The 104,467-nt window shown below is 53.6% G+C and overlaps 2 protein-coding genes across 9 annotated transcripts in view; one reads left to right on the top strand and one right to left on the bottom strand.

Moving 5' to 3' along the window:
• The first annotated feature begins 9,393 nt into the window (after nucleotides 1–9,393).
• On the top strand, nucleotides 9,394–89,812 carry EPN2 (epsin 2). Of its 6 annotated transcripts, none has more exons than XM_032431651.1 (10): nucleotides 9,394–9,501; nucleotides 44,684–45,447; nucleotides 47,287–47,457; nucleotides 65,227–65,339; nucleotides 67,112–67,204; nucleotides 68,175–68,349; nucleotides 82,248–82,421; nucleotides 83,015–83,101; nucleotides 85,009–85,224; nucleotides 87,174–89,812. In XM_032431651.1, the coding sequence occupies exons 2-10, from the start codon at nucleotides 44,853–44,855 to the stop codon at nucleotides 87,470–87,472; spliced, it is 1,923 nt and encodes a 640-aa protein (XP_032287542.1). In that variant the 5' UTR covers nucleotides 9,394–9,501; nucleotides 44,684–44,852; the 3' UTR covers nucleotides 87,473–89,812. The 6 variants fall into 6 exon arrangements, with proteins under 6 accessions (XP_032287542.1, XP_032287538.1, XP_032287544.1 ...); XM_032431647.1 differs by having other exon boundaries at nucleotides 65,227–65,354; XM_032431649.1 differs by lacking the exon at nucleotides 9,394–9,501 and adding an exon at nucleotides 10,070–11,433 and having other exon boundaries at nucleotides 65,227–65,354.
• A 3,396-nt stretch (nucleotides 89,813–93,208) lies between these two features.
• The window catches only part of B9D1 (B9 domain containing 1), a 13,995-nt gene continuing 2,736 nt past the window's right edge, over nucleotides 93,209–104,467 (bottom strand). The window contains exons 3-7 of one of the 3 annotated variants that reach the window (XM_032432045.1): nucleotides 103,045–103,156; nucleotides 99,150–99,246; nucleotides 98,026–98,088; nucleotides 94,313–94,380; nucleotides 93,697–94,035 (exon numbers count right to left, since the gene is read on the bottom strand). In XM_032432045.1, coding sequence (XP_032287936.1) covers nucleotides 93,893–94,035; nucleotides 94,313–94,380; nucleotides 98,026–98,088; nucleotides 99,150–99,246; nucleotides 103,045–103,156 — 483 coding nt within the window. In that variant the 3' untranslated portion in view covers nucleotides 93,697–93,892. Of the gene's footprint in view, nucleotides 94,036–94,312; nucleotides 94,381–98,025; nucleotides 98,089–99,149; nucleotides 99,247–103,044; nucleotides 103,157–104,467 lie in introns of all 3 variants that reach the window. The other 2 variants (XM_032432044.1, XM_032432046.1) reach the window with 2 other exon arrangements.

Raw genomic sequence — 104,467 nt, 5'->3', positions numbered from 1 at the left:
TCAGGAAACAAACTGAGGGTTGCTGGAGTGGGGGGTGGGGTGGGACAGATGGGGTGACTGGGTGATAGACACTGGGGAGGGTATGTGCTCTGGTAAGCGCTGTGAATTGTGCAAGACTGTTGAATCTCAGATCTGTACCTCTGAAACAAATAATGCAATATATGTTAAGAAAAAAAAAAAAGAAGAAGAAGAAGAAGGTAGCAGGAGGGGAAGAATGAAGGGGGGGAAATCGGAGGGGTAGATGAACCATGAAAGACGATGGACTCTGAAAAACAAACTGAGGGTTCTAGAGGGGAGGGGGTTGGGAGGATGGGTTAGCCTGGTGATGGGTATTGAGGAGGGCACGTTCTGCATGGAGCACTGGGTGTTATGCACAAACAATGAATCATGGAACACTACATCTAAAATGAATGATGTAATGTATGGGGATTAACATAACAATAAAAAATTAAAAAAAAAAAGAATTGTCTCTGTGATACTGCTTGTGATCATAGACGCAAAAATCCTCAACAAAATATTAGTAAATCAGGAATGCCTAGGTGGCTCAGTTGGTTAAGTGTCTACCTTTGGCTCAGGTCATGATCCTAGAGTCCTGGGATCAAATCCTGAGTCGGGATCCTTGCTCAGTGGGGAGCCTGCTTCTCCCTCTGCCTGCCACTCCCCCTGCTTGTGCTTGCGCACTCTCTGACAAATAAATAAAATCTTTAAAAAATATATTAGTAAGTCAAATTCACCAACACATTAAAAGGATCATACATCATGACCAAGTGAGAGATATCATTTCAGGGATGCAAGGATGGTTTAACAGCCACAAATCAATCACCGTGATACACCACATTAACAAAACAAAAGATGAAAATTATGTGATCATCTCAATAGATGCAGGAAAAGCATTTGGCAAAATTCAACAGCCATTTATGATAAAAACTCTCAACAAGGTGAGTATAGAGGGAACATATTTCAACATAATAGAGACCATATATGACAAACCCACAGCTAACCTCATACTCAATGGTGAAAAGGTAAAAGCTTTTCCTGGATGCCTAGGTGGCTCAGTCAGTTAAGCATCTGCCTTCGGCTCAGGTCATGAGCCTGGGGTTGAATCCCGAGTCGGGCTCCTTGCTCAGTGGGGAGCCTGCTTCTCCCTCTGCCTGCAGCTTCCTCTGCTTTGCGTTCTCTCTGACAAATAAGTAAAATCTTAAAAAAAAAAAAAAAGCTAGAAGCTTTTCCTCTAAGATAAGGAGTAGGACAAGGATGTCCACCCTCACCATATTTATTCACCGTAGTATTGGAAGTCCTAGCCACGGCAATTAGGTAAGAGAAAGAGTTAAAAGGCAATAGAAAACCCTGAAGACTCCACCAAAAAAACTATTAGGACTAATAAGTGAATTCAGTAAAGTTGCAGGATACAAAATTAATATACAGAAATCTGTTGTTTTTCTATACATTAATAATGAACTGTCAGAAAGAGAAATTAAGTAAAACTTCCATTTACAAAATTGCATCAAAAAAGAATAAAATACCTGAGAATAAATTTAACCAAGGAGATGAAAGACCTGTATTTTGTTTGTTTGAAGATTTTATTTATTTATTTGAGAGAGAGAGTGTGTGAGAGAGCACAAGCAGGGGGAGTGGCAGAGGGAGAGGAGCTCAGCAGGGAGCCTGATGTGGGGCTCGATCCCAGGACCCTGAGATCATGACCTGAGCCGAAGGCAGATGTTTAACTGACTGAGCCACCCAGGCGCCCCCGAAAGACCTGTATTTTGAAAACTATAAGACACTGATGAAAGAAATTGAAGATGAAACAAACAAATGGAAAGATAGACTATACTCATGGATTGGAAGAACTAATATTGTTAAAATGTCCATAATACCCAAAGCAATCTACAGATTCAATGCAATCCCATTCAAAATACCAATGACATTTTTTTCCCATAGAACTATAACAAAAATAAGTCACAGGAATGTAATGTAAGGCATAGGGAATAGAGTCAATAATGTTGTAATTACTTTGTATGATTTCAGATAGTAACTAGACCTATCCTGGTGATCATTTTGTAATGTATAAAAACATTGACTCATAATCTTGTACACTTGAAATGAATACCATATTGTATATCAATTATATTTCTATTTAAAAAAATAATTTTCTCTGTGGGGTGACAAAGAGAGCTCCTGGCAGCTCCAGGCCTCCCCAGTCCTATTGTCCACAATCTCAGAAGCAGAGAGAGCCACTTGGTTGCTAATTTTAGGTAAAAATCCTGGAGAAAGCACTTATTGGCTGAGCTTGGGTCACATGCTCATCCCTGAACCAATCATTGTGGCCAGCGAGATGCAGCACTCTCACTGGCCAGCCAGGGACAGGCCTGCCCCTGGACTGATAGGGGGGTTGCTCTCCAAAAGCTGCACCAGAAAACAGTTTTAAAATGCACTGTCTTTTATCGCTTTCTCATGCAGGGGCAGGAGTCCCATGCCACCGGAAGCCAAGTAGCAGGCTCTAGCGTCCCTAGCATGAGCACCTAAGGGCTACTACCTTCTACGTGGGATCACAGGTGGCTACAGTTATGGGTCGGCTGACCTGTGTGCCTGCCCTCATCAGGATCAGGCTCATCACACTCCATCCACGGAAAATCCCAGCCTCCACTCACCCCTTGTGCCTCCATCTCTTCTCTGTGTCACACCCCCACACACACCAAAATAAAAATTTAAAAAATTAAAAAAAAAGAAGAGTGTTTTGTTTGAATCTTCACCACTATAGAGGAAAAAGCCTGAAGATTAATAGTCAATAAGGAACAGAAATGTTGTGTCGTAAGATCAGAAACTATATTTAAATGGATGCTATGTTTTTATTGTTGTACATAATGCCGTAGGGAGGAAAACTGATGAAGGCCATTGAAACTTATTTATGAGGTGTGATGAGAGCTTTGGAAAAAAGGCATTGTGTAATCCCAAGCAGAATGATCAGTCTATTGATTGATTTAGTAAATAGTACAAGTATAAAAGCACAGAATTTTCAAAAATTTAAATGTAAAATGGAAATGAGGTTGATGACCATTATTGTCGGGAATCTGGGTACCGAGCGATGAAAACCCAAGTCAACAGCTGAAAAAGGAAAGGGAGTTTATTAGAGTGGTGGGCATTGCTGCATACCTCCCCAGCATCTGTTCCCTTCCCATAAGTTCCCCCCCCCCCCCCGCCCAGCTCCAGGGGTGAATTCCTCACCTCACGTTCCCCACAGCTGGCTTGGGGATGGGCAGGCAATCCAAGTTCTTCTGATTACAGCAAGCCTTGAATATTGGTTTGCTGGTTGGGAGAAAGAGATTGTTTGCTTCTGGGTGGTGTGACTACAGATGTGAGACATGGATCGGCTACACCCAATTTAGAGCCAGTCAAGACACCACCCAAGGAAAATAATGACATGCCTGGGGGCATATGCCATATGTGAAAGAAATGAAGCCAGAGCCTTGATCATACTGCACCTGAAGCTCTGGCTCTGGAGATTTTAGTTAAATGAGCTAGTTGATTCCAATTATTATTTAAGCCACTTTGAGTTTGATTTTCTATCAAAATAGCTCCAACTGATGTATTGGCTTGTGTGCTAAAAAGTCCAGGGTGAAAGCTTCAGGTATGGCTGGTTCAAGGTGCTCAAATAATGTCAGTAGAAATCTATCTTTTCTCTCATCTCTGTGTTACTTTCATTCTCAGGCCGAAATCTCCTAGTGTGGAGCTGCTCCAACCTTACATCCCACTAGCTCAGCAACCTAATGGGAAGAGAAGCTTCCTGTCTTTCAGTGGTTTCTACAAAAATCCTGGGCTTGAGTCTTATTGGCCTGTTTTGAGTCATGTGCCCATTTCTGAACCAGTCACTATGGCCAAGGAGGGATGCTCTGATTGGCTCAGTCTTTGTTATACACCCACCCTTGGAGCTGGATGGTAGGGCCAATCTCTCCCCTCAGCCTATTCAAATTCCTCTCAAGAGATTGGCTTTGGAATCAGGAGAGCCTTCTAGTAGTGTTGCCTTTTAGCATTGTGATCATGGACAAATTGAATCTCATCCATAAAATGGGGATAAAGATGGTCTCAAACTCAAGGTTGTTATTAAGAGGAAGTGAGATGGGGGCGCCTGGGGGGCTCAGTCGTTAAGCATCTGCCTTTGGCTCAGGTCATGATCCCAGAATCCTGGGATCAAGCCCCACGTCGGGCTCTCGGCTCCGCAGGAAGCCTACTTCTCCCTCTCCCACTCCCCCTGCTTGTGTTCCCGCTCTCGCTGTGTCTCTCTCTGTCAAATAAATAAATTAGTTTAAAAAAAGAGGAAGTGAGATGATCCATGCAAAGCATTTGCACAGTGCTCACTGCTTTGTTGTTATTATTATTACTGTTTCCTAACTCCAGTATCTCCACTTCCAGGAAGTCTGCCCTGATTACTCCCTCCCCAGGAGCTAAAGGAAATTTTCTCCCTGTGAGTTCTCACAGCCCTTTCTCTTGTGATTTTCTATGTGGTGTTTCAGTTTCTGCTCCTGTTCATGACTCCTCTCTGCCCTTTTAGACTTCCATCCCCTAGAGGGGCAGTAGCTTCATCTCCATATTTTAATAGGAACTACTGCTAACATCCATCTAGGGCTGGTTAAAAAACAAAATTCAACCGAGGAAATTTTGAAGATCTAATGGACTTTATTAAATGATTCATGAATTGAGCTGCACCCCATCTAGAAGGTAGAGGGATGCTCCAGGAAGGAGGGTGGGGCAAAAAAGTTACAAACAAAAGACAAGAAAGGATTTTTCCAGGGGAGACCACCTTTCCTTAGGGGGAAAGACTGGGGGGGTCTTACTATGCAGATTACCCCATCTTCCTTTGAGGGGGCAGGGTGGAGGGTCCATGTGACAGATTACCTCGTTGGTGCTTCTCAGAAAATTCCCGATTGATAGGTTCAGACTCACATTTCTGGGGTACCTGGCTGGCTCAGTCGGGGTTGTGAGTTTGAGCCCCAGGGCACAGAGATTACTTTAAATCATATATACATATGATTTATATATTCATATATTTATATATATATATATATACGAATAAGACTTACATTTCTGGAGGAGGATGACTACAATTAGGTTAGATATTAAGCCCTGGCTTGGTGACTTGGCCTCGCCCAAATAAATGCCATTTGGGGCCTGTGGTTTTTCTTTTTGACAGGCTTTTTACAGTTTCCAAAGCATTTCCTCCTCTGCTTTTTCATTCTGAACCAAAGTGCAATCCCATTAGGTGGGAAGGATTATTCCCACTTCACAGATCAGGAAACTGAGGCCTCGGGGGAGCAGTGACATGGCCAAGCTCAAGCAGCAAATCAGTGGATAAGAAGTTAGGTATTTCTGGATTCCCAAGGCAGGGCTCTTTCTGCTGGCCAAAGGGTTTTGAATCTAGAGTTCAAACCTTCAGTGAAGATCCCTGGGACCTCCTTCTGCACCTTTACTAGGTGATTCTGTTACAGGATTTCTTTTCCTTTAGTGCCCGCGTTCTTGGTCATGCTGCTTCAAAGAATGAAGAGGTAGTCCAGATGAAAGCAAAGTTTATTGATCCATAGTTATTGAGCAAAAGTACAAATCTCCCGAAGAGGAAGGGGACCTGAGAGGGTTGCCACCAAAGTTTTGGGCTTGTTGACGGCCTGTTTTAATCTGATTAACCCTCCCTGCTCCTGTCATCCAATCAGGTTTTTGTCATCTACCTATCACAGGGGAAAGGGTGGAGGGCTCCTTCCAGGGTGGTGTAAAATCCTTTTAAAGGTGGTTTCCGGGCGCCTGGGTGGCTCAGTTGGTTAAGCGACTGCCTTCGGCTCAGGTCATGGTCCTGGAGTCCCGGGATCGAGTCCCACATCAGGCTCCCTGCTCGGCGGGGAGTCTGCTTCTCCCTCTGACCCTCCTCCCTCTCATGCTCTCTGTCTCTCGTTCTCTCTCTCTCAAATAAATAAATAAAATCTTTAAAAAAAAAGGTGGTTTCCTCTTAGGGTGGGAGGGACAGGGAAGGGCTCTTGTCCGTGCCTGCCTTTTTTTCCGACTATCCTGCATTAATTATTTTCACTCAACATGCCCTCCCTCCCTAACCCAAGATATCCCTTGGCCTGCACGGCCATCTCGATGCGACCATCTCGATGCTTCCTGAAACACCGCTCTGACCAGCCCCAGTCACTGCCTCACTATGCATCTGGAACCAACCTCCAAATCCTAGTGAAAGAGGGCTTTCCATCCATTTTGACCTCAAATGTTCCAATTGATTAACTTCTTTCCAGTTTATCTCTTCCCTCTGGTAAAAGACCCTGTGGGCAAATCATCTGGTGCTGGGAACCGAACTAACTACCCGGTTAAGCAATCAGCAACTGCCCTGACCCAGCAAGACCCCACCCGCAGGCAATCCACTCCAAGACAATGATGGACGGATCTTTACTGCCCACCTGCGGGGACCGCAGACCTTTGTCCCACATTTTCCTGCGTAAACCTGGAAGTATTTTCAGCACTTTGGAGACAGTCTTTGAGAAGCTAGTCAACCTTCTTCTTGGTTTGGCCTCACATAAATTCCTTTCTTGTTTTACCCCTCCACTTGTCTCTCTGCCTTTGGATTTTGTCCGCGCGGGTGGTCGAAACTGGTCTGTTTGGGACCCCTGGAGACAGGTGCTTGTGCACCCCTGCGCCCTGGCTACACCAGGGAGGGCAGATGGAGGTGTGTGCTCCAGCCCTGTGCTTCCACGCTCTGGACCAGAACCTGGGTTTGGATCCCAGCACAGCTGTCTGCTGCCTCCGTTTCCTCATCTGTAAAAGAGGAATAGGACTGCTGACCTTAAGGGCTCATTGTGAGGGTGAATTCAGAGAGGGACCATGAAAGGTGGTGAGATGCTTCACATCTCAAAGCAGTGCGGAAGGAGAAGGGACTTGGAGGAATGCAGGAATGCCCCCTCTGACCTTGCACTTGGGTGGTGGTCTTTCAGCCTCAGGGGGCCCTCCTCCACTCCCCAGCCTGGCTCAATCTCCTGTTCTCCAGTTTACTTCCTGGGCTGTACTTAACCTCATTAGCTCTCTCTCTCTTTTTTTTTTTTAAGTCTATTTATTTATTTATTTATTTAAGTAATCTCTACACCCAACATGGGGCTTGAACTCACAACCCTGAGATCAAGAGTTGCATTCCTCCTCTAACTGAGCAAGCCAGGCACCCCCTCATTGTCTCTTTATCTGTATCCAGGTCTCTTCCCAAAGTTTGCATTTTATCTCTGTGGCTACGCAGACTTGCTAGCTGGGTGGGGAAGGCAATGGGCTCTATACGCAGAAAAAAATTGGCCTGGATGACCAAGCCCTGGCATCTCTCCAAACCTCAAATTCTCATCTGTAACATGTGGACAGTAAGACTGCTCACCTTGTGGGGCTGTGGTGAGGTTTAGGCCAGCCGCTGTTTGGTGTGGTAGCATCCAGCCCCATGTGGCTATTTAAGTTCATTAATTAAAGTTAAGTAAGGTCTTAAAAATTCAGCTCCTTGGGTCACACTAGCCATATCCCAAGTGCTCACATGTGGATGGCACAGCTAGAGAATATTTCTCTCATTGCAGGAAGAACTATTGGGCAGCACTGGAGGGTAAAGCACTCGAGCCTGCACCGGGCACCCACGGTGTGTGGGCATAATTCATCTGAAGTTGCAAACTCTGAGGACAGGGGCCATGATTTCATGCAAAGTTCTCCTCTTCTAGAAGGCCCAGCAAAGAGTGAGTTGCAGTTTACAGGGAGTGTTAGACTGGTTGAGAGCCTTCTCCAGAAGAGGGGCCAGCCAAGTTCAAAAACAGGGAGCTCAGGTTCCTGCCATAAGGCTAATTCACTCTCCTGGTGGAGAAGGGACATTGAGCAGTGGGAGGGGGTTGCAAACCATGGGGAGGATTTTCTAGCATCTGGAACTACCAGCTCTGGACTTTATAGAGGAAAAATGGCCAGGTGACTTTACAAATGTGTTAGTCTCTCTCTCTCTCTCTCTCCCCATTCCCCTCCTCCCCTCTCTGTCCTTCCCCTCCCTCTCCTTTCTTTCCTCCCCTTCTCTCTGTTTCTCTCTCTCTTCTCCCCTTTCTTTTCGCTCTTATATTTGTCCCTGAGAAGGGAAGTCTAGATCCCAGCTTGGAAGAACAGAAGGGAGGTCTTCATCCACCAGGCTTCTTCATAGGGAGGAGGAATATAAGGCTCAGAGAAGTGCAATGACTTGTCTAAGGTCTCTTAGTAAGTGAGGGCAGAATGGGACTCATGGACACAGCTTCCCTGAAACCAGAGCTTGGCAGAGTGTTGATGTCACCTGGGCCTCCTTGGAACACAGGCAACAGGAATGATGCTGTCTGCCAACCCAGCGAGCCCTGAACCACACCCCAGACTCTTCTGTGAGGGGTTTCTGCTGACCCGACCCTGTCTGGAGTAGGTTAGTCAGCTGTGAGGTCCCAGGAACCTCTCCAAGGTCTGCCTCTTGTCCAGCTTTGTCTTCGACTCCTTTTGAGCCTTGCACAGAGCCTGGCACGTAGCAGGTGCCTCTTGGGCGCTGGATGAACCAGGCGGAGGGGGCAGTTGCTGTTGCTCTTGTGAGTTTCAGGCCGTGTGAAGCGGTGAGTCTGTAAATTCCTCGTGTGAGGATGACGGTGAGCCGAGGGCTCCACGTTTTTAGTGTAAGGATCCCTCTGGCAATCTAGCAAAGCCGATGCATCCCTTCTCAGAATGATTTTTGAGTGTGTTTTATTGAAGTATTAACACACATACGGAAAAGTGCCTACATCTAAAGTGTACATCAGTGAATTTTCACAAAGTGAACACACTTGTGACAATGGCACTCAGCTCAAGAAACCGAAGGTGACCAGCGCCCCAGGAGCCCCTGGCCCCTTCCAGGCTCTACCTCCTGAGAGAAGCCCCTTTTGGAATAATGTTTTCAAGTGCATACTGCAAGGTTAAGAACGGGGTTTCAGCGCTGATGGAGGGCTCTGTGTGCGTGCCTGAGGGTGGCGAGATGCGTGTGGAGTATGGGATGGGCGTTTTTTGGGGGGGTCTGAGTGAAGGCTGCCGAGTGCGTGGGTTCGGGTATGAATTTGCCAGGGTTTGCGGGTGGTTGGGGGGTCGTCGAGATGCGTGTGTGGAGTTTGGGGGGAATGCTTCAGGGATTCCGGCGTAGGTCGTGGGGCGCCGCGGGAGTGCGGGGCGCTGTGCTTGAGGTCGAGGGTATGTGGGGGGAGGTCGCGGGGCGGGGCCTCGGCGCGGGGGCGGGGCCTCGGGGGTGGAGGGCGGGGCCGGCGGGCGCGCGCACGCAGCCGGCGCGCCCCCTCCCGGCCGCCATGTTGGCTGGTGTGTGGGTGTCAAACGGAGCTAGACGCGGTGGCGGCGGCGGCGGCGGCGGCGGCGGCGGCGGCGGCGGCGGCGGCTGCGGCGGCTCCGCAGGCTCCGGTCGCTCCCGCCTCCCCAGCGGTACCCGCGGCCGCAGCCGCGCACCCGGGCAGGCTCGGAGGAGCGAAGGTGAGCCGGGGCCCACGAGCATCGGGGGGCGGGAGCGGGACCCCGGGGCGCGGACCCTCCCCTCCCCAGGGCGCGGACGCCCTCACGGCGCCGCTCCCCTCCAGCCAGCCCCCCAGAGCATGCACCCCAGCTGCCCCAGCTGGGTCCCCACCTCAGGTGGGACCCCTTTCTTTCCAACCAGGCCCCGCCCCGCGGGTTGGAGCATGGCCCCCTCCCCATCTGGATCCCTCTTTCCGCTGCAAGGACCCCCCCATTTCCCTATCGGGGAGCTCTTCCTTTTACATCCTCCGAGTCAGGGGCTCCTCTTACTCCCACCCCAGATCCAGGAGCCCCCTCCAGGCCCTCATCCTCTACCTTTCAGCTTGGAACAACCCCGCCCCACCTCCCGGAGCACTTTCCTCCCCTCCTCGGGCCAGGCCCCCCTTTCCTCCGGAGCCGAGCCCGATCTCCCTCCCGCCCCCGTGCACAGCCGAGCCCCTCTTTCCTCCAGGAATCGGGGGAGGGGTCCTCTCTGTCCAGGATCCCGTCCCGTGCCCCCTCTCCTTCGGGCTGGAGCGGGGCCCTTTTCCCTCCCCAGGGACCAGGTTCTCCCTCCCCACCCCCGACCCCCGCAGCACAGCGGGGACGGGGGCGGCAGAGCCTGGCTCCAGATGCCTTTTGTTCCGCGTGGGATGGCAGAGACCCCGCCCGGCTGTCCCGTTCGGCTAATCCGGGTGGGTGAATGGGTGCGTGGGGGCCGGCCTCTTCAAGGAGACCCTTCGTCTCGGCCCGTGGGGCGGCTCCCCCTGAGCAGAGCGCGCTGGGAGAGGCTGGCCCTTCCTAGAGGAGTCCGTGCCAACAGGTTTTTGTTTGCGACCTGAAGTTGGCCCAGTGGCTTTGCGGGGGGGTTGGGGAGGGTGGGGGCAGCTTGCTCTCCCCAGAAACCCCGGCAGGGGCCTGTGAAAGTCCATTCCGCCGCCCAGGGGCACGGCCTGGGGTCCCTTCACTGTTTTGTCCTGGGGACGCATCTGAACTCTGTGCTTCTAAGAGAGGACGGGGCCTGCGCATATTGGGGTTCATATGGGGGAAACTGAGGTTCCAGAGATGCAGTGATTTGCCCAAGGTCATGCAGTGATACTGTGTCACTGACAGAACTAGAAGCTTGGTCTCTGGGGTGCTCTCCGCACATTTTAGAATTTTTTTAGAGAGATCTTCAGGATAACACCCCCTCCTCCCTTTTATTTTTAACATTCACACAAGATAATGGGAAAGATGTGAAGTGTTGAGTTCTTCCTTCCTACCTCAGAAGAATGCCCTGTGAAAGAAAAGGTTGGAACAGGAGGTTAAAAGGATTGAAAAAGGTGAATTTTAATTACTCCCCCTCCTCCCAATTACGTAAGATAATGAAGATTTGGCAGAAAACATGTACATCTTGTAGCTCTAGATACCAGATGATAGGTGCTGGCAGAATCATATACTGAATCTGCACAGCAGCGATTGAGTTTGCACTGATAATTAAGTTTTTTCATCTGTATTTAAATGAACATCAGAAGGGACTTACAGTTTTTTTTTTCCTGACTTGTTCCATTGATTGTATTTGAGATCGGTGATGGTGTCGGAAGCCACCAAGATCTGCTCTTTACTCTATCTGTATTTTTACTTTTATATTTTTAAAGCTTACTAGTTTCTTTAGTTTTAATACGGGCTTGGTCTTGTTACCACTGGGCTTTTCTTCTGTAAGCGTTGAAGGAGAGAGATACTGGCTTGTAAAGAGTTGGGTAAAGTGCAAATTATTGTAAGACACGATTGTATCCCACAGGGCCCTGGACCAGGAGCAAGTTTGGATGGTCCTTTGGGATGTACTGAGCTCTCCTGGTTTACACAAGCTTTCTACCCCCTTGAACCTTGAGTTTGACAGATGGGAAGTTCAGTGGAGAACTCTATCGCAGCAAGGTGTGTTATGTCAAACACGGTGGCCGGTGTGTGCGGAAATGTAACTTGCAAGTGATGATACCTATGTATGCAGCCTTGAAAATGACCCATCCCTTGTAAAAAAAGCCCTTGTAGAAATATAATTGATGCCTGTTAGTGTAGCTGTCTTCCATGGTATCGTGCGGATTTCCTAAGAGTTGGGATTCTGATAAGAGTCCTACAAAAGTAGTTTTAGTTTAAAAGGGTTTTTAGGACTTGTTTTAATGGCTTGGCTCTTCCAGAACTTAAAGAGTGAGCTTTTTTTTTTTTTTTTTCCTTAAAAGATTTCATTCGGAAGAGGGTAACTTCCAGTTCTTTGTGGACTAAAGTGCCAAGAAATTTTCATGCATGGAATTGTCCCTTTCATACTCTTGGGAAGCGCATTAAAGTTTTTAAGGCTTTTTGGCAGTTGTTCCTTCCGTCCCCCGGAACCTTCCTGTCGGATTGATGGGGCATGGATGACGGTGGTGGTTGTCATTTCGTGGCATGAGTACCTGGTGACTGTGAGCCTTGCCGAAATGAAAGGGCTTGCATTTGGGGAACTTGAGGTTGGTGGGAATATGAGGAATTTTCTAGTTCAAACTCTGTCCCCCATTTGTCTGCTGAACTTGCTATTCATGTGTCCAGTTTAAACGAACGTCTTCTGTCAAGCCTTTGCCAGCCAACTCCACCAGTGTTTGGGTCCCTCAGACTCTTCTCTCCAAGCCTCACCGCCCCCAGGCTTTTGGAGCACTTAATCATAGGATCTCTGTATCTGGGGCATCTGAGACATCTTCGAGGCCACCTCAGTCTCTGACACATGGGAGATGCTCAGTAAAATTCTGGGATGTGAGTGAGTAGTCCTGGGGGCCGAGGAACAAACTTTTATTGATCCCCTACCACAGGCTCTACTGTTCTGTCTCTGCTCTTGCAAAAACCACTACTGTTAGCCCGGCAGTCGTAGGTCATACGGGTATGTCATGTTACGTGACACACGGGTATGATCAGCCACAGGCATATTAGCCCCCTTCTGCAGTTGAGGAAACTGAGACCCAGAGGCTTAAGCCATGTGCTCAAGGTCACACAGCTAGTAAGTGATGGGGCTGGGATTCGAATGGGTTTGTTGGATTGGAAAATACTCTTCCACGTGCTACCTCATTTGAGAAACTGAGTCTCACAGAGGTGAGGAGACTGGCTTCAAGGCCTACTGCAGGTTGACAATGGACGAATGCCGTGGGATGATGTAACTGAGATTGTCGAGGGTGGGAGAGAGCACATTTTGTTTTTGTCAGCTGCATTGTGAAATGACTGTTTATGTCCATCTGTTGAGTTGTTGAAAATTGACAAACTTTCTGATAACTTTGTCAATGGAATTTTCTTTGGTCTGATTTAGCTTGTTCGGGGTGTCTAAAAATAGAAACTTAGAAAAACAGAGTGAAATAAGTGTTGGGGCCCTTAAGTGAGTGTATTCAGTGTAACCCATCTATGGACTTTTTGACTAGATCTGTTTTCCTGTCATGTGGTTAAGTTTTTTATGTCTTGAAATGCAAAGTTGTGTCAGCAGACTTTATTATTTTTTTTTAAATATAATTTCATTTTGTCTTCACATCAACGTATAACATAGGAAAACAAAAACGGGCTGTCTGTTCAAAGTGTCCTATTCTTGATTTCAGCTCAGGTCTTTAGTGTCCTATTTTGTTTTAATAAAGATTTTATTTATTTGTCAGAGAGAATGAGAGAGCACAAGCAGGGGGAACAGCAGAGGGAGAGGGAGAAGCAGGCTCCCCACCAAGCAGGGAGCCCGTTGGAGGGCTCGATCCCGGGACCCTAGGATCATGACCTGAGCGGAAGGCAGATGCTTAACCATCTGAGCCACCCAGGCGCCCCGTTCTGTGTCCTATTCTTGATCTCAGCTCAGGTCTTGATCTCAACCCCATGTTGGGCTCCACACTGGGCGTGAAGCCTACTTAAAAAACAAAACAAGAAACAACCAACCGTACAAGATGGGATTACCCCACCCATCTGCCAGTGGGAAAACGGAGGCAGGCCCAGAGAGGGAAAGTAACCTGTGAGGAACTAGCACGGCCAGAATTCAAGCCAAGGTCTGTATGATTCCCAAACCTGGCTTCCTACCCCACCAGCTCCTGTGTAAAGCCCCTCAGTGTTAGGTGTACTCATTTAAATTATAGGATAAACTTGCAATCTTGAAAATCACCACCAAGTCTATGTAGAGGGCTGGGAATGGTGAATGAGATTTCTTTTTTCTAACCTGGGATCTGTGAAAGCACTGTGGGTTGAATGTCAAGAGTTTAATGAACCACTTGAACTGATAGACGCCAGATTTAGGGTTAGATTAAAAAAAAAAAAAAAAAAAGGCCTGCCTCCTTTGAACCAGACCCGCAACATTGTTAAAATGCTCCGTGTACGTGCGTTGGATTCTTTCTGGTGACTCATTCCCAGCATCCCCACGTACTGGAACCTTTGTGCCTGGGCACCGAAAAGCCTTCCTCTCGGTCAAGGCTGCACTTTCAAGCGCTCTAGAGACAGAATAGGTAACTTCCTTCTCTTTCTATTCAAAGGAGTGCTAGGCAGCGGGTGCACAGAGGGCTGTAAATGAAGGGACTCCCCCACCCCCCCTTCTCTTCATGGCAACCCCGCTGATAAATGGAACAGGGAAAAGCAGGCTCGTCCTGAGGGATGGCCGACCGTCTAGGGCTGATGCATGATGTGGATTTAAAAGCATCTATAATTAATCACTTCTGAGAGCAGGCTTCATCCTTCCTCTCACTCCCACCCTTCTGAAGCTAATGTCATCGTCACATCCCGGTGGCTCAGTAGCTGAGGGCACCAAATGGTACAGACAGTTTGGCTACAAAGGCCATGTGAGAAATAGCTTTGGAATCAGACGTGGGTACAGATTGGTCTCCTGGCTGGGTGGCTTTGAGCACTCTAATCACTGAGCTACGTTTTCCTCATCTCTGAAGTGGGGCTAATAATAACCATCTTGCAGAAGAGACGGGTGTTTCTCAGACTCCAAACGTGCATTGGAATCACCCAGAAGTCCTGTCAGACACATTGCCGGGCTCTACCCCCAGAGAGCCTGATTCAGTAGGTCTGGGGTGAAGCCTGAGAATGTGCGTTTTCAGCCAGTTTCCAGGTGCTACTGCTCTTCCTGGCCCAGGAACCAGATCTGGGGACCCCGGCGCAGAGGACCGAATACGAAGGGGTGCCTGACTGTGCCGGGACACTCAAACACAGCAGTGCTTTTCTGCCTCTGAAGTGTACCCGGATTGCTCAGAAGATGATGGCATGACCCTCGGGAAGGGAGTTTCGTTTGTCAAAGAGATGTTTTCACTTTTGTTCTTACGTGATCGGAACTGGGACTGTGGTCCCAGGCATCATCACAGTGTGAGTTAGTCGGGGTGTGTTCCTTCATGAAGGGGCTGTGAGACGTCAGTGCCCTTCGGAGAGGCAGTAAGTCCAGGATTCTGTTAGAAAAGCCGGTTCATCGTTCCCGCACATCAACAAGATGTTCACTGTCAAGGCTTTTTAGAAATGCAGCTGAGAAAGTCAGGGCACCAGGCAGACTCCCACGGGGCCATTAGGGAAGGCCACTGGTGTTAATGGAAGTCACTCCTCCTCCCTCCAACGGTTCAGATTGATTTAATATTCTTTGGTGTTCAGAGTTTGGGGGAGAAAATTGTTTTCCACCAATAGTAATTATCTGCTTGTCCATCAAAACCAAACCTGGGTGTGTGTGTGTGTGTGAGAGAGAGAGAGAGAGAGAGAGAGAACGCGCTCGAGCACACGCCCTGACAGTTTTTGAATGTCTTCTGTGTGCCAAGCCCTATGCTCCTCCTTTTAGGCACAATATTTAATTTAATTTTCATTATGATCCTTCAAGGTCACTATTTCGCTTTTTGCATATGCAAAAACTAAGGCTCAGAGGGATTCCGCCACCTGCCTCAGGCCACCCCGCCAGTAAGTCACCCCAGCTGGTATTTGCTGCCACCTGTGTCAGATTCAAAACCACATTATTTCCACTACCTCACTCTGCAGGCCTGCCAGGTGCTCCCATTGCCTCGCTGTACCCTCAGAGCAACCCTGGGAGGTACGCATTTCACACACACATGAGCAGACTGAGGCTCAGAGGGGTCAGGCTTGTTCCCGCGCCCCCAGCCAGTCCCATACCTGTTCGGTTTTGGAGCCTCATGAAGCCATTTCTATGACAACCCCTCCCTTCCCTGTCTGGGGCCATGGAAGTAAATTCAAAGACCTCGATCTGCCTGGTAGCGTACAGCGGGGACCTGGGAGGACCCCAGCTGGCTTGGCTGGGAGGAAGTCTGTGTGGGCTGGTAAGGGTTTTTGTGTTTGCAAAACTGTGTTAAAATAATTGGCCAAATTGCTCTGAGGAAAGGGCTCATTTCTTTTTTACTCTGTAATCCTGAAGCTCTGCACACTGGCTCTGTAAACATGACGCATGGGAATTAAGGACTAAAAAAAATCTCCTGGTTAATGCTGTTTGGTAAAACGTGATCAAGTTCCTACAGAAGAACGCGATAGTCTTAAAAAGTTCTATAAATAAAAATATAAAGTGTCTCCTCCCTCAGCAGGCAATTAACATATGACTTACAGCAACTGGGTGCTTTTTCTGGTCTTAACAGTGTATGTGGAGGTTGGGGTGTGATCACTTTCCCAAGGTTTGAAAATGGCCTGCAGCTCCCCAGCCAAGGAATGGTAAACAGCTACGTGTGGGTACCTGCCCTGCGCTCTCCGGAGGCCCTGGAGGTTTGGACTCAAATTTGTTGTTTTGTAAGCTCTTTAAGGCTGAGGTGAATAAATCGTGAGAGCTAGAGGTTGGCTGTTCAGAGTCTGCCCCCTTTCCCCCACCTCCCTCCCCCTGAAAGCCTTGGCAGTGGAGGAACGGTGACAGCCTGAAAAGTCACATTTTTCCTTGCAAGCAAGCTCTCCATGAGCGCCTGTTCGGTATCCATTGCTGTCCTGGGGTATAATGACTGTACTCTGGGTCCAAGAATTTGGGAAACACATGACAAGGGGAAGAATTTTGATACCACTTTATGAGAAGCAGTCCAGTTGATGTAGACGTATGGGCATCAAATCAAGGACCGTTTCGTGACATTAGAGCAGAATATTTGAGGTCGGCGTCGGCCTGGAAAATACGCAGCATGTGATCTCTAGTCAAAATGATGGGTGTAAATGAAATGCCATGTTTCCTGCCACCGATTGAGAAGACAAAGTTAACATTTGTGAGACAATTAGAAGCTGGTGGTTTGCTGAGCTGTGATTTTGATTCTTTGTCAGGGCATCGAGAATGGAGAAAAATCTGGAAGGGTCAGGGAAGACATCAGGGAGAAAGGCAGGATTTGAGGTGGACCTCAAAGGACAGGGAACAGGGTCCAGGTACAGAAGACAGATGGAAGGCATTTCAGGTGGAGGGAACAGCAGGGGGCAAAGCTTGGGGTGGGCTGGGGCACCCCACATCCCCACATTCGCAGAAGCAGCTCTGCCGAGTGGATGCCCGCTGGGAACAGTGAGGACTAAGGTGGCCGGGTGGCTGTTGGCTCTGACGAGGCAGCGGCCCTGGGATTTGGTGGTGGTGGCAGTAGGGAGCTCAAGTGTGTGGGGAGGGGCCCTGTGGCAGGGCCTGACCGGGCAGGTTGGTGAGACTGGGTAGGTCACAGTTCCAGAGACAGCACAAGGTCCGTGTCAGCGTGAAGGGAGGTCCTGGAGCCCGGGTCTGTTCAGGGAGAGGCAGGGGCCCTGGAGGCCTCGGTGCTGGCTGGGAAGTGTGGCTGGGACAGCCTGCGAGCCTGCACTTTTTATCCTTGGCTGCACCTGCAGGTCACATGGCCTGGAAAGCTTTTTAAAAATGCCTGTGAGGGGCCCCACCCCAGACCACGGAGGGAGAGCCAGTAGCTTTTTTAGAAGTGCCCCAGATGATTTTCATGGTTTGTGTGGGCTGACGAGATGAACTGTATGCTCAGGGGAGCGTCAGGGAGCGTCAGGGATTAGAAGGTGGGAGAAAATTGGAGGCAGAAGAGAGCCAGAAGCCTGTGCAGTGGTGAGATATGGGGTGCTGGGCCCTGAGCTCCTGTGGAGTAGCTGAGGACCGGCTCAGGAAAGAGGGAGGGGGCGGCAGAGAAGGTGGAATCGCGCCAGGGAGAGATGACCGCACCCCCCACCCCCCAGGCTGCTGAAGTTTGCCTTTGAGCTCCTTGGCCAAAGGGGGCTGGTGTAGCCAAGAGTGTAAACCCTGTGAGGGCAGGAGAAAAGACGGTTCCCCACTCATTTGCTGATCCTCCTTCCGCAGCCGGGCCTATGGAGCAGGCACAGCGGGTTCTCACCTGGTCCTTCAAGCCTGCGTGCGAGCCAGATTCCTTCCTCCGCCTCTAATTGTAATGATTGCAGCAAACACTACTTGTAACCTTAAAGCTGCATTTCTTCAAAGTGATTCTATTAAAGATAGTTGGGATTTAGGGTACCTGAGTCACTTGATTAGTCGAAGAGCAGAAGGGAGGTTTTACCGGTGCATTTAATGCATATCACCGTGTCATAATTTATGATATTGTCAGAAAAAAATTAGAGTCCAGTTCATTCCATCTGCAGTGTTTATTGAGCACATACGTAGCGTGCCCTGTAGGTTGGGAATGCATGGGTGACAAGATACAAGTTTCTGCCCTCAAGTAGCTCATGATCTGCAGAGAGTGGCTTCTGATGGAGGGAAAAGTAATGGCAGCCTGGGGAGGGAGAAGTTGAAAAAGTGGTATCAGATACCGAGAGTGAATCTGGGTGTCAGAGAAGGCTTCAGAGGAGATGATGGGTAGGTAGAGTCTTGAAGGGAAAGTGGGAGCTCTGGGGGACACCGATGAGAGGCCTTGGGGCCAGAGAACAGCGCTGTGCCAAGGCCCGAAGGGGCAGGGGCAGGCTCGGGCTCGGGCTGAGCTGGGCGGGTGTAGAGGAGGGAGGGCTGGGTATGCAGCAGAACCGGCCAAGTGCTTAGCGCGCTGTGAGTCGGGCCGTGGCTTTCACACAACCTTTCGATGGTTGAGTGGGCAGTGCTCTGGGTCCTCCACTTTGCCTCTGATCAGAGCAGCTCTGCTCCGCTCTGAACGTGGGAAACTAAAAAGAGCTCCTTTGAAAAGTGTTCCTCTGCTGTTTAAAAAAAAACCCCAAAGTGATCTCATTGCTGTCGGTGCTGGGGAGTCACTGAGCAAGAGAGTGCCCTGTGGGTGGCTGGCAGGGAGGGCCTGGAGGCTTCCCCAGGGAGCTGAACAGCCTTCACTTCTCTGTGTGTGCAGAAGGCAGAGTGGAGAAGGGTTCTAACCCCTTCCGCCCTCTACTGTAGGCCAGTGTCTCAGGTCCCGGGGTGAGGTCTGGCCCCATCTGCGTCTGTCTGCGTCTGGGGGGCTGCGGCTAACAGGTCCGCTGGGAATGGAGCTCCTTACACTTACACTCAAGCAGCTTTTATTTTTTTATTTTTTTGGTGAGTAAGCTTTACGCCCAAATGGGGCTTGAACTCATGATCCCGAGAGCAAGAGTTGCGTGCTCTGCCCACCGAGCCAGCTAGGTGCCCCAAGCAGCTCTATTTCTCCAGAAACCCCTGGAGAATTTTATGAGTGGGTTGTGAAGGCAAGGGACCCAGTAGCTCACCCTGGGGTGCGTGTCGGAGAGCGCCTGGGCCAGGCTCTGTGCTGAGTACCCAGGACATGCCCAGCCCTCAACTCGCCTTGGAGTAGACCAGACAAAAGTGGTGCACGGGCCCCATTTAGCCCACAGATGTGTTTTGTTTGGGCTCTACTGTCCTTTTTCCTTTTTTTTTTAAGATTTTTTTTTTTTTTAATTTATTTGACAGACACAGAGAGAGAGGGAACACAAGTAGGAGGAGTGGGAGAGGGAGAAGCAGGCTCCCCGAGCTGGGCTGAGCAGGGAGCCCGATGCGGGGCTCGATCCCAGGACCCTGGGATCATGACCTAAGTCGAAGGCGGACGCTTAACGACCGAGCCACACAGGCGCCCCTCCTTTTTTCTTAAAAATTAAAGTTGGTTGCTGTATTAGTTTCCTATGGCTGCTGTAAGAAATGATCACAAATGCAGGGGCCTCAAACAGTCGTCCAGGTTAGACTTCCAACACCGGTCTCAGGGGGCTACATTCATGGTGTAGCCAGGACTGTGTTCCTTCTCGGAGGCCTCAGGAGAAGATCTGTTTCCTTGGCTTTTCCAGCTCGTAGAGGCTGTCCACGTTCCTTGATCCGTGGCCCCTTTTATCTTCAAAGCAGCAGTAGCTAGTCCTGTCCTCAGGCCGCATCGCTCTGACACTGATTCCTTGGCCTCCCACTGCCACTTTTAAGGATCCTTGCTGGTACATTGGGCCCACTGGATAATCCAGGCTCCTGTCCCTGTTTTGAGGTCAGCTGATTAGAATCCTTAATCCCATCTGCTACCTTCATTCCCCTTTGCCTTGTAACTGGGATTAGGATGTGGACATCTTTGGGAGGCCATAATTCTGTCTACCAGAGTCGCCAACCTGAAAATCAGGAGATCTTACAGAGCAATGCGGACTTGGAGCTTCATTGACAAATCGGAACGCTTGGCAGCTGGGGGCCTGCACTGTTGCCTGGCAACAGTGGGTCAGCGCCAATGTCGGCGCCGTCTCTGGAAGGGGTTTCGGGCGCCAGTTCTCCGCAGCCCCCACCCCTCCCATGATGCCTCCTCATTTCCCTTCGTTGCCTGGGCCCTGCTCTGGAGCCCAGGGCCTCACATAGCGTTAGTCACGGCAGCGCCTCGGGTGCAGGGTCTCGGAGCTTGCCAGCCTCCTCTTTGCCCTCCCTTGCCCGAGCTTTAGATGCTTGTCTCACGCCCTCCTGTGCCTGGCACATACCCACACCTCCTCTCCATGCCCCCTTCTCTCTGACCCCGGGCTTCACATTCCAGAGCATCTCTGATGCTATTTTAGGTGGTAGTATTTGTACCATTACTCCTTGTCTCTCGTCTTCTCCTAGTACGTTCTGGTGCCTTCCATTTGATGTCTTACATTGGCATTTGCAAGAAGCAGGTCTTTATGATGCACCTTTAGAGCGGTATCCATCAAAAGTCGGGATCACACAACAGACATTCAGTCGAACACCTCCTACAGGCCATGCACTTTCCTAGCTACTGGGAATACAACATACCTGCCTTACCTCCCACCCCTCATCTAGTTCTTGAAGAGGAAGGAGGAGGAGGAGAAACACGTGGATAGGCAATTGCAATTTTAACCTATTGCATCTGGCGAGAGCCTGGCAGCATCCTCCCTTCCTTGGATCTGGGAGGCGGGCTCTGTCTGCAGTGGCGGGGGTCCCATAGCTCTGTTAAAGGCATGTCAGTGAACAATTTCCTGGTTTCCTGCCCCTAGCTGATAGCTGAATTCTGGGCTGGCACGTTGGAGGCCTAGATAATGTATTGGTTTGCAGTGTGAAGGACTAGGTCAGATGACTCCGATGTGTTGCTGCCTGGCAGTGTGACCTGGGGCTCTGGTTCTTTTCTGAGCCCTTTGTGTGGCCTCTTGTGGACAGGCCTGCCCCCGTGACCCTAAACTGTGGGGCGCAGGTGGAGAGCACCAGGTGGAGCCACCAGAATTTGACAGCCTAAGGGCATCTAGTCTTTACCTCTGCAGACATTATCCAGTATATTAAAGATTCGGGAATTGCTTGAAAACAAAGCAAGACTTTTCATTATGGAGAATTTCAATTATATAAATACAGTTCAGCGAGCTCCCATCTAGGATCCTTCCCCCTCCCTGCTCTTCGATTACTTTCAAAGCAAATCCCAGACTTTGTGGGTAAGTGCCCTCGGTACGCATCACTGCCAGAGGCAGATATGGACTCTTCGGAAACTTGTTTTTAAGAGAAGACTGGCCACCAGCCATCCTAATTTTGATTTTTTTTTTTTTTTAAGATTTTATTTATTTGACAGAGAGAGACACAGCGAGAGAGGGAACACAAGCAGGGGGAGTGGCAGAGGGAGAAGCAGACTCCCCACGCAGCAGGGAGCCCGACGCGGGGCTCGATCCCAGGACCCTGGGATCATGACCTGAGCCGAAGGCAGACGCTTAACGACTGAGCCACCCAGGCGCCCCCTAATTTTGATTTTTGAATGCTCTGGGGTTGAAGCTGACTTTCTGCACGTGTGGAATAATGATCCATCTTTATATAAAATCTTAATGTGGGTTGAATTTTGTTAGCACTTCTATTAGGGCAAAACAGTGAGATTTATTTTTTTAAGATTTTATTAACTAATTATTTATTTGAGAGAGCAAGTGAATGGGCACGCTCAGCACAGGGACGGGGCAGAGGGAGAGGGAGAGACAGAATCCCAAGTGGACTCGGTGCTGAGCATGGAGCCCAACGTGGGGCTTGATCCCATGACCCTGAAAACATGACCTGAGCCAAAATCACCGACTGAGCCACCCAGGCACCCCCAAACAATGACAATTTTGCTATTTTAATTTTTGTATTGTAAAATACATGTGACACAAAATTTACCATGGTAACCATTTCAAAGCCTTAAGAATTCAGTGGCATTAAGTATATTTACACTGTTGGGCAATCATCGCCACAGCATAGTTAACAGACTTTTTTCATCACCCCAGAAGGAAACCTATACCCATTAAGCAGTTGCTCCTATTCCTCCCATCCCCTGGCCCCTGAAAAGGATTAATCTGCTTTCTGTCCCTAGGATTTGCCTGTGCTGGGCATTTCACGTGCGTGGTATCATACGTACGTGACCCTCTGTGTCTGGCTTCTTTCACTTAGCATAGTGTTTTCCAGGTTCAGCCAGGGGGTCACGTGTGTCATTCCTTTTTATGGCTGAATAGTATTCCATTGTGTAGCTAGACCACAATTTGTAGATCTGTTCATCTGTTGATGGACATTTGGGTTGTTTCCACCTTTGGCGATTGGGAGTAGTTACCACTTTTAACTTGTCAGTGCTTACTTTGAAATGTGATGCGATGCGTGGATCAAAAAGAAAATGTCACGAATAAGGGGGTACGAGGGTGGTTACTTCTTGATTCCATTGATTTTAACACATTTACAAAGAACTTCTTCCCGAAGTACATCATACATAACAGAAAAGTATACTATGCGTAAGGGACTCAGAGGCCTCTTCTGCTATTTTTTGGTTTTGGTGGCTGTGAGGCCTGCTTCCCGGGCTGCCAGTCTTGTGGGGGGGGACCCTGCTCTTAGACCTGAGAGACCACAGCTATGGGTCTGAGGGTGGGCAGTGGCCTTTCTCTGCAGCAGCATTGAGGGAAATGCTTGGCTTTGCCCCCTCTTGCGTTATGGGGACAGACTCAGTGTTCTTGGTGTTTTCATGAGTCACTTCCTTTATTTCTGTACCTCAGTAAACAGAGTCTGTGTCCTTGTGTTGTCATGACAAGGTGCTGGAGTTCAGGGTGGCAGGTTAGGTACGTCGTGATCAGGAAGACGAAGTGGATTTGGCAGCATATGGTATATATAGACGTTGATTTCGGTTAGGCTCTTATTTCTAGCACGGAGTTAGAGGACAGCCCTGGATAAGTCCGTTGCTGACTGGTGGGTACCCTTCGCAAGGGCTGCCCCGTGGGGTGAGAAGTGGCACATGCTCTCGTTGCATCATGCTGTGTGTCCTCCTTTGGAGGGTGTCAAGGAGATATTCATCTCAGGTCCCAGGACAAGGAGGAACTTCTGTGAATCTACTTTATTTCTCTCTGGTGGACAGCGTGAATCCTCTTTGCTTTGGCCGTCAGGAAGCTCAGCTCAAAGTCAGTCGTTCGTGCTAGCTCTAGTGTGGCCTGTGCTTTGGGTTCTAACCCAGCCCCCCCCCCCCCGCCCTTTTCTTTCCTTATTGCCGGGATTTCTTTGTTTACTTGCTTTTCATCGTGCTCTGGGTGTCTCTGCTTGGCTCCTATACTTTGTCAGGATCACTTGGGGAGCTTCTTTTTTTTTAAATGCCCATGCTCATGCCCCACCACCTTCTGTTTTAATTGTTCTGGGAGGGGGCCTGAGCCTAAGTATGTTTCCAAAGCTCCCCAAAGATTCACATGTGTGGGTTGGGAACCCGCTGCTTTAGGCCATTTCACATTTGTTTAGCAAGCAAGGCAGGGATAAATAGACGAAAAGGATGGAGTCTGGGAGGACAGCCTACCCCAAAGTAGGGTGGTTTCAGCTCAGAGAAGCTGAGTAAAAAGGATTATGTGGCTTCCAGTGGTTTTCCTGCCAGTGGAACCAGTGGGAAAGCTCCAAGGGACTTCTCCCTGTGGCCAGAACCGCAGAAACCTTCACTCCTGGACCAGGGTTGGGGAGGAGCCACTGGGATTTTACTCTGAAGATCTCAGGCCTGCCTAGGAGGAGTACAGCTTTGTAACCAGGTCTTTTGGGCCATTCAGGACCCGCGTCCCATGCTTGGGGCCCAGTTTGTGCTTAATTCTGATTGTGTTTCTGTCTGCTCTACCAAAATAGACTATCTGTAATATAGTATTTCCAGGCTGATTTTCTTTTTTATCCTAAGTCTCGGAGAATGTTTAGGGTGCGTTTTTTAATGGTCATCAAGGAAAATTTGGAAGTAGGAAGAACCAAACTCAAACTTGACCTATGTATGGCCTTCTCACTGTAGTCGCTGTTAGTAGTTCGGTTTGTTTTCTCTAAGTTGTCAGTTTGTTTAGTACCCAGGGGTCTTGATGGTGTGTGTGACCATCACTGGGGTGGTGCAGAGCTTTCCCTTGAATGGCCACGGCCATGGCCATGGCGGGAAGAGGTCAGCACTTCCTGTGATTTGTCCCTTCCTCCCTTGCTGGGGGTGGCAGGGTCTGCAGCCCCCAGAGGCGCCGGGAGGCCACGAGGGAACTCTCTGCTTTGCCGGATGGAGAGGGCTGATTAACCAGTTGGCTGTGGGTGAGGGCGGGGGAGGCTGTTGGTGCTGGTGCTGAGATGGGGAAGTGGTCAGTGGGGAGGATGACTTCAGAGCTGGACAGGGGAACCGAGGACCAGTAGCACTGCGTGCACTTCGGAGGCTTCCAGAGAGGGCCACACCGGCCTCTCTGGGCCTCAGTTTCCCCATCTGTGATGTACATGAGAGAGTAGGACTACGCGATACCTGATCCGCCGCCCCAGTGCTGTCTTCCATTCTGAGGTAGGAGCAGCGGTCGAGCCGGCGGCTGTTCTGGTTGCTGAATGTGTCTTTTCCCTTTGGTGACGCTGAGCCCATGATGAGATGTTGGTGAGGTGGGTGGCAGCCCGTTCTTACCACACACTTGATTGCCTCTCTCTCCAGAAGTCCCCAGAAGAAGGCACAGGCCAATTCCCTTAGGAAACCTGTTTGCCTGAGGTTCCCCAGCTCACTCTGATCCAACCCAGAAAGTGGGTCTGGGTCGTGGGTCAGCTGGCTCACTTCAGGGAGACCTGTGACCTGTCAGCGGCTGGTCATTTCCTTCTGGGGCCCTCGGCACTGGCGCCGCATGGGGACAGGCAAAGGGGTTAGGTGAGCGGGTCTCCCACGCCGGGGGAGGGTCCCTGATTCTCTGCCCACTGGTGTTACGCTCGCCTGGCCGGTTAGTGAGCCAGCCCCCCGTGAAGAGAGGTCACTTTCCCACAAGACCGCCTCTCCCGGGAGGAGGGCAGGCCCTGCTCTGTGCTGCCCCCCCCCCCCCCCCCGGGGCCTGGTGGTGGCGGGTGGCTTCAGACACACTTGTCACTCTGAGGTTTGCATTTGTGTGCTGCATTACACTACCAGCCGGTGGATATTTAAGGAATCTTTTTGATAGAAATTTAAAAGCTATTCTGAAGGGTTTTGGTGGTGTTTTTTCAAATTGGAAGAAGGAAATCCATTTAAAATTTGGAAAGGGGAAATGTTCCTCTTCAAAAGAAAAACCTCATTCTGTAACCCACTGGCTTCTGAGTCGAGCTCTCAGATTTCTAAAAAAACTGCCCTGTGAGGCTCATGGAAATATCATTTAAATCGGTCCGCCCCAGGTTGCTCTCCTTCCGGGAGGTCATATGGAAATACGGTTTTGCCTCTGTTTTTGTTGAAGATGAGAGAGTGCACTACCTCGTTGATTTGGCATCTTTTGAGCACTGAGTCACTTCACAGGGAAATTTCCAGACAAATGAGTATCACCCCTTTGGGGGCCAAAGCCTGTCCTCACCTGCAGCTTTTGTTCTCCGCTTTCCCCGGCTGGGCTGCAGGTGGGGAGGTGGGCTGCCTGTGGGTGAGCTTGCTCTCTGATAGGGCCTGAGGTCGGGCCTCCCCTCGCCCCGGAGTGCCTGGAGGAAGAGTCCCTGGTCTCTGCCACGGGCACCTGGGGCCCGTCCCTGTGCGGCCTGCGTGCTCTCTTCTGGCCTCACCTCTCACTGCTCTCCTCTCTCCACTTGCCACGCTGGGGACCGAGCCATTCGTTTGGCTTGGAGTGCACTCTGCCTGCCGCTCGCCCACCTTGACCACCCCCTTGCCTGGTCCACACCTGGTCTGTACCCTTTGGGCTTCCATGGTAGCGTATCAGCTGTTTCCCTGCTCCCCATGGGTGGTGTCGTGAGCTCTTGGCAGACGGGTTGTATCGGATCGATCCGCATCCCCCAGCACTGTTGCTGCTGCCTGGCTGGTAGCCCGTGCTGAGGACTCACTTGCTGCACAGTTTGGGGGGGCTCCTAGCTTCTTGTTCTTCCTTCCCTTCCCTTTGCCCCTGGTGATCGGAGAGACCTTCTCAGGGCTCTGCATGGGGTGGCGTGGAGCTGGGGGGGGAGGGCGGAGTAGGGATGGGAAGGTGGGGATGGGGGTGCACGGATCTCTGGGCAGTGCAGGGGAGAGTTATGGACAGTTGGGAAAGGCCACCACGGGCCATTTGCAGCCTTCCAGGTGTGAAACCTGCGGAGCCTGGCAGAGACTGCTCCAGGGCTAGCTGCTGGAGCCTGCCCTTCAGCTTTCTGGCTGTGGTGGGGGCTCTAACAGATGGACAGGCGGAAGGACAGAGGGCCTGGCTCACGCTCACTCCTGTGCTGCTCAGGCCACCGGCATCTGGGACCTGTCGACCAACGGCTTTGATTTTTTTTTTTTAATGAGGATAGGGCTTACATTTTTTTTTTTTTTTTTAATGTTCTTTGGAATAGGCAACACATTGACATAGGTCTAAAATAAAAAGATATTAAAGTATCCTTTGAGAGATCTTGCCCTTCACCTCTGATCTCATCTGCCTTGTTCCCCACCTCCCTTCTCCTTAATAGATAACCCCTTTTAGTAGTTTGGATATCCTTTTAGTGTTTTTTAATGCAAATAAAACAAACACAAACTTACAAACTTATATCCTTATTTCTCCCTTTCTGTTCGAGAAAAGGGCACACTACACATACCCTTCTGCACCTTGCTCTTTGACCCACCACTGTAGCTTAGAGACTTTTCTATGTCAGTACTTGGAGAGAGTCGTCATTATCTTTCAGCTAGGTAGTATTCCTTTTTTTTTGAGGAACAAAAGCTGTTTTTCTTGTTTTATTTTGTTTTCAGTCCCATCCCCTAGGTAAAGGCATTCAGGTTGTTTCTGGCATCATGCACTTGCATCCAGTAACCTTACCTGTGTATCCTTTCCGGCACGTGCAGGTGGACCCGAGGGTCATGTCCCCTGGGGACATTGCTGAGGCAGAGGGTAAACACGTTTGTGGTTTTGATTGATTTTGCCAACTTGCCCTCTGCAGGTTCCATTTTGTACTTCGATCAGCAAGTGTGAGTGCCCATTTCCCCACAGCCTCGCCAAGAGGAGGTAGAGTCAGATGTTTGGATTTTTGCCAATCTGGCAGGTGTCAAAAGTATCTCCATGTAGTTTTGTTTTTGTTTTTGTTTTTTGTTTTTGTTTTTGTTTTTTACTGGCTGCTTGGAGTTTATTTTCCACTTGGTGCAAGGCACATGGTTATAGGGTGTCAGGAAGGCTTGTGTGTGGCTTGGATAGTAAAGAGTGGGGTTCTCTCAACTTCCTTTTTGGTGTTTTGCTATTTTGATATAAAAGAGCCCAACTGCTTCTGCTCAATGTAGTTTTGATTTGCTTTTTTCTGAAGTGTGAGCCGATTATGTCATGTGTTTAAGGACCATTTATAGTTTCATGTGGACAGTTCTTTTCCCGTTTTTGGGGGGGTTATTGGTTGTTTATTTCTCAATTTCTGTGAGCTCTGTGTGTTTTTGGAAGATAGTTCGTTGTGTTGTGAGTTGTAAAAATTTCTCAGGCTAGGAATTATTTCGATCTCGCCAGATTCTTCAAGTACTTCCCTCCCAACCCCATCTCCTGTGTTTAAAGGTTCAGACTGTGGCCTTGGGACAGAGTCTGGTCTCTATTGGGTCAGAACCACAACCCTGGCTTCCTTCCAGGATTTTGTTAATTGACCACAGACATGTTTTCAACATGAACATACAATAGTGTGGAAGCATTTTGAGTCTGTATGGGGATGGGCCACTCGATGCTGTGAACCAGCCCCTCACGTGTCTGTGGCCTGACACAGCAAAGGCTTATTTCTCCTCATGCTGTGTGTCCAGTGTGTGTGGTTATTGTAGTCATTCACGGGCCCAGGCTGATGGAAGCACGCTGTTTGTTTGTTTTGCTGTTGTTGTTGTTGTTGCTAACGGCTTTATTGATATATACCATGCAGTAAAGTTCACTTGTTTGAAATATACAGTTCAGTAGTTTTGCGTATATTCAGAGTTGTGCAACCATCAGCACAGTCGTATTTTATAACATTTCATCACTCCTCAAAACATCTCATACCCATTAAGCAGGCATCCCCTCCCCCCCCTTCCGTCAGCCTCTGGCAACTGTCAGCCTCCTTTCTGTCTGTGGATTTGCCTGTTCTGGACATTTCGTATCAATGGAATTATGCAGTATGTGACCTTTTGTGGCTGGCTCCTTTCATTCAGCGTATTTTCAAAGTTCGTCACATTGTAGCATGTATCTGTACTTCATTCCTTTTTAAGGCTGAATAATATTCCATTTTATGGCTACACCACATTTTATTTACCCATTCGTCTGTCGACGGACAAAGCTGTTTCCACTTTTCGGCCATCATAAGCAATGCTGCTGTGAACATTGGCACACAGGTCTGTGTGTGGACACGTTTTCGTCTCCCTCGGGGAGATGAGGAGGTGCCATCTTGAAGGTCTCCACCATCACCACCATCTGGGAAGGGAGTTTGGGGAATCACACACTGGCTTAAATTTAAAGTGTTTGACAGAAAAACACCACATGTCACTTCTAGCACATTTTATTGGCCGGTGCCATGACTGACCTTAGAGGGGGTGGGGAAACGCAGAAGGACCTGACCTGGAAATACTTGGCGAGTAGACTCATTAATACAGAGAAGAGCAGTGGGCATTCGTGGGACCCAGGGGAGCGAGTCCGTGTGGACAGGTGAGGCCGGGAAGGGTTCATCAGTAAGGCGGGAGCTCCAGGGTAGAAACTACCTGGAACAAAATGTGTCGGCCTTGAAAGCTGGTCAGTGAGAAGACCTCAGATCCTCCAAGGAGCGGCTTGGGAGTGAGCGTGTGATGATGCTCTGGGAGAGGAGAAGGGCAGCCTCACGGGACTAACCTGAAATCGGCCCGGGGGAAGGACTGGGCTCGCCCCGAGTTTTCACAGGGGGTGTTGTGGCTCAACGGTAGGGGCGCAGACCCCACCCCAACTCGTGCTCTGTGTTGCTCACCCCCTTGCTTCTCACCTATAAAATGCCTCCCCTGCAGAATTCTAGCACATAGTAGGCACAGTTAGAGCTGCGGTGGCCAAGTGCCTGTCCCCTGGCCGTCCCCAAGCCATCCCCAGGCCTCTGGTTCATGTTTTCCTTGCGAGGCATAAATGTGCTGAAGGACTGCCCTGTTCTCACGGCCTGGTTATCCCCAGGGTGGCCGAAGGGAGGAGGAGGTTGGTGGTATTGACGTGGCCGAGGAATATTCCGAGGCAAGTAAACAGTTCTTCCTCAGCCTCTGGCGCAACACATTTCTCAACTGGAGTGTTTTCTGGGCCCAGGAGAAACTGGGCAGATTTGTGTACGCACCCAGCCAGCCCTCCGTGCTCGAAGCGCCCCCTTTTATTATTTTTCTAAACAAATCAGGACAATGGCAATGTAAACATTGTTTGAACAAAAGCGTTTGGCTAATGGAGATAAAACCAAAAGGAAAATAACAGCTTTAATTTCTTTTTGGCTTTTGTGTTTTGACATTTGGCAGCCTACTTTAATCTTTTAAGAATTAAAAAAATGACATGGTTTGCAGACTGCTGTTTGTTTTGCTTGTTCAATTTAGTGTGAAATTGACTCAGAAATCCCCCCCCCCCGCCCCCCCCCCCCCCCCCCCCCCCCCCGTCCGCTTGGTCCTATTTTACTCTTCTTCTGAGTTGGGGGCGGGTGGCGAGGGGCCCCGGGCTTGCCAAGCATGTGGACAAGCATGGACACCGGTGGAAGCAAAAGCTTTCGCCTCAGTTCTTACAGCCTGTTCCTGCCCACTGTCTTGTGGTGTCTCGCGGGCTGCCATTCCATTTTCCAGAGAAAACTGAGATTCAGTGAGGGGACTGAGCAGTGGCGGGGAGATCTTTCCACTCGGCTGAGCCGTGTCGTGTTTTATATTCTGTCAGAGCATCTTGGCGGGTGGGGAGGGGGGTATGGAGAGGAGCACAGAGACTGGGGGGGAAGCGTATGAGCAGGTGCCCTGTGGAGTCATTCATTCCTGTGGCAGATGTATGCCAGGCGCCGTGCCAGGCCCTGTGAGGCGGGCAGCAGTGTGGAGACAGTCGGGGCCTCTGTGCCCCCAGAGCTGCAGTCCAGAGGCCGTGGGAGGAAGGAGGGAGAAGTGCAGGGAAAGCCGGAAGCCCAGGCGGGCAGCAGGTGGCAGATCGTCCAGCAGAGGATCCCCGGGGAGAAGGGGGGTCGGGGGTGATGGGTTCAGTTTTGTCCTGAGACTGGGGAGGAAGTAGCATATGCCCAGAGGTATGGGCCGTGACGCAGCAGGTCTGGGAAGTTCCATGTGGCCTCCCTCGCGAGGGTGTCTGAGCCACTCCTTGGTGTCATTAGGAGATGGCCTGGCTCTCCCAGTCACCCGCTGCTGCTCATGGCACCCAAAAGCATGCTTCTTGCCACATCCTCTGGATGCTTCTCTGTCCCTGTTGATTAGCGTCACTTCCCGAAGCTCTCCCCTCTCCTGCACTCACCGCCTCCCCACCCCCCCCCCCCCACACCGCCCCCCCCCCCCCCCCCCCCCCCCCCCAGTGCCTGTTTACCGGCACCTCCAGCTACATTTGGTTGTTTGAAATAAAACTGCCGGTTCTGCCTCTTTCCTTCTCCTGAAACCTGTAAACCGTTCCCACCTTTATATTCTCTTAAGGGTGCCTCTGTCCTCCTGGCTACTCCCACCCCCACCTGTCGCACCCCGCACAGACATGTGGCCATCGGGTTGATTCTCCTGCTCTGCGTTTATGTCCGAGGTCTCCTGCCCTTTAGTTCCCCTGCTGCACTCACATTCAGGCCCCAGTTCCCCTCATCGCCTCCCTTGGGGGCTCTAAGTGGTCTTCCATCTGTCTCACCCTCCCTTGTCCCCACCCTGGCCCTCTCACCCTGCGCTGCCTGGTCAGGGTTCCAGAAATACTCTTCTGACGGCGTCATTCCTCTGCTCCCAGACAGAACAAAAGCCAGCTTCCTTAGCTTCGCTCCAGCAGTAGTTCCTAAAATAATTGTAAGTGGTACGCAGTTGAAGTTACTCATTTTAATAGTTATCTTAGAAATGCCATAGTACTATGGCAGTTGAGAAAGTTCAACATGGAGTTACCATGCGAACCAGCAAGTGTACTCCTCAGTGCCTGCCCAGGAGAGCTGAGCACGTACGTCCGTGCAAACACTTGGACACAGATGTTCACAGCAACACTATTCATAATAGCCAAAAAAGGGGGAAAACAACCCAGATGTCCTCCAATGAAGTAGATAAATAAAACATATATCCATATGGTGGAAAATTATTCAGCCATAAAAAGGAATGAAGTACTGATAATGTAATGCAACACAGGTGAACCTTTAAAATATGTTAGCTGAAAGAACAAGACACAAAAGGCCAGAGGTTGGATGATTTCCATTCATACGGAACATCTGGAATGGGCAAATTCCTAGAGACAGAACGTCTTAGACAGAGGCCAGGGGAAGGGGGCATGGGTAGTGACTGCTGACAGGTACAGGGTTCCTTCCGGGGGCGATGACCATGTTCTGGAATCAGCGGTCATGGTAGTTCAGCACTGTGAATATACCCAATTGTAAGTGTGAACTGTATACTTGAAGATGGTGACTCTTAGGCTCTGAGTTCTCTCTCAAAAACGAAACAAAAAGGCCCCCCCCTTCCAAAATGCCATAGCCGTGATCCCTGATTTCATTATATTACAGTGGGTATTTGAGTTTAAAAGTAAATGGATTTAAAGAAAAATAGTAAACGTATAAGGGTAATTCAATGAGACAGTTCCTAAGACGTGCCTGCCATGCAGTAAGTGCTCTGTGTTAGCCACTATTATTATTACTATTATTATTACTATTATTATTATTGGGGGGATATGGCAAAATCTTGAAAATGAATAACCATAGTTGGCAAGTCCAGATCCCCCCGCCAGCCAATTCTGCATCCCACACAGCCCGCTGTCTCAGTGCGCTGCCTAAACGGCCTTCTCCCCCCATGCACTTGCTCGTGCCTCTCATTCTTCAGCAGCATTGCCTCAGATGCACCTGACGTATCCTGCAGCTGGCCCTGATCTTCTTGTTGGAGCGCCCAGTTTGTAATCTGCCTTTGCTCTACCCCCAGCTCAGACCAGAAGGCATGTCTTGTGCTTCTCTAACAACACCCCGCCCCCCACCCCCGGGCCTGTGGGTGTTGTTCTTTACACACTGAGTGTGTGAAGAGTACTTGTTGAACCTGGTATCAACTCAACCATTAATATGTCTGCTCTGTGACGATAAAATGATGTTACGAGTTAGGGCAGCACAAATATTTTTAAGATATGCAGAGAACATGGGGCGCCTGGGTGGCTCAGTCGTTAAGCGTCTGCCTTTGGCTCAGGTCATGATCTCGGGGTCCTGGGATCGAGCCGCACATCGGGCTCCCTGCTCGGTGGGAAGCCTGCTTCTCCCTCTCCCGCTCCCCCTGCTTGTGTTCCCTCTCTCGCTGTGTCTCTCTCTGTCAAATAAATAAAATATTAAAAAAAAAAATGCAGAGAACTTTTGCACACCCTGTAAATGAACTGAGCTGTTCTACCCTCAGGAACATACTCTGGAACAGCTCTGCACATGTGTCCCAGGAGACACAGGCACAGGCCAGACTCCAGACGTATTCATGATGGCGAAAATTTGGAAATAGTTTGGATGTCCATTGACGGGAAAGTGAGTGGGTGCATTGTTAAATACGAACATGAAGTGGGTAGACCGCAGCTCACCATGCGGAGCGATGTGGATGAGTCTTAGAAACGCAGTATTGAACGACAGAAGCAAGTTATGGAAGACTGTATGTTATTTGGTTTTATAGCACTTGTGGTAAAATGATCTTCTTTTGTAAAAAGCAAGGAGGAACCCAGAACCCGAGCTGTGTGCCTGGGGCAGAGGAAGTAGGGAGGGGAAGGACCCCTCTGGGTGGGCATTGCGGTCATGTTCTAGGCCTTGAGGAGAATGCGGGGGTCACAGGGGCTCCTTGGCTTGTGCCTCACATGTGGTTTGCACTTAATTCTTTTATGTGCATCCAATAGTACATAATAAAAATTGAAGCAAACAAAAGGAACAGCAAGAAGACATTAGGGCTGGCTCATGCCTTTTCTGGGGCAGACTCTGACATTTAAGAGTTAGAAGGAACATTTCCTCCTAATATATCCAGTCAGTATTGCAGAGTAAATAAAACGCTGGGAATGTCTCCAGCAGAGGAGGGAGGAGGGAAATAATATTTTTATTCTGTACCAAAAAAGGAAGTTTACCTTTCAGCATTGTGACCCTGTCTTTTCTGAGTGGTATTTCAGATAGCGACGGCAATTTCAAAGGAATAATGCAGACTTCTTAGGTTGTTCAAGTTGATGTGACTCATTTAGTAGGAGACATGATTATAGCCAAAGAGATATCATCTCTTAAGGATGTGAGTTCTAAAGAATACATTTTTAAATTTGAATTTTATTTTATTTATTTTTTATTATCTTTTAAGTAGGCTCCATGCCCAGCGTGGAGCCCAACTCGGGGCTTGAACTCACAACCCCGAGATCAAGACCAGAGCTGAGACCAAGAGTCAAGCTCAACTGATTGAGCCACCCAGGTGCCTGCCCCTAAAGCACATTTAAAAAAAAAAATAGTTTTGGAGTTTCTGTGGTATTTCCTGGCTGATTTCATTGTATCGCCAGACTGTAGAACCGTAACACATTTCCAGGGGAAGCTTTCTTTGAAGAGCATTAAAATCCCTATCCTGGGCTGGCCGTGCTGGTAGGAGCTGGGAAGGCCAGGGTCTGATCCTGGTATAGCGTTGAACTGCTCTGGGCCTCGGTGAGTCCCGAGGCCCTTCCAGCGCCGGCATCTTTGCCTCTGCTTGCTTGGCCCGGTGAGCCGGCTAGGGAGAGGACCTCCAGCTGAACATGGTTGGGGGGAGATAGGAAAAGAATTGCTTCTCCACCATCTTCTGGCTTCTTCCACATGTAGGCAAGGGGTGCCTTGCTAGACTTGCAGCTTCAGCAGGGACAAATTCATCGCTGTCATGACTGGGCGCTGGATGGGTGTGAAGCCAGAAGGAATCCCAGAATGGGACCAGATGCCAGAGGTCTGGGATCAAATCCTGGTCCTAACCCCTGCCAGCAGTGTAGCTTGGGCCAGTTCCCGAGCCTCTCTGTGCCTCAGCTTCCCCCTCTGTAGAATGAGGGTGATGATAATTGCTCCCTTTAGGACCGTTAGGAAGATTTCATGAGGACACATGTCTGGTCTTAGAACGTGCGTGCGTATGGTCAGGCCTCAGTATTTGCTGGGGCCTCTTCTCTTTTCTGTTGCTATTCTTTTTTTTTTTTTTTTTAAAGATTTTATTTATTTATTTGACAGACAGAGACACAGCGAGAGAGGGAACACAAGCAGGGGGAGAGGGAGAGGGAGAAGCAGGCTTCCCGCTGAGCAGGGAGCCCGATGTGGGGCTCGATCCCAGGATCCTGGGATCATGACCTGAGCCGAAGGCAGACGCCCAACGACTGAGCCACCCAGGCGCCCCTTCTGTTGCTATTCTAAGGCTATCCTAGGGCAATTACTGGTATCAAAGAATGAGCCCATCTGAGACCTTTCTTGGAAATGCCAGCCGCAGAGGGAAACAGCTGGAATGGTGACCGTGTTTAACGGGGTGTCTGTGTGGTCAGGAAAGAGGTGCCTGGACCTGCCACCCTGGCAGACCAGAGCCAGCCAGCCCGTTTTCCCCCTGGAGGCTTCTGCGGGCTTTCCTCTCCTGCTTTGGAAGTTCTCTTTGAGTTGGCCTCAGGGACATGCCAGGTTAACGTCCTCCCCTTGGTGGTACCGGGGAGAGGAAGCAGATATTTTGGACGCCGATGATTTGCCAGTGTCTCCCTAGGCAGCTGCTCGCTGCAGCCGACGGGTGTGGACGTAGAGGCTAAGGAGAGCTCATCAGTCTGCCTCAGGCCTTGCAGCCGGAAAAGGAAGGATGCAGATCCATATGGTCGGAATAAGAAATCCCTGTTTTAGCCCTCGCATGCTGTCCGGGGCTGGCCGGCTTGGCTCCTGAGCCCAGGCTGTCGGGGGGCATCGAGTGGTCTCTGCTCTGCAGCTCCCATGCTGCCCTGTGGGGGTCCGGGCTCAGGCGACTCTCCGCTCTCGTGAGGTGAGCACCCACGAAGCTCCAGGCACAGCAAGTCCCTGTCCTCAGGCAGCTTATCGGTGGGCACTGAGTAAGTGGGGGAGAGCAGCTGTTTTGAACGCCCGTGATAGTGAGCAAAAAGGGAAATGGGAACTGGGAGAATGGCCCCTGGGGTGTTAACTCCAGTGGTCTCTGAATAGTAGACAGGATCAGGGATAATTTTTAAAATGTTCTTATTAGTTGCCCCTGGGTTGAGCCAGCGCTCACTGTGCCAGGCTCTGTCCCAGGCACAGAGGAGAGCGAGGTGAAGATAGGCAGGACCCTGCTCTCAACAAGGGTCAGGGGGGCACAGGGGATAAGCGGGGCACAAGCAAGAAAATGCCCAGTAGAGAGCAGGGCTCTGCTGAGAATTGAAGCTGGTGACGAGACAGGGAGGCTGGTGGTTCCGGGCAGGCGATGTGGAAAGTGGGCTCTAAGTGAGAAAGCCCGTCCAGGGACGATCATGGGAAGAACACAGGCAGAAGAGGCAGCAGGCGGGTAGAGTGTGCGGCAGGGGCCGGTTTGTGGTACAGGGTTCTCTGAAGTGACAGGGAGCAGATTGTCCCAGTAAGAAGGAAAGTGATTGAAGAAGAGGGTCCAGCACACGGTGGCAGGAAGGAGTTAACGTCTCGTCCTTCCCCCAGAGTAGCCCGGGCCCAAATTTAGGATAATTTGGCCTCTCCTTTTTCTCCTTTTGCTGAGGTGAGGCTGTCCTCTGGTCTCGGAGACTCTGGCCTGCATGATCCCTGGCTGCTTGGGGTGGGGATGGGGCCCCAGGCCCAGCTTCAGGGTCCACGCACTTCCGACGTCTGCAGAAGTAAGTCCCCAGCTGTCCACAGAAATCTGCCGCGTTCCTTCACAGCCGTGGCCAGGAGAGTCCCATACGACCTCCCGACAGCCCGACAGCTGTCCGTGGAAGGGCAGAGGTGAGCAAACCAGTCGTTTTCCTCCTGGCTTTGCTTTTGTACTTAAAAGGGTGGAAATACCCGTTCCGTCCCGCATGGCTCCTCTTTGCAAGCGTCTTGAGCTCCTCTTGAGAGAAGTGTTAGGTCACCGCTGTGCCTGAAACCAAGTCTGTGGGGTCTTGGCCGAGGGGACTCCTAGCTCACCCTCGCTTTGCTTCCGCTCTCTCGCTGGCTCCTGAGGAGATGGCGACAGCCCAGGACTTACTGCCATCACAGTGACCGGCCAGGGCTAAATTAAGCCCCAAATCATGGGAATTCTAAATTTTCCCATGCAGCTCTGCATTTTTTTCAAACGTCTCAAGCTGGAAAATTGTACTGATCAAAGTGTGTGATCCATAGCTGGGCCTGCCCTATGGTGTGGGTTGGGTGTGGATAGCCGTCAGAAGCCTCCTTTCTGCGGTTCCCAGTCCCTGGGTGGCATCGCTGTCTGTTATTAGTGGGTATTTCTGGTAGCCGAGTCACAGCGTGTTAGAAATAGGGACTCTCTAGCCCAGGGGTCACATACAAGCTGCCTTCCTGGGAGGAGGGAGGGGTTCTGAGGGTGGCGTTTCACACTTCCAAAGGCCCAAGGGAAGCCCTACTGTTTTGCCCACCATTGAGCCCTCCATAGACCAAGAGAAACATCTGCCACTAGGCTTGTGGCCAGAATTCTAGCCCTGCAGTCAGTGACCTTTGGCTGGGGCTGGCCAGAAGCTTGGGCTCCCCGTGACACCATGGAGTTGGCAGGGGATTGAGCCATTGGTCACAAAGAGGGTCTTGGGAATTGAAGGGTTTAGGGAGAGCAACTGGTCTACCCCATCATTTTAGAAGCAAGGAACCTGGTCACTGGCTTGCTTGGTGCCTCAGAGTGGTCACAGCTCTGGACTTAGGTCCCTGGTTTCCTGTCTCCTGATTCTGTGCATCTACAACACCACATTGTTTGCTTTTTGGCATGATTTTTTAAGAATGCTGTCCATGACTGGTCATTTGCGAAACTACTTTGAAGACTAGAAGAGAGGTGGGGAGCAATAAAGAATTCTTTTTTCCTTTATGGCATGTGTATGCATCACCATGGTCCGCCTGTCAAGGTGTTCGATCCTTGACCCTGCAAGAGAGGCACAGCCCGACACACCCTGTCCCTAAATCAGAGAGTGAAACTAAGTGGCTGTGTCAGATGGAGAGTGCAGCTGGAATGACCAGGACAGGTCTCCTGACCCTGGTTCACGTGATGTATATGTATGTATGTGTATATATACATATATATTTATATTTATTAAAAGATTTTATTTACTTGAGAGTAGCGCGCATGAGTGTGCAAGCAAGGGGAGGGAGAGGGACAAGCAGACTCTTCACTGAATGTGGAACCCCATGTGGGGCTCAGTCCCACGACCCCGAGATCATGACCTGAGCGAAAACCAAGAGTCAGATGCTCAACCAACTGAGCCACCCAGGCGCCCCCCACCCCCCCCCGGTTCACATGACCTTTAAAAATGACCGCATTTCAATACCTGTGTAATCTGCACCCACAGGCTGCTCTTCTCGGAGAGTCCATGCTCGGGGCACGTTGGTAAAGAAAGATGAAATTCCTCGTGTGTGTTTTCAGTACTTCTGCTTTTGGAAAAATTAACACACGAACACGTAAAGTCACAGGAGGCTGACTTGTTCCAGGGACTGTCGGATCCTGGCAGAGGCTGCCCAGGACGCTCTTTGCGGCACACCCTCCTGCCTCGTGGGCGGCCTGGCACTGCCCAGTGTGGGGGCGGGAGTCCTTCACCTCCTCCTGGTGGTAGGTTAACTGATCCCCCCCCTTGGGGCTCTTCCTCCCCTAGAAGGGAGCGAGGAAAAGTGCAAGGGGCAGTTTTATTTGACCTGCTTTATCATCTGGAAGTCAAGTCTAAAATGTTTCCCCTCCAAATCCTTTGAATGCAACAGGCTTTGTTTTTCTTAAATCCCACTTTTTGGATGGTGATGTAAAATTTGATTTCTCCGTTCAGTTAGTGAAGAGAACATTCCTTTTTTTTTTTTTGGCTGAATCTCACCATTTTTCTGGTGAAGGTAAAGGGTGTTTTTTTTGTTTTGTTTTTTCCTTTTCACTTCTCCCCTCTGCATGAGTGGTGGTTATTAGGCTCTGGGTTACTGCTAGCTTGGCTGATGCAGACTCATAATAGTCCTTTCTCTTTAGTCTGAAATGATTACTGTGGAGAAGAATGTGGCACTGTCCATATTGTCCTAACTGGACCGTTGTCTTCTGGGAAGCCGGCTCAGTTTGGTCATGTGAGCTGTGGTCTCATCCACCCCGACTGAACCTCCTTGTAATGGTCGTGGTACCCTTTTCCCCAGTAGGAAGGTGGAGATGTTTCCTCACTCATGGATTGCACGCAGAGGAGGATGAAAGCCAACTAATCAAGGCTTGCAAAGTGTTTCACAAACTTACTGCTGTTTATGTGTGTCATACGGTGACACCCGGGCACTCGCTTCAGGATCCTCGGATGTCACTACGGGAGCTTGGAGTGTCAGTCACATGCCCTCAGTGCTGCCCCCCAGGTGCCGTGTGTCGGGCGTTCTGGGCAGTCTCCCCAGGAGCTTCTGGAAGGTGGCCAACAGTGGGCCACCCTGGCGCAACACGGCAGGAGGGGCGGCAGTACCTACCCGTTCGCGTGGCTCTCCCTGTCACCCAGAGAAAAATGAAGTGCATATGAAGTCATGGGAGGCCTCCAGGCACAGATGGTGTGAGCTGTCATCTGGGGGGATGATTTTCTCATCAGTGCGCTCAGTGATACTTCCTGATCTTGACTGGATTGTCCCAGGCAGTATTGGTTGACCTGTGCCTGGTTTTGGGGAGTAGGGAGAGACGATTGTTGCTCTGGCCTCATAGCTGGTCTTTAAGCCTGATGAGGGTCCCCAATCCCTGAAAAGCCACTGCCAAAACCTCCTTAGGGATGTGGTAGAGACCGCAACGGACAGGGTGAGTATCCCGCCTCCGTGTTCCCGAAGTGCAGCGGCCGAGGGACCTGCTGGGCTTTGAGCAGGGACCCACCTGGACTGCCCTGAAGCCGGAGAGAGCCTCCTCCTCCTGTCAGGATTGGGAACTCTTAAGATTCGGAAGGAATTTCCCCACCCAGTTCCACAAACCCCTGGAGCACATTTTGATGGAATTCTTCTTGCCTCCAGGGGCTCCACTCTGGCCTTGGAAGTTTGTTTGTTTAGTTTTGTTCTGTTGGCTGTTTCATTCAGCCTATTTCCAGTCTCCAGTGTCTTTTGAATTCTGCTTGGGTTTTCAGACTTGCCAGAAATTTTCTTCCCTGGCTTGCCCCTTGCAAATATGATGATCCAGCTCTCTCTCTGTGGTCACCGTCATAAGCCACTCTGAAAAAGGGTGATGCGTTGCCAATGCTGTCTGCATTTTGGGGAGTGACGAGCCTCCCTGGGAAGGACGCAGCTCCTCGGTCAGCCTGAAGTGACAGGCCAGGTGTGACCCAGGAGAGTCTGGTTGGTATCCTTGCGCTACTACCTGAGGCCTGCTTGGAGGCTCAGGGGATGCACCCTTGCAGTACATCTGGTGTCTGGCTGCTCTCAGGCTCCTTGCACAGCCCTCGGTGCTGTAGGTTACAGATGACCACGTTGGCACCTGCTGCTGAGTTGTGCAGAAACGGCTTCCGGCACAAGCGGACCCAGAGGCTCCAGCCATGTTGTCTTGCTCCTTCTCCTTCCCTTTGCTCTTTGCTTTCTTTGGCGTCACCTTTAGACTTAGGGAAACCCTGGCCCATCTGGTGGCTTTTGGCAGCCCAGGCTGGACTGTCCACCCGCCCCTGATCTAGCCACTGTAGCTGGGGGCCTGTGGTACTCTGATTGGCGGAGCCTGGGCTGGGCCTGCACCTGGCCACCTCCCCCATGGAAGACCAAGGATCTTTCTGAGACAAGGGGATATGGGTGTTGCGAAGACAGAGACAGCAGATTCCGTTTCCAGGACAGAAATGAAATTTCTTTGGCTTAAAGAACCTTTTCTAGTACTGGGGCCTGAGTGTAGAAAAATGAGTGTTTCCTTCTATACTGAAGAGACTGTGGCTTTTGATGTGGAGTCTCCAGAGCTCCCAAGGGCCTTTAGGAAGGCCTGACGGAAATGTGCATTACCCATGGTGAGACTTCCCCAGCCCAGCCGAAATGTTCAGTTTCTTTGCCGTTTCTTGGCTTTTATCAACTCAATGAGGTTACTGGTGGTTATCACGTGCATCAGAAGCTTTGATTCTTAATAAAATGAATGATTAATACAGTTTCAGAACACGCTCTTCAGGGCTGGGGCTGGAGTGGGAAGGTGAGGTGGGGGCCCCTGGGCATCCCATTCCAGGGGAATCATGGATGTCCTGTGGCTTCTGTGCAGAAGAATGTGTTTGCTTTGAATAGAATCCCAACTTGTCTCCATTCAGAAAATATTTAAAGTTGTAACAGAATTGTACAGACTTAATTGCTTATAATGAAATGGTTCTAAGTAATTCCTGATGATAGAATGCAATTTTTAGTTTTTTAATTTTTTAAATTTCTTATTAGAGCAAGCACAGCTTGGGGTGGGGGTGGTGGAGAGAGAGAATTTTAAGCAGACTCCACGCCCAGTGCAGAGCCTGGTGTGGGGCTTGATCCCACGACCCTGAAATCATGACCTGAGCTAAAATCCAGAGTTGGACGCTTAACCGACTGAACCACAGGTGTCCCTAGAACTCCCATTTCTGAAGGCATTTCTAGTTACTAATGTTCTGATGGCATTTGTCTGAAGTTGTTGGTATATAATTTATGAAAATGAGCCCCACCCTTTCTTTTTTGCTATCTTGGTCTTAAACCTTAAACAAAGTTTATTTTTCCCTCTTGTTTTGGCATCCCCCACTACCCCCTTTCCTCCCACCGTCCCCATATCTGAGTGGAAACCCCTTAATAAAAGACTGGGTGTTTGGGAGCTGACCACAACTTCCCCGGCTTGAGTGAAGAGTGCAGAAGGTAACACAGGATCCTGTGCTGGTTAGTTCAGGCTCCCCAAGCTGGAAAGGGAAGAAAACTGGCAGATTGAGAGGGAAAGTCCGGAAGGCAGAGTATGCAACACCATTCAGAAAAGCAAGACCAAAACAAAACTTAGGTTCTGGAAATAGCACAGGGTGGATACTTGAGGATGGAGTGTGTTCAGGCCTGGCTTTTGGGAGGGAGTGCCTGACAGATGTTTGCTGGGGGAGGAGATGTTTAGGTGTTGACAGCCCAATCCTGAGGTTGAGGGGGAGAAGTTTTAAAATGGGAAGGGCGAGGTCTGAGGTCCACAGGGACAAGTACGACGGAGCCGCCCACGTCCCTGTCTTCAGTTGGAGCCGCCTGGGGGAGCCTCTTGCGCATGCAGCCGGGGCTGTGGTCCTGTGGTCTCCCGCCCAGTCACGTGTCACCAGCTTCTCTCACGGCCGGAATTGGAGGTGTCCGTCTCCACAGTTTCCGGTGAGGTGCATCACCCGGTTGGCCTTGCAAATGGTTTTCGTGGGGGGTGCCTTTGGTGTCCCTTCTCCTGTCGGGAATTTCTTCTCCCGAGATCTCCCCATTCTCCCCGTGGGCCCATTCTGAAAGCTGCTCTCGTCTATAGCTTTAAGAAAATGACCGGTAGCCATTCAAATTATACAGGCTTTATATATTTTTCTGACTGTAAGGAACGTTTGGTTACCTTTTTCCTTCTTCTTAAGGCCTAAATATTTCAGAGAGACTGCTGACAGATGTCTTTGCAAATTGAGCCTGTTAGAGAAAACCCCTGCCTAGGTCCCCAGCCCCGGTTTCTCAGTTGTTTGGAGTTTTCCCAGCCTCTGTCTGGCAGGGCAGAGGGCACTCCGGCGCTTGATCAGACGAATTGGTGCCTTTTCTTTGCCACCAAAGGCCTAGGAGGCTTGGTGGATGCCCCGGCTGGACCTCATGGCCTCTCCCTGACCTCTCCCGAGGAGGACACTGGGTTCCAAGGTGGCTGGACAAGCAGAGCCTGGAGCATCGTTTCTCCCTCAGGAAATTGTTCTGGTTTTTTGTTTTTGTTTTTGTTTTTTTCATGATATTTCTCACGCTTTGAGGCCTTTTTACCTTGAGGACCATTTGCTGTCATGCTTAGTCAGAGCTGCTTCCTGACCTGGAGGGGGGTGGCCGAGGATCTCTTCAGCGGTGGACCCCAGCTCCTCCTGCTTCTCAGAGGGTGGGACGGTCGTATCTGCCGTGCACCAGATGGAGTGACAAATGGAAGTGCCTGGTGGTCTCTGGCACATCGGAGGGCCCCTGCGCATTAAGTACACCTGAATTTGATGAGCATTTGCACTTTAAGCTGGGCGATGCTCATTAAAAATCAAAGTGTTCTTTTTTGCTTTTCGAGGCCCACCCCATCTCTGCCAGCAGTGAATGTTGCTGTGAATGAAAAACCGAACTAAATCAAATGTGCAGGTCACCGTGAAAATTTTTATCCCTGGTCCTTTGACAGGCTTTAGAGGATTTATGAGAGCTGGCCAGATCCGTGGAGAGGCAGAATATGCCTGCCTTCTGCCGAAGCCCCGTTCTGTGGCTTCAGATGGAGACAGAATTCTTGGCATATTTGGGGCTGGAGTGAAGGCCTTGTTGGCCATAGCGGATGTATGGATTGTCACCAGGACGAAATTTTATGGGCTCTTATTTGTATGGTCATATGTGATAAGTGATCATTGCGTTTCCTGTGGCTCTTCTCCCCCCCCCCCCCCCCAGCCCCAACCACTTAGGTTTACTTATTTTTTGATGTTCCCGTTGCCTGTCCGAGGCTTCAGATGAGGAAGGAGGGTGCCATCCATTGTTTCTGAGGCAGAAGCAGCACAGCAGCTTGGTGGAGCGTGAGGGCCAGTGCAGGAGGAGGAGGCGCCCCCCGCCCACACCCTCCACAGGGCTGCTTTGGAGGAGGTGACCTCAGTCAGCTTGACCTCGTGACTTGAGGTCCTCGGGCTCCTCATCTCTACCTTCCCTGGAGGGTTTTCATGAGCATTAAATGAGGTAGAGCCTGGCCCCAAGGCTGCCTTGGCTTCCACACAGCCGCAGCCAGAATAGCCCAGAATGAGCCCAGCAGGTGGGAGTGGGGGATGGGCAAGGGGAGGACGCCTGCTTTGTGTCCAGACTCTGTCTTGGGCGATCCCTGAGTCTTCTGGACCTCCGTTTCCTCATTTTATAGATGAGGAATAATCTACATTAGCATTTCCTCCCACCCCTCAGGTCTTCTCAGCTTGGAAGACATACTGGGAGTGATTTCTGGCAGAAACTCCTTCCCGTGCCTGCCTTTGCAGCCGCCAACAGCCAGCGCAGTTGGTTGTTCGGGCTTTGCGTCCTCAGATCCCCTGTGTTCCCCTCTGTCCCCTCCCAGTCTGTGGCCTTCCTGAGGCCGGGGACGCTGTTTTTAATCTGTTTTCGTAAATTTATTCAACAGCATTTGTATCCACGTCAGGCACGGTGTTGGGTGCTGGGTGGTCATTGGTGAACAAGACCAAACCCGTGGACCAAAGCCGATTGTCAGAGATGTGGACCTCACTCTAGCTCAGTAAATGTTTCTTCTCTGGAGAGAGGGGATGTGGGTTTGTGGTGGAGGGCTGGGTGGACCCGTTAATGGGTAACCCTGGGCCTCAATTTTTCCCCTCTGTGAAATGATGGGAGTGGGCTAGACCAGATTATTTCTAAGTTGTATTAGCTCAGGCCAGGTGCTGGAAAGTTCGAAAGCCCAGTGGAGGGCCTTGGCTGTGCTCTGCAAGAGTAGTTGGAAACCTATAAAAAGTCAGGAGAAAAGTGCTCACAGAAAACGTCCTGGGCAAGTAGAAAAGCACAGTGGACCAAAGCCAGATGTCGAATGATTTTAAAGGCATAGTTAGGCATTTTAGGGGCGCCCGGCTGGCTCAGTCTAATATGTGACTCTTGATCTCAGGGTCATGAGTTGGAGCCCCACGTTGGGTGTAGAGATTACTTTAAGGGGGGGACATAGATAGGCATTTTTTGGGTAAGATATACCTGAAATGAGAGGCTTTCTTGCTCCCACAGAATTTAAAATTTGTCAGGACCGTCTGCCCCCAGTGTTAACGATTCTTCTGTCGCTGGCTTTTGCCACGCGTGAAAATACAACCCACAGAAGAGCCGTGCCAGTAGAAGTGTTTTGAAAATCAGAGCAACAATTACAATGTTTACTTCTTGTCTGCCGAAGGCTTGACCTCGAGTTTAGATTTTATTCACTATTAACTTGTAATATTGATCTTGTAATTTTGAAAAGAAGATGGATCTCTTTCCTCCTAGGGAGGCTGAAGCGCGTCCACTCATCCCTGCCCCCGCTGACCCCCGCCAGACCTCGGTACCTGCCCTTTTACAAAAGGGCTGAGCCGGAGCCTCCTGCTGTCTCGGAGGAGCTCATGGTACAGGGAGTGTGTTTCTTTCTCTCTCCAGGTCATGGCTTCTGGCTTCTCGGACCTGAGGCTCCATCGGAGGAAATGACTGGCAGGGACCTTGCTCCACGCCTGTTACGGAGACTGAACCTTCGCAGGGCACGAGCTTGCCCAGCACAGGAACGTCTCTCTCTTTGAAGGGCTTTACAGTTGCCACAAAGACCGTAAAGATGGCGACTTCGTCTATCAGACGGCAAATGAAAAACATTGTGAACAATTACTCGGAAGCTGAAATAAAAGTGCGGGAAGCCACCTCCAATGACCCGTGGGGCCCGTCCAGCTCCCTGATGACCGAGATCGCCGACCTGACCTACAACGTGGCGGCCTTCTCGGAGATCATGAGCATGGTATGGAAACGCCTCAACGACCACGGCAAGAACTGGCGGCACGTGTATAAGGCGCTCACGCTGCTGGACTACCTTATCAAGACGGGCTCCGAGCGCGTGGCCCAGCAGTGCCGCGAGAACCTCTTCGCCGTCCAGACGCTGAAGGACTTCCAGTACATCGACCGCGACGGCAAGGACCAGGGCATCAACGTGCGCGAGAAGTCCAAGCAGCTGGTGGCCCTCCTCAAGGACGAGGAGCGGCTGAAGGCTGAGAGGGCCCAGGCTCTCAAAACCAAAGAGCGCATGGCCCAGGTCGCCACGGGCATGGGCAGCAACCAGATCACCTTCGGCCGTGGCTCCAGCCAGCCCAACCTCTCCACCAGCTACTCAGAGCAGGAGTATGGCAAGGCCGGGGGGTCGCCGGCTTCCTACCACGGCTGTGAGTAGTGGAAGCGCTCCCCACCCCTTGCCGGAGGGTGCTGGGTACAGACACGGCAGCACTGGGTGGCGGGTGGGGTGGCACGTGCCCTTGGGCTAAGCGAGAGCTCGCATCTGCCCTCCATTCTCCACTTTGGGCAGCCCGGACAACAGTGTCAGTGGTCTGCACCCATTTACAGTTAATGGGGGGGGTAGGTATTTGGTCCCTTGGCTGCTCTGGCTCAGGGGTCTCAAGACCTTCTGCTGCTCTGGGGTCCGATTCAGTACCCCTGGGCAGGGCTGGAGCCAAGCGATTGGCCTGCCGCGAAAAACAGTGGGAGTTGACTGCGTTTGGTAGGTAGGAGGAAATGAACGCTCCTTCTTGATAACCTCATGTCTTTAATTTCCTGTTAAATGTTGTTCCGATGACTGGGCTGCGGGTCTCCCGACCGGCTCAGGGTGTCACTCTCCTTCAGCATCACGGGAGGGAGATGGGAGGTCTCTATCTCAGTGAAAGAGGAGAAGGCCGAGACCCCTGCAGGTGTTAGTGTGAGCGAGGCCTCCTCTTTCAGCATGGGGACGAGAGTTCTTGGGGAGCTGCTTGCATGGCTGGGTCTGCGCTGGGTGGGGCCACTCGGTTTTCTCATTTTTTGCATGCGGGATTCCTGCGGGGTTCTTGCCCCTCATTCGGATGAGATTTCAGGGAAGAGAAGTGGAGTTCAGGCCCTGACGGAAGCTGGTCTCGGAGAGCCGTGTGGGCGTCCTGGGCATTCACTAAAAGTGGTCCGGGGAACGGGCGCCCCTCTGCTGTCCCAGTGTGGTGTCGAGACTGGTGGCCCTGGTCGCCTGGGGGGGGTGGGGGACGCACACATTGTATCTTCTGGCTGAAAGAAACAGAAGTGCAGGCCCCCCACACCCCCTTTCTTTTTGGAATCTGTAGCACCGTGTCAGCATAACAGCACATGTTTTTCTTTTCTAAGGAAGTTGTTTGTCGCCTGACAAACTCCCGTTGGTCCTCGTTTAGTCAGTGGCTCTGTTACCAGGCCGCCTGCTAACGTTTCCTGCGCGCAGGCCTCAGTTAGACCCCGTACCGCCCCCAGCAGCATTTTGAGAACTGTGTCAGCTGGGAGATTTGCGTTCCCGAGTCAGACTTGCTGCCTCTAGGAATTCCAAATTCTTACCAAAGGCTTGGAGAGGTTAGCATTTTTCTCGTCCCGTTTCTGGTGACTGTTGTTCCCCTCTTCATCTGAACTGCTCTGCTGAGGCGAAGGTTGTGACCTTTAGGAAAACTCCCGGAATGGACTGTGACCTGCAGCTCCGCCTGGGCCAGGTTGCCCCCGCCCCCCAAAATGAAGATTGCCCTGGAAGGAGTGCGGTTGTTTCTCCATCCCCCAAGAAGGGCCGCTGTGGGTGCAGCTGGTCTCAGGCTGCCTCTGTGGAAGGGGCTGGGTCTGTGCTGCCCAGCTACTGGCCCCTGCTCCGCTCTCCACACACCTCCTGTGGTCATTTTTGTCAAGAAGCCAGAGGATACAAAGCCAGAGCTGAAACAGCGTCCCATTCATCGAGAGCTCGTGGGACCGTCCGGGTGCCCGAGCCTGGGGGTCTGGATGGGGCCCTGGTCCCAGGTCCTGGCGGCCTTCTGCTGGGCTGACGGCTGCTGCCACGGTCCTAGCTCGCACAGCTTCTGGTTCCCTCGGCCCTTGAGCTTGAGCTGCATGTGCAGGGTCAGAACGTGGTCAGCAGGCTGTTGGCCCCTCCGCGTGCGTCGGGCTTCGGCCCCGGCCCGCACTCTGCCGCTCCCAGTCCCTCTAATGGCGTGTCTCTCTCTGTGTGTATGTGTGTGTGTGTCCCTGCCCGACAGCGCCCGAGGCCTCGCTGTGTCCCCAGCACCGCGCAGGGGCCCCGCTGGGTCAGAGCGAGGAGCTGCAGCCGCTGAGCCAGCGCCACCCCTTCCTGCCGCACCTGGGGCTGGCCTCCCGCCCAAATGGCGACTGGTCCCAGCCCTGCCTCACTTGTGACCGCGCAGCCCGAGGTGGGACGGCGGTTTGCTTTTCTCCTTCCTAGAAATGCGGGGCAGCTTGCTGGGGGTGTGCTTGTTGGGTCCAGTACAGCCAACTCTCTCCCTGTCTCCTCCTGGGCCTCTCGGTCCAGCCTCCCGCGGACCCAGGGCCCCTGTCTTGCTCTCTCCCTAGGCGCTCCCCTCTAACCATCCTGTGCCCCTTGCTAGAAGTTCTGCTGCCATCTGGGTAACGCATGGGGTGATTGCCCATGCTTTCCCTGTATCCCCACGCCCTGAAAAATTGGAGGGCGCTCTGCAGTCGGCCAGACCCAGGAGTGGTGGGGGCCGGACACCACTTGGCTTGTTGAGCCAGTAAGGTGCGGTTTAAATCTCACAACGCCGGGCCAAGCCGGGGGCCTCGGTGGACAGTCGCTGGAAGCCATCGTCCTTGCTGCAGTGATCCGTGCCTTGATGAGGACAACATGGGATTGTTCTTGCTTCTCAATTAACTTCTGTCCTTCCAGAAATCCCCATTACCGTGCTAAACAGAGAGTTAGCTGTACTGTCAATTCTAGGTCACAGTGTTTAAAGATAACCTAATTCAATGGGTAGCTAAAAGTGGGGCTTCTCTTTTGACTAATTAATAATGTATCCTGGTCAGAGTCTACAACTGTTGCAGGTTAAACTGAAAACCGATTTTTTTCCTATTGCCTGCCGGAAAATGTTCTCAGGCTAGTCAAACCCCCAAGTGGGGCCCTGCTACAGAGAAGAAAGCCGGCTGTTCTCTTCTGCTCTTACGAGAAGGGGCACCAACGAGGAGCCTTTGTGTGACTTCCCCGATAAGGTGGCCGGCCTTTATTCAGCCCTGGAAACCGTTCCCTTTGATTCATGCCTCATTAATATTACAGCTTGTTTGACTTGGGTATGTGTGTGATCACTGTAGTTCGCTCTGGGATATTTTCCTTCATGCTCCTGTGTTCTCCTCCCCGTTTTATACGGGATTTTGTAAGGAGGACCAGCTTTGCACTGCAGAGAATGCAAACGACCACAAGTGTGTTTTGAACGATCATCCAGAGGCCCCTGAGCTACACACCATTTCTTCCACCAGATCTTTGGGGGCTGTTCTCGGCAGGTTCCCAGTGTTCCCCAGGACTCCGGGGTCCATTCAGTAACTGGGAAGTTCTGTTTTGAGTCTTGGGTTCGCTGGCGTGCAGGTTGGCTTTCCTGGGCCCTCTGCATATTAACCTCAGGCCCACGCGCCAGCCGCGCTGCCTGCCCCCTCCCTCCTGCTGTGGCCAGGAAGGACCACGCCCTGTGCCCCCAGGCCGGTCTCCGTCCCGTCTGGTTCTTTTCCACCTGGGTGCCTCCCCTGCACACACACGTCTGGCAGGTGGCTCCAGGTACACAGCTCTCGTGGCTGTCTCTTCTCCTTCGGCTTTGGTAGAAAGGAAGGATCAAAACGAGTAGGTGTTTTTTGACAATTTTTCATGTCCCAGAGGAGTTTGGGGCAGAGTGTTACACGGTGTCAACGTTTTTCATCCTTTGTTTAGCGCGTGCATCCGTCTCCATATCTCACACCCTGCCCGTCCTGGAGGCAGTTGGGGGGAGGGCAGGGCCTGGCCCGTGACGGCTTTCTGTTCTTCTTTAGCACTTATAACCAAGTGTTCAGTGTAAGTTAAGTGCCAAATGTACGCACATCAGCGGATTTCCTTCGAACGTGAGGGCTCAGAATGCGGCAGTGGGGGAGTCAGATGGACACTGGCCGTTCAGGAAGTGGTCTCATGAGATGCAGGCCGAGATGCCGGGGAGACGTATCGGAGACGCACCCTTAGGAACCCAGACCCTGCAGGGAGGCCTGGGGGACACGGGTGAAGACTCGGCTGGGGGACACGGGTGAAGACTCGGCTGGGGGGGGAGGCAGACTGTGGAGAACACCCCTTCTTGGGAGAGCAGGCGCTATGGGGAGGCTCCTCATGCCTTAGCTGCTGTTCTGACCCAGGGAAATCATGATGATGTTTGAGGGGACCTTCCTGTCATGTACCGTTACCCGTCTGATCCTCCCTGTGCCTCCTCCCCCGCCCTTACCTCCCCCATACATCTGTAGGTGTGACCTTGGAAACCTCTCGAATTCTGTGCCTTCATCTCTAGTTCTGTGACCTCAGTTCAGTGTCCGCTTTCTGATTGGTTTCCTTGCTGTTAGCCTCCCCCATTCGTGTCCACCTTCCACTTTGACGGGTGATACGCTGAGCCTGGGTGTTGGAGAGCTCCTCTGGATTCCAGGGATCTCCCAGGATCCAGTTCAGAGCCTTTGACACGGCTGACAACGCCCCTGATGGTCCTTGGCTGGCCTCCGTCAGCTTAAGTGTGCTGAGGTCCGCCTGGAGGGCCGCTCCCAGGCTCTCCGTGAAGCCCGCCCTGGCTGCACTCTGGCTCCCGCGTTCCCTCCCGTTCCCTCGTTCGCTCAGCAAGTGTGTATTGAGTTCCTGTTGTGTGCCTAAGCACAGAGCACAGAGCCGTCTGCCCTACTCAGGAGAAGAGAGACAATAAACCTAAGACATGATCCAGCATGTTACAGGACGAGTGCTCTGGGAAACAGCAGACAAAAACCAAACAACCCAGTCGAGCATGAGGAGTAAGGAGGGTGGTCTGCAGTGTTAAGAAGGGTGTCAGGATAGGCCTCTTTGAGAACGTGATGTTGGAGCAAAGGTCGAAGGGGGATGAGAAGTGCGCTGTGTGAAGGTTTGGAAGAGCATTCTAGGCAGAGGATGGGAGCAGCCATGCAAAGGGCCTGAGGTGGAGTGTGTTCAGGGGTGCTTGCAGACCAGGAAGGCCCCCCGGGTGGCTAGAGCTGAGTGAGGCAGCGTGGCAGGTGAGGTCAAGGGCAGGAGTACGGCAAGGGCGGGCCTGGCGAAGGTGGAGGGCGGCTTCTCAAACTGCCTCTGGCAGGGAGCAGCTCTTCAATTCCTGATGCGCTCAGACTGATACTTTTGTATCTGTTTGGATGTTTGTATCAGATTGCTCTCAAGGTTTCTAACTACTTTCTCTCACTGCTTTCTCCTCCGGCTGTGTACTGGGTGGGGAGACCTTACTCTCCTTATCCAGGTGGGCGCTGGTGGGGCTGTGGAGGTCTGGAGAGGTCTTAAAGGAGAGCCAGCAGGCTTGCTGGAGGACTGGGGGGGGGGGGCGGGGGGGGAAGAGTTGAGGACTGCTAGCTGAGCCACTGGGAGATGGGTGGCTGTGAGTGGAGCAGGTTTGAGCGGAGGCGGGGTGATGTTCTGGACATGTCAGAGTGTCTACTGGACATGCAGGTGCATGGAGAAGGCCTGAGAAGTCTAGGGCCTGGGGGAGAATTCTGGGCTGGAGAGGCCTTCACCTCTTTGGCCTCACTTGGTGTTCACGGTTCCTTCACATTCTTGTAATCCCTGGTGACCTGGCTGCCCTCCCCGCCCAAGGCTGGGCCCTGGGCTTGCCTCCGTTGGCTCCCTACATGATTTTGGCAGGTATTTGGTGCTCAGGACTGCTGTGTGCAGGGGAAGCTGTGGGGCCCAGGGAAGGCCTCTCGTGCTGAGAGGTTGGGGTCTTCCAGAGACCACACAGACAGGGCAGCTGGCTTGGGTGGAGCGGGGTATGAGCCACCTGCCTGTTACCCACCCCACCCCCCACCGCCCACTCCCGGCTCTGGCCCCCTGTCCCCCCCCAATTCTGTGGGGCTGGTCATGACATTTCAGCAGGCTCTGGAGAAATAGCAGAAGTTCTTGGGACGGTGGGAACCCACATGAAAGGCAGCATGGGGCGATCAGGAGAATCGTCCCTTTGAGTCCAGGCGGAGGCCTGAATAGATTGCCACTGTCCTCTGACGTGCATGCTCCAGAGTCAGGGCCGGACCTCCCACTCCCCTCCTCTCTCTCCTGGGTTGGCCTCTGTGGATGGAGGCTGGCGAGGGAGGGAAGGAAGGAGCGCCCAATCCGTGAGCCCCCAGAGCCGGAGCCGTGCTTGCCCCGCTGCAGCATGAGCATGTCCTGTGTAGTTTGGCGCCTTGGATTGCTGGGTGGGAGGCCCTCTGATTCCCTCACATGAATGGGAACCGAGCTAAAGTCCCAGAACCAAAGTGGGCAGTGGTGTGCTTTGTCTCAGGTGGCTGATGCCCCCTGCGGCCAGGTGTTGGGCTGTCCTGATGGATCCACTGTCTTGGTGACGCCTTTGGCCCTTCGGCCGATGCAGAGCAGCTACCTGCGGTGTGGCTCAGCTCTGCTCCCGGGAGCGTGTCCGTGCCTCCTGCAGGCCAGCCCTTCTTTTGGCCTGGGCGCCCCTCACGCAGGGCTGCACCCCCTCACGCCGTGGACAGTGATTCACCGAGTGATTACTAGAGATTACGAGTATTTCACGTGTTTGTGCTGCTTCACTCTAGAGAGGATTGCAGTTGGCATCCAAAACACACGCAATACCAGAGGATTAAGTAGATACAAGGAACTGGGGCAAAAGGACAATAAAGGTGAGAAAGTAGGAGAAGGCCAGAGTCACATATGAGGGCCGGAGATGGGTCCAAATCTGGTTTGAATTTCTCAGCCAGCGGCACCAAAGAGAACCAATTGCTCTTGAGCAGCTGGGTAAGAGTCTAGGATCCAGATGAGGTGCAGGGAGGCCAGGCGCTCCCCGCGCAGGGGGAGGAGCGGGCCCAAGAACAGCCTGCGCGGGCCTTCGCGGGGAGCCCTGGGTCCTGACTGCGTCCTGAGCCCCACTCTGACGGCCTGGCCTGAGTCCACGGGAGCTCATGTTCTCTCGGAGTTGGGGGGACGACACGGCTTTCTCACTCGCTCCACGGCGCTCAGCCGTTCGTAAGCCCATCAGGGAGAGTCTGAAAGCTGCCGTGTGCATCGTTCCACACGCGTGTTTGGGAAGAGCCCGGAGGCACAGGCCTTTCCGGAACTCTCCAGGGAAGCTGGCTCTCCGCGGCAGAGAACCTCGGGGGGAACCAGTCACTGTGGCCCCAGCCCTGGCGGCCGGACTGTGGGAGTGCAGCTGGGGCGTGTAAACACCTGTACGCGCCCAAGAGGACATTTTAACATGGATTAGGCAGCCGAGAAGGGGAGGCCTATGTAGGTCTGTTTTTGAAAACTCGAGGATATGGGGATATATAATAACAATATATTATTGTTAAAAAGAAAGAAAAATCAAAGCCAGCCAGCCTGTCCTTCCCGGGGTGTGGACTCGGAAGGAGCCTGGGTCAGCTGAGGCCTCTCCTGAGTGTGGGAGCCCGAGGTGCGGGGCTGAGTGACACTGCCCAGGAATGGGGTGGCGGGACACGCCCGGGGCCGAGAGCTGGTTGCTGGCTGACAGCCAGGTGATTGCCCAGTTCCGGGGAAGGCCAGGGACAGCCACCCGGTGAAGAATGTTCCCAGCCCTTGGGTGATGGACACTGGGGAGGGTATGTGTTCTGGTAAGCGCTGTGAATTGTGCAAGACTGTTGAATCTCAGATCTGTACCTCTGAAACAAATAATGCAATATATGTTAAGAAAGAAAAAAAGAAGAAGAAGAATGTAGCAGGAGGGGAAGAATGAAGGGGGGGAAATCGGAGGGGGAGAAGAACCATGAGAGACAATGGACTCTGAAAAACAAACTGAGGGTTCTAGAGGGGAGGGGGGTGGGAGGATGGGTTAGCCTGGTGATGGGTATTGAGGAGGGCACGTTCTGCATGGAGCACTGGGTGTTATGCACAAACAATGAATCATGGAACACTATATCTAAAACTAATGATGTAATGTATGGGGATTAACATAACAATAAAAATTAAAAAAAAAAAAAGAATGTTCCCAGCCCTCAGGGGCCTTTCACCTGGTGGCAGATTGTTTTTCAGGTGGGATGGACTAGGAGTCTGGTGGCAGATGGGATGGGATCCATTTGACTTCCCTTTTGCTGGGGTAAAGTGTTCTGGAAGTCATGGGACCCCTGCGTGGCAGGCAGGCAGGCAGGCAGGCCCAGGGCAGAGGCGGATGCCTGGCTGTCAGCATTGGAGTTAATCTTTCAAGTGCAGATGGAATCACGGAGGAGGCTGCTCAGTAATGCCAGTAGTCCCTCGGAGGTGGCCCTGTTACTGACACCCTGTCTGAGGGTCAGACAGTAATGATGCGTATTCTCGTCACGAGGGCTGGGTCCTAAGTGGGGTCTGAATGTGCCAGGTGAGGCTGCTGCTCAGTTCTGGCTGTCTCATCACCCATCCTCTGCTTTCCCCAGTGACTGGTCCATCTTGCTGCTCCCACTTGCCCGAGGAGGCGGGTAGGGCACCTTGTTGATAAGGACATGGAGATGAACTTACCCAAATCCACTCTGTCATAGTGGTAAAGCTGGAATGTGAACCCAGATTTCCCAGAAGAACTCTGGTACTCCTACTTTCCAACAAAAAAGTAATGTTCAAATTGTTCTACAAAATAGATGAATGTATAGCATACACCTAGTGCAGTTTTAAAATTGTATGGCCCATCTCACATAATGCTTTCCTTTATGGTTTTTAAAAGCAGGGAAACCTCTTTAAACTGTTCTGTAATGGGGACCTGGGTTTTAAGGAGCTCCTGTGATTGTCAGAGAGCGTAGCATTGAAACACAGCTCTCCAGATTGCTGATTGGGGATAATTAGTGAAGGATCAATGTTGACTTGTGCCATAGAAAGTTGAATTATGAATACGATACTTGTATCTGGCCATTTGTCTTGAAAGCCACCTTTGTAGTAGAGGTAAACAGAGTGTTGTTGATAAGCTCTCAGTACGTGGAGTATGAAACAGGGAAAGGGGATTGAAGTCAGGGTTGGTAACGGTCGCACAGCTGTGACGGTGTCTGTCACGGCTGCCCACTGACTAGTTTCAAACAGTCAACCTCAAGGGGGCATTTAAAAATTACATAGGTAAAAATAAGAAGGAAGGTCTAAGATAGATTTCTCTTGGTATGGGAAAATAGACCGTATAATGTACTTTAATCCCTGTAGGTCATGTTTCTCTCTTTTATTTTGTCTTCACAGTATTTTTTACTATCTGAAATTACTCACCTTATTTTCTGTGTCCCTGCACTAGAACACACTCCGAGAGCAGGAGCCTCGTCTGTGCTTAGTGCACAGTGCCTGACCCAGGAAAGGTGTTCAGTAAACGATGAACGGATGCTGAATAAGATTTTACTTACTTATTTGAGAGAGAGAGAGACAGAGAGAGCACAAGCAGGGGGAGGGGCAGAGGGAGAAGCAGGCTCCCCGCCCAGCAGGGCGCCCGATGCGGGGCTCGATCCCAGGACCCTGGAATCATGACCTGAGCCGAAGGCTCAGCCTAATGACTGAGCCACCCAGGCGCCCCTGAACAGATGCTAAATAAACCTTAACTTTTTTTTTTCTTTTTTTTTTTCTTTCTTTCTTTTTTTTTTTTTTTTGTGGTATTTCTGTGTGTCGAGCTCCTCTCTCTTGGTGTCTGCCCAAGCATGAGCCTTAGTCTCTTGGAAATACATTTTTTGGGCTTTTCCAGGAATAAAGAAACACTTTACATACTTGTGCAGTTTCTTGATGCTTTAAGGTTGAGTTTAGCAACAGTATAATTCATAGACGCTAGTTTTTGTTCAGTAATAAAATGCTGTTCCTCATTTTGCCAGGTGTCTTTTCTCTTTTCCCTCAGCCCCCGGCCTTCAAGCTGGCTGCCTCGGAGCTTTTAAATGTCCCCAGATGTCCCAAAGCCTGGGCCACACGTCTAACCAGTGATGTCAGAACCCCTGGGATGGACCCAGGCTTCACAGTGGGCGCTAAAGTTTCTGGCGACCACAGTGTGCGCCTGGGGCCGGGCACTGCTCTCCAGTGGTCTGTTCCGTGTTGGCTTTTGTTGAGCTGAAGCCTTCTGTTCCTCCCCTCTCTCCATCTGATGCCCGGTAGCAGTGCCCTTTCAGAAAGTTGCAGTCAGCAGGTGATGCTTGGGCTTTGAGCAGCTCGAAATTGGTGTTGAATCAGCCTGCCAGTGGGGAGCTCAGTCCAGCCATGGGGAGTAACCAGCACCCTTGAGAGCGGCTCACTCGGTGGCCCACCTCTCCAGCACTACCTGGTAAGCCCAGTGTGGACGTCAACTAAGAAACGGCTGGGTTTTTTCATTATAAAAGTACTGTGTAGAAAGTAGACACAGAAGACAAATATCCTATAATCTTATTCCACAAAGACAGCTGTCCTTCCCGTGTTGGTGTATGTCCTTTTGGACTTTTTTCCAACCATTTTCTTTTCCAGGATTGCATACTCATTAATGCAACTTTGCATCCCTGCTTTTTCTGTCTCCTGACCCTGTAATCGGAGCGTTGTCTCCCTTCCTCCACCACCCTGTAAACATTTTAACAGCTGCACTCGACATTCCACTGGGTGGGGCTTCCTAGCTCATCCCGGCCTGATGCTGGACAAGCATTCCGTCCTCTTGCTCCCACCAAACAGTTCGGCCATTTTCGGTGCCAGGGTCCCACTCCTTGGCCCATGAGCATGGGAGGTTTCCAGCCCCTGGTTGTGCGGTTTCGTTGTGGCCATCTTTCTGTGGGCAAAGCACACAGGTTCGTAATCTGGAAAAGAACCGAAGGCCAGATCAGGACCCACATCCCCAGAGGGCAGTTGCCCTGACAGATCTGGATCACACGTCTGAGGATTGTTCCATGAAAACAGAACAAGTCTCATGTTTTGTATCGTGCAGACAATAGGACAAGATACAAGTGACATTTTCAAAAACATTAAGTTGTTTTGTTTTTTAAGATTTTATTTATTTGGCAGAGAGAGAGAGAGCACAAGCAGGGGGAGTGGCAGGCAGAGGAAGAAGCAGACTCTCTGCTGAGCCAGAAGCCCGACGCGGGACTCGATCCCAGGACCCTGAGATCATGACCTGAGCCGAAGGCAGACGCTTAACCTGCTGAGCCACCCAGGCGTCCCCAAACATTAAGTTTTTTCACTTGCTCATTTTTAAGTCCGTGAGGGCTGGGGACAGCACTGAGTAGCGAGGGGCTCACAGCCACTGAAGTCCTGCCCTTGGTGGGCTTCCAGTGTAGGAGAGGCACACATATCTAGGGTGCACCAGGTGTGGTGCCTGGGAGTTAACTCTTGGGCAGATTTCTTAACTTCAGCAAGTTTAAGTCTTTTAATTGGTAACCTAGGGATAAGGGTAGTCTCTCCTGGATTATTGTGTAAATGACCTGTGCTGACATATGCTTGCACGTAACTGCCTTGCACAAAGCAAATGCTCCATAAATGGATCACTTGATCGTTACGATCAGAGTTGTTGTTTTCAGGTTCTCACCAGTGTAAATAATGCTGCGGCAAACTTCAGGCAGAAAGCTTGCTTTTAAAAGGAGTCCTTAGATCAGTGTAGATTCAGTATAGTCTCCAGTGTACAGTTGCCAGCAGTGAGATTAATAGAAAAGTGTGTGACCATCCTTCTGTCCCCTGAAACATTACAAATGCTTTCCGAGCTGATCGTGCCCATTTGCAGTGCCCCCAGCTGTGGGTGACCGTTGACGGCTGCAGAACTTAACATGGGTACTGTAATTTTTTAAAAAGATTGTCACAAATTTATTTTTTTTTTAAGATTTATTTATTTTAGAGACAGCGTGCGCACACAAGTTGGGGGGAGGGACAGAGGGAGAGAATCTCAAGCAGACTCCCCACTGAGTGCAGAGCCCGTTGTGGGGCTCAATCTCACAACCCCAAGATCATGACCTGATCCGAAATCAAGAGTCAGACGCTTAACCGCCTGTGCCACCCAGGCGCCCCAGATCATCACTGATTTAATAGATGGAAGGCACTACCAGAATACTCATTTTAAAAGAGAGAAATTCCATCTTTGTTGATGTTCACGCCTCACCCTGGGCTTGCTCACAAGTGTGGGTGCTGGTTCACTGACCTCTATTGGGACCAAGCAGGCTTCGGAGCCCCCACCCCTCCCTCCCGAGCTCCTGCCTGGAGAGCTGTGGGCACCTGCAGCGCTCTACGCAGAGAGTGACTTTCACCTCGACAGCATGACAGAGCAGGAATGATGGGGACCCCTGGGAAAACAGTAACGAGAAAGGATTGCTCCCTGCCCCACCTCTCAAGCTGGTGATCCAGGAATGGAGAGCATTTAATCTGTAGCCCAAAGAGAACAGCACACACTTGCTCTTTTATTTCCAGACAGAGGATGGGCTTTGAATCATGCAGACAAATAAAAGGATTGCCTTTTGTCTCTGCTCCGCCCTCCCCCAGCTCAGTCTCCAGCCCGGCCTGGGGAGGAACGTGGCCATTGTTCTGGCTTTACCTCCTTCCGCCCTGGGTTTCAGCTTCCGCCTCTGAACTGAGGTTGGCAGCACCACTGTCTCAGGGTGCTGGTAAGGAGCGAATGAAGTGTGCCCTTGGAGGTTATAGCCATTGCTAGTTTTCACTGGAAACTCAACTTGAAAACGAGCCAACTGGTGTTTGAACTCCTGCTCTGTGTCTGTGACGAAGCCGACGTGGCCCCTGCCTGCATGGAGCCTTGGGCCAGGTCAGGTCGGGGAGATGGCCAGACTGCAAACAGGTCCACAGTGTAGAATGCATACACTGATTACAGAGAGGCAGATGAAGGCCACCTGCTCTAGGTGCCAGGGTGGCGGGAATCGAGCCAGCGAGAGTCCTAATGGTACGATCGGGGAAGATGTGCTTGAGAAGGCGGCGTCGGAGCTGACACTTCGGATGAGGAGTTTCTTCTTTCCAATTTAGGGAACAGCAGGAGGGGAACAAAGGCAGGAAGGAGCTGGAGGCTTCTAGGAACAGAGCGGAGACTGGCCGGCTGGGGTGCCTGGGAAGGGGATGGGCTCGTGAGCAGCCTCGGGGAGTAAAGTCAGTCCTGGAGCTGAGGGGCCGTGGTGATTCCTTTCCCTGCGTGACGAGGATGCCCACGTCAGTGTGTGCAGGCAGGTGGTGGGAAGACCCTGAGGTTGCACCGGGAAAGGCTTTGACCAGGCAGCGTAGAACCACAGAAACAGGTTATCTCCCCCGTCTGGAGGCCAGAGGTCCAAGATCAAAGCGTCGCCAGGCCCACATTCCCTCTGAAACCTGTAGGGGAGAATTCTTACTTGCCTTTTCCTAGCTTCTGTTGGTGGCCGCAGTCCTTGGTGTCCCTTGGCCTAGCAGCTGCAGCACTCCAGCCCCTGCCCCCCGCCCCCCATCATATGCGGCGTCCCCTCGCGCGCATGCACGTGCACTGGGGCTCTTCCCCTTCTTGTAAGGATACCAGCCATATTGGATTTAGGGCCCACCCTGCTTCAGGATGATCTCATCCTAGATAATTATATCTGCAGTGACCCTGTTTCCAAAGAAGGTCATGTTCTGAGCTACCGGTGGTCGGGACTGCGCCGGGACATCTTGAGGGACACAGCTCTGCCCTCAGCACCTACTCTGAGTACTGAGTCTGCCCCTTGGCGGCGGCCGCATCACACACTGAGGCCTGCTTCAGTTGTGAGCTGTGGGCCAGGCTGGGCAGGGTCACACATACTCTCCTGCGGCCTCAGGCTGGACGGTCCGGAGCATTTTCAAGTATAAGAGAATCTCAGAGAAACGTATCCTGAATCCAGCCACTGCTCACCTCCTGCAAAGCTACCATCCTGGCCCATGCCCCCACCATTGCTCCCTGGGACCAGTCAGATCGCATCACTGCTCTGCTTAGACCCACACCCGCCAGAGCCCCTCCAAGGGCCCCGAGAACTACCTTGGCTCTTTCATCGTGGCCCTTTGGGCACCCTCGGCCTTTACCAGCCTCACAGCCTCTGCCGCGCCCCCCCCAGTAAAGTTCCCACCCATCTTGGCCTGGCCTCCTTCCCCGACCCAGGCATCTGCTCCGGTAGCCCAGAATGGCCTGCCCTGACCTCTGAAAAGAGAGAGCCAGCTCTCCTCCTCCTCTGCCCTGGGACCCCCCTCCCCCTGCTTTCTTTATTCCCATATCGTCTCTCCTCAGACCTTGGGCAGGTCACTTTACCTCTGAGCCTCAGCCCTGGTCTGTAAGTTGGACTGAGGGGTTCATTGAGATACTAGTGAGAGTTGTAGGAGTATCATGTGCCAGCCGCTGGCCTAAGTGCTTTTCACAGATTAGCCCATTGGGTGCCTCACCAACCCTAGGAGGCAGGTACTCTGTCTCCATTTTGCAGATGAGAAAACCGAGGCTCAGAGGATTCCTTGCCTAGGCCGAGGTCGCGTGTTGGGAAGTGGCAGAGCCCAGATCCTTGCGCAGGCATTCAGATCCGCTTTCCACGCTGGGCTGCGTCTCATGTGGAAAACGCTCAGCCCAGGTCAGGCCACAGGAACGAGACACGGCATGCACAGCAGGGATAGACGTGCTTCCCCGGGGGTAAGTTCGGAAAAGCGTGCCCACGCATATCCACACGGAGTAGGCATTCAGCGGTTTTCTGGGTAGAATCACAAGAAAATGTCAACAGCTGTTTCCTCTGGGGAGCGGAATGGGGGCAGGATGAGAGGTGTGGCTCCCACTTCCTTTTATGCTGTAGTGTTTTAAAAATAAGTTACGGGCATCATCACATTCCCCCTGTAGATATTCAGTATGTGTCTCTTCCTGAAGGGGAGTGATGGTGCCTCTTACTCACACCTCTCAAAACCCACAGCACCAACATCATCCAGTACCCAGTCCATACTCAAGTCTCTCATCGGTTGTCCCCAACACGTGTTGTAGCTGATCTGTCTAAAAGGAGACCCCCCATCCCCCCGAGGACCACAGGTTGCATCTGATCATCCTGTCCCTTTGGTCTGTCTGCAGCAGATGCTCTTTTTCTTGTGACCTTGAGATCCTAAGAGACTGGGCCAGTTGTCCCATAGAGCGTCCCTTGGTCTGGGTTTGTCTGTCTACTACATTGTGCGGTGTTTGGCTCAGTCCCCGCCCTATCGTTCTGTGAACCGGGAATCAATCTAGAGTCCAGATTGGAATCAGATCAGAGATTTTGCCGGAACTGAACTGTCCTGGGAGGTGGGTGATGTCATGTGACAGGCAGAGGGTGGTCACAGCATGAGGGGCTATGGTTTGTCCCTCTGTTGTGAAGTCACACACACACACACACACACACAGACACCCTTTGGCCTGAAAAGGATCTGACTGGTGGTACTGGATGCACTTCTCATCTTGTACCTTTTTGGCTTTTCCAACCATGCATTTATAGTTTTTCTCTTTTAACGTTACCTGGGCTGATCTGAACTTACTGTGTCATAATTTACCTCCTTCGACTGAAAGCAGTCTTTCCCGCCCCTCCCTGTGAGGAGGTAAGATGAAGATCCTGGAGGGTCTTCTGTGGGAACAGGCTTCGGAGCCTCAGCTCTGGCCAGGCTGCTGGGTGGGGGTGGCCGAGGTTTCATTGCTGGCTCAGGAAGTGGCCCATGGAACCACAGGAAGATGTCACCACATTGAGAAAGATCCAGTAAGCACTTCGCTGCAGTTCAGTAATGAGGAAGGAACTTAGCTGGCCGGGGAACCGGTCACTGGAGGGCGGAAGCTGGCCCTGGGGTTCAATATCCACTCCCTAGCTCCTCCCTCAAAGGACCGTGGCCCCAGTCCCGTTCTCATGGAGGCCTGGAAAGGGCCAGGGTACAACAGGATACGTATTTATGGCTTCTGCTGTGTGAGGTGGAGACTGGGAGGGCCAGCCAGCTCTAGCCCCTAGGTCGTCCGGTGGTCATGGAATGGAACAGAGAGCAGTGACCTGGGGAAAGGCACATTTTCCGGGGAGAGCCAGCCGTGTGTTGGACACCCCTGACTCCCCACAGACCCCATTTGTCTCCATTTCACAGATGTGGATACAAAAGCCCGGAGAGGTCAGGCTATTTGCGCGTGGTCTCCCTGCTAGTAAGTGGCGGGGACGGGATTTGAACCCTGGCATGCTTGTCCACCAACAGGCCCAGGATTGTAAGTGGTGGCAGCAGTGTTTAGAACCAGATGGGGTCTTCTCGGGCCCCCGAGGTGTCCGCTGTGCCTTGTGCGCCCAGCATCGATTTGCTGGGGACCCGTGGAGACCAGGCGCTCACCTTGTGTGGGGCTCACGGACCAGAGAGCTTTAACAGAAGTCACGCTGCTCACCACGCAGAGCCCTCTGCCTGTCAGGCTATGTCCCACAGTGTCTGTTCCCTTTAATCGATGTGATTGCAGACGCTGCATAAGTGCTTTCTAGGAAAATAGCGAAACAGCCTGAGAAGTGATTTCCTGTTTTCCTCTTACCTTGACTGCTTCGATTTCTTCTTTCACAATGGCCGGATATTGGCCGACTGAAGCATCTTTGTTAGAAAATCTTTCAGCCTTTGCTTTGGGAGCACATTTGGGGAACAGGGTCCTTCCCGAAGCCCGGAGTGTGGGCATGCCCACTCAGCCTGGCACTCCCCGGGCGGGGGGGGAGGGTGGTGGTGTGAATGCCAGACTCCCTCATCTCCCTGCAGGGGGAGGTGTTTCTGGATGCACTGGTCTTCCTCTTAGCCTGTATTTGGAGGGGAAAGTTGGCTTTTATAGGCTTCCTCTTCAACCTTTCCCCTGGGCTTTCTCAGCCAGGTTAACAGGCCAAAAGGGTCAAAATTGAGGCCTAGCCGATGTTTCTAATTCTCGGCCACAGCAAGCGAGGACTTTTGAGTTCCTCCAGGTGGGATCCGTATACGAAAAGACGTCTCAGTGGTAGGAAAAGGGTGACGGAGCATTTGCTGCTTCGCTGGTGATTAGCCTACGCTAACGGTTCCTAGTCTCCCATCCAGAAGGTGGCGGGTGGGAAAGCTCTCCCTCGGGCACTTGGCGTTTTCCAGGGGTCCCTGTGAAACCTGGGGACCTGCAGCCCCTCCGAGCTGGGCCAGGCTCAGGTGGTCACAAGGGTGCATTCAGGCCCGTCTCACAAAGCCCATCTGTGTTCACTGTCATGTACTCGGGCACAGGGGGCCCTTTGTGGGGCCGAGCTGCTGTCACTAAGTCAAGAATGTCTCCGCTGGAGTGGTCCCTCGCAGCGGAGACCGCTGTGTGCAGCTCAGCTGATAGTCGGGGCCGGTGGCTGTGAATTCTGCCATCTGCGGAACTGAGAGCTGTACATCCGTTGACAGAAACCACAGCATTTAGGGGAATACCCTTTGTCTTTGATTTCCACATTGATGTGGTAAGCTCTTTCCGCATGCTGGCTGCGCATTATCCGACCAGTGTCGGTTATGGACACGGGGACGTGTACATCTGCATCTGGCCAGTCTGGCCTTGCACATGTGCCGAAAGGCTCATAGGACAAGGGAGGCTCCTTTCTAGAAGGTCCCTGTTCAGAGCCCCGTCGCATTCATCCCTGGCCAGGCTGAATCAGGCCTTGTGGCGGGGCCGCCAAGTGGCAGCTTCCCCTGCCAGGAGGAGCCAAGATGGGGCTCCTTTTTCAGAGCCCTTTCTTGGGGTGTGGGATGGGATATAGGTCTTCTTTATGTGCCCCCCATTTCCGTGTGGTAGTGAATGAAGGGTGCCGAGTGTGCTGTGTTCGTTATAAACAGAGGGTTCTGTGAAGCGAGCTTCTGAGACTATCGGTAAGGCGGCTGGGAACAGGCAGCCGGAGTGGCCCAGGGATCTGTGTGGGAACCACAGGCAGCTGAGAAGAGGCCTCCAGAACCGTTCCCCGAATCTGTGCGGCTTCTCTAGTCTCCAGCAGATCTGGGTGGTGACTCCTTTGCTTCTGGAGTACAAGAAAGCTCAGACAGACCTAAGCACTGTCACCGGCATAGGGGAGACTTGGGCACAGAACCGGCAACCACAAAAAATGTACTTTTGTCTTGGTACGTGGTTAACGAATCCGATTATTAAGGGGGACTTGACGTTTTCTTACCATCTAGCTGTATTTTTAAAACAAATACTTTGGAAAAGGTAAATGTGGTATAACTAGGCTGGGATTCAACTTGACCAACTGACCGACCTTCCTTCCTTTCTTTCTCCCTTCCTTCCTCTTCTTTTCTTTTTTCTTTTCTTTCTTTCTTCCTTCCTTTCTTTTTTCTCTTTTTCTTTCTCTTTCTTTCTTTTCCTTCCTTCCTTCCTTCCTTCGGTCTTTGTCTTGTTCATGTAGCTTAGAGTAGATGTGAGGCAATTGGTTGCTGGCTTTTTTTTTTTTCCTAGTTCTTTGAGATGACAGTAAATCATAGCAAATACACTGTGTTTCATGACACAGGACTGTTTCCAAATGAACTCTTAACAGCTGTGTGTTTGTCAAAAAAATTGTGTGACAAAGCATTGCCTTTTAGTCTCTCCTGCCCTGCCCCGCCCTCGGCCCCTTGCAGCTTTGCCTGGTTCTCCTATTACCCTAACTGTGTCTAGTCCTCTTACCATGTTGTGTTCATGGTAGCCAGAGCCCAGCCAACTAGAAATCTCATCTTTCAGGAATCATTCCTGACCTTATTTACTTTCTCCAAAAGAGGCAATCCTAAGAAGCCAAGTTCAGATTGGAGTTTCAGGCGGGAACAGCATTTGGGTTGGTGAGGCTTGATGGTTGGGTTTGCTGAAATGGACAAAATGAAAGAAGGAAGAAAACTGATACACAATTAGAGCATTTTCGAACAACTACCCATCCACCGTGAAATTGAATTCTCCATCTGTCTGTCCGTCCATCCATCTGTGCATGCTTCCAGGTGTCTATCCGGTGGGTATTTGCCATCCACTCTGCCAAACTTTGAGGATTGATGTAATGGTGAGAAGACAGGCGTGGACCCTCCTCAAGGAGCGTACCTTCTGGCATGATCTACCAAACTGCAGGATAGGGGGGAGTGCTATGGCGGGGTGGGGTTGCTGACCCAGCCCCAGCGAGGAGGGCAGTCAAGCAGGACCAGGGCAGGGGAGCTGAGCTCTGAGAACCGAGGAGTTGGCTGGCTGAGCTGAGGGAATGGCTTTGCAGGGAGGCCCAGAGGGAGGATGGAGTGGGGAACCATCGAAGGCAGTGGGGCCTGGCTTTGAGAATCTCAGAAAGCTGTGGATCCTCTTCTGGGGTGGAGGCAGAGGTGGCCCCATGCTCGCAAAGTTTTATGTCCGGTTTCTGGCGACACCCACACTCCCTGATGCGCAGAACCTCCCGATGGCCTTGTAAGTGCCCACGTTTTCCGTCCGGGGAGACCCAGCCCTGCGTAAGTGTGAACGCGTAGAGAAGCCTTTCCTGGAGTTTTGTTTTATCAGCCAGGAGCCCGCATCCCATCCTGTCGGTAAAACTGTCTTTCCAGAAGCTGCTTACAAGTGTTGGTACGAGCTAACTGCTGACAGCAAGAAAAAAAAAGTTTTTCCCAAGTCAATGCACAGTTTTGCGTAGAAAACAAAAATTTTCGGGGTTGCTGCAGAACCATTTGGGCTTCGCTTTCCGTGATCTTTACCACCATGCGATACAAAGTGAGATTCTGAAATGCTGGCGGGTGTCTCGAGTGAAGTTCTTAGTCCACAGATGCCCTGTGCTTGTGTGAGTGACGCTCTTTGATCCAGCTCTTCAGGAGCAATACTTTTGATTTTGTAAAAAAAATACACATATATATTAGTTTCTCTCTTTGAAGCAGTACCGCTCTGAAGCGAACACGGAGGTTCTGATCCTCGTGAGGCCGGGCCCATGGCCTTGCCCCCGAAGGCCTCTTGCCTTGAGCGTGGCCGGCCACGTGGCTTACGTCCCTGAGAATCCGAGTTTGGCGTTACTGATTTTAACCTGTTCGCAGGCCTCTCTGGTACGGCGCCCACGTTGTCGGGCTCTGCAGGTGTGAGATGGGGACGAGGTGTGGTCTGACCGGGTAGCCGTGAGCGTGAGCCTGTCCTGTGCATGCGGTGACTCTGCCTTTCCCCCCGCAGCCACTTCCCCGAGGGTGTCCTCCGAGCTGGAACAGGCCCGGCCACAGACGAGCGGAGAGGAAGAGCTGCAGCTTCAGTTGGCACTTGCCATGAGCCGAGAGGTAGCTGAGCAGGTTGGTGCCAGGCAGGTGTGATTGCTCGCTGGGGGCTGGGGACGGGGGGAGGGGCGGGGGGGAGCGTGGGTCACAGCGGGGATGGTGACACTGGCCTCTGTGTTTCCCGAGATGGGACTTGGCGTTGCCACACAGTGTTCTTGGCACCCCCCACCCCGGGTCAGGGAGGGGGCCCTACGCAGTTCCATTTAGGGAAGCTTTTTGTGGGCCAGTGGATGAACTGGTCAGAGTGCCCCCCAGAAACACTTCTGTTGACAACAGCCGCTTGTCATGGTCCCTTCGAACGAGCCTGGGTGTCCACAGCCCCCTCCGTGCAAGGCGTGTGGGCTCAGCCCCGGGGGAAGACAGTTTGGTAAGATGGCTCAGGTGCATCTGAATGCTGAAAAACAAGGCTAGGAGGGAAAGCTGCAGGTAATGAGAGCCCTTATTATGTTTCGGTGACGGAAGTGTGTGTAGTTTTGTTTTCAGTTCCTGTTTTTCTCTACTAATCACACATTACTTTAACATGGACAAGGAGGGAAAGGCGTGTTGGAAATGACCTTTCAAAGCTGTGTCCCTTTGGCCCCGGCCATCAGGTCTGTCCCTGCTGACCTTGGGTTAGGGAGGGTAGACGGAGTCAGGTAGCGCGAGGCGCTGGAAGTGATGTGCAGAGACAGATTAGGGGTGGTTCGACAGAAGTGCAGAGGCGGCTGTCCTGGCATGATTTGTGTCGCTGTAACTGGAGACCTCCTAAAGCTCGACCGCGGTGGACAGCTTCAGTTACAGCCCCCCTGTTCCCAGTAGGAGAAGCACAGCGATTAGATCTGTCCCTGTGGGTGCCTGGCTCTGTCACGGACAGCCCGGGGAGAAGGGGCAGGAATGCAGGGACAGATGGACAGTCGGAGCCCGTTTCCGCTCATAACTCATCTCTGTGATTCATCATATTTATAATAAAATACAAGGAACTTATTTCTATTTTGTGATGCTGTAAAAGCTAGGACAGCCCAGTCTCCTGCATGTGGTAACTTTGCCTTAAATAAATATAAATTAGATACAGGTGACCCTTGAACAACATGAGTTTTGGGCCGTGCGGCTCCACGTAAGTGTGGATTCTTGTCAATAAATACGGTGCTGTAAATCCATTGCCCCTTTCTTATTAGTAACATTTTCTTCTCTCTAGCTTATTTTATTATAAGAACACAGCATAATACACAGAATATGCCTTAAGCGATTTACTTAGGTTCCAGTCAACAGTTGGCTCTTAGTAGTTAAATTTTTGAGGAGTCAAATTCATATGTGATTTTGGGGGGGTTGGTGCCCTTAACGCGCGTGTTGATGGAAGGTCAACTGTATAGTGAATCATTTCTGCTTGAAATCCTCGAAATAAACATGCAGTGATAGGTGATTTTCACCCTCTTCCTGATTCCTTTCTGGGCTCTCAGGCTTTTGTATTTTACAAGGAGACGTGTTGCTTCTATAATTAGAATTACAAAGCCATTTTCATTGTAAGATAAAAGCATTGTAGAATACGTGTTCCCTTTCCCGACTTGCCGTGCCTGTGCCTCCCCCCGCCCCCCGGTGGGACCCCAAAACCAGGGAACCCACACAAGGCAGCAGGGAGGGGCAGACGCGAGCCCTCTGGGCTACACTCGCAGGATAGAAGAGTAACTATTTTACGAGTTGTTTTCCCATCTTCCTTTGCAATAATGCGTACTCTGATTTGCCCGTCCTGTTCCTGGCGCGTTGCTTTGTTCTGCACAGTGATGTCATTACAGTCCCATTGTCCTCTTCAGGAAGAACGCCTCAGGCGGGGTGACGACCTCAGATTACAGATGGCCCTAGAAGAAAGCCGAAGAGACACGGTTAAGGTTCCAAAAAAGAAGGAGGTAAGCGCCTCACCGGGAAGGTCAGTGTTAGAGCCCGTCCCACCATGGTTGCCGAGTGTCCAAGCCTAACCCGCAGAGCACGGCGCCTTCTCCGCCTTCTCGTATACTCCTTTGTGATGAGCACGAGTGAGGGGAGGACCTGATTGAAAACACCCCCATCTGTGCCCTTACTCCCGAGACCAGCCTGAGAAAAGATGGGCACGGGTGAGGGGCCTCCGTGGACCAGGGCCTCAGTTTCCTCCCCTGTAAACGAGCACAGTGGTAGCCATGTGGTCAGGTGACTGTTACATGAGCCAAGTGTCCCGTGCTTTGGGACAGATTCCTGGCACGGGCTAAGGCTCAGTAGTGCTGGGCTTCACTGCTATCATCAGCCTTACCCTGCACCAAGCTGCCCGCGTGGGGCCCTAGATGACCAGGACATGGTTCTGCTCCCAGCAAGCTCCTCCAGTCACATGATAGGCCCCCCTCCCCTCACAGGGCCCGGGGTTCCGGTGGTCTCCCATGTCACGGTGCCACGGGATCCCTGACTGCAGCTCTGGTGGCCGTGGGAGCGGGAGGGCAGGGCAGGGCAGGCCCCGGGAGAGGGGGCCCTGGATGATGGCTGGCAGCTGGGGGGGACCGAGGTGGGTGGGTGGGGACAGCATTCTGGAGGGACGCTGCAGCCCGGGGAAAGCCTGCGTTATCCTGGAAAGCCGTGGGGGCTGTTTGCAAGTGGGTGGGGCATTGGGCCCAAAGCAAACAGCTCCGTGTGGGCGGAGCCTGGGCTGGAGTGGGAAGTGGTTAGTGGGGTGGTGGGCCGGGTGGGGCTGGAGATGGGAGGAGATGGGGCAGCTCAGTTTCCTCCTGGCCCCGTCCAGAGGGCTTCTTGTCCCAGGAGGCGCGGACGGTATATACGGCTAACAGCTAACTCGTGGGTATTTGCTGTAACTGTAGCAAAGTAAAACCTGTCCCCTTCTCTTTGTCTCAAAAGCATGGCTCCCACCCACAGCAGACCACTCTGTTGGATTTAATGGACGCCCTCCCCAGCTCAGGCCCTGCTGCCCAGAAAGCAGAGCCCTGGGGCCGGTCGGCCTCAGCTAACCAGACAAACCCTTGGGGCGGGCCGGCGGCCGCAGCCAGCACTTCAGACCCCTGGCCACCGTTCGGTAAATACCTGCCTCATTTGTCTCCCGTGCCTGCCTGCTGGATAGGGCCGAGCTGCCTGCTCTCTCTCACCTGGTGGAGGTGGGAGTGGGGCAGGTCTTTGGTGGTGGTTGCCCGGGATTCCCCAGTCCCCGGATGTAACGTCTGGTCGGGTCCTCCTGAGGACTGTGGTATGGTGCTTTCCTGTTTTGAATGGTTTTCTGCTTTGGTAGAGGGAAAGCTGACTTCCTCTCTGCTTCCCACACGCATCAGAAATGCCTTGTCCCTCTTCTGGGACATGTGTCCGGTCTCTTGGCCTCAGAATTGCACCCAGCACCCCAGGTTAAGAAACCGTAATACACAGCATGAAACCTCTCAATCAAGTTGCTGTAATTAGGCGTAGCCGGAGATTAGGATGTACGTACTGTGATTGCTGATGAAAGGATACATTTGCTGTAATTCTTCTTATTTGTTACTTAAAGCAACAGTAAGTGCATTTACTGGGTTAAGTGGATATTTTAAAGTTCTGTTTAATGCCAAACGTAAGAGAATCTGGGAGGAGATTTGCAACATGAGTGTGGGTAGAAATCTTGGGCATAGGGGTTTCCTGATCGCTGGACACAGGGCTTGGCCTGCGGGCTTGGTGATGGCTTCCAACCCAGCCTGCTGCTTGGGAGGCTCCCTCTGGGTGCTCTGAGCCCTGCCAGCCAGGGCTGATCTGTCTGGGAACTTGCAGTTGTATATTTTATGGCAGCTTGCCTGTATCTCTTTGGGGTCTCTGTTTCCCCAACCTGGAACCATCTTTTGTATTCAGCTCGGTTCCCTGGATGTTTGCCGAAGTGTACCAAATGCCAGGCTCTGTCCTGCTATCCAGGGACCCAGACACAAACAGGTAATGGTCCTGCCTTCAAGGTCCTGGGCAGATGTGGGCAAGATGGGGATACCAGCATCCTGGGACGGGGCTTAGTTCAGGAGGCTGGTGGGCATGAGGCAGGCGTCTCGGAGCAATTTGCAAGGAAGAGCAGGAGGTGACCAGGCCAAGAAGAGGCAAGGGTGTTCCCAGCAGAAGGCTGGCCTTGTGAGAGCCTGGGGGCACGCAGTGGTTTGGTGGGTGCAGAGACAGGCCACGGGGAGCAGGGACGTGGGGTCAGGGCCCTGCCCACTGAGGGCTTGGCAGCCGTGTCCAGAAGGCCGTGTCAGCCCCAGATGTCCTTTGGAGATGCAGTTGGCGTCGCGGACCTGCAGATCCCCAAACTCCCTTTGGCAGGTGCCCTCTGGGCCTTGGGGCAAACTGCAGGCCAAATGGCCTACAGGTCTCGCTCACTGAAAGCCAGAGTCCCATGGCAGCCAGGAGCTTGGCGGTTCACGTGGTCCATGGCCTGTGTACTGTGGCCCCAGGGAGCTTGTGGGCTAAAGTCTTGCTGAGCATACATGGGGATAGTGAAGGCGGTTCTGGAAATGCCCACCTGGGCCCCTTCCAGACAGTGGCTTTTGACTTTTGTGTTAAGTCTGAAAAATAGTTGCTCTGTAATGTGATGGCCACCTTGAGTTGTGGGTAGGATGTTCTTCAGGAAGGACTCTCAATCGCGTTCAAAGTTGTGTAATGGGTCACGATGCAGACGGGACGTTTTTCTAGTGGCCAGGAAAGCAAGCAGTCACCCTAGAGCCAGATGAGTTTAAGATTATGCTGTCAGTGGCTGATGGGAGGTGGTTGGGGTGGGGCCTGGGGGGAGGTGGGAGGGAGACAGACTTTCACTGTCTCCCTTTTTTTAACTGTTTGACTTAACTTTACTAGGGGTGTGTGTTACCTGGTCAGGAGAGACCAGATTTATGAGTTTTCAGTGAACCAGGTTGCTCCTCCCTTCCTTTGGCTGGTAGACAGTGCTGTGCCCTGGAGCTGGTCTTGATGGAGCCAGACTTTAACCTCAAGGGGTGCTGGGGAGTCTCCTGGTGGGTGAAGCGGGGCCACCTCCAGCTGTTGGGGTTCTCACACACCTGCACGCAGCGGAAAGCAGGAGCCAGCCGGAGACAGGGACAGAGCCAAGGAGAGGTAGCTGGAGCCCAGTGACAGCTAACCATCGTACCCCACGCGACGGCAGACATGTTCAGTAGTTCGTAGCCATTCACGGTGTAGTGCACCCCTCACTGTTAATCCCAGGACGTTTCCGTCACCCCGGGAAGAAACCCCGTTCCCACTGAGCAGTCACTCCTTCTTACCGCTCCCTCCAACCCCTGGCACCCACCGGTCTACGACACCCTGTCTCTGGATCTGCCTGTATCTGGCTGTTTCAGATACGTGATGAAGTCAGACATGATGTGGTCTTTGTTCCTTTCACTTAGCTTAACGTTTTTAAAGTTCATCCATGTAGTAGCATGTGTCCCTACCTTCCCTTTTTTGGCTGAATAATATTCCATTTTATAGACAGACCACATTGTGTTTAACCATTTAGCAGTTGATGGACATTTGGGTTGTTTTCACTTTTTGGCTACTATGAATCCAATTTTTTTTTTTTTTTAAAGATTTTATTTATTTATTTGACAGAGAGAGACACAGCGAGAGAGGGAACACAAGCAGGGGGAGTGGGAGAGGGAGAAGCAGGCTTCCCACGGAGCCGGGAGCCCAGTGCGGGACTCGATCTCAGGACCCTGGGATCATGACCTGAGCCGAAGGCAGACGCTTAACGACTGAGCCACCCAGGCACCCCTCCAATTTTTTTTTTTTTTTAAGACTTTATTTGACAGAGAGGGAACACAAGCAGGGGGAGCAGGAGAGGGAGAAGCAGGCTTCCCGCCGAGCAGGGAGCCCGATGCGGGGCTGGATCCCAGGACCCTGGGATCATGACTGAGCCGAAGGGGGACGCTTAACTACTGAGCCACCCACGTGCCCCTGAATCCAGTTTTTTAAAGAGAAGATTGAAACCTAAATTTCTGAAATCTATTTTTAAATGTTGACAGTGAATTTTAAAAAATTGGGAACATGGTTGGGGCTGATGGAATCTACAGGTCGCCACCGTGGTTCATGGACCGCTAGTTTGCCATCTCTTACCTCTTGCCCAACCCAGGGCCCTCTCCTTGGTTCTGACACACTTGGCATTTTATCCAGCGACTTGGGGAGAAAACGGGACACCAAAGCCCAGAGAGGCTGCCCATTCTTCTGGGGCCACACAGCAAGTTAGGGGCAGGTTCAGTGCTTATGGCGCCTAATCCTGGAATCGTCATGCCATCTTGGACTGCTGCAGAAACCCTCTGTGGCCGTGCATGTCCTGGAAAAGTCACCTCAGAGTCTAGCATTGAGAGGTAACCAGTGCTAACATGTTAGCTGCTTCGCTTCCTGTATTTTCTGAGCACTTGTTTGTGCACAGTTGAGGTCATGCTGTGTAGACAGTTTTGTAAGTAGACAGAGGTGTTTCCGTTTGCACTACGTGATGATGAGCATTAGGGGCCCCAGGGGGATGGTGCTGGGCTGGAGCACTGTCGCCCAGCCGCCCGTGGCCGTCCCCGGAGGAGGTGGCGCAGGTCTGGCGCTCCGGCTCCCCACAGCCCTGCAGGAGATGGCCTTGCGGCAGCTCCTGGGTGCACAGGAGCCTGGTCACAGCGCCTTCCCTTCCATCTTCGGAGCCCGGCCCGGAGCAAGACTTCCCGACTAGTCTCTAGGAAAACCTGCTCGGGTGTGTCTTCTGGGCCACCCCATTGCCCGGAAACACGTTCATCGGTCTGAAAGATGAGAGAGTCTCCACCCAAGCCCTGGTAGCTGCGCCCTCTGGATGAAAGGAACACTGTTTTGAAGGCCGCCGTTTGTAGCCAGCCCTGCCATTTCCAGTTCTTTCCAAGCGGCACTGGGGGCCTTGGGAGGAAGTGTCAGCGGGGCACTTCCTCCTCTGTTCCAGAAGCACAAAGCGGCCACCTGGTAAGAGAGGGGCCCACAGCCTGGGGGTTCAGGAGGCCTTGGCTGGCGTGCGCCCGCTCGCTGCCCGGGCTGGGACGGGGGCCGGCTTCCGCCCCGGTGGCAGCAGGTGGTGCTGCTGGTTTTTTGGTGACCCCCACCACTCAGTTCTCTGACCCCACCATGTGACGGCCCCCCTGTGCACATGAATATTCATATGTGAGGCTTCGGGGGAGCCAGGCTGGCGGGTGAGGGGCTCCCGGACACGTGCTCCCTATGAATGGGCCCACAGAGGAGGAGGCCGGAAGCTGCTTGATCTTTCTGCCCTGGGTTCCATCCTCCTTTGCTCTCATTCACTCCCGCTTTCAACAAGCATTTATTTATTGGGTCTGTGGCGTGGCCCGGGCCCTGTGGAGGCCGTGGAGGACAGAGCACAGAGGAGCCTTGCAGCAAAGCTACTGTCCATTCATGGGGGAGGAAAGTGGAGCGCCGGGCCCCGCGGCCTGGCTGTCAGCAGGCGTTCACTGGGGGGGGGGGGGGCCTGCCAGGTCTGCCCCCGCTGCAGCCTGCTTTCCCGCAGGCCAGCTTAGGTGGGTGGTCAGCACCCGTGGGAAAGCCCACGTAAGCCCACGTTACCTGTCTCCCCCAGGTAGGTTTGAGGAGAGCGGGGTGCCATGGTGTGTAGCCTCCCCTGACTTGTGGCCCCCCGTGGAGCAAAAAGTCAGCACGGTGGCCTGAACGCGCGTAGGTCCCGAACCACCACTCGACGCTCACCGAGGCCGAGCTGCTTATCCACAGCCATCTGGAAGACTGGCCAGGGTTTGAACCAGGGGCATCTTTCATCCTACATCCAGAGCCCTCTGAGCTGGGACCGTGCTTTGTCCGTAAGCGTGGCGCTGCACAGGGGCGGGGGTGCTTTCTGGGCCCTTTCAGGCTGTAGGGTTCTTGGCCGGGCTGTGGGTTTTGTTGTTCCGGCGTATTCCAGAAGGGAAGCAGGGCCTGTGGGAAGTAACGGGAAGGGTCAGAAGAGGCTCCCGGACAGTGTTGGGGCACGGTCGCGCAGCAGCTGGGTGCTCTGGGTCGAAGCCCAGGATGATGGTGGCTCGGCGTGGCGCCAGCCCCGGACACGGCATGACAATGACAGCGCACGCCGTGTATACGGCCTGGTGTTCGTGCAGGAAGAGCGCTTCCAGAACGATGGCAGGACTTTGTTTTGACTCTTACTCTTCCATGTGTATCAGTTTGGGGGAAACCTAGTGTGTTTAGACCCTCGTCGTCTGAGAGAGGGTCTGGATGCAGGAGCAAGCCCTGCTTTTGCACACGGCACGGCAGGTGTGCGGTTGCTGAGGGGCTGGCTGGGTTCCCGCGCCCGCCTGATCCTTACTTTTTACCTTGTGTCCTGTGGGGCACCTATAAACTCCTGTGTGCTCTTGAACACGTGGTTCAGATGTCGTGCTTGGGAAGACACAGTCCCCCTGTCCACGGGACTGTCTCACCCGATCCCGTGGTCACCGGCTGCCCGGGACCCCCGTGCTGATTGCAGTAGATACATTCTTTTTTTTTTTTTTTTTAAAGATTTTATTTATTTATTTGAGAGAGAGAATGAGATAGAGCATGAGAAGGGGTAGGGTCAGAGGGAGAAGCAGACTCCCCGCCGAGCAGGGAGCCCAATGCGGGACTCAATCCCAGGACTCCAGGATCATGACCTGAGCCGAAGGCAGTGGCCCAACCAACTGAGCCACCCAGGTACCCTTTTTTTTTTTTTTTTTTAAAGATTTTATTTATTTGACAGAGAGAAACACAGCCGGAGAGGGAACACAAGCAGGGGGAGTGGGAGAGGGAGAAGCAGGTTTCCCGCCGAGCAGGGAGCCCGATGCGGGGCTCGATCCCAGAACTCTGGGATCCTGACCTGAGCCGAAGGCTGACGCTTAACGACTGAGCCACCCAGGTGGCCCTGCAGTAGATACATTCTTGTTTCTCTCTCAGAGGCAGGACTTTCGGGCCTGCTGAATGCTGGCCAGGTGCCCATGTGTCCGAGCTGGCCCTCCGATGGTGGCCCCCACTTCTGAGAAGGCTTGGCCGGGCCCCGGAGTGCTGCAGGAGCTCAGTCGCTCTCACACATCCCGGCTGCCCATTCTAGTCACTTGGGGAGCTTCTAAGAATCCAGATGCCCAGGCCCTCCCAGAGTCTGTGTGTGTGAAGGGAGGAGACGGTGTATTTTCCTAATATCCCTGCAGCGATTCCTCAGGACAGCCACAGCTGAAAACCACTTCTCTGGTGGCCTCTGAATGGCATGGTGAGTGAAGCACTGGCAAACCTAAGGTGTTGGAAAACTCTGTGCAGCATCAGAGATTAGGGGCGGCTCTTATCTGTGTAGGTTTCTAACGCTTGAATTGGACGTTTACCCAGAATCGTCCAGAAGTGGTCACTGAACTCCAGTGTTCAGAGATGCCTCACTGGAGGGAGTTGAGCATAGAAAGTGCAAAGTCCCTTCCAGCCCTGGGGTTCGGGGCTTCCCTTCAGCCCCCACTTAGCTGTTGAGCATCTTTTGTGTGTGAGGCTCAGTTCTGAGCTCAGAGCAGGAGCAGTGTGGGCCAAGCAGAGCCGCCCCTGTTCTGTGAATGTTCGCTCTGGCTGGGGAGACAGATTCTCACATGAGCAAGAGCGGGGGAGAGTGCCTTGTGAGGGGCTCGGGGCTGGTGGGTGGCCGTGGGATGAGGTAACGTGCAGGCTGCAGGGTGGGGATCGTGCCCTCTCAACAAACACCCCCCCCCACCCCTCCACACCCACAGCCACCTGGGGAGGCAGTCTGTTCAGGAAACTACCCTGCAGACAGCTTCAGTAGAGATGGGAAGCTCTGTCTTCAGGCCAGCTTCACCCGTGGCTCAGAGATTATCACCAGGACCCCACCCGCTGGGCCCTTTTGCCCTCTCCCCTCTGGCCTCAGTAGCCCTTCCTACCATCAGGGATTTGGGTGTGGGGTTCGGTAGTTGGCGGACTTGGCAGGTTGACATTAGCTGGTGGAAACCCACCCTCGTTGCCAGAGCAAAGTCAGTTCCACTCGGCCTGGGACTGGGAGTAAGCGAGGGGGTAAATCTCCCAAGGAGAGTCGGGGTGTCTTTCAGGAGAAGCGGGAAGGTGACCTGGGCGTCCCCTGACGGGGGCGAAAACAGGGAAGGACAGTCGCTCTCCCACGGTGCCCCGGTGGTCAGGGCTGCACGGGAATGCGCTGAGACCCCCAGCCCGTGTCCTCCTGGTGCAGGCGTGAGCAAGGGGGATGTCGACCAGGGAGTAGGCGTCGCCTGACATGGGCTCCTTCAGTTCCCATGGTTGCTGGCGAGCAAGGGGAGGCTGCGGAATGTGTGTTAACACCCCTGTGCTCACAGGGAGCCAGGAACAGCCAGGCCCAGGTCTTTCTGTGGACCCAATCCCAGGTCTTCTCCACTGCATCCCAGCAGCTCTGAGCACACGACCCGTCTCTTCTCCTTACAGTCCTGCTCTCTCCCGGACGTGGTTTCCACCACATTGTTCGCTCTAGCCTTGACGCACAACCAAGGCCCCGTGAGTCACTTCATATTGGGGCATAGCAAGGCCCTGTCCCCACTGTGTGATTCCAAGCCGGGACCAGTGTCCTGCTAGGCCCCTTGTCATGTCCGGCAGAGGTGGGCCTGGGGAGAGCGGTTGCTGTTATGGGGACGTGGCTCTGTGTGCGATTCTGAGAAGACCAGGACGGAAAGGTCAGAGCAGCTTCTGGAGGGAGGCGGGTGTTTCTGGAGGCCTCTGGAGGGTTGTGGGTTTGAGGCGGCTGCAGCAGAAGTCCCTAGTCCACACAGCAGTTGACAGGCTTGCGTGTCCCCGGGATGGCGGGAGTACATGCTGCATGGCAGAATCGGCCTTGGCCCGTGTCCAGCTCCGAGCGTTACTGCGGGTGCGGTGACAGGTCTGGGAAGTAGCCGAGGTAGCCCGGTCCTCCCCTTCCCTGTGCCCCTCCCACTTGCCGTCAGCCAGATGTGAAAAGACAGTCAAGGTGGCGGCTGATATGGGCTCGACAGGCCCGCTCTAAAGTCACTCAGCATCTCAGGACCAGAAGAGATAAAGCCAGCACAGTGGTAGAACTCCTAGCAGAGGTTCATGTTTCTGAAAGTCAAGGGCCGTCCTACCCGCATGTCCATCCCTGCGCACGGCTACTTGGGCTGCTAAGAGGGGCATGCCTGGGAATGGCGCCCAGGGCCGTGGGTCCTCCTGGGGACCTGGGAGCATCCCCTGGTCTTCTCTGAGACTGGCAGTCACTGCCCTTCCTGCGGCCCTCTCTGAGCTGTGGAGCTCAGCCAGATTGTCCCAGTTGCTACCCTCCCACTTCCCTCCTACGCTCCCCTGCGCCCCGCTGCAGGTCACAGCCCTGGGAGACACTGAGGCAAATGAGTGCTCTGAAAGAAAGCTGAGTGGTTCCAGGAGTTAGTGAAGGCAAGAAGAATGGGAAAATGGAGGGATGTGGAGGCCCAGAGGCCTCAGGCGGTGGACATGCCCTTTGGTATGTCTGGGGAGCTTTGGGGAGGTCGATGTGGCTGGGGAAGTGCAGAGGCAGAATGAGGACATCTAACACACATTCTCTTTGGAGTTTCAGAAGAGTTTAGATTTGAAAAGAGTGATTGAGGGTTTTTAGGTTCACGGCAAGGAGCCACTTCTCAGATCCAGGAAGCCTAGTGAATCGTAAGCAGGATATAATAAAAGAACTTCCCACCTGGGTGCATTGGCAGGAGACTGCAGAGCCCCATAGGAGAACATACTAGACCCACGGGGGGCGGACGGTCCATGGAAAAGGGGCGGCAGGCACGTTGGTAGCTGACGTCTCAGCATGGGTGGAAGGTGCCAGAGGCCCGTGGGGTAAGGTCTTCCGGGGGCTGGAAGAAAAACAGTCCGCCTTGAATTCCTTTCCTAGTGAAATCCTCTTTCTTCCAAGAATGATGGTAAAATGCATTTTACATCTTGAAACACCAACAAAACAACCTGGATCCTCCAGAATTCTATATTCCTTGAAGGTATTCCTTAAGAAGGAAGGTAAAACGCAACATTTCCAGGTAACAGAACGTTCCCAGCTTCTAATCGAGGCTTGGGGGTTCTGGGTATTCTGGCTCCAGCCAGGAGCCGGCCAGGAACCACGCAGGGTCACCTCAGTAAGCAGGAGATGCTCATAGTGCCCGGTCTCCTAAGAAATGACCGGGGTTTCGGGAATTCTGTGCCAGGAACGGGGGTGTGGAGACCAACATGTATACTTCTTATCATTTCACCAACAGTAGTGAGAATGTAACAGAATTTGGGCAGCACGGTTCATGAGGTCGTGGATTTGTTGTTCTCAGTGACCCAAGCACACACGTTCCAAATACTGACAAAAACTTGATCGTGTGCTGGACATGAAGTCTAGCAGCCTCAACGCGTTTCTGGAAATTGGGAGCACCCAGAACACATTTTCTGACCACAATATCCTCAACAACAAAAAGAAAACTAGAAAAACTCGGTACACTTGACACTTGGAAAACCCTCCTGAAATCTTGAGTCAAAGAAGAAATTATAAGGCGAACCAGAAACGTTGAGAACCAAAAATAATGAGGTAAATAGTCTTACTTCAGAATTCGTGGGGCACCTGAAACAGCAGTGTGAGGGGAAGTGACAGCATTGCCACCCAAATAAAGTGGAAGAAATGAAATGCGGATAGGAACAGAAATTCATGCATTAGAACACAGACGCGTGATAATATCCACAAAGACAGATGTTGGTAATTAAAAAGTAATAAAACACAAATTCCCCGGCAAGATTAATTTTAAAAAATAAGGGGGGTGGGCTGGGTGGCTCAGTCGGTTAAGCATCCGACTCTTGATCTCAGCTCAGGTCTCCATCCTTAAAATGGAATAAAATAAAAAATAAAGAGGAAAGGCACAGACAGTATGAGAAATGAAACACAGTAACATAACTGCCAAGATTTCTGGTGGAGTAAGAGGCTGTTTGATGAACTCTGTGCGTACAAATCTGAAAACTTAAAGTAGATAAATTTAAAAAGAAAACTTAGCAGAGCTAACCAGAGAACAATAGAAAACCCCAAAATAGGGATAGTGCCATAATCTTAAAGGCATTGAGTCAGGACTTAAAAATCCTCCCCACCCCACAATCCACCCAGAGGGCTTTGCCGGCAAATTCTAACACCACTCAAGAAAACAATTCCACCTTTATACAGACTCCTTCAGAGGGCAGGAAAATGGGGAGTGTCCCTCCTGGTTTTATGAGACTAGCATAACCTTAACACCAAAACCAGGCAACCTACAGTGTGAGAACAGACCTGCCAGGCCACCCCTACTTAGGAGTACAGACGCAAAAAGCAAAGAAACAATTGCAAATCCAAAATGAAAAATATACAAATGATATCGTACATCATGAGAAACTTTGTTCGCAAGGAGCAGGTCCTTAGAAGACCTATTCATGTACCATATTACAGACCCAAAGAGAAAAATCATGCTGTCATCTTAATAGAGACAGAAACCCATTCCAGCTGTTCATTGCAAGAGTCTTAGCAAACTTGGAGTGATGAGGAGCTTCCATGACCTGATAAAGGGCTTCTAGAAGGAAGAAAGCCTGAAAGTGGTAAATGCTAATGTTTTAATGTAAAATGTTGAAAACGGATCCTGAAGAGCGAGACAGAGACACTGACTATGCACACTCGTTCTTTACGTTGGGACTGGTGGTCCCACCCAGCACAGTGAGACAGGAAAAAGAAAGAAAAAGTATAAGGACTGGGACAAATTAGGCCATCATCATTTGCAAGTGTTATGATCACGTACATAGACTATCCAAAAACTTCTCGAGTAACTCTCTTATAATTAAGACATATTAGAATTCTAAGAATAAATAATTTGCGTGAATTTTAATTATTAGACTTGAGAGTTTAATAAGATTGTGGGCTGTAAGAATCAGTGTATAAAATTAAATGTTTTCTGCATACAATAAACGAATAACAATGAAATTTTAGAAATATACCAGTCCCGGGATGCTGGGTGGCTTATTTGGTTAAGCGTCTGCCTTCAGCTCAGGTCATGATCCCAGGGTCCTGGGATCGAGCCCTGCATCCAGCTCCCTGCTCAGCGGGGAGTCTGCTTCTCCCTCTGCTGCTCCCCCTGCTTGTGCTTTCTCTCTCTGTCAAAGAAATAAAATCTTAAAACACACACACACACATCCACACACACACACACATCAGTCCCTAGAAATAGATTTTACAGTTGTATGAATGAATCCCTTATGGAAATAAAGGATAAAATAAAAAAGATTTTCACTGAAATCTTTCACTTAAGTCTTCACTTAAATTTCCTCTGATTTCTTTTTCTTTCACTTAAATTTTCACTGAAATCTTTCACTTGAAATCACTCACTTAAAGAAGGACTTAAGTGAATGGAGAGATGTCCTGTGATTTTGTTTTTTTGGAAGACTTGCTGTTACAGTGATAACTTCAAATTGATCTGAGATTTGGTGCAATTCTGATCAAAATACCAGCCAAGTTTTTTTATTATTATTATTTTTAAAGATTTTACTTATTTACCTGACAGAGAGCACAAGCAGGGGGAGCGGCAGGCAGAGGGAGAGGGAGAAGCAGGATCCCCACCGCGCATGGACCCTGATGTGGAGCTCCATCCCAGGACCCTGAGATCATGACCTGAGCCAAAAGCAGACACTTAACCGACCAAGCCACCCAGGCTCCCCCCAGCAAGGTTTTAAAAAAAAAATTTTTTTTTTTTTTTTTAACTTGGCAAGATGATTTTAAAATGATTATGGAAGAGCAAGGGCTTGGAAATAGCCACGATACTCCCAAGGAACAAGACCAAGGTATCAGGTACCAGATAGCAGTTCTTCTTGGTTCTGATATCTGTGAGGATAATCCAGAAAGCACAGGGATGGAAACAAAGGGGTCAGTGGATCAGAACGGAGAGCCCAGGAATGAATCTGTGAAGCCGTGGCTTCTGGTGGAGGCAGCAGCGTGTGCAGGTCAGTGGGGAGAGAGTGGCGCCAGTGTGACTTGTTCGGGTAGGAAAGGATGAGATCGAATCTGTATTTTATGCCACATGCAAAAATCAATTGCTAATGGAGCAAATATGTGACCGCGCAAGGCAAACTGTAAATCTGTTAGATTTGCTAAAGAGGAAGACGGTTGAGGTGTCGGGAAGGCTTTCCTGAATGTCAGGAAAAGCACAAATTAGAAGAGAAAATACTGATAGGTTGCACCCCGTTCAATTTAAGAACGTCTCTGCTCATCCAAAGGTACTTTAAGGAGAGTGAAAAGAAAAGCCGCAAATTGGGAGGTAATTTCTTTGCTTTTGTAACCTAAGTAAAACAGTATTCACAGTGTGGTAAGAAACTCTCAAATCAAGAAGAGAAAGATAAACACCCACAGGAAGGCAGAGAAAGCCTGGGACGGGCACACGATAGGGGAGGAATCACGGAAGACCCGTAAGCAAATGACAAGAGGCACAGCCTCATTAAGGAACAACGAGATGCAAATCAAAACAGCCAGGATGGGGCGCCTGGGTGGCTCAGTTGTTAAGCATCTGCCTTCGGCTCGCGCCATGATCCCAGTGTCCCGGGATCGAGCCCCGCATCGAGCTCCCTGCTCAGCAGGAAGCCTGCTTCTCCCTCTCCCACTGCGCCTGCTTGTGTTCCCTCTCTCGCTGTGCCTCTCTGTCAAATAAATAATCTTTAAAAAAAAAAAACAACAGCCAGGTGACCTTGCACGCCCACCAGATTGGCACACGTGGAAAAGTGAGCAGGAAGCATTAGTGAGGTGAGGGGGCAGTTGCTGGAGCCGGACTTGCGTGCACGCAGCATACGTAAGCACAACCGCGCAGAGACCACCCTGGAGTCACTTGGCGGAGGGGGGAGCCCCGACCCGAGGTCCTCACGGGTACGAGCGCACCCGGACAGGAGAAGAAAGAGCAGCACCACAAAGGCAGAGCCAAGCCAGTGCCTTTGGCAGACTGATCAGCTGTGGTTCCTCCCCAGCTGGAGTGGAAGGTTCTAGGGCGGTTAAAGGGAACAGGTTTCAGCGGCACATCAACGCAGGTGAACTCTCCCAAATATGGAGTGAACAAAGCCGGTCACAAAGAACGTGTACAGTGTTTCCGTTTGTATAAAGTGAAGAAAGTAGGCACAGCTGATCGATAGGGTGTCTAAAGGTACCTCTACAGGGTAGGACCCGAGGAAAGATCAAGGGAAGGGCGAACACAAAAGTCACGAAGATCAGGGTGAAGGGTGCCATGGAGGGGGAGGCACTTTTGCTCCCGGAAAGGCAGCCGTGGCTTTTAAACATCGGCTGTGACCGTCCTCAAAGAAAGGCAAGGCATGGTTCGCTTGTGTATGCACTTAGCCCGAGTAACGCCCGCGTCTACACGTGACAGATGAAAGGTCCACACAACGGGAGCGAAAGCTGGGGTGCCTTCCGTTAGGTGCGCTCAGCTGTTCTCTGTTTTACCCTTTTAAAAAGCCAGTTGTGACCCCCTAAATTGATATGTCACTCACTGTTTGAAAACATGGGCATTTGTCGATGATTCCTCTTCACGTTGTCCTCCTCTGTTCTGTTCGCCCTCTGTCAAAAGCAGAAACCACTCAAAGCAGGTGGGGACAGGGTGCGTCCGGGGCCTGTGGCCAGAGCAGCGGATGCCTGGGCAGGGCTCGCTCTGCGGAGGAGGCCGGTGGACTCTGGGGAGGCGGGCTTGAAGAGGCCATGTGTGGCAGGCACTTGGGAAAGTTCTCGGCTGTGTGCCGTCTGGTACCCTCCCAGCAGGCCCTGCGCACCCCCCAGGGTGGGAACCCCAAAGGCTGTAGGCCCCGGCATTCAGCTCGGTCCAGCTTTGCTGGCCTGGGACAGCACCCTTAGGGTGGCGGCCTGTCCTGACATGGGGCACACCCGGGTGTGGCTCACGTGGCCCAGTGCCCTTTCCTTTCTCACCCCAGCTTTCCAGAACTTTCTGAGGACGTAGCTGAGCCTACCCTGCCTTCCTATAGGTGCCAAGCCAGCTGCCTCCGTGGACCCATGGGGCGTGCCCACTGGCACCAGCACACACTCCGGGCCCAAGGGCTCAGACCCCTGGGTGGCCCCGCAGCAGCCTGCCCCCAGTGCCGGGAAAACAGCGGATGCCTGGGCCGCAGCCTCAGCCGCCAAGCCCGTCTCGTCCTCTGGTGAGACCTCGCTCTGCCCAGGCAGAGCCCCTTTGGCTGCACTGCTGTCCCCTCTCCTGCTCCTCGGCATGGGACCTGTGGGTTTGCCTGCACTTGCCACCCTTGTCACCTGCAGCCTTTGTCCCCAGTCGTCCCATCCCCCCCTCCGTGCCACAAGCTCACCGTGCATGGTGAGATCACAGGCCTTCTGGGCCCCTGCACCTCCGTCCAGAGGGAGCTTCCCAAGGGGGCCTGGGCAGGCTACGCTCTAGGCACTCCTTCCAGTAGCTTCCTACAGGCACTATCCAGGTCTCTAAACCCGGCTCAGAAGTACCCCCCCCACCCTGCATTAGCCCCTCCTTCAGTTTGGGGTGGGGCTGGTGGCAGGCTAATGCCCCCACGCGAGGTTCCGGGAGGCCAGGATCCTTGACCCGGCCCCCTGCTAGACCACCGGGTGACCCCGAGCTGCCGTCTGGCTCTCAGTTCTCCCCCAGGAGCAGGGGTGGAGATCCGTCCCCTGCCTTCGGCCAGCACCCCCCAAGGTTGTAGACCGGGAAGCAGAATCGGGGAAGTTGTGATGCACCCGCAGTCACCAGCCTCTTGTGTTCACCCAGGGGCCTTTGATCTCTTCAGTAATTTGAATGGTACAATTAAAGATGACTTTTCTGAATTTGACAACCTCCGGACTTCAAAAAAAACAGGTATGTGAAGGTGGTCGTGGTTTCCATAACGTTCTGTGCATTTGACCAGTCCAGTTACGGCAGAAATAATCAGCTTTCAAAACCTCTCAACTTCATGCGTTTTCTTTGTGTTTTGATCTTGGGAGCCTGTAAGTGGCTAGTTGCAGGAATTCACACATCAGCACTGAAAAGTCATGGGGTTGAGATTTTCTTTCACCCTCTCCTGGTGTTGGGCGCGTGCTTCCTGTCTCGTTCACCTTTGTGTCTTGGCCCTGCCCCCAGGCCCCTCGCGGTTGCCGGCACAAGCCCCCTGCCCTGGCTCCCCAGCCCAGCCGCCCCATCTGAACCACTGCCTCCGTATGCCTTCCTCCTCCCAACTTCCCACTCCCCACGGCGCCCCTTTTCCAGACAGTCCCAGCTCTGGGCCTGGACAGGGCGTCTCTGCCCCCACTTGATCACCCCAGGCTCTGGCTCCCTCCCAGCTCCTGTCAGAGCCCCGGCCCAGTGCCCCCAGGGCTTCAGGGTGGGGTACAGAGAGACCGGGCCGGGGCGGGGGAGGGGTTGGAGGCCAGAGGCTGGGGACAGAGCCAGGCTGCCACACCCCCCAGCCACATAGAGCAGCTTCTCTCCTTTCTCTTTCCTTTCTCTGCTTCTCCCTGTGCCCGCCCCCCCCCATCTCCACCTGCCCCCCACCCCCTCCCTCTCACCTCCTCCCACCGCTTCCCCCAGCGGCAGCCACAGGCCCAGCTGGCCCCCCTGTCTAAGGTACGAGCGGCCTGGCACACCTGACCACCCTTTGGCCCCCTCTCAGCTCAGGGGACCAGAGGCAACTTAGAACGCGCTGCTTCTTGGGGTCTGTCTTCTGCTGCGTTAAAGAAACAAAATTCCGTGCGTTTCCCCTACAGGCCAAAGTGCCACCTAACAGTCCCTGCCCACCCGTGTGCGCCTCAGCGAGAAGGCGATGTGGCCTTGTTAACGTGGACAGTCCTTCTGTACACTTACAAATTACCCCCAATTCTAGAGCTGTTTCCATTGTACAAAATTTGGAAAAGTTTATGGAAGAGAACGGAACTCCTCTGTAATCCTCCCTACTCCAGCCGCTATGTTTCTTTCCAGCATTTTTTCTGAGCTCTGTTTACACGGTCTTTTTTTTGTTCAGCTCATACTGTCAGAAAGCATCGAATCCTGCACCCCCCCCCCCCCCCCCCCGGTAGACTAACGGATTGAAAGCATTTTCTCGTGATGTTAAAAATTCTTTAGAAAATATCCATACCTATGGAATACCTTGTATCGCTCAGCAATCACGGATTTGAACTTTGCTCTTGGGGAGCGTGCTTTCGGTGGATTGCAGGTTTTGCCGAAGTAAATAACACTGTGGTGAACATCCTTGTGCTTGAGTCCCCGTTGCCATCTTGCATTATTTCCTGAGACTGGATTCCTAGAAATGGGATTACCGAGTGGAGAGTATGACCATTTTTAAGAACCTTTAACCCCCCTGCCACGCTGGCTGAATTTTTAAAAATAATTTTTCTTCTCTATCAAGAAATTCATGTTCACTGTAGAAAATTGACAGTGAAAACACATGAGAAACATGCACTGCCCACAGCTAGCCCACGGCCCCAAATATCATCTTAACGTTTCTGGAGGATCGTGCCGTACGCTTTGTTTTCCAGCTTCTGCTTCTCCGTGACGTGACACGGTCCTCTTGTCAGGACGCCTCCTGTCCCTGCACTCTGGGTTTGGTTACGCGACCGGGGGTTCTGTAAGCTGCCCCGTGGCTGACTGTCCCTGGCCGGGTCTGTTGGAAGCACCACTGCAGCGAACATCCCCATCTTCTGCGTGGCCACGCAGGTGTTCCCCAGAACGTCTGTGTCTCGCGCGGGTCGCCCCCCCGCCTCACCGGGCCCCTGTGTGTCCTTGTCTTGTAGCTGAGGCCGTGGCCTCACCACCGTCCCAAAACAACGGAACTACAAGCCCCGACCCCTTTGAGTGCCAGCCCCTGACCGCCGCCTCAAGCAAGCCCAGCAGTGCCCGGAAAACACCCGAGTCCTTCCTGGGCCCCAACGCGGCCCTGGTCAACCTGGACTCGCTGGTGACCAGGCCAGCCCCGCCGGCCCAGTCCCTCAACCCTTTCTTGGCACCAGGTATGCTCCCTGTGCTTGTCTGCCCTTGCTGACTGGCTTTGGGGCTGGCCTCAGGCCCTGACCTCTCCTCCGGCCTCTTGGGGCTCTTCCTGCCTTACACGGGAGGCATGCCCGGAATTCCTGGGCCTCTCCAGGGCCTGGGGGGGGGGGGGGGGGCAGGGCGCGAAAGCTGACGTGTGGTTGGGGGGATGGGTGGAAAACAGCTCCTCCTCTCAGCTCTCAGTGGAGACCACTGAACAGAAGCTGCCCCGGCCCTGGTGCCCTTGGCCGGGGAGACCCTCCAGCAGGCACCACTTCTTGGTCAGCTGGGGAAGGGCAGTGGCGGGGTGAGGAAGAGCCGGGGTTTGCTGCCCAACATTTCCCTTTGGGGGGGGCCATTTTCCAGGGGCCCACAGAGCCTCACTTTAGCCATTCGAGATGCCAGATCCTGTCTTTCCAGGGCTGGGAACCCGCGCTCCCATCCCCCGTATCCATTCTCCCTGATGCCAGGCTCTGTCTAAAGGCCTGTTCTTCACCCTCAAAGTCTCTGTGTAGGCTGCAGGATCAGCCCCCCAGCCCTTGCTTTAGAGTCCGGGGCCGCTGGGGCCATGTGCTTAGACCCTCGGGGGCGCTGAGCTCCTCACCCCTGCACGCTGTGCTCCCCCTGCCCGGAGTGTCCTCTCTCCTCTTTTCCAGTGGGAGATCGGTCATCCTCAGCACCCAGCCCAGACAACTCTCTCCCCCTGGGGAGTGTCCCCCTCCCAGATTGTCCAGCAAGGCCTTGGGCTCCCCAGGGGCCGGGATGTGTCACATTCAGGGCGTTCAGACTGACACCCTCCGTAAGACAACGGAATCTGCAGCCCAGGGCCATAGCCTCTCAGAGGACCCTGCAGAGAAGGACCCCAGGACGTAGAAGAGCCGAGGGTGGGGTCCTTAGGGCAGAAGTGGGATATGGAGTGCCTGGGTCCTACCCACCCGCATGGTCCTGAGATGGGCGAGGACGGGGTTGCTCCTCGCTCCCTGGGTGGAGCTGGATCCGAACCCAGTGTCTCAGCCAGGCTGGCTTTCCTGTCCAGCGCCCCGCCATCCCACCCTGGTGGGGGGGGGGGGGCTCCTGGTACCTCTGAGTTGGCTCAGCTCTGGCAGGGCTGATCTGCAGGGGTACGAGAGGGGCTGGTGCGGGGCTGCCTGGCTGTGCCCTCAGCAGGGCCTTCCTCCTTCCCCCTGGCCCCCCGCCCCGGGTAGGATGGAGGGCAACGTCTCCTGGTGGTGACTGGGGGCGCCCCGCGGCAGGCAGCCTTTGTGCGCAAGGGCTGGGCTGCTTTGGAGCCTCTGTGCTGCCAGCTCGCGGCTGTTTTGGCAGAGTATCAGCACACGTTTTTGCTAAAAGCTCGGGAAAAAGACTTGATGGTGTGTGATAAATTCTGGAAACACTAGATAAGACAGAGCTGCATCCGCTTCTTGACCGCAGGGCTTCTCCGAGCCTTTCTTACGCCAGCCCTTGGGTCCCAGGGTCCAGGGTGGACACAGGCAGTCAAGCCTCGTGCTGAGGTTCCCAGCTCCCCCTTTGCGCCCCTCTTTCCCGGACACCTGTGGTCCCGAGCTTGGCAAACCGAATAGGGGAGCGGCGCCCGGTGTTCGCTGCTGAGGGAGTCCTGGGGCGCCGGCTGCGAGTAGGCACGGTCCCGGCGCTGCCCGAGTCAGGCTTTGTAACTCCGGACTAGTCACTTGGCCCCGAGCGGCCCTCGTGTCCTCATGCAGAGGCCGGAGCTACAGCCGGCAGACGCGCGGGGCGTGCGGGGCGTGTGTCGGCTGGCGCCCGGGCCCTGCAGAGCAGCCGGCCCTGGGAAGCACCCCGTCCCCAAAGGGGCAGACGCCGGAGCACATGTGCTGCTGGTCGCCACCGTCTCCCGCCCTTGGACTTGGGGACGGCTGTCGTTCTGACCCTACCACCGCCCCTCCTCCCCCAGGTGCAGCCGCCGCCTCGGCCCCTGTCAACCCCTTCCAGGTGAACCAGCCCCAGCCGCTGACGCTGAACCAGCTGCGGGGGAGCCCCGTCCTGGGGACCAGCACGTCCTTTGGGCCTAGCCCAGGTGTGGAGCCCATGGCTGTGGCCTCCATGACCTCCACGGCCCCACACCCGGCCCTGGGGGCCAGCGGTTCCTCCCTGACGCCGCTGGGCCCCGCCTCGATGAACATGGTGGGCAGCGTGGGCATCCCCCCCTCGGCAGCTCAGGCCGCCGGCACAACCAACCCTTTCCTTCTCTAGTGCCCGGGCCTGGGACCCACCACAGAGCGAACGCCCAGAGCCTCTGTGCCTGAGGACGCCGAGCAGGGACTCTCGATTGTGGACTGGTGTCCAAGAGTGGGGGTGGGGGGTGGGGGGGTGTTAGGGCTTCCCGGTCCCGGCTTCCTGATAAAAGGGTTGTCTTCCCAGCCCCGACCCTCAGACTCCAGTGGCGGCAGGCCTGCTAGACGTCAGACACAGCACGTGGGTCTCCGCGCCCTCCGAGGCTGCCTGCCCGCCTGTCCCCAGCCCACCGCCCGCTGCCCGCGGGAGGGGCCCGACCCGGCCTGGTCGCCTCCCCGCTTCCTCCCAAGCTCAGAGGTCCTGGTCCTGCAGATTGGCCAGCTCTCTGGCGCCTGGGATGAGGCGGGAGTCCTCAGCGTCGCCCTCGCCCTGAGCCTCAGCCTGAGGGCCTCTGGGACGCCGCCTGGCCCGGGCCTTGGGACGGCCGCCGCCTTGCCCCCCCCCGCCCCCGCCCCCCAGCCCTAGCGACACCCCAGGCGGTCCCAGGTGTGGACAGAATGAAGCACCGACTTCACGAGACGCTGATCTTTTCGGGGAAGTGGTTGTGCATATTTTATTTTTCTTTGACTCGTGTGTGAGTTCAAAGTAACCACCACCACCGTGGAACAACTCTTGAATTAAATCCACTAGAGCAAGCTTTAAACTAATCTGAGCATAACCCTGCCACGTGGCTCTATGCTTGTGTACGTTTGCACATGATTTGTTTAGTACAGTTTCATATTTGAGTTTGCAGAATTATCTAATAGTCTTTTTTTGGCTAATATTTTTATAACGTGGTTCTTATTTAACTGTCTAGTTTTGATAGAATTTACCAGGTCTGGCTGAATTAAGATATTGGCACGTGTCATGTGAGTGGTTTAAACCCTCTTATTTATGGTTTAACTCTAAGAAAATTTAAATAGGAAGAGACAAAAAAATGCCTTATAAAAAAAAACTAAAGCAAATTCTTTATAGGGAAAAATACGGGAATTTGATTACATAGAAAAGATGATGTTTATTTAAAAAAAAAAAAACCTACAACAGCAACAACAACAAAAACCCAGCCTCCAGTTGCCTTTTCCTTTCCTTTACTCCCTGTTTTGGTGACTTACCAAACGGATTGACCTGCAGCCTTTTGGGCTAGATCCAGAGAGAGGCTATTTTTCTTACTGCTACACCAACAGCAAGTTAAAGAAAAAAAAAAAAATCTAATGGATGAATGTGACTCACCGGTTTTTATCAGCCAATTCCCTTTTGTAACTGAAGGCATGCACGGATCAACAAGGACTTCCGCTTCCAGTGGAAATCTGAAACGGAAGAGGCATCTTGAAATTTGTGTGTCTGTGATCTCCTCTGTCTTAATCCGCACTCAGGGTAAGGATGGGGATGGCGTGGAGACGGCATCTGGGGGCTCCCCAGGGACGGCCTCCAGGCCGAGACGGGTGAGCGGCCAGGGCTGGCCCTGACCCACCCACCTGCTGACTCCAGACACACACTGCAGACTTAAAAATAATCATCTCTTGTTTTGGAGAGGCAGGAAAAATAAAGTCATTCTCACATGGATTTTTAACAAACAGGCCCTAATATTACCTCCCTCTCCCAACTTCCTCCTCTCCTCTTGCCCCACCCACCACTAGAAGAAAAGTATGAATTCACGTAAGGGAAAGACCAGAAAAGACGCAAATCTCCCCAGGGAAGGGAACCCCACCCCCCACCCCCCACTCCTGCGTCCGGTCAGTTCACCTTGCCTGGTGGGCGCTCCGGTCTTGCTTTCCACTGTGGACTTCTCCCCCCTCTCTGCCCCCCCCCAACTCCAAGGGCAGCCGACCCCCTGGGGTTCCTCCACCCCATCCCCTCGCCCCGCTCCCGGAGGAAACTACCGTGAGCAGGGCACAGGCCTGGAGGGGAGCAGGCAGAGTCCAAACAGCCTTCTCCCGCCTCTCCTGTTGCCTAATTTTAAAAGCTCACCCGTGCTGCTCCCCAAGGCTGTACCCCTGGAGGAGCCACCCCCGGAGCCCCTGACCGGCCATGCCTCCGCCAGAGCCGGAGACCTGGGGCTGGACTGTGGCCTCCCGCCCGGTCTGGCCTCCTCCGACCTGGGCGAGGGTGAGACAGGCTGGGGCCCCGGCAGATCGCTCCCCCGGGGAGGTGCTTTCACTCACATGGTGCGAGCCTGGACCCCTGCACAGGCCAGTAGACCAAACCTGACTACTGGGTCAGTGATTCTTTTATAACAGTCAAGAGCCCTTCCTGACTTGACTTTGAGGCCCCAACATTCTAGCCACTGGGCCGCCAAGGCCCCAGAAGACCCCCCGCACCCCCTTCCCCCCCTCCCCGCCGCCCCAGCCCAGGCCCGTCCCAGGCGCCTTGTCTCTGTCGCCTGCTGCACTGATCATGAAGCCACCGGCCACTGCCACCCCTGTAATGCTCCCTCCCGATGGGCACTGTGGTAGGGGGGTCGCCCAGCCGTTTCCTCAGTCCCAGGGGCCGGTGGCTGGTTTTGAACTTGTGTTGACTATTGATACTTATTTACTGTACAAATATAATTTATCATTTGTATCATGATGCGGTTTCTGGCTGTGTCCTTCCCTCGCCCCCATCTGTATCCGTTTCCCAGCGGAGACGGGCGGGCAGGAGCCGGTCCTCGTGCCTGCCTGCGTGAGCCTCGGGGGGTCCGGGGAGGAGACTGGCCGGGAGGCAGCCCTCGGGGCACCGCGTCAGGGTCGGCAAGGGCGTCGGTGGCTGGGTGCGCCTCCCCACCCAGGAACTTGGGATCCTGTGAGCAGAAGCGGCCCAGCGGCTGAAGGACAGAAACTCCTTTCCGGGCAGGGATGGAAGAGGTGTTCGGACGGCAGGAGGATGTATGGCAAAGGCCAGAACGGGGTGGAGAGGGAGGCCTGGGGCGGGCGTGTGGCTTCCCTCTTGCCAGGACCCCAGCTCTAGTCTCTGCTCTGGGGCCGCCCTGGCCGCCTGGTAGCCACTCGGGGAGCAGGACTCAACAGGGGGCCTGGAGAGGGTTTGCCAGAGTCCGGAGCAGTGGGGACTGCCACTCCCCGGACCAGAGAGGGGTGTGTTTGTCACGGTGACGAACCACTTGTCAGTCTTCTCACACAGTCCAGTACCTCCTTGGGCAGCTCTGCTTCCGTGGGCAGGTTGCCGTGGAAGGGAATGAGCGAGCAGAGGGAGATGTGTGTGAGGTCTTGGAGGGCTGGGGGCCGGCGGGGGCGGGGGGGGGGAGTGGTTAGGGTCACACGAGGCTGGTCTCTGTCACAGCTGGCCTTCCGGTCACCAAATACAGATTTCGTTGTTCTACACGTAGAGCATATCCCTTCCCCCAAGGGAGGCATCCTAGGGTCCCTTACAGAATCACAGGAGATCCCGTGTGGGGTGGTTTTAGGCGACCGTGTTTGGGGGCAGTTTGTTACACAGCCGTAGATAACAGGCACACGCACACAGTTCTTCCTTGCCGTCTTAGCCCCATGCTTCCTGGTAGCTACTGTTGGGGCCATTTGGGGTAACGTAGGAGTGTGACCCCGTAAATCTGATACTTAACCAGGCGGTTGAGTTCCTTGTCCCCGTGAGACGTTTTTACTAGGACTTGAGTGCTTGAAGCATTCTTCCTTCTTAGCTCTTCCCATTTGACTTCTGGACAGTTTCCTTTTCCAGCCTTTCGATGCCCCCAACGTTTTGGGTTCTCTGTCATTTCCGTTTGCAAACAGGCCTTTTCTTTCCTGAGCTCACGGCTTTCCCGTGCCAGCTTTCCACGTGCAGTAGCCGACCCGCCCCACGCATCCTAGCAGCACCCCCGGCCTGCCCCCGGAGTTGGCCCACCAGGCACAGAACCCGCCTCCCGCGTTAGCTCAAGCGCCTTACCTAGTTGTGGGCTCGCGTCCTGGAGCCCTCCTGCCGTCCAGCCTTTCTTCTGTGTTCTTCCTGCTTGTCATCCAGCTGCCAAGCCAATACCACATAGACTTGGTTCTGGTTCGGGTGATAGTGGAAACCCGCTCGTGATTTCCAATTTCCGCATTAGACTAGAATGCTCTGCAGAAACCAGCCCCAGAACACGATAGGAGTTGCTCAGAAACTGCCCAGTGGGGATGTTCCTTGGCTCCTCCCTTGCCATGTTCTGTCCTCAAAATGTGGCCTCCAGGGTACCACGGGGAAGCATGGAAGGATCGACCAGGGGAGCTTTTAAGTGGGTCAGACCTTTACGTGCTGAACAGCCTTTCAGCCCACCTTTCTTTGGCCAGAGCTACTCGCAGGGACCCACTTGTTCACAAGAGGCCTGGGGAATGGAGCCTTCCGGGGAGCCCACGGCACCGTCCCCCTTGACTGTTCTTCATGTGGATGGTCCCAGGTCCCCACCCTGCTGCCCGCTTCCCAGGCAGGGTGCCCTCAGCCTCCCAAGTTTCTAGCCTTCTCCTGCCTTGACTGGGAGAGGCGTGGGGCAGCTTCCTGAGGCGACGGTCGCCTTCTAGACCCTGACCGGGCGTCGGGCATGCGCTGGTCAAAACTCAGCGCGTACGTAGCACGCTTGACACAACGCATTTCAGTCCGCACCCACGTTCCCTCGAGAGACACGAACGACACCTACAAACGAATCCGGAACCCCGGGCCCGGATAGGCATATGCTGAAACGTACTGCTGTCTGCGATTTATTTGGAAATGCACCCAAGCCAGGCCGGCTGGAAGGAGGGATGAGAACTCCCAAGTGTGGGAAGCTGGCAGGGGTGACATCGGGGCGGCTGGTGGCCGGCTGTTCACGGTGACCTTATTTCCACTTCGTAAGAAAGTGTTGATAAAACTGCACGATGGAACGGACGAGAAGGGGGCCGGACCACTGTCAGAGGTGCGGGCAGACCGGGCCTGACGTGGTGGTGGAACAGAGGAAGCTCCTGGATCCCTCTTTTTTTTTTTTTTTTAAGATTTTATTTTTTTTTTAAGTAATCTCTACCCCCGCCCCCCAGCGTGGGGCTCGAACTCACAACCCCGAGATGAAGACTCGCACGCTCCGCCGACTGAGCCAGGCAGGCGCCCGTCTTGGATCATCGCCATTTCCCCGTGAGCCCTTCAGCTGAGGGGGAGCGCCACTGGAGGTGCTAAGAGGGAAGACAGGTGAAGGGACAGGGACCACCAGGAGGGGACGGGGATGCCTGGGTGCGTATCTTGGAGGCAGTGCAGTCACTGGTAACGAGAAATAGGCGGTGGGATGGGTGGCTGCTGAGGGGCAAGGCCAAGGTCATTGAAAGGGAGGAGGCGAGGAGGAGGCGTGGACGCTGGTGGTGTCCGGAATGGCCCGAGGGCAAGGCGGTCAGGTCCTCGGTGGACGTCGGTCGCTGGTCTGCCGGCCCAGGACGGGGCCGTGGAAATGCTGGAAATGTGAGTGGGGTCCGGACGCGAACCTCGGCTCTGGGCCCACGGTCTGCGGGGGGCAGCAGAACAGGGCTGCAGAGGGCCAGTGTGGGCTTCAGCACAGGACCGAGGTGGAGGGAACTTTCCATTCGGAGAAGAGGGTCAGAATCACAGGAATGTTGCTGACGCCAGACCATGAGTTGCAGAGCACACGGGGGGCCGGGGGGGCCCTGAGCAGCACAGACTTCCGGGGCGCAGACAGCTAAGTAAGAGGAGGGGCAGAGCGGGGTCAGCGCAGGGGTGTCGTGGGGCAGGTTCCACGGACAGCCGGGGTGGGGCGGGGGCGGGTGGTGGCAAGGCCGGTGGTGTGGAGGCCGGGCGCCCGGGGCTTTGTGGCTCCCCTTGAATCGGGCCGAGGGCGGTGCTGGGTGGAGAGCAGCCTGGGCGGGCTGCGTGTCCCATCCCCCGGCGGGGGGCAGGCCGTGAGGGGGATTACCCCAGCCGTGCCGTGGGGACCTGTGTGTTGAGGGTGCTGGGCTGCCGTGAGACCGGAGAGCTGGGGGCCTCTCCCTGCGGCTCCCGCCGATCCCATTCTCTCCTCCTCGCACTGAGCCCCGAAAGCCTCTTGGTGTCCCTCCTGGGTGAGGGAGGACTGTCTGGAGGCGAAGGAAAGGCCACACAGCCATGAGCGGGGCTGAACCAGACCTCACATGCCAGGTGGCTGTCGTGGGGTGCCGCTCCGGGCAGCTTCCGTCCCCGAAGCAGTGCGGGGAGGGCGGCAGGCAGGCCCCAGTGACCTGCTCCCAGGGAGCCGGGGGACGTGCCAAGGGGAGAGGAAGTAGCTCCAGGCCTGGGTTCGGTGAAAAGTTGATGCTTTATTATATAAAAATCTCCCCCCCACCCCTCCCAGCCCCCTGAGGCTGCATGTCAAGCAGATGGATCTGTGGCCAACTCTCCGGACAGACAGCCCTGCGTTCTGAGGGCCGCCTGGCCTGCGCGGCGGCGTGGCCAGAGTCCGTGGCCGTGGCAGGGGCCGGGCGGGGGCCTTCACGGGGGGAGGCCCTGTGGCGGGCTGGGCCCTGAGGCGCCCTGCGTGTCGGGAGGCCCAGTGTCGTAGCCCAGCTTCCTCATGTCCTTGGTCACCACGTTGAAGAGGAGAGTGACAAAGCCCTGCGAGCGGACCCGGGTCACTGGGAAGACAAGGGCAGCGTCAGCCAGGCTGCTCTGGGAATGTCTCCGCCCCAGCAGTCTCTCCTGTAAAGTGGGAACGACTGGGAGGTACGGGGGCGGCACCAACCAGGCCCGGGTGGGAGCGGCGCTCGGGGGAGAGGCCTGGGGCTGCCCCCGCGGTCCGTCTGTGTGCCTGGCAGGTGCCCGGCTTCCACTGTGTTTGCTGGGGGGTCCGCCTAGTCCCTCCCGGGCTCCGGCCTGCCTGTGGGGGGTGGGGTTGCGGGGATCAGGCTTTACCTTCCCGGCCTTCACCCTGAGCCACCACCTTGGGGTCTGTGTACTCGGGCCGCCGTCCCATGAACCAGCTGGGAAGACAGGAGAACCCTGGGTGAGAGGATCCTCGGCCTGGCTCTGCCTCCGAGCCGAGACGTGGGTGCTCTCCTGCCCTCAGAAACCGGCAGCCCTCCTCCAACCCCTGCCCCGGGGACCAGGCCCCGGGCGGAACCTCCCCACGGCCCCTCCCTCTGCCGGGGAGAGGGGCGGCTGGGTACCACGGGTGGCATCCACGGAGGCCTGGCAGGCTGCCCCCGGGCCTGGGGTGCTCTGCACGCCGAGCTTTCCCACCACGGTCACCCGTGGCTTTGAGGGAGATGTGGGGCTGGGGGCACAGTATGAGCCCCAGTGGAAATCCCAGAAAGGGGACAGCAGCTGGGGGCGGGCAGTGCGACCCCCTCCATCCTTCCGGCGTTCGGCATTGGCCTCCTTGGGGTGTGTAGAGGGGCCGGATCTGGGCTCTCCGCTTTCCTCTCAATAGTGTGGGATCCAGGACAAGTCACTTCCCGTCTCTGAACCCCTGAACCCCAGTTCCTCTCAGCTGTACCTAGTGGTAGCCAGCTCACAGGGCTCGGGGTGAGGGCACTCTGTCAACTACCAGGTGAAACATTCGTCCGATTACGGTTCTCGCTCCGGGGTGCCCGACACAATCCTCTCACCCCACCGTCGCAGGTGTGCACCTGCCCCTCCCAGCAGCCCCGCTCTGTACCCCCCCCCCTGCCCCGAGGCTGAGAGCAGTGCGGTGGCGTGCAGGGGTGCTGTCCCAGGCCTCCGCTCCAGGCCCCGCGGCCTGAGCCAGGGCAGCTCCTTCCCCAGCAGCAGCCGCGCCTCCCACACGCCCACCGGGGCCCCAGCAATCCGGGTGCACGTTCCCCGCCGGGTGGGCAGACGCGGGTGTCGAGCCATCCAGGAGCGCCTCCATCCTGAGCTTTGGGGGTCCTGCCGGGGGAGGCCGGTGACGCAGCTGTGGGCAGCGGGCGCCCCACGGGAAGGAGGCCCCTCGGTCTGTCTGCCGAGGTTCCCGCATCCCCAGAGCAGGCTCCGCCCTGCCTTCCGCCAAAGTGGCTGGCCTGGGAGGGCTGGCAGGCCTGCGCTCCGCCCCAGCGCCCCAGCGCCGCCACCCTCCCCCCACCAGCAGGCCCTCCAGCTCCGCGCTGGAGTCCCCTGTTGGCTCAGGCCACCCCGACTCGGCCAGCCCCCCGCCCTCGGGTGCACTCTCCGGCGAGGGCACGGGTGCCACTGGGTGCCGCCCGGGGGTGGGGCTCCGTCCCGGCTTTCGCCGGACAAAGCAGTGACTGCCCCCTGCTGTCTGCAGGCCGTGGGGACAGCCAGTAAGGGGGCTCACGGGCTCCCAGCCTCGGGAGAGGGGATGGGGAGGAGGACTGGGAAGCTAGGGTTCCAGTCAGGGCTGGATGGCAGGCCACCGCCTCTCTGTGCCTCAGTTTCTCCATCCGAGGAGGGGGGGGGCTCTCCACCTCGCAGGCAGGGGAAGCGGCCACAGAGCCTGGCACCCCCCCCCCCCCCACTCGTACTCGCGCACTGCACTGCTCTCTCCTGAGGGCCACGAGGATGGGCCGTGCGGGGGAGGGGAGAGCGTCCAGGCAAGGGCTGAGGCCAGGGAGGACCCAGCGGGCTGGAGGAAGCGAGTCCGGGGGCACGCAGGCAGGGGGGAGGGCCCGAAGTCGGGGGGCAGGAGAACACAGGGTCTCGCAGCACCCTAGCTGAAGCTAATGCTTGCTGTGTTTCTAAGGTTGCGTGTTTAGGAAAAGCATTTTTGTCGCCCTGTGAAGTCTAGGTGGGGGGCGCTGTCAGGAGCTGGATAAGGGCCCCAGATACCAGGTCCTGGTCCCTGGACCTCGCAAATGTGACCGTATTTGGGAAAAGGATCTTTGCACATGTGACTAAAATAAGGATCTTAAACACGGGGGGGGGGGTTGTCCTGGATTATCTGGGTGGGCCCTAAATGCCCCAAGTGTCCTTCTAAGAGAGGTGGAGGGAGGGGTGACACACACAGGGGAGGGGTGACACGTGAGGTCACACACGTGACCACAGAGGCAGAGACTGGAGTGATGGGCCGCGAGCCAAGGAAGGCCGCAGGCACCAGAAGCTGGAAGAGGCCAGGAGCAGATTCTCCCCAAGAGCCTGGGTGGGGGGCAGGGGGGGCAGCCCTGCCGGCGCCTCGATCTCAGCCCAGTGACGCTGACTTTGGCCTGGGAGATAATAAATTTCTGTCGTTGACGCCGTCGAGTTTGTGGTCACTGGTTACAGCAGCCCCGGGAACTGACAGGGCTGAGTGGAGGAGGGCAGGCTGGGGGGGGGGCCGGGCAAGGGCTGGCCTCCACCGACGGGCTCTGGGAAGACTGGGATCCAGCGGCCTTCGCTCATCAGACCTTTCCCCAGTGTCCCGACGGCAAGCACACGCCTCGCCCGGGGGAGACCGCCCCGGCCCCGAGCTGCTAGCCTCAGGCACCGGCAGAAACACCCAGAAACTTCTCCAGCACTGAGACCCTTTCCTCAGAGGGCTGTGGCCCCGAGACGCGAGCTTCCCCGGGAGCTGCGGGGCTTGAAGCGGTGCGGACGCCCCGGCCAGGACATGGGTGCGGGCTCAAAGCCCTTAACCTCCCTCTACCCGCTGACGGGCACGGCCCCCATTTTCCCGACAGTCCACGGCTGGGTGTGGTCCCCTCTAGCTGACGCTGGCCCAGGGCACCTTCCCATCGCGGTGGCCTCCCAGGGGGCCTTCGAGGGGCGGCGGGCTGCCAGATTCTCCCCTCCAGGCCTCAGAACTCAGTGAGGCTTCCTCCGCGCAGGCCCAACGCTGGCCCTCTGCCCCGCAGGGCTCCGGCCAAGGCTCACCCCAAAACTGGCCAGGCCTGCAGGGAGCTGCTCGCCAGCTGCCCCCTGGGCACCCAGGTGGTCCTCCATCCCCCCCGCCCCCATCCCCGCTGTGAACAGAGGGCCCATTCCCGGCTGACCCGGAGGGGAGCAGCGGCGGCTGCAGCCGAGCTAAGCTGCCAGGAGCTTCTATCCCCAGCCTCGGGGCAGGCAGCCGGCCCTCTGAGCTTAGATGCGGACATGGTAAGGGGCAAGAGGCTCCCTGCCTGGTGTCTCCCCCACATTCCCCTTGCTCCCCACCCACCAGCAACAGCCCATCCTGTTGGCTCCGCACACAGTAAGCCCATGGACCTTGCACTGTTTCCTACGCCTGGAATGTTCCCTCCCCAGATCGCCCACACTGGCCCTTAGCTCCACTCTCGTTTCTGCTCAGACATCACCTCCTCCAAGAGGCCCCCACATGTGAGGCATTTCCAAACTGATAGAAATTGCCCGTCAGGATGATGATTACTGTTCTGTTCGGCTCTTACTGCCGTATCCTCCTGTGTCCTACCTTTTTCATGCCCCGTTATGTCATGAGCATTTCCCCATCTGACGAGAGCTTTTGCTCTGCTCTGATACAAAGACCACAGGGCGTGAAGGTGCGCGGCCTCGTGCAGCTGGAGCAGCGGTTGAAGGGAGCCCAGCGACCCTCCGACATCCCACAGCCCCCGCGTCCATGGGCCCCAAAGACAGAGCAGTTGGGAGACCCGATGAGGGAGGGACAGGGACACCCCTCCCTCCCTCCACTCTGACCACGTAGGTCAGAAGCCGGCGCTGGTGGGGACATGTAGAAAACTCACCTCGTAAACTTCTGCAGTTTAGACGTGGATTCGGGGACAAACATGGGGACAGTCCTTTTGTGCCTGAAACAAACATTTTCCCGGACCAACGTGCTGACTGACAGAAAGGTGCGACTCTCCGAGCCCCCGGCGAGCAGGAGCGCTCGATCGGGCAAGGCCAAGGCCAAGCCAAGGCCAGGCGGGCCGGCTGCCCGCCCCGCTGTGTGGTGCTGGGAGTGAGGTGCAGAAAACGGCCCACAGTCCCTGCAAGTCCTGTTTCTTGTCAAGGCTCAGGAGGATGCTGGGGTACAGCCATGACAGCTGGGGTCCCGGCTCCCACTGGGCCCCTCCGAAGCCCTGCCCCCCAATGTCCGAATCCTCCACCATCTCCAAGGCCCAGTTTGGGTGCCCTTCCTCCAGGCAGGCCCTGACGATCCCCGGAACCTCACCCCCGCTGCGGCCCCCAGCCCTAGTCCTGCCCTCCAAGCCCGGGGTCCTGCCCCTCCCCGCCCCGGCCCCTCCCCCCCCCACATCTTGCACTCTCTGTCTCAGCAACAATGCGCAGGGCATTTGGCTGCCCTTCCATCTTCCTCCACCTTCTCCAGGCAAACCCCTGTCCTCTGCGCCCCAGAATACCCTGTCTATACCTGTCACTGTGCTTAACAAAACACAATTGTGTCTCTCCATCTGTGTCTACTCCTCTGGGGGCTCCTGAGGAAGGCCCCACATGGTCACATATGACACCAGCGGGAGCTGGGCACATCAGTGAACGCTTGTGGGATGGGGGGGAGCAGAAACAGGAAGGGACTGAGCGTCTGAATTGTAACCCCAAACTGCCTGCGAACTGTCTGTCGCTGGACCCAGCCCCTCGCGGGGCCTCCAACACTCCCTGCACCCACCTGCTGTTTGGGTGGCAGCCTTGGCCTCACCCATGTGGGCCTGTTCCCAGATATGGGCTCTAGCCCCCTCGCCCCCCTCGCCCCCAAGCCCAGCTGCCCAGGCCCGTGGGGACCCCAGCGCACTGCTAGCCTAGGGGTGAAGTCTGTCCCAGGAAAAGCCCTGCGGGGGGTGCCCTGGTCCTAAGCCAGCATGGCCCTGCACGGGATGGACTGTGGCCCAGGGAGCCGGTCACAGCCAGAACCCACCTGCCGGGTGAGAAAGGCACGTGCACCGCCCCGTAGCCTCGGACCACATCGTTCCCGAACACGTCTGGTCCGTACACACTGAGCACGATCTGTGGCCCTTGGGAAGAACAAGACAAGGTGTCAGCAGGCGGGGTAACTCAGGGGAAGGTGCAGGGCAAAGAAGCGGATATGGGACCCCCCCCTTCTCCACTATGGGCTTCTGCCGACACAGAATCTGGGGAGGCGGGCGGGGACAGCGGTGGGGAGCATGACCTGCCACCTGCCGGCGTGGCCCCCTGCTCAGCCCAGATGCCTGGGGAGTCACAGGGCCGGGATGCCCCGCAGATCCTGTACCTTGACGATACAGGGAGGGCCCCTGAAGGCACTTATCTCCTCTGCTCGAGGCACAGGGACCCAGGGGGGAGTGAGTAAAGGGCCCGCTTCTCGGGAGCTTCCTTTCTGATACAGGTGGTCGGATTCCCCACCAAAGAATGCATCCCAAACATGGTACTTTGGTTTTACCCATTTTTTTTTAATTTAAATTTTAATTTTTTAAAAAAGATTTATTTGACAGAGAGAGATACAGTGAGAGAGGGAACACAAGCAGGGGGAGCGGGAGAGGGAGAAGCAGGCTTCCCGCCGAGCAGAGAGCCCGATGCGGGGCTCGATCCCAGGACCCTGGGATCATGACCTGAGCTGAAGGCAGACGCTTAACGACTGAGCCACCCAGGCGCCCCTATTTTTTTTTTTTTTTTAAAGATTTACTTAATTTTGAGAGAGAGCAAGAGAGAGTGAGCGAGCGAGCAGGGGGAGGGGCAGAGGGAGAAGGGAATCCCAAGCAGACTCCATGCTGAGCCGAAACTAAGAGTCAGACACTTAACCGACTGAGCCACCCCGATGCCCTGGTTTTACCCATTCTTTTTTTTAATTTATACAACTGGAATCATATAGTCTGTGTATTGGTATCCAGCTTCTTTAATTCAACATCATGTTTGTGAGATTTGTTCGAATTGTGTCATTAGGGGATTGTCGCTCGTTCTCAATGCTAGAGAACGTTTTTTTTTTTAATTTTATTTTGTCAGAGAGAGAGCGAGAGGGCACAAGCAGGGGGAGCGGCAGGCAGAGGTAGAAGCAGACTCCCTGCTGAGCAGGGAGCCCGATGCAGGACTCGATCCCAGGACCCCAGGATCAGGACCCGAGCCGAAGGCAGACACTTAACCTACTGAGCCACCCAGGCGCCCCCCCCCCTTTTTTTTTTTTAATTTATTAACACTAGAGAACATTCTAGCTCTGAACCAACCACAAGGACGTGGTTCACTCCAGTGCCAATGGACATGTGGGTAGTCTCTCCTTGGGGGGCCCCCTGGGTGGTGAGGCTATGAGCTCTCCGCCACTCTCGTTCAAGCTCTTGCCCACACGTGCACACGTCCCAGGAGCCGCCGCACAGGGTATGCGGACGCTCGGTCTGCAAAGGTAACGCGGAGCGGTCTTCCAAAGGGGTCAGATCACCCCACTCCCGCCAGTCACTGGAGTTCCCCTCACGCCACATCCTCACAACGCTGGGGGTCCTCAGTCTCCCTGACTGGAGCTATTCTGGTGGCAGCTTCCCGTAGCCTGCCTTCGCGTCTGCCTTCACTGCAATCTTTCTCACTAAAATAAAGACCTTGCTCTGTTTCTCCATCACTCGGACGTCCTCCTTCGTGAAGCACCTGCTCAGTCTCTCACCCGGATTTCTACGCGATGGGTGTTTTCCTCGCTGACATGCAGCGTGTGTGTGAATTCCGTGGCCTGTCTTTTGAGCTGTGCTATATTTTGATATGATTGTAAGGAATTTCTTTTTAAAATATCATTTTTGAGGGGCGCCTGGGTGGCTCAGTCGTTAAGCATCTGCCTTTGGCTCAGGTCAATGATCCCAGGGTCCTGGGATCGAGCCCCGCATTGGGCTCCCTGCTCCGCGGGAAGCCTGCTTCTCCCTCTCCCATTCCCCCTGCTTGTAGTCCCTCTCTCGCTGTGTCTCTCTCTATCAAATAAATAAATAAAATCTTAAGAAGAAAAAATATCATTTTTGAATCACTTTTTGCACACAAGAGAATACATATTCTATTTATTTTTATACAAAAAGCCACTGGGTTTTGTCTATCTCCTATCTGGCATTCATGCCAATTTATTATTTCTAGTAACTTACCTGTAGGTTATTTTACAAATTCTACATACATAATGTCACCTGTGAAACAATAGTTTTGGGGCGCCTGGGTGGCTCAGGTGGTTAAGCGTCTGCCTTCAGCTCAGGTCATGATCCCGGGGTCCTGGGACCGATCCCCACCTGGGCTGCCTACTCCCCGCTCGACATTGAGCCTGCTTCTCCCTCTACCCCGCTCATGCTCTCTCTCTCTCGAATAAATAAAATCTTTTTTTTTTTTAAAAAGAAAAAGGACATATTCTTCCTAATTCTTATGCCTTTTGTTTGTGGTGGTGGCAACAAGGAAATCTTTCACCATTTCACTTAGACAAGGTGACGTCTGCTCTAAGTTTTCTGTAGATAGCCCTTATCAAATTAAGAAAGTTTCCTTCTAGGAGCGCCTGGGTGGCTCAGTCGGTTGGGGGTCCAACTCTTGATCTCAGCCCAGGTGTCGATCTCAGCTCAGGGGTCGTGAGTTCTGGCCCCGCGTCAGGCTCCACACAGGGCATGGGGCCTACTTTAAAAAAAAAAAAAGGAAAGTTTTCTTCTATTCCTAGTTTGCTAAGTGTTTTATCATGAATGGATGTTGAATTTTATCATGGTTTCTACATTTATGGGAATGATCGTGACTTTCCTTCTTTTTAAAGCAATGAATCACGTTGGTTGATTTCAGATATTATATAAGCTTTGTATTTCTGGAATAAACCATACTTGTTCATCATGTATTATCCCTTTTACATCCTGCTAGATTTGGCTTATGAATATTTTGTTTGGGAGTTTTTGCAACCGTGTGCAAGGTCTGGAACGATCCAGAGCTGGGCCGCTCCCAGTTCCCCCTTCCTCCCAGGGTGCAGCAAGCACTTTGAGGTCTCCGACCAGGTTGCAGGGATTTTCCTGATTCTTGCACCCCGAGCCCAGGGCAGCTGTCAAAACCCTCGATCAGCCTCTTGATCACGTCTGGTGGAGTGAGCAAATACTCTCAGGGGTGATGTGAGTGGGATCACATCTCTAGAGGTCTGTTTTCTCCTGGATCTTGGCCTGGCAAATCTCCAATACTTTGCTAGCTCTCTGATGCCTTCGAATAGTTGTGTTTTGTTTTCGCTTTTTAATACTGTTATTTGCCTCTGCTAGCCTTCCTCAGCAGCAGGAGACTGGTCCATAATCTAGTGCCCTGGTCCAGGAAGCCTATGGAAGCATTCCTACTCGTGGATAATGACAAGGAGGACTGCCAGGCAGCCCCTGCTCCAGACCCCCCGCACCCAGCAAGCCGAGGCCCCCAGCCACATGCAGCAGAAAGGCCCAGACTATGAAATCAGATGGACCTGAAATCCAATCCATACTCAGCTGCTCGATATAAAGCTGAAGGCAAATGATGTTACTTTTTGGCATCAGTTTCCTAATGTGAGAAGAGAGACGCAGAGCAATCTCTCCACCACATAGGATCAGGAAGCTAGGCCAAGCCCACCCGGGGCGAGTATTCACGGAGCCACCCAAGGCCACAGGCTGGGGCTCCACCTGATACACTCTGAGCTTCCTAAAGGTCAACTCTACCGCCTGTCCACGAACTGGGAGGGTGGGTAGGGTGGCGGGGGAAAGTAGAGGGAAACGGCCAGGTGGGAAGAGAGCACAGGACGGGGCTGGCACAAGGGCCCAGGGGACAGGCAGAGAGGAGCTGGGAGCAGAGGGCCCCAGGGTGTCACCCCCTCCCCATGTCCCTGGGGGCCCCTGCAGACTCACAGCCATACGGGTTGGTGCTCTTAAAGGTGACGTCAATGGGGAAGTTCCACACCAGTGCTCGCCGCACGTCCTGGCTCTTGGATGTGATCTGTGAGATGCCCTCCTCCAGACCCTGTGAGGACAGGGAACGGGACAGCTGGTGCCCGCGCTCCGAACGCCATGGCCCTCCCCTGATCTGGGCGCGCAGGCTGGGGGGCTGTTTTCCTCGCTACCTTCTGCCAACACACTAGCTTCGCACAGCCGGAACTCTGAGGGGCTGGAGCAGCTCCTAGGCCTCGCCAGGTCTCGTCTCATTAGAGCTGGCCGGCCTCGAGAGCCGGCCTGGGCACGGGTTCTGATCCCCTCGCCCGAGGAGGCGGCCCCGCAGGTCATTTCCCGCTTGTCCCTGATTCCCCCGGACCTACTGCATCCGGGCACGCGATCTTCTCTCCCAGGGAACAACGCTGACGATGTCGTCCTCCGCCCACCAACCCGTTCGTAGCTCCCCTGCCGAACAAAACTCCGGGAACAAGCTGTCCGTACTCACTGGCTCCCATTCCTTCTCTGCTTTCCTTTCGAGAACGCACTTCACTCTGACTCTAGGCTCCCACTCTACCGAAGTGTTTTTGGCGAGTAGCACCAGTGACCCCGGCGTTGCTGGACCTGTGGACATTTCTCTGTCCTCAGTTTACCTGACTCAGCAACAGCACTGGACACACTCCCCCTGCCTGGTTTCTGGGACACCATGTCTTGGGGTCTTTCCTCCTCACAGGGGGCTCCCAGTGTTGCCCTCCTCTCCATGTGGGAGCATCTCGGGGCTGCCCACGTGGTCTGTGTGTGGCTGATTCCCAAACCCGCGTCCCCTGTCCCCAGCCTGGTCCTCACCTCTGACCTCCAGAGGACAGTGGCCCCGCCTCCGCTGGCGACCCTGCACCTCCGCCCGGATATCTAGCAGGAACCTCAACCTCAACCCACGCCAGGCGGAGCTCTGGAAAGTTCTCCCAGATCTGCTCTACCCAGTCTTCTCATCGAATGGCAGCTCTGTTCCCAAGTGCCCGGGCTAAGAAGCCTGGTGTTATTCTTAACTCCTCTCTCTCATGCCCCACATCTGTCCAAGAGGAAACCGCGTTGCCTCCGCCTTCAAAATATCCTGGAAATGCCAGCGCCTGCCGCCAGCCCCAGGGCCGCGCCTTGTCTCCGTGCTGTCTGCGCTCCTCTGTTCTGGTAACAGTCCGTGGTCCCTCTTCGGCCCCTGCTCCCCCATCTACTCTGGACACAGAAGCCAGAGGGAGCTATGAAAAATACGAGGTGGGTCACTGTCTCCATTCCAGACCCTGTGAGGGGGTCCCATGTCACCCTGCGTGAGGCTGGGGTCCTTGCTCTGACTGACCGTGTCGTCCACGGCCTGTCTCATCTTCGCCAGCCCCCCCCCCCCCCCCCCCCC

This window comes from Phoca vitulina, unplaced genomic scaffold, assembly GCF_004348235.1.
Source record: "Phoca vitulina isolate PV1807 unplaced genomic scaffold, GSC_HSeal_1.0 scaffold47, whole genome shotgun sequence".
NCBI lineage: Eukaryota > Metazoa > Chordata > Mammalia > Carnivora > Phocidae > Phoca > Phoca vitulina.
The sequence above is the reverse complement of the archived record's forward strand: the minus strand, read 5'-3'. Positions and strand labels throughout refer to the sequence as shown.

Bases quoted from the DNA above. Each gene is read 5' to 3' on its own strand.
- EPN2 (XM_032431647.1), top strand. From the start codon at position 44,853: ATGGCGACTTCGTCTATCAGACGGCAAATGAAAAACATTGTGAACAAT. The intron at 65,355-67,111 runs GTGTGATTGCTC...TGTCCTCTTCAG, and splicing joins AGCAGGTTGGTGCCAGGCAG to GAAGAACGCCTCAGGCGGGG. The intron at 67,205-68,174 runs GTAAGCGCCTCA...TTGTCTCAAAAG, and splicing joins AGGTTCCAAAAAAGAAGGAG to CATGGCTCCCACCCACAGCA.